The sequence below is a fragment of the Perna viridis genome, chromosome 4, assembly GCF_037379345.1.
Source record: "Perna viridis isolate PV_CMFRI_1.1 ecotype Kerala chromosome 4, ASM3737934v1, whole genome shotgun sequence".
Taxonomy (NCBI): Eukaryota; Metazoa; Mollusca; class Bivalvia; order Mytilida; family Mytilidae; genus Perna; species Perna viridis.
The window spans coordinates 45,967,382-46,111,560 of record NC_142448.1 but is presented as its reverse complement, the minus strand read 5'-3'; the positions used below and the strand labels follow the sequence as shown (position 1 = coordinate 46,111,560).

The following is a 144,179-nucleotide window of genomic DNA, read 5'->3' as shown; positions in this document are numbered from 1 at the left end:
CCATCACTCCGCCTTGTTATAATACAAAATTATCACCACTTATTAAAAAATAACATACTATAATTTCCCTTGAGACAACAAACTAATTTACATAAAGATTTATATGTGCACTAAATGTATGTCATTATGTAACAGTATTAGCAATTCTACATGTAGCCAGGTCAAACATATTTCATTGTCAAAACATTCATGAGTACAGGTACATTTTCAGGTAGAATTGCATTTACATCATGCATATTGGAATATAATGTGTACTGGCTATTTGCCAAAAAAAAAAACAAGAAAAACAAGCAAAATGTGAGCTATGATGTCTCACTAGTGATACCCTTGGTTTCAATCTGGATATAAAGAAAATTAAATTTTTCTCAGCAAACAAGAAGTAGATGAGTTTTAAATTGCATCCAATAATATAACCCTCATATGTGAAGCTTAGTACATCAACAGCTAAGAAAATGTATCAAAAATTCAAGTCTCTTTGGAAAACAGGAAGTATGTGTCATATCAGCATGAAAAAGCGTCCAACAATACAGCTTTGTATAAAATACCAGGAACCTGTGATTTATAGTAGCTGAGATTGATTGATTGTTGGTGTTTAACCCCCAAGCGGCAATATTTCAGATTTATCTGGGCGATGAAAGTGAAATGGATGATAAAATGAACATGAATAGATGATGAAATGAAAGATGGGATGTGACACAAGTTTAGTAGGGTTGACAAATTTTGATTGCCACTGGAAATATAGAGAAGGGGTAGGGTTGGGCAATTTAGCCTCCTGTGGTGGAGCACAAAAGTTCTTACTCCTATCAAATACCACAGCAGGGTTCGTTAATGCGCGAGGAACATGGCATCTTTCCCAACATGTACCACTATGTTTTGTGGTTGCTGCGGGCATACTAATTTGACATCCAGACCTGCACGGCTAGTAGCTGAGAAAAATGTGATGAAAATTTTAGTATTTTGAAAATATTACCACTGTATAAGGAAAATTAAAGTTTTTTTTTGCAAATAGGAAGTACTGTAGATATGATACCAGTTTAAAGGCATGATAAATGATCATTATAAACACAAATTCTCATTCCAATTCTTTAAGTGTCCAACAAATTCAATGAGAAATACTTTTAATTTTTAATTTCCTCTATTTTTTTGTATAAATAGCCTTCCTCACAGCATGACATAGATAATAGCTCAAAATAAAGGTGGTAAAAAGTAACTATTAAGTTTTGTAAAAATCAAAGTGGAAATTCTAGTTTTAAAACAGGGTTGGTCAAAAACATGTATTATTTACTTTATCATTGAGCATTGTTTGGTGTAAACAAGTTGTGTAACAGAAAGGTTTAGTGAAAAGTCAATATGAAAAAAAACTACAAAGTACAGGAAGAATTCAGGGACAGAAAATCAAGTATACAGATGGATTTCATGATAAAGAAAAAAAAACTAACATTTTATTTTTTTTTTATTAGCCTTTTTCTTTCATTTAACAATTACACTGTGAGACTACATAGTCTTTAAAAAAAAATTAAACAAATTAAATTGACTTATGGTTTTTAAATCTAAAAAATGCATTAATAACTGGTAATTTGTCCTTGACAATGAAACTTTTTTTTCACTTTGATTCCGTTCAAAATTATCATGTGATTTAAAAATTGTTTAAACAGTCCTTTTTCATATTCCTGGCATTGGCTTTTTTTTAAATATTGGCATTTCTTAAGGACACAGTTCTTTTTTGTCCAAAGCATCACATTTACATTTTTCTGCTTTGGTTGATCAGCACTTGAAATATCATCTCTAAAACCACAGTAGGATAGACACACAGACATTAGCAGTCCTTATAAATAGAAAACTGTATAAGATTATGCATATAAAATCTGATTGAAAGATTTTGATGAGGAAGCTACACCTAATAAAAACAAAATTCATGACCAGACCAGAAATAAAAAAAGTTTGTGACATGGCATGGCCTACTTTGGCTTCTCATAACTCAAAAACTGTAACAGGTATCTGAAATTTGATTGAAAAAGGCATGTAGGGAATCTAATGAACTTAATTCAAAAATTGGACCTAAAGTCAAAAAATTTGGAGTGATGTGGCTCACTTAAGCCTCTTATACTCGAAAACTGCAAAAGATCTGAATCTGAAACAGAGACAAGAAAAAAATTACAAAATCATACCAGAAGTAAATACTTGATTTTTTGGGTTTATCTGTATAAGATATATCTAAAATCTTTTTAATTGAAAAAAAAAAACAGGCAGGGGTTTTTTAATAAAATAAAATTTTCAAAATTGGACATAATTTTTCGTAGGTTTAAACTGGTCTGGAACTGGCATGACAGTTCACTGCTTGTAGTCCTTAGTTTGTACATTAGTGTAATTTATAATCAGTTTCTTTATTTCCGTTGTAACAAGGGACACAGACTTTTTGAACTAATTTTTTAGGAGTGTTTAATTGTGTAATATTTTTTTTCACCAAGCCTGATTTTAAAGGGGGAGGGTTGTGATCTTGCCATTTTAACCCCACCACCTTTTTTGCACCTGCCCCAAGTCAGGAATTTCTGGCCTCTGTATGTCTGGTTTCATTTTTACTTTTAGTTTATTTTTATGTTACTTGAGTATATAGGGGCAAAGCTATCATTGTACCCGTGTATAATGATGTTTTGGGGCCAGCCGCAGCCTCCCCTGAGATGTGAGGATTTCTTTGTCACTCATGGAAAACCAAAGGGTGGCCTTGGGCTGACATTTTCATCCCATTGGGGTTTTTGTCTTTTTGACATACTCACCATACCTATTCTCATTATAATGAATTCTTAAAAAATCACTAAAAAATGAATTTCAGGAGGAACATTAATTGACAACAGAATAATTAAACTGTGACTGCCAATAAACTATTTCTGTCAATTCTAGTGACAGTACCTATTTTCCCCCTTTTAGCCCCTTATTTTCAAAAAGGGGATGGGGCAAAAATCACCAAAAACTACTTGGCCCTCTGCAATGTCCATAAGAAAAATTACCTAAATTTCAAAAATATCTGATGATTTACTCAACATATTTTTGTAAATAAATGAATATATGTGTTTTATAAAAATTGCAAATTTGGTGTGCTGTAAATGTGTTTAAATGAGTAACCTCTCTCATCAACAGCATTTGAACCAATAATGTCATATATAAACGATGAATAATTATTTTTGTCCTTTGCCTCGTCAGTCAATTTCAACATAAAAACAGACTTTCATGAAAATCAGAATTTCAATGAAAAACATTCAAAATAATGTTAAAGCAATGAAATTTGAACTTGATTCTGATAAAATTACAAAGCACCATCCACATAAAGTAAATAAAAATAATATTAAACTTAATAAACTGTAAGCTGACTAAAGAATACCCCTGCTTCTCCCTTCACATGATCATCAAACAGGCAGTTAATAATGCATCAGTCTGAAATTGTTAAGAAATTAACACTGCTGAAGTCTGAAATCAAATTTTGGGATATGCCATATCTATATTAAAGTTTTGCCAAAAGCAATTAAAAGCATGGGAATGCTAACAATTATAGAGGATGAATGTCTGGCAGTTTTATATGTCATGTCACTTACATCATTTTATTTTCTACAGATTTATCTGCTGCCAGGTCTTCATTAATTTTGGTTGTTTCCTGTCTTTTCTTTTCTCTGAAAGGAAAAGTGTAATTGTTTTATTGATTGTTGTAAACTGGTTACTACCTATCACAGATATTTCACGTATTTTAGGACAAGAACAAATTTACAATCAGATAAACAATGCTTTGAACTAGTTCACCAGGCTGAGCCAGCAGATAGGTTAAGTGGACACATTACTCTGATTAAAAGTCAACCACTGTTGTCACCATATCCACCACATACTTGGTTAAAAAGAAGTGACTACCTATTTTAAAGTCATTGGTTTGACTTGGCAAAGGACTGAACCCAAAACCTTCATCTTTTTTTCTCACAAAGACTTGGAAAACTTTTCTGCCTAGCTTGATAATCACTTGAAACACTTGAAAAATCCATGTTTATTTTATTTTTTGTGATCTTGTATACAGATAATACTACATATAATTCTAGCCAAAATTAAAGATGCAATGCAATATTCCCAAGATATACTTCAAACACACTTTGAATTTTGGAAGCTTCAGATAAATGACAATATTACAAGAGTCACATTTTGTTTGTAGACGAAAACACAGACAAAATGTCAAATTCTATTTTAGAGGTGAGAAAATTGTGATTTTTCATTGCTTTTTCCTGTTTTTCAGAAAACTCACTCATAGACTGGTATAAAGTGGATGTAAAACATGTTTCAAAATTTCCAAGATGTCCCTCAAATCAAAATGGCTGCCATTCAAAGTTGTAACACCCCTATTTAAAACAGTATTAATTTGTTAAATTAAATTATTTTACTGCACTAAATAACACTTAAGTGTCAAATATGCAATGACAATACTAAATTGTCTTCATATCATCTACCAATATACCAAATCAAATGCCACTATAAAAACATGAAAAAATTATGGACAAGACAAGAAATTGGCTTAAAAACCCATTTTGACTTTTAGGTCAAAGGTCATGGTCCAAACCACAAAAGCCAATGTCAAAAGATAAAAAGGTTATGACCCTGACAAGATATTGGCTACAAAGATAAATTATTTGAACTTCAGGTCAATGGTTAAGGTCAAATGTCACTTTGGTAGGCAATGCATTGTCTTCATAGCCTATGACAAAAGACTAAAAAGTTAGAATAGCCTTAAAAATCAATTATTTGGCCTTGAAATATAAGGTCAAGGTTGAAGGTAACCAACACATTGCTTCATACATGTATGTTCTACCCACATACCAAATATGAAAAGCCTACGTCAAAACTGAAGATAAAAGGGTACAATTTGATACAATCACATAGGTAAAACCCTGAACATTTGAAGCAAGTATGGAGACACCATTCAAACTTGACACATCTTCAAATATGGTTATGACCATACATTAGACACAGGTTAAAAATTTGACCAGAACTGAAGTGGTCACTTTTTGACCCTTATTCCTAAAGGTTCCAGTCACAACCTGCAAAATCAATCTCAAATTTTGCACATTGTGGTACAATTCCAAAGCCATCAGTATTCATCCAGATATCTGAAAAAAATCTGGTTTATGGACTCTTTATGGCCCTTTTTTCTTACTTTCCAAGTCTTTTTTTTTGGTATGGCACCTTAAGTTCAGGCCCCTTTGTGACCCCTAATTCCTACAAGGTTCAAGTCTTAACACCTAAAATCAATCCCAGTCTTCCTTTGAAGACATGGAACCTTGTAATACAATTTCAAAGAGATTCATTCACTTTTAATCAAGTTATTGTCTGGACATCAGGAAAAAGCATGTTTTGCCCCTCTCCCTTGAACCCCTAATTTCTGAAAAGTTTCAAGTCTTTACACCCAAATCAATCCAAGTCTGACCATTGCAGTATAGAATATTGTGGAACTATATCATAGACATTCCTATGCTATTACTGAGTTATATAATAGTTAAATTCTATGAAATGCATGTTTTAGGCCCCTTTTTGACACCAAATTCTAAAACTGTTAAGATTATAAACCCCAAAATCAATACCAATCTTCGATTTTGTGGTTTGGACCTTGTTTTTTTTTTTATAAAGATCAACCAACTAATACTCAAATTATGGTATGAAAACTGAAAGTAAACAGACTACAAGGACAACAGCGCCATACCAATTTACAACAGAAAATTTTGTCCAATTGTATAGAAATGTAATGACCTAGACAAACTTTGTAGAAGAAGAAGGAGAAAAGAATTCACAATTTAGGATGTTTGCTGATCTACTTAAGAATAGCAAGGATTTCAAAGGGTTGTGAAATCTTTTAAGATCTTTCATGCTAAAATAATATCAGAAGAAAAAATAAATGGATCAGTGAGAGTGTTTTTGATATGTAAAAATTTAAAATTTTGGCAAGAAAAGGAATTTTCTAGATTTTCAATAGGTTTTGTAAGTTTTATCTAAACAAATTACATTTAAAGGAGTGTTTAATTATTAAATTGGAAAGTGTGGGAAACTAGAAAAAAATACTAATGCATGTAAAATGAATTAAACTGGAGGAGTCTGAAAATCTGACAAAAATGGCTGAACATACTTAAACAATATGTCCCCTTCTTGGGGAAATAGAGACATAAATCTATATGTATCTGATTTCTCTTTTTGGTCTTAAAGTACAAATGGTTGGAGCCATAACTACTTCCCCCTCCCCCCAAAAAAATAATAAAACACTTCCTTTTGCGATTCAGAACCTTCTTGCATATTTTATCAAGATTCAACTGCTGATATCAAAATTATCACATGAAAACGAAGTGTCCACAGGACATGAAGACAATGTCTGATAAGATGACACAGATGATGATAGCACCAATAAACAATAAATTTTTTCCAGCTGTAAGAGTAATCAATGGAACCAAGATTCTTGCAGAAATAAAAAAAAATGTAATCCAGGGACAAAGACCAGACATGGAATACAGACAAACACAACAAAGAATATAAAGCAACTAAAGCAATACATACAAAGCAACAAAATGAAATAAGCAACTCCGACTTCACTAAAAAATGGAAGCATGGACCAGGTGCACCTCTGCTTTCCTGGAAACACCTACAGTTGCTCATTGATGTAAAGTAAGAATTGCAACATATAGCCCTACATTTGTTTGAAGTTGAAGATCTCAATTAATTATAAAATGGCAATATAGTTTTATTATCAACAATTTTACAAAAGACGGGAAAAATAATTGTGATATCACAAAACTGTGAATGTGGGTAAAACTTTAAATATTCAAAGCTAAAAACAAGACACAATTTTCCAAGAGGATGTGGTAGTTTTGTAAAATAGTGAACATTATCACTACATTCTTGCATTAAGTTGAAATTGTTTCAAAATATGGATGAACCTAATACCATGCTGAAAGAACAAGTTTAGTTTATTTCAATTTTGTCTGTTTGACTATGAGTAGGTGGTAGAATTACATTATAAGGGATTCTTCTTCAGCCAAAACTTACTTCCAATAGATGCTTAAGTTTGCTTTCTACCACCTACTAACAAAAAAACACAGGCCACCTATCACACACAAGAAGACAGACTTTGCAATAAACATATAGCTAACCATTTCAATTCCATTCAATTCATAGGCACAAAAAGCTCTTAGAAAGACTATGTTACTTATGAAAGAACAGAATAAATTTATTTTTCATTCAGATGTATAATGTGAGCAAGCTGAAACAAAAGAGTGAAAATTTAAATTTTAATAAAATATAAACAAAGTTCAAGATCCCATTGCCAAAAATATTCAATTCAAAGGTAACATGGTATTGATGTTACATTGTTACAAATCCACACTTAAATTACTAATGAGTATAAACTGGCACTTTTTGAACTGAAAAGGATTGCACATACTTAATTAGGTTATTTTTTTCATGCAGCCATATATATATGTAGAAAACAGAATGTACTTACAACTGGAAGTCAAACCGTTGTTTCCTGTTTTTCTGAGCTTCCATATTAAGATTAATAGCTAAATCTGTAAGCTCTTGTTGCAACTTGTGTTCTTCTTCCTAAAATTTACATTAAACAAATAAACATGGATAACTAGAGAAAATTATATGCCTGTATTTAAAGTAAACAAAAAGGGCATTTAATATGACATTAAATGATACCCTACAAACAACACTGTGTTGTATTTCATATCCATGTACACATGCTAAATTACAAATCATCACATAAGAACAACATATCAAACCTTATCTAGACAGACCTTTCACTCTTTTAAGCATTCCATGAAAGTCCAATTAATTGAGAACTAGAAGAACTGTGAGCAATGCTCATTAACTTTATAACATGAACCGTTGGACCTCCATATTGATTCAGAGCAAAATCTAAAATAAGAGGTGCAAAATGGGAATGTGTAATAAAGATTCAGTGAAAGTTTCATTCAATTCCATTATGTGGTATAGGAAGAGTAATGGATAAGAGATGGATCTCCCACTGTTCCCACATTTACAAATGTCACAGTCAAATTGCATCAAACCAAAATCTAAAATAAGAGGTGCACAATACGAACATGTAATAAGATTCAGTGAAAGTTCATTCAATTCTATTCAGTGGTATAGGAGGAGTAATGGACAAGAGATGGGTTCCCCCTGTGTCAAAGAAGGAAGGAAGGACAGACACCACTATTCACTATATACATGTACCCCCTCCCCACTTTGCAAGTGAAGGGTATTAAAAATGTAATAATATTCCAAGAAAGATAATTCAACATAAAACAAATTTGGGGGAAAAATAATTAAAAAGGAAATTCAAACTTGATCTAGACTCCATAATCACCCTCATCACACTGTCAAGTGAGATAAATGAACAGAATGATAATAAAAGGCAAGCAGGTGAATGGAGGATATTAAGAATTGTGAATAACTAGTTGATAGGTCATACAGAAGATTTGTCATATTTTACTTCTATTATATTTTAAGTTATGTTATTGAAAAAAAGATGCATGTCTGTCACAATGTTTGAAATTGCATAATTTTCTCATATTCTATAATGGCATGTGGCATCCATGTGTGTTCCAACACCCAAACAATGTTAACAAATTTACGAATTTTTTTTAAATGCAAACAAAAGTATTATTTTTTTTTTATCAGCACATTACATATTCATTCATGACACTGTCATTCAGATGACAAGTTGTAAATGACCTTTTATTAAAAAAAAATTTCCTTCATTGGACAAAATAACACTTTTATGATCGTGAAGGAGGAGGTGAATAATATTGTAAATCCTGAATATGGTTGCAAACAAATTTTTAAAACATTTTCTCATAAAAAAAAAAACCACACCTTTTACATACCCACAACAACTGATAACATTTTTTAATGAATATAAAATGATTGTAGAATTCTTACAATTTTTTTTTGCTGCAACTAAGTGTCATCCTGACATACTGGTTTATTTTTATTCAAGTTTTTGAATGTAAAATTTTGTACTTTTTTTTACAATTTTTTGTTTTCACTACCGGTACATATAAAAAAAAACATATGTTCCCCACTTAGTTTGGGAAAATAATCATGTGAGATGTTAAGTATACATATGTATAATATTATGTTGCACTGTAATAAATGTTATTTAGTAAAGAAAGACTTTTAAGTCCTATCACTTGTACTCGATCAAATCTCCACTGTTGCATTGATAATAAAATATGTTTAAACTAAATTAAACAGAAGCCAATTTATCTTTTGTAGTTGTACACTAAATCCAGTAAATGGTTCACAATAAAAAAATTTCAAAACTGCTGTAGTTTTGCTTGAAGATTGCTGAAAAAGTAACAAAAATGAACTGAAAAGCACCTGATTAGTGGTTCACAATCCTAAACAGTCTCCATTCACCATGGTACTTGACTTATATTATTGATATGTTCAAATTCATTTGCTTGACAGTGAGACAGGGGTGATAATACTCTATAAAAATAAGGTCTCACTAACCACTTCCGGGTCAAATGGCCACCCCTCTATGTAGTACCAAAAACACACTGAACCTAGACATATGCATTGTAAGTGCATTATTTGTGTGTATTATGATTAAAAGTAGTCAAAATGAAGCTGAGAATGTGTACTTTAAAATCATATATGTAATTAACTACAAAAGTGTATGAATATTGTTTACATGTGTGAGTAATTTGCCTCCATGCTGTCAGTTTTAGCAGAACAGGTAAAAATGTGGACTTTCAGTATTATTTATTCAAGTAAATTTTGTGAAGAATTTCTACTATCATCGTACCATTAGCATAATGATTTTGGAAGCCATATTTTCCAAGCCTCGCAACGGTATGCAACTTTAAGATGTCATTTGTCCTGGGAATTCACAGTGAGACTTTGAAAATTACTTTTTTAACATGTAAAGTAATGGAAACGTTAGAAGTGGTTAGTGAGACCTGAAATTTCACAATTCTTTCATATTTCAAGAAGGATAACTCCAATTCATCAAAACATTTGGAGGAGGGTAAAACAACTGATCGGTCATAACTTTTGAGTAAATAATCTGATCAAACAGAAATTTGAACTTGATCTACATTTTAAGATTCTCTACAAGAGGCTCCTAGGTGCCTGAATCCATCATCTGATTCATTTTTCGCCTTTCAAGGGCAATAACTCTAAAAAGGTGTCAACCCAAGAAAACTTTTGTAGGCCAAATCATCATGAAAAAAGTCTTTTTCTAACAACAATTGTTACCAAGATATTGTCTAAAAAATGTCATTTTTTTGCTTCTCAAAGGCAATAGCTCTAACAAGGAGATGTCCTACAACTTTGACTTGTGGGCTATCCATGATGATCATTTCATCAACTGAAAGTTTTCTTTATATCTTATATCTATTATAGTTTTCAAGATATTGGCTTAAAACTTCAAAAAGTTTGTCATTTCTGGCCTTTCAGGCCAATTACTTAAACAAGGAGTCGTTAATGAAAGTTGATCCTGAAACCAATTCTGTAGGTCTTTTGAATCTGTACCTGAGGTATGCTTTCAAATTCACTCTATCTAATCAAATTTTCAAGATATGGTCACTATTAAGTGATTCACCCCTTCATTTATTAGAGTTATGATGGCTGTTTTGTCTTGAATATGAACATAACAGTAACAACTTCAACATGTTTAAAACTACATACTCTAAGGATGATGTTTTTGTTTTGTTTTGTTTCTATGTAGACAGGTTGTTGGTATCCCATTGGGGATGAATTGTGCTTCTCTCATAGCTGATTGGTTTGTGTACTGTTACTTTAAAGATCCTTCAAAACATGATCTGGTGCATGAATTAAATAATACTTTTAGATATCTGGATATTTTTTATGTTAATAATCCTAACTTCGAAAACTATGCTCAAGATATCTACCTAAAAAGAACTTAAGTTGACCAAGTCTAACATAAACAGTGCTTGTACACCTTTTCTTGATTTAGATAATACACTAGAAAATGGCAGCCTTCATACAAAAATTTATGACAAAAGAGATGCTTTTGATTTCCCTATTGTCAATTCTCCATTTGTAGATGGTGATATTCCCAAAGCAACATCCAAACATATTTACATTTCACTTGCTCATATATGTATTTGTAATAAAGTGTCAGATTTTAATGTATGCAACAGATTCCCCACAGAAAAGCTTGTGTACTAGGGGTACCGTCACAAACTTCTAAAAACATTTACTAATTTTTTTCAGTGATTCAAAGGTTTAATACAAAAATATTATAGCACTTGCAGGTTTTTAATTAATAACCTAGACCAATTGATGTCTGGACCTGTGGTGCACTGCAGCTGAGATTTATAGTTAAATGCAACAAAAAAAGTGTTGTAGATAACATAATTTCAATAAATATTAGAGAATCAAAATTTCCAGATAACATACACAACTACAAATGGTGTTCTTACCAAGTTATATGAAATTTTGTTGGGTAGTTCCAGAGAAGTTGTGATGACAAGTTGATACATGATGATTTATGATAAATTTCTAAGTTCAAAGAGGCGTAACTCCAAAATTAAAATAAGAGAATCAAAATTTCCAGATAATACGGTGTTCTTGCTGAGTACCAAGTTACAGGAATTTCTGCTGAGTAGTTTCATAGCAGTTGCAATGACAAGCTGATATCTTATTGTTTTACAGACAGACGAATGGAGTGACCCAACTCCTGGACCTGCCTTCGCCTTCGGCAAAGCAGGTAAAATGGTGTTGCTCATGCCGTATTTTTATATAAAATACATTCTTTTAACCTAAATCTGGTGGATTTATAAACTGTCATTAATAGATTATTTGTAGATGATATGATTTTCAAATCACTGTCTATTCTTTGAACCTTGTTTTCACAAATACAGATATTCAACCCCTAATTGCAACCCTATATAAAAACAGTCATTTTTTAGTATTGCACTACGTTGAATCTTACCTACTTAGTACTTGATGTTACTTTTAAAAATCCTGTCCACTGGAATTGTAGTGACCGATTATTTCTAATGCTGGTAATTTTCATGGTATTGTCATTCTTTAATGTGTTCTGAGTTAGCTTTCAGTAACTGTGAGCACTCTTTAATTGGATATCTCATTTTGTCTATATGTTGAGGTACTCCATGAAGTAAAATCAGATATATTACTGAGTGAATTTTATGGTGTGTTTATTTGACTTTTATTTATTTTGAAGTGTCATCTTTCAGTTACCGTCAATTTTATTACTTTTGTTGTCGAGCCTTTCAGAAGAGCTCACTGAACACCTTTCGGTGATTGCTTTAAGTATTTAAGTTAATAGGATGGTGCATTTGTTGTGATTCACCATATCTGTAACATTTTCTAACTAACCTCTTTAGACCTCATTTTGGACTCAAACTCTTGGTTAAGCCTAAGTAACTCAATCCTCTTCAATTCCAATTCTGACATTTTAGCTTTATACCTCCTCGCCATATCTGACCTATATTAGAAAAAAAATTTCACTTGTAATAAACCACAACAAAAATATAATTTCTATTTTTCTGTTTAGCAGTCTTTTATTTCTTATTCAGAATCAATGACAGACCACATAATCAGTCTTCAATTTTCATTTGGGTGTAGGGCTTTTGAGATAAAAATTATATAGATTGTAGATGAAATTAGGCCACAATAACCACTTCCAGGTTAAATGGCCATCCCCGTATGTTGTACCAAAAACACACTGAATTTAGATCTATGCATTGTAAGTGCATTATCTGTGTGTATTCTGATTAAAAGTCATCAAAAGAAAGCTGAGAATGTATCATCATAAAATCATATTTGTAATTTTCTACAAAAGTGTATGAATATTGTTTACATGTGTGAGTAATTTGCCTCCATGCTGTCAGTTAGCAAAAGAACAAAATGTGGATTTTCAGAATTATTTATTCAAGTAAATTTTGTGAAGAATTTCTACCATTGTCGTACCATTAGCATAATGATTTTGAAAGCCTTGTTTTCCAACTTTCGCAATGGTATGCAACTATAAGATGTCATTTGTCCTGGGAATCTACAGAGAAACTTTGAAAATTACTTTTTTAACATGCAAAGTACTGGAAACATTAGAAGGGGTTAGCGAGACCTTAACAATTTGCAAGCGTTACCATTCTTGATTTGCTTTGATTTGGTTGATTTTAGTGTGATTTGAATGTATGATTTTCTCAAAAGTGAATGTCTAATATAAAAAAAGACAAATATAACCTGAAAATATCACACCTGAAGACTGAAAAAACATTGTTTGTTAGGTGTATTTTTCTACACCATGAATCACTTGTTACACAGGCAGTGTCTGAACTTTATATGGACAGGTATTTAAATAAAATATATTGCATCTTGAAATATACACAAAATATTAAATCATCATTCTACTAGACTTAACAGCCACTATTCATCAAAAGAAACCTGTCCATAGGACATAATTTACTCTGTTATCAAAAACAATTCTTCTGACAGACATTCAATACAGAGTAAACAAAAAGATCATGTGACCAAACTGTGAGTTTCAGATACAGAAAACAGGAAGGACACGTGAAACAAGCTGTGAGTCTTAAATACAGTAAACAAGAAGGACAAGCTGTGAATCTCACATATAGTAAACAGGAAGGACATGTAACCAAGCTGTGAGTCTAATGCAGTAAACAAGAAGGACATGTGACCAAGCTGTGTCTCATATTCAGTAAACAGGAAGGACATGTAATCAAGCTGCGAGTCTAATACAGTAAACAGGAAGGACATGTAATCAAACTGTGAGTTAAATACAGTAAACAGTAAGGTCATGTGACCAAGCAAGGAGTCACAGACAAAGTAAACAGGAAGAACATGTGACTAAGCTGTGAGTCTCTGATACAGCAATGTGACCAAGCTATGTACAGTAAACCGGAAGGAAATGTGACCAAGCTATGAGTCTCTGATAACAGGAAGGACATGTGACCAAGGTATGAGTTCCTTATAAACAGGAAAAATATGTAACCAAGGTATGAGTCTCTTATAAACAGGAAGGACATTTGACCAAGCAGTGAGTCTCAGAAACAGTAAACAAGAAAGATGTGACCCAGTCGTAAGTCTAAGATAGTTAACCATTTAACAGGAAGGGCATGTGACCAAGCTATGAGTCTCAGATAAAGTAATAAAAAGGACATGTGACAAAGAAGTGAGTCTCAAATACAGTAAACAAGAAGGACATGTGACCAAGCTGTGAGTCTCAAATACAGTAAACAAGAAGGATGTGACCAAGCTGTTAGTCTCAGATACAGTAAACAGGAAGGATGAGTCCCTTATGCTGGACATGTGACCATGCAGTGAGTCTCAGATACAGTTAACAGGAAGGATATGTGACCAAGATACAGTTAACAATGATACAGAGTTTTACTGTTTCACTGTTTGAAACTCATAGCTTGGTGACATGTACCTCTTGTTTACTGTATCAGAGACTCACAGCTTGGTCACACAGACCAATTCAATAGCCTCAAACACTATTCATTATGCTGCAATTGTATACTACATGAATATCTTGAATGAATGATATTAATGATACACAGCATAAGTACATAAAAGTTACCATATTTTAAAGATGTCCCCTTAATAGAAAATTTACATGTGACAAAGCTTAAAGGAGCTTAAATTATTTTTTTTCAATTTTTGGTTTATTTGATTTATTACACCTAAGAAATATAATAAAAACACCCATTGAAGTAACTTACTTCGTTTAATTAAAGATAAATTGATTCAAAATCAATGATGACCCAAACCATATGCAATTTAATTAGCAATGTGGTCACATAACCATGCTACATCATTGGTTCTCAATTCATAGATTGAGTGGTTTAAATGAGTAGGGCTTCTGCATTTTTACATGATTTCCGCAACTGAAAGTGAAAATATTGAAAGTTTTGGTTTGCCAGCGAATGTATACTTACAGTTGTATCAATTTAAACCACTTCGAGAAGAAAATGATAAACAATGACAAAAATATTAAACTATTACATGTATACATGAAGACTAGACTATCCAGAATGAGATGACACCACTTTTGTTTGAAGATTACATACAGTGCCAGATCCAGAGTTTAAGGTATTGGGGTCACCAAAAAAATTTCTTCACAGGATCATCAGTGAGGATCATGAAGTGAGTGCTTTTCAACAATTTTTTTTTCTAGGGTGGGGGGACCTGCCATCCCCCCTGGATACGCCACTGACACAGAAATATTTCATTATGGTTTGTCATGTACAATTGAACTTTGAACTTTACATAAGGTAAATTAAATTCATATCCTAAGATTTAAACTGTTCCGATCTTGATCTTCAATAGAAATATTAATTTTAACCTCCTTTTACCTAACAACTGTACCAGTACCTGGGAAGGTAATATAAAGTCCCCGCAAGTACAGCTAAAAGTTTATTTTTGTATTTGTTTTTAATAATTTTATTCGAAAACCCATTAAGGTTTCGTGCTGAAGAAAAAAACATTGTCCGTACCAGAAAAGCTCCCTAAAACTCACCTAGGATCACCTATAATAAACTGTGTATTGTGTCAAATTCTCAATGTAAATTGTGTTATTTCAAAATTTGTATGACAAAAGAAATTCAATTATATTTCAATTACTTTTGTTGTCATATATTTACGTCGACACCTGTGTCATGGGTCAATGAACCATAAAAAGATAAAAGAAGCTGCACACGCCTTCTCTTGGCCATAATTAAGTCTACCAGGCTTGTTTATTGATATAACACAGTGGCAAAGAAAGAACAATAAATAGAGTGTCATTATTTTAGTTTTACCCTCCTGTTCAAGTCCTAAAAATAGTGTGCTAAGTAGTTGTGTATTTGCCATGCAGGGATGTTAAATGAAAAGCTGACAGAAAACAAGAAGAATTTAAGTCTTCTTACTCTCTAAACACGATTATCACACTCATATACAGATCAGTGGACCATTCTGCATCATATATACAAGCTATCTTCAAAGAATTATTAATTTTTTTGGGCACTTGTATACATTTCCAATGCACCCAAATGGAGATTGAGAACCAATGACGCAGCACTTCCATATATGGTAAGTGGGTGTTACTTCCAGTTTTCATTTATGCATATTAATTAGGACATTGTGAAAACACAAATAAATCATTCTAACTTTATTTAGCGCTAACCTGATGAGAAAATGTTTGTTACACTCGAATCTAAACAAACTATAGTGTTTATAAATATAAATGTTTGAAAAAATGATATTTTTGTGTCACGTCTCCTTTAAAGTCTCAAATATGATAAAACTCACCATACTGAAGTTGCATTTCAAATTTGAATTGTTCTATGAGCATTCATTAAGTCTTAGCTGATGAAAACATATGTATGGAATTTAATATGTATTGGCAACAGTCAAACTTCATGCCCATGGTGACCATATAGGCTAATGAACAAAAAATGAAATATTTAAAATCTTACTTAAGAACCTCGTTTTTCCTGCCCACTGATTTACTTCCTTGTTCAAAGTTGATGGACTGATGCATTCTCTCTTTTGTAGCCTACAATATGTTATAACATATGTTAATTTGTGGAAGTTTTCTACCATACAAATTCATGACTACTTATAAACCATTTAAGACTCATCAGATATATCCTTGTTTTCCTCAAAAAGCATTCCAAATCATAATTTTGATATACATGTACATCAGTACTATATATAGAGTGAAACCTGTTAAATATGACTTTCAAAGAAAGAGCAAAATCATGGTCACATAAGACAGGTGGTCATTCATAAATACAGATTACTTTTATTGGAAAATGCACTACAAAGGCATATTTTAATCATTGTTTTTTTAGACAGACCATTGCTGAATACAGGCTACACAAGTTTGACTGTAGTTGTAAATGGGTACAATTAAAGTCACCATTATATGAGTTTAGATTACTGAATCAACAAATACTTGATTATGACTTAGTAGTACAGAGATCAATATAACTAACCAGTGTCAATTGAAATAATCCGACAGAAATTAGTTGACAATTATAAACTACATACTGAACTTCTTGGGAAATAAAACTACGCTGTGAGACAAACATTACGTTACACATATTGTTGTGCTATGTATACCCCTATGAGTACAAGGAGTCTACAACAACAGCAGCCAAAACTACTTATATTATATACTCCATCTATATGAAGCAACAAACTAAATAAGATATCAATCTGTCCAGTGGGAGCAAAGATTTATGTAAAAAAAATTCTCTATCATTCCACATAGTGAAATATTGGAAAGCATCATAAAATGCATAGCAACTAAAATCACTTAAGAGTCTGGAGAACATTTCTGCCACTTATAACAGTATTTTTTTACATTGATAGAATACACATTTCTGGGGAAAATATATTTATTGCTGGTTCAATGAAGTTGACTAATTAATAAACATACCTCAATTAGTACATTTTTCAGAGATAATTGATATTTAGAAATACATGTGAGCAAAGACAGAAGCATGTTATGGTTTCTACTTTGCAAGGGGAACCCATTTTTGCCACTTTTTCATTTCAAACAAAATGCTCTGTTTTGACAGTAACTCAATGAAAAATACTTGTCAAATGAATCTTACAAAAGTAGTTCCTTCACACAACTCCAAACTTCAATGAAAAAAAATAATTCATGAGTATTGAACTAATCTTAAAATCACAAGACAAGCTCATTATTTTTCATAAATCTAACTATGAAATCTATTATAAAAACAAATACCTGATTCTATCATTTAATCAGGGAGATCTTTATCTAGGTTTGAGGTTGTATCGAATTGTGTTACCACCATATAAATTTAATACCATAATAGGGAATACATTAATTTGGAAAAATGTTAGTAAGGGAATAAAAAAGTAATTTAAAAAAAAAAAAATATTAATAAAACAGCTATCATGACTTCTGATTCAACATTATCATAGAAAGGAAATTTAAAATATCTTTCTGACAATGATTAAAGTACATGTATAATATTACTGATCTTACAAGGGTAAATTGCGTCATAATATATCATTGAATTGATGTCACTAAAACTGAGTTCCATGTTCTGACAAAATAGCAACATAGCAAGTATATCAAACATTACAAATATTGGTTTTATTTATACGGAAATGTGCACTGACCCTTTCCTTCCTGTGTAAATGTTCCCTTTGAATATCTGTGTACTTTTCCATTCCTAAGTTGAGTTTCTTTTCTTCTTCCAACCTTTTCTTATTAATTGCTGAAAATAAAATATATCATTGGTAAAAAGAATTAAAATAAAATGAACATGCAAATGCTAAAACTTTTTATTCAAGCAAAATTTATTAACAATGTTATGTTTTGACTGTAAGCTTATTTACAATTGACATACATTATGATTGAGTCTGGTTAAGGTAGGAGGAAGTGGCAGTAGTTGCATGGTTTTATTACAGATAGCCATACACAATCCCAAATAAGATTCAAGGTTCTCATGCTCAGCTCAGCTTTATTCTGTATGAACAAAGACTTTTATTCCAGTTTGTAACATAAGTTATACAATAAAGAGCTGCACTGTGATCGCTGGTCAACTGATATATCAAACATTAAGCTTTTGTAAGTTATATTTATAGTATGATCTTACGAGTTTTGCAAATAGACTTTGAGCGCACAGGGCAAAAAATCTATTTGGATAACGAGGAAGGCGGTGCTATAAATGCTTCAGGACATGAAGCGACCACACCCATTTATCAATAACATTGGCAGATGGCTGTCATTGGCTTGAGACAGACAATTTGGTGCTTTCAGAGATATGTATTGATATTTAGATGTGCTGTCCTAATATAATACCTGCAATTTTTTTCAGCGCCAACAATCAGATAACTTTTGCAAAGATTGTCTACATTTTCAGGTTCTTGAGGATGTTGAGGAAGATCTTCAACTAGCTGAAGTGTGGCAAAAATGAAAGTAGCTGAAGATCAGTTTGATACCGCAGCCAAAAAAAATAGCACTTGAAATGATATTAGATACACACAAATTGCCTGTTTCAATGATTTTTGTGATGATATGAGCATTTCGCTGCTCATCCATGACACTGGAACTTTTGACATTGAAGATTTCCTCCACTCGGTTGAAAGGGACAAAAATAAGGACATAAATGAGAGAATATGATGGAGCTGGTTCAAGATTTAGGGCACAGGTAGCAGATGACAACATTAAAGATATGATAACAGCCCAGACAAAAATGAACACCCTTAAGAATAGGAAATGGTCTATCAATGTGTTCAACGAGTGGAGACTGCCAAGATCTAAATATGTTGACAATATTCAAGAAATACATATGCTTGAAGCCACCAAAATGAATTATTGGCTGCAGTGCTTCATAAATGAAGAGAGAAACAGAATTGGCTAGGAATATCCCCCAAAATCATTATACGGAATAATCTGTGGATTATTGTGCTATTACAAAGGTCAGAATGTGAATGACAAGAATTTTCTTGATGAAAGAGACTTGATATGCGTTACTTTCCAACACATTGATTCCCGCATGAAAGAGCTGCTGACAAAGGGTCTAGGAACTAAAATAAAATGAGCAGATCCACTTGAAAATGAAGAAGTTTTGTGGACAAAGGGTGCGTTTGGAATGAATGATTTGGTTTCCATCCAACATACACTATTCTCCTATTCCAGTAACCTTTTTGGTTCATGAGGGAAAGACAACCATAGAAAGTTGGAAGTAATAGAATAGGCAAATTTGTGTGATTCATCGGGAACTATCACAAGACATTTAAATGAGGCTTGTCTCATTTAAGTTTTGACAACAAACACATCAAGCACTTTTCTCAGGAAGGTGATAAAATTTGTAAATACTAGTAATTGAAAATTTATTCACATTTATTTAATAAAAGTGTATCAGAACTAAGAAAATACATATTTCCTTGATCAATTTTAATTTTTTTGAAATTTGATTACAGATGATTACTTTCAGTCTTTGTGTATGCCATTTTTTTCTTTGCAGGATACCATGATTTTCCTGTATTATTGCATGTGCTTGAAATGTGCTTCTTTGCCCAAAATGATATCAATAAAGATTTGAGTTATTTTTTTTTTATTAACCCTATCCTTAGAAGTAATTGGATATACTGTATATAACAGTATGCCAAAATAAAAATAATAAAGCTATATAGCCATTCTTTCAAGGTGGAGTCCATGACTTTCATCAGAGTCAGAATTGTCCCTGTGCAATATTTATGCTAATGAAGTTGGATATTGCATGGCTGTTTTCCAATTTAGTTCTATGGGAACACATGACCTTTCATGCAATATCATGCAAGATTTCTATTTATAGCATACTTGGTCTTTCTCTCATATTAATTTGGGAGAAAGAACAAAGGAAAAATCTAAATTTATGTTGCAAGTCCCTTTGTTGTTAATTTTGAGAACCAAAATTCGTGGTTTGGTCTACGCACGAAATCCATGAAAATTGGTACCCCACAAACAATAACACTTTCACAGTAATATGTCCTGTCAAAATTGATGGGCATATAAAATTAAAAAAAAAACAAACAAATTTTTGTTAAAACTGATATACTTTCTTGAGAAGAAGGGAGACATATTTTATGATTTGAAAAAAAAATGATTGTTCAATGTTGATTTAGACAGATTTTTCTCCATTACCATTCTCAAAATCCCTCATTGTGTGTCGAACAGCTCTTTGATTCTTAATAATGTCTCCCTCAACACGCTTCAGTTCTCGTTCTTCCTGTTTGTGCTGCCACATATGATCCTAAAAACAGAATTTAGAAATGTTGAAGGTGTCACTCTCTGTATTTGATGTCAGTTTAATCTTATGATCATGAATGCAGTGTTTAGTACAGTTCAATTATCATGCTGTAGCTGTCTTAATTGTTATTATAATTCCTACTTGCAAAGTGAAGGGGTATATAGTGATAGAGGTGTCTGTACTTCCGTCCTCCCATTATGCAGAGGGGAATCCCATCTCATCCATTACTCATCCTACACCACTTAATGGAATTAAATGACTCTTTCAGAAAATCATTATTACATACTGGTATTCATATTTTGACCTCTTATTTTAGATTTTGAACCTAATCACATAGCAAAATATAGACTTACATTACTCTGCCTACACATCTGAATGGAAGTTACTGAAACTTTCACATAATCTTACTTACATATTCCCAATGTGCACTACTTTGGCCAGCACTCCACTGTTTTATTTAAAGTTTCACACTTTTGGCCATATTGGCTAATGATGATAAATGACATAAATGGAAAGTGGTGTTTTCCATAGTGATTAGAAATGGAGATTTAATCACTAATGTAGATTAAATATTTTCTGAAAAAGTGGACTTGTATGTTTCATGTGTTTTCAATGTTGAAGGGGCTTTTTTCAATGACATCAGGGTCTACATGTATTCAGAGATCATTTTCTTCTTGAAAGGGGGCCTGCGATTTTGTGTTGATTTAGAAAAAAAAATTAGCAGCATCCATTTTCAAAATATTTATTTGAAAATTTACATTGTAATTAGTAATGGGCAGGGATATTGAATCATATTTGTTTTCTTTACACAGCTGAGTAAAATAAATATTGGTTCAAATTTGGAATAACTTAATTTTTTTTTCAAAATAATCCCAGCCCCCTTTCAGTATAAAAATGCCTGTTGCCAAATCTGGAGGGAGAATGAGCAAAAACTTCTTGTTTGCACTCACATCTCTTTGACAGGGAGAAGTACATGAACAAAAATATCAATATTGTTGTTTCTCAAACAGAATTTACTAAAACTTAACCTTGTCATCTATGTCTAGATAAGGCCTAAATGACAATTTGACTTCCGTGTGAGAGTGAAAGTAAATTTATCAATCTTGAACTCATTCAATAAGAGGAATACAAAATAAAATAGCTAAAAATTTAACCAGTATTTCCCATATGAAGTAGAAGTTTATGAAGAAATTTTGGCAGTTTCAGCGCATGAATTTAGTCAGAATATGTTTAAACCTTATGGCGTTAAGAGGTATTTGCCAAAAAACTGCTGTTGTACCCCTACAGCCTATTTCTAGTAACAGTGGCCATGTCTATGACATATAAAAAATCTCATTTCTGAGCAGGATAACATACCCTGAGGAATATACATGTACATACCAAGTTAGGTTCCAATTAGTCTGGAAATTTCAAAGAAGATTTTTTTATAATTTAATAGTAATAAGAAAATAGCAAAAATCATCAAAACTGCCATTTCATAAGCCCTAGTTCAATAAAAAGCTACCGTACATATTGGTATCTGATTTAAAAAAAATTTTGATCAATGTCTTGCCCTCTTTATAATAATTTAATTGACCCTTTCAACTACTGCTACAGTTCATGTAGTTTAAATGTTAAAAACCAAAAACTGCACACAAAAAAAAAATTGAAAATTAGTTCTAGGCAAAATACTCTGAGAAATATTCATACCAAGTTTGGTTCTATTTTGTCCAGTAGTGTCAGAGAAGAAGATTTATGGAAAATGTTAGCAATTTCAACAACAGATCCCATATAATAGCCCCAATTAATAGCTCACATGACTCTAAGGGCCTGGTGAGCTACATAAAGAGCTTTGCAGAGTGCACCATGATGAGACCACATTGGTTGAACCCTGAACAGTTGGGGTACATGTGGACACAACAATTTTTGACACACTTAAGTACAGGAACTTAAAGTTCATTATGGACACAACAACTTGTTTAGACACAATATAGCACAAAATTTGAAATTCAATAACATTTTCAATATTGGACCATATATTAAAAGTTGATTTATTGGGCATTGCCTAACATTGAACCCCTTAAACTAGAAAAAATAACAGATAAACCTACCTTGTAAAAAAAATTTCAAAACATTGACACATTGACATCTGAACCATAAAATCAGACCAACAATAAGCTTTTGGTATCATTTCTAATGATAACGCCTATTTTCCTTCTTTAAGCCCTTTATTTCCAAAAGGGGAAGGGCAAAAACCACCAAAAACTATATCCTATTTCCTAAGGCCTACCATGTCCCTAGTAACAATGTGTTAAAATTTCAATAAGATTGGAAAAAATTTAATGAAGTTTTCGTAAAATAAACTCTCATATATGGAAACCACCAACAACAAAGTCGATGACACCAAGGTGATAACATTATACGACAAAAAATTTGTTTACGGTTGTATAAAAATCTGAGTATAATACTGCAACTTTGGTTCTAGTAGATACATGTAAATAATGATTCAAAAACTTTTAAAAATGGAAAATGAAATGGCACCTGTTGGCAGGTTCTAAACATCAGCTGCTAATAAAATTATTTTTTTTAATGTGAATCTATTTTCAGATTTACTGTGCATTGCTTCTGACAGGGATAAGTTCAACATTTAAAATTATTAGAAATAAAAACATCTGAAACCATTTAAAATTATAGACTACCTTCATGAATTATAATTTAAAAATATAGACTCCTCAATTATAAATAAAGTTACACTCTTTATTAAATTTAAACTCAGAACTGATTCTTTGTAATTCAAACTGTGAACAAAATATTTTTGTTTAAAATACATTGTATTTCAAACGACTGAAAAGATTGCAAACATTGAACCAAAATAATTTCAACCCAGACGAAACCCTGCTTTCAAGCTTCAATTCATTAGCATATAATCATTAGCATATGCAGTTTCTGTTAGAGGAGTTGAATTTTCAAATGCTGTCAATCAGCAGATAGTAAGGACTTGGACTGCCATCTTTTGGTTTGGCAGAATCAAAATAATTTTATTTGTAAAGATCTATTCACAAAACACCCTACCAAGTTTAGTTTTAAAGTCAGTTGGATGGTTTCCATGTAATTAAACAAAATAAGGAAAAATGGCATACGTTCCTTTTTAAATTTGGGTCCAGTTGAAAATTTAGAATAAAAAGCTACAAGGAGTGCAGCATGATATGACTGCAGTGGTCGAACCCTTAACAATTAGGGCAAATGTGAACACAATATTAGTTTTTGTCACACTGAAGCATAGGGTTTACAATTCATTATGGACACAACAAATAGTTTGGACACAAAAAATGCACAGTATTTGAAATTCAATTAAAAAATTACAAAATCAGACCAAAAATAAACAAGAGGTTCCCGGGAGTCTGAATCACTCACCTGGTTAAATTGTGCCTTTCAAGGGGAATAAATTAAACAAGGAGTTGTTCAATAATTTTGACTCAAGAATTTTGGTAGTACTGATCAAGATGTTGGCAGACAACAAAAAAACTTCTTTTTTCACCTTTCAAGGACAAAAAGTCTTACAAGGAATCATCTGACAACTTTGATCCCTTGGAGACTTTTCTTAGCCTTATACATGTAATGAGGATCATTTCAGCAATTGAAAAAAAAAATTGGCTAAACCTAATGGTTTTGGAGGTATATGCGAAAAACTACTGTTTGACCCCTATGTTCTATTTTTAACTGCCATGTTTTTCGACAGATAAAAAATCCTCACATCAGTTCTAAGCAGGATACCCCAAGGAACAGTCATACTAAGTTTGGTTTCAATTGGTCAAGTAGTGTCAGAGAAGATGATTTTTGAAAGAAATGACACAAAAATAGCAAAAAAAAAAACAATTAAAAAGGGCAATAACTCCAACATGGCTTAACAGATCAAAACAAAAATTGGGCCACAGATAGATCTCATCATGCTGAACACTTTAAACCATGTCAGAATTGGCTAAACCTAACAGTTTTTGAGATTATTAACAAAAACAAACTACTGTCTGACTACTATGTATTTATTGAATTCTATAAGATGGTTTTAGAGAAGAAGATTTTCAAAGTTGCACATGCCAAAAATGTCCAAAAAAAACTGTTTCAGGCCCTGCAACTCCTACATCAAATTATGTATTGTTTTGAAAATTTTGGCATGGGTCCATCTCATGACGCTAAACAAGATTACCTTGCCAGAATTTTGCTAAAGGCAAAAACTTGTGAGTTACATGTATTTGCAAGACTGCCTTTTGATCCCTATGTTCTATTTACATGTATAGTAACGGCAGCCATGTTTTTTATGATCATAAATCCAAACAATCACTTTATGCACAATACTCTGATAAACAATCATGCCAAATTTACATCCTGTCGATCTAGTTGTTTCAATAGAGAAGATTTTTGAAAATTTGTCCACAACGACAACGACGAATGCCAAGTGATGGCATAAGCTCACTTGGCCTTTGGCTAGGTGAGCTAAAAAAGGAGCAATAAAGATAAAGTACCTCAATAACTTTAATCCTCTTGTCATGTTCTTTCTGGTCATGTTCTATTCTGGTAGACAGAGACACAACTGAAGGTTTTGCTGATTGTGTCAATCCTACTTGCTTCTTGTTTTTCCTGACAACATATGGGTTGGTGTACCGAGAAGAATCTAGAAAACCAAGCTCTGGATCAACTTTTCTTTCTTGTTCTCTATAAAAATAAAATAAAACTAGAAATCGCTGAGATGGAATCCATCTCTGTGGGCCCTGCCGAGGCAATTAAGCCAGATATACAAAATGGATTCGGGAAAAGCTTACCAACTCAAAATTTTCAGTTTTTAATATGGGACTCATATTCAATAGAGATATTCACCAGTTGAGAAAGCAGAAAAATTGGAATCAAATGTATTCTGGACACAAGTTTGGTCACAAAAACTAGAGTCTCAAGAAAGCCTGAATCGCTCACCTGGTTAACCATTTGCTTATTTGAAAAACTTGAGGAATGAGACAGGCTAAGTTAAAATCAACTAAATTGTCAAATGCAGGAAATGCTTTTCATAGCATTTTTTATGACCTGTACCAGAATTTTGCTAAAGGCAACAATTTTTGAACTTTGTTCAAAACCTGACCCCTTAGTTCCATTTTAAGTATAGGCAGCCATATCTATTCACGGATTATAAATCAGAACAGTCATTTTGAGCACAATACACTAAAGAACTATTATGCTTATTTTCATTCAATGATCTAAGATTTTCAAAGTTGTACATGTGAAAAAAAAACAACAAAAAAACTGTTTCAGGGGTCGTAACTCCTACATTAGTCAATGAATGGTTTTGAAAATTTCGGCATAGGTCCTCATGATGCTTAACAATTTTACCCATGCCAGAAATTTTCTAAAGGCAACAGTTTTTGAGTTATTTGCAAAAAACTGCCATCTGACCCCTATGTTCTTATATTTAATAACAGTGGCAATGTTTTTTCATGAATCAACAATCCCAATAGTAATTTTGTGTGGGATACCCTAAGGAACATAAATGCCAACTTTCATTGAATTCTGTGCGATGGATTTTGAGAAGAAGATTTTCAAATTTGCACATGCCAAAAATGCAAAAAAAACTGTTTCAGGGGCCGTTACTCCTACATCAGTTGACCAATCGTTTTGAAAATTTTGGCATACGTCCATCTCATGATGCTGAACAATTTTACTTGTGCCAGAAATTTGCTAAAGGCAATGGTTTTTGAGTTACTTGCAAAAACTGCAATCTGACCCCTATGCTCTATTTTTTGTAACAGCGGCCATGTTTTTTCATGGATCAAAAATCCCAAAGGTCATTTTGTGCAGAACAGCCTAAGGAACAATCATGCCAAGTTTAAAACCTGTCAGTCCAGTAGTTTCAGAAAAGATTTTTTAAAATTTGTCCATGACAACGACGTCGACGATGAAGATGACGACGGACGCCAAGTGATGGCATAAGCTCAGTTGGCCTTTGGCCAGGTGAGCTAAAAAAAAAACAAAATTTCACCTTCCAAGGTCAAAGTTCAAGGTCATATGCCACTATCCATGGTTCGCAACACATAGCCATGTGGTGGGGCCCTAATCAAACTTTTTTACGAATACATGTACAAGCACCAGTAGTATCCATGAATAAGTAATAATGCCAAAGGTGTAATCTTGGATTCACGCAAAAGAGGAATAACTCACAAAAATGGTATTCCTGTTAATATATTAAGTTTTGTGGTGTACACTATACTAACTTTCACTATTTTGGCCAACCCACGTAAAATTGGTACCTCAAGAACAATAATACTTTCATAGTAAGCAATCACAAAAAATAAATATGTTTACATTATTTCACATGTACCAGTATACACTGTGAATGTACATTTGTATGTTTTCTGTCCATAAAATATGAACTCCACGTAATACAAATGATAAATCTTTCAACCCAGTACCAGAGATTTTGAAGTTTTGGCACAAGTTCAGATCTCAGAATGAAAAGTTTTTCAATCAACAATTTTTCAGTCAAGCCCTTATATTCTGATTGAAAATGTAGCTTTTCATGTGTGTCAGTCAGTTGTCAATGGGGCCTGTTTAGGGCAAATACACTGTGACATCAGTGTTAACAACCTTCATCCTTCTAATTATCTTTGCTGGTATGTTTAAACAACCTTATTACCACTGGCAGAACACTATAATGGGAAAAATATACATAAGCTACCAGTTGTTAATTGCTATCAAACAACTGGTTTTAAAAATTAGTGTGAAAGTACATGTAAGCCAGTTTACCTAGCCAACTCATTGTCAAATGTGAACACCAAATATCAACTGCTTGATTTCCACCTGAAATTATTATTTTTAAATGGGAGTTTCACATGTAATGATGTACATTTTATGCCATGACAAGTGTACAAATCAGTTGAATGTACATGAATTTTGTTCTTAAAAAAAACACATTAAAGTAAATCTTTTCCTAAATATTTGTCATCAACAAGAAATTAAGCATGGTTTGTAGTCCATTAAGAAACTTCTGGCAAGCTTAAGAACACAGAGCTTACTTTAAAAAAGAAGCATATTTCTTGCTCTGGTAATTTTTTTCATCTTCATCTCGTTTCAGAGAAGGTGCACTTCCTGGCCTACGCAATAAGTTGTATCGCTGATGAATTAAGGAACCTCGTTCGAAAGGGAGATCAGTGAGCACCATTTTCTGCAACAAAAAAATATTATTTTAATGTCAATGAGTCATTACACATTTTCAGGGTTGGAGTAATGAACATATTTAATTGTAATTGAAGCATTATTTTTTTTTTAAATCTGACTGACTGACTTCAGGGAGGCAATCAAGCAAAATAAAAACAAGCCTCAAGATAACATAATTATTTGGACTACATCAGCATATTTCTCTTGATGTTTACTATAGATTAGCCCACATAATCATGCCCTCTTCGGAGGTTATTTTTTTTTACTTGGTTGCCTCTTTGAAGTTGGTCAGTCAGATTTTGAAAAAGCCCAAACTACCAGCTAATGTCTTGATTCTGGACTTACTACATGCACTGGTCAGATAGCAGATCTTGCCATTTTCATGACAGAAGCACTTCTCCCCAATCTGCTCACCAAAATTTTAATTTCTCAATGACATTTTTGTATGATATAGCTCATTTTTGACAGTAAAATGCCAACAATCTGTTAGTTGTTTTGTCTTACATTTTGGGCTGTTTCACAGGAGAGGGTGAAAAATGGGTTGCCAAGAATTAAACTGAGTTACTCTGTTCCCATTATATTGCCAGAACAAGAACACTTAACAATGCAAATTTTCAGTTTTACACCCATAGTTCTGTTTGAACAAGGAACCAATTGTAAACTTTGCATCCACATATTTATCCAGTTTTCCTAAGGACAGAAGAGCTAGGGACAAACATGAAAGTTTTGTTTCAACCATTTTCAAATTTTGCTGTCAACTGTAATGAAGATAAAAAAAATTATGGTCCATTGAAAAGTTGTTGAAGTACACCCCTACAAATTGCTATTGCAGTATTTTTTAAAGAAATAATTTTAGAGAATTTGTTCTCAATAGAGTGACACAATGGGAACATTTACTTAAGCACATTTATTTACCTCACCTTTTGGCAAGCAATTACCGAGTGTTAAAGATGCTGCATCAGAAAATGAGCAGCTAAGAACAATGTATTGAAGAAATGGCAACATACATGTACATGTAGACTGGGAAACGGTGAATCAGACAGACATTACTACAAATTTCATAAGGATAAAATTAAGAAAGGACTCACCAAACAAAAAATCATTCATAATTATGAATCAAGATCTGAATACTCTAAATTAAATGCTTACCAAAACCACATTAACACACATTTTAAGAATTGTGGAGTAAGATAAGACACAGTGTTTCTTTCTTCATTGCAAGAAATACACTGAACAAAGGGAATAACTACTTCATAAATCTACTTCATCATTGGAAACCCATGTATGGATTTATAAATGCTTCTTCAAGTAGAATCAACACACCAAGAAGTCATCTTAACAGCTGTATTGAATTATATTGAGGAAACCCCTCGTTTTTAAGATACAAAGTTTTTAATTTTTTATGGACTTTATTTTTTGTAACTTTTGTTGTAATCTACCTTTCAATATTTTAGCGCCACCCACAAAATACATGTTAGGATTTACAAAAATGAGCTATCATACGACTAAACTTTGGCAAATAGATTGGCGTTAATCAGTAATCAACATACAATATTCACTGTTAACATGTGTAAAATTTTTCAGCGATCCAGACCCAGCCCATCTTTTGGTGAGTTTAAAACTTAGCTGAGACTGGCCTTCAAGTGGAATTTTTACAAGCCCATCAGCAGATTAGTTGGGAAAGCTGAACACACCAGCCAGTACAGGTACAGAACAGTACACTGACACTCCATAAGATTCTGAGTAATTCCTTTTAATGAAAATAGGATTGACTCAATTATGTGCTCTACAAAACGTATTATAGTATAATTTAAAGTTTTTACACTATTTCTTACAGCAGTTGTCGTGGAAATGTTTACATTGGAAATACTTCTGTTACACCTTGATCGTATCTTAAGTGGCAATGAACATACCTGAGAGGTGCCGATGTGGTATTGCTCCTAGTAACAGAAATATTCATACGCGGCAATGCATGGTGCTTAATATATTTATTAGCTGTAAAATATACAAAAAAGTATTTTATAAACAAAAATATTTGTCATTTTATTCAACTCGATTGTTTAATTGCATAAAATATACCTTATCAATGAATCTTATTTTTTCGAATTTTACGTGCGCAGTTAGGTAAACTTTGGAACACTACGGCATGTAAACAACATGGAGGAGGAAGGTGCTGGAGGGGCTGATAATATCGTCGCAGATTTTAACTCTTACGAAGAGTTCTTAGATTTTCAGATAAAACCAATTGATTTATATTATTTGGAGGTTAGTATTTTATATATTATTTTTGTTACAAGTGTTTAATAGTTCAGTTAAGATTTATTAGATAAAACGGATCTCCCGTACATTGCATTTGAACTTGGCGATTGTGATTTTTTTTCAAAATTTATACAATATTGGTTTACCAGGGGACTTCGTTTTGCCATACAACACTCTCAGAACGCTTGTTATTCTTTAGTTTGTTAATTGATTCTAGGAAGTCAACACAGCATAATTAACCATCTTGCCCATTAATTGGGTTTCAAACAAAGTTAATACAGAAACAAATTGTTTACTATACTCTCGGTCACCTTCAACATGATACATCAAATTTTGAGATAACAAAAAAAATGACTGACCTTATGTAATTGAAATCCATTTTTCCTAACTCACCAACTTGCGAACTCTCTGAGATATATAAAAGTGTATATTTCATTGCTAATTAAATAATTTGGCAAATTTATTAATTTAGCCATTTTTGCTCACCTTCTTTCATGCTTAAAAATATTGATTTTAAATTTGGTACATAATTTTACCATGAAAAGTAACAGACCAATGTAAAATTTTGTTCTGGCTCCTTGGGTCTCACTAACCACTTGTAACGTTTCCATTACTTTACATGTTAAACAAGTAATTTTCAAAGTTTCTCTGTAGATTCCCAGGACACATGACATCTTGCATACCGTTTCGAAGCTTGGAAAATAAGGCTTCCAAAGTCATTATGCTAACTTAATGGTACGATGATTGTAGAAATTCTTCAAAAAATTTTTGGACTAAATTATACTGAAAATCCACATTTTACCTTTTCTTCTAACTGAGGGGCCTGGTTGGTTATTTTCATTCTTCGTGATCAGCGCATTTTCACTAACGTGATCTGTTTTTCTACAGATTTATTTTTTGTGATTCATGATGAAAGCATTGTTCATGAATCATTTTCATTGGAGTTTTATGTTCATTCTTCGTGATTAAGACATACATGTACAAGTGTATATTTCGTTCTCATGATTTTTTTTTCCATTACGGAAATAAAGAGTTCTATTGAGTTGTCTTTCTTGGCTTAAAAAGCTGAAGTGGTGCGATAGTTTTAAAAGTGCTATTAGAACCTGGGAGAATTCACCACATAAACAAGAAATGAGCCAGTAATGTATTTGATTGTACATGTAGCTTAATTGAACCAATCTACAACCAGCTTCTGAATCCCTATTATTGAGATTGATTAGGAATACTATTTTTATATTTTCGTGATCCGTGAACATGGAAATTTATTTTCTGTGAATCTTGATTGACAAAAAAATCAGCTTGTGAATCGTGATGTGACCCCCCATCAAGCCCTTCCTACATGTAACTGACAGCATGGAGGCAAATTACTCATACATATAGACAGTGTCTATACACTTTTGTAGTAAATTACAAATATCATTTTAAAGTACACATTCTAAGCTTTATTTTGATCAGAATACACACAAATAATGCACTTACAATGCATAGATTTAGGTTCAGTGTGTTGTTGGTCCAACATAGGGGAGTGGCCATTTGACCCAGAAGTGGTTAGTGAAACCTTGACCTTTTAGCAGACTTATTGTCCTTGAACTAACTAAACTCATACAAATAATCAATTTTCCACACTGTCATGCTTGAAGATATAGCTGTGAAATGTGATATGCAGTTTTACCACAAGTAAAAGATCAAGTTCAAATTTTATCCTCTCCAATGAGCTTCCGGGTGGTAAGGACCTACATGTATGTATGTGTATTGCTATGCAATACTCTGACAATGCTTGTTACCCTCGATCTAAATGAATTTTAAAGATAAAACTGTCTTATACGCGACAAAACTTTTGGAATAATAATGGTAGGCAAAATATATGCAAAAATAATAAAAATTATGGAAGAAATTGTACAAAATTAAGTAAAAAGGAAAGTGAGCTCGATCAGAAATGTACATTTTGTAGATCCTGCATGTATGTACGTTCTACACCCTTTCATGCCTTGGTATTTGTGCTTACTGCCACAGTATATGTACATGTATTGATTGGTTTTAAGGCAGCACATGAAAAAAAATTATCAATTTAAAGTAACTATCATTTGAGGTGCATAACTTTGATATAAGTAGAGATGTTACCATATTTAGAAGAAATTTGACACAATTTAAAATTTATCCTTTTTACGAAATTAGTATCTACAGCTTTGTGAACAGACAAAAAATGTGTACTTTATCTGAAAGATCTACATTGTAACTTCAAATTTTGAAGTTAAAAAAAAATTATAAGACTAAATATTTAAAATTAATTTACCTACCCTCTGATTTTTACGAACATAAAAGTAATTTAAAACTAAATTCATTTTTTTTTGCATATCACAACTTTTATGATTTTAAAGATAATAAAATAAAATCTCTTAAGCAGTTTCCCATTTTTACATCTGTTTGTCTACTACAATTATTTCAGATCATTTCATCAAAAGGGGAAGAAGATTAATAAATAAGTGGACAGGTCAGGGAATCTCATTCTCCGCAACATGATAGTTTTATCAATAAACTGGCTTATTAACAAGTTTCTATTCTCTTTAATATATAGATCACTTGTTGTATGCATTTTAAAATTGGTCCCATTGGTTCAGACAATTGAACTTTCATCATACTCATAATTTCGTGGTTCCTGTGTCATCTTGTGTCTGTGACCTGACATTTTGAGGATGCTTCATTTGTTTTTCTTTTATAAAGGATGAAGAATTAGCAAGACAAGTGGTTGAACTTGGTTATAGAGGAAGTGGTGAGGTTCTAAAAAGAGAGGAATTTGAGGCACGAAAACAAGCTGCAGAGGCTAGCAGATTGTCCAAAAGAAGTCAACAAAAGTATTACAAGCTTTAGAAAGAAAACTGGTTCAAAGCTGATTGAACTAATTTTATATATGGTCATTTGTGTCAAAATTTTACTAAAAGCACATGTTTGTTTTGACATTGAATTTGATATTGTGTAACTATTTTGTCTGTACTACATGTACAGAAACATTAAATGACCAGTGATCAGATTTTAAGGAAAATACATGTACTTGCTAATTGTCAGTTAGAATTCAATTTTCCAAGTAGAAATTATTTCCACTTGCTTAAAATTTCTTGTTGGACTTTGCAAGTGTAGTACAGAAATACATGTAACTGAAGGAACTGAGATTTATATTTTGGTCCTTTCTAAAATTAATTAGTTGAATAATTTCTTAAATTCAGTCCCTGGTAGTCACTGATTTTTTCTAATGCTGATAGTTTTGATGTTTTGGGAACACTTTGGTTCTTTCCCGTAGACAGTTTAATAGCTTCCGTGCAATTACAAATATACAACGTATATTGATTTTCTATTGATATAAGCAAACAAATATTTAGTACTTAATATAGAAAAGTCATTCCTAAACATTTAATCTCAGGATAAGTCTTTTGGCAAGATATTTTTGTGCAAGTCTATTATACATGTATTAGATACAAATCACATCAGTCATAAATGTGCAATCATTTGCAGTCCTTGGCTGTACCTTCATATTCAAGTGAAATCCCAAGTTGTACTGAGGGTTTCAGTTTATGCATAGAAAGGTTCTATGCATGGTTATATGAGCTACCATTTATGACTGCCATAAAAAATAGAACAAAAACTTTTAATTATATACATGATGTTTTTTGTAAACCTGTTGATATCTCTGAAAATCTTTTGAACAATGAAATATTGCAAGAAACCAACTTTTTAATGAATTTTATTACAAACAAAATAGATTTCTCAACTGCTTTTAAATCAGTGAACACACAAGATAGATATATCATTGAAGTTCAGTTGTATCATTGACCTGTAATTAAAGAGGTTTGCAATTAACTGAAATCTCATTTTAACATGCAGCGGGGAACAAGATCTCTTACTTCATTGACAATAACTACTTGACTTTATATGATCATAACTAAAAGAAGTATTGAAATAAAACCTTCAGTTTCCCATTGTACTATATCTTAGCTTCATGTACACACCACACTTTCTTTTCTACCAAAACAAAAAAAAAGTATTGAAAACAAGTTACCTACCCTCTGATTTTATACGAATAAAATACATATAAATGTAATTCAAAATTAAATTCATTTTTTTTAATCACATACACCTATCACAACTTTTTTCTTTTTAAAGATAATTAAATGATATCTTCAGTTTCCCATTTTTATGTCGACTGTGCATCTGCTACAGTTATTTCAGATCATTCATCAAAAAGGGAAAAGAAGTTTAATAAATAAGTGTAAAGGTCTGGGAATCTCGTTCTCCACCACATGATAATTTTATTGATAAACTGGCTAATTTACAAGTTTGCAATCTCTTTAATTTATAGGTCTCTGGTTGTATGCATTTAAAAATTGGTCACGACGGTTCAGACAATTAAATAAACTTGACATCATTAAAGATGCTCAAAGTGTAATTAGAGTATTACTTTATTTACCAATACTGTAGCATCTTATGAAAAATATTCAGTTTCAGTATAGCTCGAAATTAAAGAGTCAATTAAAATGATTATTACAAAATAAATCGTAGAAGACAAGGACATGGAGGATTCTTTTTGTAATTATGGATTTTTGTTTAATGCTGAATGAAGATATGTAACATTGTTAACTTGTACATTGAATGAAAAAACAGATGTCAACATTTATTTAATGACAAGGTATTATTTGAATTTGGAATTATTTTTGATTTGAGAAAAGAAATTATAAAAACCTTACCTCTTCTAAGGGTCTTGACTGGGTGGGTGTGGGTGTGGTGGAGATTAGTAAATTTTCCTTGCCTTTTGTTATCCAACTAACCTTACCCCTTAGCAATGCCTTTTTTTCATTTTCTTAATTCCGAAATAATTCCATATTTAAATAGTACCTTGTTTAATAAGGAGTGTTTTCAATTTTTGAATAGGGTATATTAAATAAAACCTGGTTTGCATCAGGTTAAAGTTTAACTATGAAGTACATATTAATTATTTTTTTACAGAACTCTAGCACACTCTGGCAAAGAAATAAATGATCCATTTTTAAAGGCTCTTGCTATGAGGGAAGAAGGAAACAGAAGTGGGAAAATGACAGTAAGAATGATATTTATTGCTCAACAGATGCAGTGGGAATTTAGAATTTTACATTAAATCCATGTACTTATTTCCCTTATACAGGATGTAGCTATTTAGAGTTAGTTGGCAAATCTTGAATCCTTGGGTAATTAAATCAATTGATACATTTCTCGGGTATAGAAGTGCCTTGAAGGGATTGTTGTGATTTTCAGTCATCAAGCATCTAAGCAAGCTGACTAAGTACAATATGATGATACTGAGAAAAAAGTTGCTTAGATGCTTATTCACATTATATAAATTTATTATGTTTTCCCAACAAAGTTGGGGGACATATTGTTTTTACTTCTGTTTTTCAAACTTCTTTCTTCTAACCTTAGTCTTGTCCGTGCTTCTCCCCAGAAACGTTTAAATGGATTGAAATTAAACTTGGCACAAAAATAGACCACCATTTGTAGATGTGCACAAAGGTTTTAAAAATTTCAAAATGGCTTCCATTAAAAAATCACAAAAAAGTCGTAGAAGATAGATACTTGCTTTAAAAATAGGTCACCACTAGGGGTTCCTATTGACCATATTGAAATGTGAAGAATGGTCACCATTTCAAGATGGTTGCCACTCAAAAATTTAAACATTCCAAAAAAATCACAGGGCCATAGAAACTGATTTTAAATGTCCCTGTTACAATAGGGGAGCTGGAGGAACATCCTGCTATGGTGTGTGTAACAATTGTATCTAGTTAAAGTATGATTTTTTTTTGTACTAAAATAGCACTTTTCCACTTCAACATCTATTGTATTGTACTTTATATGTAGGTTAGTCTTTCTTGTATGTATTTTCATTGCAGATTTTTTATTTTTCAGAGCATTATTTTCATAAGAGACAAGAATGTTCGAGATCAAGAAATTTCTGGATATATTGATTATGCACACCGACTGAAAACTGAAGATTTTGAATCATATTTTGCTGGGAAAAAAAAGTTATTGCCTCGACCATCAGATTTAAGGTAAGTACAAATTAGTTACAAGCCCTGAACCAATTCACACAACTATCTAATAGAAGGGTGACAAGTTAATGATTGACTACTGACAGGTTAATAACCCTTGACCAATCTGAGATAAAGTAAGGGATGATTGATTAATAATACATGTATTATTAATTTACTTTAAATTTAAAATATTTAAATTCATGTTTCTTATTTCATAACCAGAATACAAATGTAAAAAAAAATAAGTTAATGTTTAAATCTATACTATTTAAATAGTAAATTAGTCTTAAATGGAAAAAGAAGCAAACATTCTGTAAGATATATGGCCCTATGACTGTTCATATGATGTAAAATGGAATTGATCACTGATTTTATGGATTGGTTTGACAGACAGATAACTGATTTGAAATTGTTAGATGATCATTGACACATCACAATTATAGTTGTATGGATCAATTCAGATACGGCATAACCTACAGGTAGAAGAAATTTGAATTTTTGTTAATGTAAATTTCAGTTCATAGTAAAATAATTTAAAATAAATACTTGTCTATCTGGATTAATCTGTGTAAAAAGTACAGTTGTATTTTTTAATGGAGAAGATCTGGCATTATTATTAATCATAATGTTCATCTCAACAAGTTTCCTTCCATTAGTATTATCACACTTGTGTATTTAAACTTGATTGCTTAAGTAAGTATATGCACTTCTAATCTAATCTAGTAAACCAGATGTGGGTAATTTGGTCACTACCCCAGGGTCAATATATTATGTAGTACTCCTGCAGAGGGTAGAGGTTGTCTGGCAAGCTATTTTCTGACTTGGTGGATGGAGGAATGAAATTTCAACCGATTAAGTTGTAGGAGTATATTTCATAGTTGCGTGTCAGCATTTATTTACGATCTTGAAAATATTATTTATGCAACCAATAAACTCCTCAGGGACCAATACTAAATAAAACTAAAATAATGACATAAATTTGTCATTAACTTGGTCAGGATCCTAAAAGCACAGTTGAAATTGTGCTCAAAATAGAATCTTATGAGGCAACACAGGGGAAATACCTATTTGAAAATATTTTATATCTATCCAGTGCATATAGTATTTACTGGTGCATGTTAAGGCAATTCATATCTACATTTGTTGTATATCTACACTTTGCTACATGTAATTTTTTTGTTTCTACAAAGAGTAGCCATGCAGAAAACCACATTTTTTTTATACTAAAGACATTTAAAATTATGCCAGGGATATATGTCCCTGATTAAAGTATAAGAGTGTAATAGGATATCTATTATTGATGATTCTTAAAGGCTTGGGATTTTTTTGTTAATTAAATCTCAGATATGCTATTTTGGATTGTCTGGAAATCATGCTTGCATGATAGTGGAAAAAAAGAATGTGCTTTATTCATATAAATGTACATGACATATGCAATGTACAATGTACATTTAAGTTTTATTTCATTGTCTTTACACAATGATGTAAATAGTAGATGGTACTGAGTGAAGGTGACTAAAGCTTTCAAAATCCTGGAAAAAAACCATGTATACTGTCATATTTGCTTAACATCCAAAGTCTGTTTTTTTTCTGGAAAATGTTGAAAAACTTAATATTAACCAGAATTTTTCAAAGAATTCACTCAAGCAGTTGAGATGTTGAATTGATGGCACTAAAGCAGTTGAGATCTAGAATTGATGCCACTAAAGCAATTGAGATTAGAATTTATGCCATTGATGTGTATAACAGAATATGTTATTTTTTCATCATCATATCCAAGTTAAATAATTGATCGTTGATGTTACTTCATCTACCTCTGAATACCACATCCTCTCAACTGTTTTGTAGAATCACATACATATGTACATATTATTTTTAATGAAGGAATCATCATAAATTTGCTCTTGATTTCAGTTTTTACAACTGGGAAACACAGACATCAACATCAAACCCTACCCCTAATTACCTAGTAATGGCTGATAATGCTAAAGGGTTGATATTTAAAAATAAGAGGGACAGAAAGAAAGTTGATGTTGACCCTAAAGTGAGTACCTGTTGAACCAAGCTGAATTAATAGGAAATGTTTCTATTCTTTACAGTAGAAAGTATGGTATATTACACTGATCCAAATTTAAATGTTTATTTTACAAAAAAAAAAGAAGAAATACATATATTGCTTGCAGTGAAAACAAGTTTTTTACTCTTGTATATGAAATAGGAATTAAAGTAGATCATACCAATTAAACTACATATTTCTAGGTTTTATTTTGATGTTTATTTTTGACAAGCAAATCATATTTTGAAAAATTTAAAAGAAAGTTTCTTAAGTTTATTTTTGATAAAAAATTCACAAAAATCTCCCAAAAATTATGCAGTTAAAAATCAGTTGTCCTGTCCTCAATATGCTGAATAGTGTGGTTGACAAAAATAAATCCACATCTATCCAAAATAAAATTTACAATTTGAAGAAGTTACTTAAATGAATTAGCCACCAAAAAATTTTGTAAGTAGATAATAGAAAACCCAGATATTATGAATAATGTTTAGTTTATTTTTGCTTTTTACAAATTGCAAAAATAAGTATGATGACCTATGCATTTTTTCTCAACTTTTCAACATTTAATTAAAAAAATCCAAAACTTGCTTTTCTTTATCGTACAAGTAACTTATTTTAATAACTTAGATAATTTATCATATTTATTGATACATAATTTAATTTCAGAAGTAACATGCTCTCTAATTGGATCACAAATTTTGTCGATCATTTCATAGATCAAACATCATCAACTTTTTTTAATGATTTACTCATTGAATTTTGATATTAAAATTAAATCATAAGGAGTAAATATTACATTTTTTAGTCTATTTAAAATAACCTCAATGCCCATGCAGGTTATTTAGTGTGCACCATGTGATTGATGTTATTTCTTCATTGACAGAACAATATATCAGTCATTCCTTAAATGTATAAGATTTACCAATACAAAGATCAGAATACCGCAAAAATTAACTGTAACTTAATGTTTAATTTAACTTGTACACTAAGTCCTTTTAACAAACATGAATAAAGTAGGATAATTAAGTTTTTTAGTATACAATTGTGGTATGGAGTTGTTGAAGGTACAGAAAATCAATAAGAATTAATTGGTTGTTGTGTAAAATAACATAAAACAACAAATGAATTCTCACTTTATTCTATGCTTCTAATTTCAGGCCCCATCTCCAGGTGATAATACAGAAAGGACTGTCATAGAATCACAAAAATACATTCAAATTGTTATATACGACCACAAAACCAGGAGGAAAACATGAGTTTCACAGAAGCACAATTTTTTTTATGTATTGTATTTATATGATAACAATTATGAAATGTATTGTTGATTTGAATTTTGTCCAAATCATGGTGTAAATTTTTGTTAAGTATTGCACCATGTAAGAAAAAAGTAACACTTGCAGGCAGTTCTTAAAGTTTTATCAAAAGGCATTTGAAGTGTTCATTTGTTGTTGTGAAAACTTCCCTGTTATTTTAAATTTTGAAAAAAAATATGTATTTTTTTTTTGTTGTCTCCATAATTTTTAGTGTATATTAACCAAAATGTTTAAGTGTTATCAAGCCATTGAAAAAGGCATGTACAGTAACATTTCTATAGAATAGTTTTATTTTCACAAAGAATGTCACTGTTCAGTATTTGTTACTGACCTGTTTTGTTGTAAGTGTTTAATAAATTGGATGTCACTTAGATTTCAGTTAAATTATGGTCTTTGTGGTGATATATTTAACCTGTGATGGAACAGATAAAATGCAAGAGCAGCAAGAATTTGATGCACCCAGAGAACACATATTATGAAATGCATTATCTTTCTCATAATTTAGATTTTGAGGCCATTCTTTCTTTTGATTATCACATTACAAAATGCAGCCAACAATGAAACCAATTGAAATTTTTCTAAACAACAAATGCTTTGCTCTCTAAATGTCAGAAATACTGCTATATTAATGCTTCCTACATATTAGAATATATTGGAAAAAAAGATATTAACAATAAGATAATTAATATACCTGAAAATCGAATTACATGGCTTGATTGTGAAAGCAGGAAACAAAGATGATTTACATACACAATGTAGCAACCCCAGCAAAATATATTTTAGATAAAAACTTAGACAGGTACCTAAGCAAAACCTAGCACAAAAATACTTGAGCACAGAAAAATGAACCCCAACAAGAAACTGGGAATTAAGTGACATCAGATGCTTTTTAAAAGTTAGCATGCCCTGCTTCGCCGGTGGCACCTTTCGTATTTCAGGTGAGGAAAATCCTGTAATAGTCAGCATCGATAATGCAGCCTCCTGACATGCCACAAAGGTTCCCGTGAAAATAATTCATAGAAGGCGATATTCTAGTAAGTAAAAAATGCAGATTTAGTTGAAAATTATCCGATTAATGATTAAAAAATCACCATAAAACTACGGACAATAACAACTCTGCTTGTATAAATGAAAGATAATGTTATCTTGAACTGTATAACAGCAATAAATCGTGCGAAAGACTGACATCGTGTCAAGAATTAAGTCGAAGATTTTACAGCTGATCTGATCCAAACGAAGGAATCGTTTAGCCAGATAATTTGATCTCAATTTCCGCGCTATAGATGCCGTATTGTCGTTAAAAAAAATCCTAGGCAGTTTTGAAGAAAAAAATTGGAAATTGGCCCCACTTGTGGTCGAAATCTTTGGGAAATATCCCTTGGTGCGCCAAGCCCTTTCTTTTTTCGATTTACTAATCATCATTTGGTACATTTGTACTAAGTTTCAAAAAAATCTTTACTCTGTTATCAATTTTAAGGCATGATTTTTGAAATCACAAAAAGGATTGACAAATGATTTTAAAAACAACCGAAAAATACATATGGAACTGTGTTAAAAACAAAATTGATCTATTTGGAGTTCGAAAAAAGGACCCTTTAAGCCGTTCGAAGTTGTAATCTGGAAACCACCAAGACGGGCGGTCACACACATAGCTGTCAATTAAAGTTGTGACCCTCTAGAGTAACGTTTTCATTTTTTTCCGTTCACTCCTGCTCACCCCCCGTTCAGACCTCCTACCGTTACTCAGAGGTATACCCATCTATTATCCGTTACTTCCCCCTTCACTCTGAATGGAACTTAATTAAACTTGAACATAATCTTCATTACATTTTCTCAATGTGCACCTCCTATTTAAGATGCTGATCCAAATCAATTTAAAGGCTTAAACATATCAAAACTCGGACTTAGTCATTTATGAATACGGAGACACGTGGTACCCATCCAAAAAAAATGCGGTCGTACAATGTTACGGCGTCGTCGTCTGGAGACACTTCATCTCCGTGCGACAACTTGTTGTGGTTGACCAAATGTTCTGAAATTTTTATATGATTTTACTTACCACTAAAGGAAGGTTCACATTTAATTTTAATATTGTTTCATTAAAACCCATGTAGAGTGTTTGCTTTTTTCCCGATTTTAATTATTTAAAGAATGACTGTTATATTTTTTTGGTCTATGAATTTTAATATTGAAATATAATCATTATGGATGACTGTTATATTTTTTCGGTCTTCGAAGAAATAACCTCAATCACGTTGTGCACACTAAATAACCTGCAACGCAAGTTATTTCAAATTCACGGGCATTGAGGTTATTCCAAATAGACCAGAAAAATATAACAGACATAATATTATAATTTATAATTTCAATATCAAAACTCAAGGAGTAAATCATTCACAAAGGTTGATGAAGTCACAGCCATATTGCAAAATTTGGTCTATGAGATAATGGACAATTTTTTTCCAATTTTTAATTGAATCCATTTGTTTTGTCCACAATAAATTGTAATTCCTTATGATTAAGTGTGTCAAAAACTTATATTGTGCCCACACCTGCCCCGACTGTTCAGGATCGTATCTTGCTGTGCTCGACGAAGCTTTTCGATTCTTCTACATTGAATGGAATTATATGAAAATTTCATATATCCTCATTATGAATCCCCTTCTGTAGTTTGGTTATTATTCAAATCATTTAAAAGGTTTCAGGCAGCAAAATATGAATTTGTCATTTATGAATATTTGGACAGGGTTACCGCTATTTCTTCTACACTACTGAATGGAAAAAGATGAACCATTCACATAATTATAACATTTTACTAATGTGCACCTTCTATCTAAGATTTTGATTTGAGTAAATTTGAAGATTTTTTAACTTTGTCATTTATGCATTTGGGGACACGGGGGTACCCATCTCTTATCTGTTATATCTTCTACACAACAGAACGGAATTTTAAGAAACTATCACAGAATATGCATTACATATTTTAAACTTGGATATACATGTAAGTCAAATCAGAGTTCAAAAGATGCATGTTATGAAATAGGGTAGTGGGGTATAAAGTTACAGCATTACACACAGTTTTTTTCAAATATTCGTTGGTTGTTTTCTTTTTATATTGAAACGTTTTTGTTCGTATGTAATTCGTAAGAATGTTTCAGTAAAAAGTGGAGATGCCTTTTTTGGTTAGTCCAGCAACAAAAACTGATTTTACCTCTTCAGGGATGATCCCCAAACCCTTTGCACTTAAAAGGATTAATTTCAGTTGAGCTATGCATGTTTTTTTTTCCATTTTGAGTATTCCCTTAAGTTTATTAATAGTTTCATTCGTCCTGGAATCAAGCATTCATACTGTAAATGCAAAATCTTAAGATTCCGGTTTAACAATGTCATATAGTACACGACACAATCAAAGGTATTGTCTTCAGGTATGCAGTGCAAAATGTCTGTTGCGTCATGATAAGATTAGGATAAAACCTGACACATCTGGTTGTCGAGACACAGCAATGATTAGGTTTATTGTTATTCTATTGTTACCGTTAGCTCTCTGTAATGACCCATGCTGCACAAGTACCAAATTTACAGCATATTTGATAGAGCTTGGAGGATACCTGGATCCAAAAACCAACACACCAACACCAGTAGATGTAGGTCATATTTGAACATTTATTCAAGTTTAAATTTTTTACCTCAATTGTATTTTGTTTCACATAAACCTGACACAGAATACCGTACAATAAATAAGGATTCATGATTACACGTATTTGTATAATGCATTTGAACATTTTTTATTTTGGTTCTGACATTTGCACTGACTGGTAAGACACACTGTGAGGCAAATGCACAGTTCGACTTGATACATACGGCAACAGACTGGTAAAGGTATTTCTAGGCAAAGTCCATAATTTTCTTAGATTTCAACGAAATCGGGGACTCCGTTTGGATAAACTTTAATTTAACAAATTTAAAACAATTTTTTTGCTCTTTCATTGCTCTTTCATTGCTCAAAAAATAATATCACTCGTCGTGAGACCTATGTGTATGGTGATGCTAGGTACATATATATCATTGTTCGTTCTTACAATGAAACCGTATGGGCTTAATTACTGTGTTATACAGACTTACATTTCCAACACTGTATGTTTCAGTAGGTTTCTAGGACTGTGTTTTACAGTATTGTTTCAGTGCTACATTTTTCAGTAGAAGTACAGTAATGCGTTTCGATAAGTTGTAAGTCTAGGTATGCACAGACGTATTTACGCTTATGAAGTTCAGAGTATAGGTCAATCACAAACTCACAGTAGAAAGTGGAAGAAGAAGACATATCGCAGGAAACAGATCTTGCACCTTATGTACGGCTTATGATTTGAGTGATGAATATTATTTTCTCATCGATCTAAAGCAATTATTCGAAGTTCCAAGTCAATACCAGAAAAAAGCAAATTACTATTATTTAAAATTCGTCAATATTATTGATACGTTACAATCTTGTTTTTGTTTACTTTTTCGAGTTATACCATTTTAAGATAATTAAAACATTTTGTTTTCTTGTTGAAATTACTATTTTCTTTCGGAGCAGAGGTTGTCTTTTTTCCCTTCATTTCAACTGCATCAAGGCATTAAAAATGTTATTAGTTCAATAATGGTTTAAAATAAGAAACTTTTAAAAAATCCCTAAACCCATGTCAGTGTTATACTTTGATTTTAAATTATCATACTTTGCACTAATTGCAGTTTGGCAAACAGGAGCCAACTAGGATGTATGTGGCCCACGGAATGATATAGGAAAATACTTCTATTTATTTCGACATGTCCTAGTCCTACGATAGCTTTGTTAAACAGTTCCCAGACTGAAATTGAAGAATCATCAATTGCTCACCTTGATGTTAATTTTCAGCTTTATATATGAAATGTGGGCCTCTTTATGAGTTTGGTCTCTAGATTTCATAAATAAACTTACTAAGCTTACTCAACTACCATTTTCATTAGTTTGTGTACATTGAAATCTAAGGTAAGTCAACGAACGAACGGTTAAACGATATTTTTTTTACTTTTTGTTACTAATATTATCAGAAATCAGCAGCCGATTTGAAAAGATGTTAATATTTGAAACAACAAACCGTATATTCCACGAAAAGGATTATTAAGACTGACACAATTTTGTCCCAGAAGAAGAAATATTAAAAAGAAGAATGAAGTTTGAAGTTTTAAGTGGAGAACTTTTACAGAATGTTTGATTTTTTGTTTGTTACTTTGATCTTAGTTTTTAACGTTTTTTTGTTCATTTTAGGGGCTACTATCGGATTTGCAACATTCTTTTCAAATGTAAAAAACTATACAAGTCATTAACAATGTGAAAGCCAGCAAAATTTAATGGTATCTTGCATTTTCTGGTATTTTCTGAAGCTGTGTTTTTATGATTTTAATTAAGATACTGATCTAGCTTATAGCAGAAATGTGTACTCAATATAATTCATTAATACTGAATACTTATAGGTCTACAAATCCTTTTCTATGTTGGAAAGGGGAGTATGCTGGACCTTTATTTACGAAGTGGTCCATGCTTTTGAATGAAATTAACAATACAAGAACATGAGTATTCTACAATAGAAACTGGAATCAAGGGTTCTCATTCTTATTAGGATTCTGATCTGTTGTAGTAGAAGTTGGAAATAGTAGGATTAATCCTGCTGTAATTGGAAAGTAAATAATTTCCCTTTAGTAACCGCGATATCCTAATTTATAATATCTTATAAACATTTTCTTCTAGCAAACAGCTACAATTTATTATGACTTTGACAACAAAATGCTACGAACCAATCGAGATGTACCCGAGCTGGATGGAACAATCAAGAGGATTACAGTAATCAATAACTATAATACAGTGAGTTTAATTACAGTTTTCTAAAAGTGTCTGTTTTTTTTAATGAAATCATAAAAAATGTTTCACAGACATTTACGACAGACAAATAGTTAAATTTAGACTCTCTCAAACACCAATATACAGTAAAATAATATGAATACATTTATACTGCAATCGTTCTATTTGAGCGACCAAAATGTCCTGACTGTATATTTATTGGTTTTATTCTATGGAACGCCTAAACTGTCTGATGAGATACACATTTGTTTATGTGTTGTCAACTTTATATTACTTGCTGTGGTTTTATAATTACATGTGCTCATTTTCTATTTACGTTATGTAAGAACATCTTTACATTATGTCGTTTTGTTTTTACGTTCTGACATTTCGTCTTTATGTTCTGTCATTTCGTCTTTACGTTCTGTAATTTTGTCTTTACGTTCTGTCGTTTTATGATTATGTTATGTCAACATATATTTACGTTATGTGGATTTATCTTTACGTGCAGTGGTTTTTTTATAACGTGAGGTCGTTTCATCTTAAATTTACGTTATATCGATCTCTAAATACTTTATGTGCATTTTCTTTTCTTTACGTGCAGTGATTTCTTCTTTACGTGATGTGGACAAAAATTTCATGATGACGTGTGACCCCGGAACTTTTCGATCTGGTGTAAACTTCAAATCAGTCCGTAAAAGGCAAAATAGACGTCACAACGCCTATTAGAAAAATGCTGAACGAAATACACTTGGGTAGTCTATCCAGTCACCCTAGAGTATTTATTCTATAGTAAAAATTAGCTTATTTGTTATTTACGTTCAATATCATCACAATTAATACACCTGGGACTCTGTTGATGACTTGTGGCGATTTTCGTAGTCAGAATATATTTTTTTAATTCCAAAAACATGGGAATTTCGACTCCCGCGAAAATTTGCATAAATTCGACTCTACAAGTTATTGCGTGACTAAATTTATTAATAAGCCACCAAAACTAATTTTCAAGAAAGAATTAAAAAAAAAAAATAAAATATTACCCCTACCCCTAGAAAACTGGTCTCAGTATCAAACACAATTTTCATTCACAGCATACCGACACCGTGAAACTCATATTTCAGGCATTCATAATCAAGATAATGATTTATTCAACATATCTGATCAATTCAGGCGTTTGAATTTCTTTATGAATATTCCCTTTTTATGAAAAAAAACATTATTGTTGCCTACGCTCTTGAAATGAGCTAATATGTTGGATGCATCGATAATGAAAGCAATCGCCCGCCACATGCCCAATGTACGTCGTTTATATGTTAAAAATTAACATTTTGGTTCATGTTGAGTTTTTTTTCATGGGTAGGGGTGGTAATTTTTGCACCAACTTTACTTGGAAAAGTTCAAATATTAATTACCTGGCCGATTTGTATACAAATCTACTGTATCACACAAAAGCTTGTTTAAACTACGGTATTCTGAAAAAAGATAATAACGGGTGATGTAGAAGAAATTCTGAAATTCTGTAAATTCTACATTTACGATTTTATAGTAATTGTAACCCTATAAAAAATCACACGCCTGAATTGTTCTGATATTTTGGGCAAATAATTATCTTTTAAATTGTGAATGCCTAAAATATGAGTTTCACAGTGTCGGTATCCTGTGAATGAGAATTATGCTTGATACTGTGACCAGTTTTTTTTTCAGGGAAGGGGTTAAATTTTAAAACTTTAAAAAAAAAATCCTTCTTGAAAATCAGTTAATGGTAGTTTATTAATTCAGGAACTTTAATTTCTATCGAATGATTCAAAATTTGAGACTTTTTAGTCGAGTAATGTCTTGTAGAGTCGATCGCAAAGTTATGCGACTTTTTACGGGAATATTGAAATTCCCATTTTTGCATTTTTTTATTATTATTATTATTTTTTCTTTTGGTTTTGTAAATTCTGACTACGAAAATCGCCACAAGTCACAACAGAGTCCGAGGTGTATCAACTGTGATAATATTGAACGTAAATAACAAAAAAGCTATTTTTTACTATAGAATAAATACTCTAGGGTAACTGGATAGACTATCCAAGTGTATTTCTCTAATCGGCGTTGTGACGTCTATTTTGCCTTTTACGGACTGATTTGAAGTTTACACCGGATCGCAAATTTCCGGGGTCACACGTCATCATGAAATTTTTGTCCACATCAACATAAAGAAGAAACCACATCACGTAAAGAAAAGAAAATGCACATAAAGTATTTAGAGGTCGACATAACGTAAAGATGAAACGACCTCACGTTATAAGAAAACCACTGCACGTAAAGATAAATCCACATAACGTAATCATAAAACGACAGAACGTAAAGACGAAATGACCGAACGTAAACACGAAATGGCAGAACGTAAAGACAAAACAACATAATGTAAAGATGTTCTTACATAACGTAAATAGAAAATGAGCACATGTAATTATAAAACCACAGCAAGTAATATAAAGTTGACAACACATAAACAAATGTGTATTTCATCAGACAGTTTAGGCGTTCCATAATATACGGTCACTGACAGTATTTAACACTTACATGTAGGCCCCGTCTACTTCCCTATCTGTTTATCGTAGCGTCACTTTCGGGACCACAAGTAGGGAGGAAATGTAAAAAACACATCGTATAAAATATATCTTGATTAAAAAAAATTATAAGGATTGCAGTAGATCTATAAAGAAAATAACTGTATATTGACTAGAAATAAAAACAATTTACAAATTTGGCACGAATCGGGGAAAAAAAAAACGCTCGGCGAGCCTCGCGTTTTACACCGATTCTAAGCCTCATCTGTATATTGTTTTTATTTCAGGTCAATATAGTTATTTTCTTTATAATCGAGAGCCACTCTTTAAAGAGTTATGAGAGACTAGTATATACATCATAATTACCTACACTATTTATATAACTCATTCATTCTATGAATTAAAATATCATGGCAGATATTTAAAAAAAAAATCGTCATATTATAAATTCATGAAATCAGCATTAAAACAACAAGCTCGATCAAATAGCTAATTACGTAATATGGCATGTAAAGGGCGTACAACTCTGTTGTACTTGTGCCCAATCCCATTTTTTAATTCATCGTCATTTTATGTTCATTTTATCATCCATTTCATGTTCATTGTCGGGATATAGCTGAAATATTGCTGCTCGGGCGTTAAACCCCAACTGTCAATCAATCATTCATCATAAAAACACACTCTATTCTCCACTGCTAAACCCTCGTATTTACCAGTTTCCATTTTTATGGGTGCAACGCAACATCTAAATTTAGCATTTGCATGTCTACAACTACCTGGCATATTTATGTCTACATATTTCTCTTAACCATACTCATTTTTAAACATACTGTATGTTCTAAGTTAACTCTGGTCATTCGACATTAGTTCTTTGTATCACGTTTGTTCTAGTTCTTTATCTTGTTATTACAACATTATTTATTAGACAGTAAAATGTTGTATACCTGGACCAAGTCCGAAAAATAAAAGACATTTTCTTATGATACAAGGCATCCAATCCTTATCACAGCAAAGTGTTATCAATCCAAAGCGTAAGCTTACATTTTTACCCTGCAATGAGGTTATTTGTTAAACGAATAAAGGTATACGGTTTTTTTTTGCTGTATCCGTACATTAGCAGATTATCGACTTTCTGGCTCCTCCTACTCACGTGATCAGTGGAACTACTTTTTTCTGGTATGCGTAAATTAATCATGGCCGCCACCATAGATACGATATAAACAAATTGCGATTGCTTGTCCAATTAATCTTTTTTTTTTGCTGTTTTGTTTCGTTTTCACCTGAATGAAATAAAAGATTTTATGTAAACCAAATAATGATTTTTTTTTGTATTTTTTTTCACCGTCATATATATGGCAAATCCCAAATCTCGTTCAGATTTGATTCATTATCAGTTTGCAGACGACTTCCCCTGTCATTTCAGTCATGTCGGACTCGGAGACAGAGTGTCCGTCACAATTTAACATAAACTGGTTCCCACTTAAAGAAATTAAAAATTACAATATGATAAAACTCTTGAAGAGACAAATGACCAGGAAACTGTTATTGTCTTGGATTTATTACTGCCTAAACCCCAAGATAATGAATCAGAGGAACACTACATTATAGATCTGCCCATACAACTGCCTCCTCTTCTTCAAAAATCTCAAACAAATATTTCAAATCCAAAAGAAACTAGTGCACAAATTTCACCCCTGAACTCTACTGCCATATACCAAACAGAAACAAGTCAGCTTCCACCTTCCTCGCTAAATTCAAAACTTTAATGTTCTTATAATCGACTTTACAACATTCAAAATATTTGTATTTATTGTTCATTTTACTTATTTGTCTCTTGGAATTAAATAATTTTTTTACATTGCTTATTTTTTTCAAACAGCTTTGACGGATTATATGGTGCGGATTGAATTTCAATGTTTACTGAGTCCTGCGCCATGCGTATTAATTTTTTTCTTCGGGTTTAACGATCGGGGCTCCTCAGGGGATATGCATTTTAAAATTTTATTTTAAAAATGTACACACGCACAAAACTATTGATATAACAGGATAAAAACGATATAGGTACATTGTCGAAAATAATTGAAGATATGTGTATTCGGCTTGGAACGGGGGAAATAGCTCGGCGGAGCCTCGCATTTCCTACCCGTTCCGTCGCCTCATCATATACAATAATTTTCGACAATGTACCTATATTGTTTTTCATGTATGTCAAAAATATGTATGTGATTTCCTCGTCGTTCATTGAAGACCGATCAGGGTGGCCTTGGGCTGCCATTTTCATTCCGTTGGGGTTTTTGTCTGTTTGACATAAACACTATACCTATTCTCGTTATATGACTTTTTTTTCTCAATTTGCAACAAATTGTAATTAAAAAAGTGCAAATCTATTAAAAATTTCGTTTTCACCTTTATTTTTTATGTTACTTGTGTATATAGGGGCAACTCTTTCGCTGTACCCGTGCATAATGATGTTTTGGGGTAGCTGCAGTCTGCCCTGTGTTATGAGGGTTCCTCGTCGTTCATTGAAGACCAATATGGGTGGCCTTGGGCTGAAATTTTCATCCCGGTGAGGTTATTGTCACCTTGACACATACCCCATACATATTCTCGTCATATTTTATAACTAAGACCTTTCGGGCGATTGCTGTGTTTTTATACGCAATTTCGAGTTTTGCTTCACATGTTTATGTGACCTATTCACTTTCGGGAGGATACATATAATTGGTAAGTAGATTTTCAGCTTGTGAATGAAATGTTCGACAAAGGGTGATCCAGATTTTATAAAAAGGAAGGAGTCTAATTAGGAAATTTCTAAATGAGTCATTGCTCATTTTTTCCACAACTGGCACACAATTTTCCGACGAATAGACGAATCCAACTCCTGGACCCCATTTTCTGAATCAAGCTGGTACGGATCAAAATAAATTACAAAAAATGCATTAAACGTGGAACTTTTTTTGAGGGGTATTTGGCCCCGAGTTTGTATATATACAAGGTCATAGTTCATTGATATCCTTCTTCTATAAATATATTCACTCAACTGAATTATAGACTTTTGGACGTTTTGACTGGTCGACTTTAGAATGCAATACTGGTAAAAAGACCAGCGGAGGGTGTCCAGAATGAAATAGAAATTATTCTTTTCTACACAAAGGAGATACGTTATTCAAATATACATGAACTATTTTAGTGTTTAGTTTGGGCACATACAGTATAAACGTATGCATTCAAGCACTCAATGAACTTTTAATTTTCTGACTGTGCCATAGACCTGTAAATTTTCCCTTCATTAAGTTGCACTTGTAACACCATAAGCATTTTTTAAATGTATGTCTTTGTTTGGAACTTAAATTTCCCATTTTGATCATTTAAAGGATCTAAGTATCCTTGACGTGTTCAGACATGTAATGTTTAACTATGATTTAGAAATCATTAGTCTTTTCATCACAGTAGAAACATATAAAATTCATTTCTTTAACTCAGTAGTAAACTTTAAAGCTGCAGCTAAAATACTGGTAAAATTTAGCCACATTTAAGAAACTTGCTTTGATTACCTCCTTTGTTTATTTGTACCTGTAATTAAAAGTGGGCTGACCAGAATAAGTTATTAAGTGTCAGTCCCTGTAAGAATCAGGCAGTAGGTGATACATGGCATAAAAAACCCACCATTTTGATAGTGTAATTTGACTCTTTGCACCATCAGAATCAAGGGAAACACATTTTTATAAAGAGTTTATATTGAATGACACCAGCAGGGAATAACAAAGATGACATAACTATTACGCAAAACTTTAAGACATAACTTTTTTTTAGACAATTACACAAATTTAAATTAGTACTGGAATGATAAGCCTATATGGCAATACCAGATACAGCTTGATTTATTTAAGAATTATCAAAAGTCTTTCAATATTGAAACAAAAAAAATAACAAAAATAATAATTTTAATGTTTAGAATGATATTTCGTCCGCGAAAATGAAGATAAAAATTACCAAATGTATTCCTAGCTAGTTTATGTGTGTTTCATTGTGACTTCAATTTATGCACTGTATGTGTGCATAAGTTCAGACGCATTCTGTGTTAGAATTAGGCAATGTGTGGTGCAGCATTATTCGAAATTTGTTTTTCATTTTGCCTCAAATATGTTCAATGCATCTAGAAAACAACTCAAAAGCTAGTTAAATTAATCCTGAAGCTAGGGTCACAGCAATACATCACTTGGGGTTTATTACAATTTGTTTTGTTAATTTTATCAGAAACACTTCAATTTCGGGATTTGGGTAGGAGTGACATTATTGGCGGTCATTGTTTGTAAAATTAGTTCTACCTCAGTGTCTTTTATGAAAACCATAGCAAATAGGTTCGTGCTAATATATTTTTGCTATTTTTTGGCAATAAGTCGATCATTTTATTCATTTGATATACGATAAAAGTATTATATTTAAAAATGCAAAAAAAATAATAATAATAATAATTATAATAATAATAATCCATGAAGCCTATGCAAGGCAAAAATATATACATAATATCAGGGACGGATCCAGACCTTCGAAAAGGAGGGGTTGCAGCCGGGATTCCTCGGAAAAAGGGGTGCTAGGATATTATTTGCCATTTTTTGCCAATTTTTCATATATGAAAATAAACAAAAATCCAGTAAAAAGGGAGTACCAACCCCTTGCACCCTCCTCTGGATCCCCACTGGTAATTCAATTTGTAATCTTCAGATGTACATTTTCACTTACATGTTATCAATTTGATAAATTGGATGCCTAACATTACGGTGTCTGAATTTTCTTATATTGATTGCTTTTTCATTCGGGCGATGAGGTAGTAAAACTTATAACGGCATGCAAACTGTAGACCCATACATCCAACACAAGAAAAATATTAAGTTTTCGTGTATATTTCTTTTACAACTAAACGGAAACTGATTGAAGAGACTGCATTATTTTCAGTCAAATGACATTTTCTTTGATTACTTTGTCGGCTAAACGTCCATCATTTCAGAACAAGTTTACAAACGATCTAAATATCCAAATGTCTACACCACGGAAAAAGGAATATCTAATTAACTACTAGGGGTGTTTTCGAGAATCCCCGAAATCCATGAAAGTTTACAAGTTTTTCCATCCCTTTAAGTTTAGTTTCTATATTATGCTTAGACTTCCATCTTCTGTTACAAAAGTAGTGCATGCATGTACATATTTGCATTACTTAAAGCCATAAGTGCTGCAATTTTATTTCTTTCAAGATGAAGTCGTACAATTTAATTGGAGGAAATTGCATAGTTGTAAATATTACAGCACCAATGACAGCAAACTGTATACCACGTACGTATGCCAATAAAGTTCATATCATTATCAATAATTGTTAATTGTTATAATCAAATTACTTATGTACTGAATCAATTTATACCGATCGTTTGTATTATTAAACCTAAACAAAATCGTCAATTGCAAAAAATATGGAATAAAAGGAAAGTACGGGGATCGAACTCAAACGTATCTCAACACAAGCTTATTATTATAAATGGTTAATATTGAACTCTTTGTTTTATTTTTAAATTCCCCATTCGGACTACGAACACACACACACACACACACACACACACACACACACACACACACACCCCCCAAATTCACGATGCATTGTAACAGTGCACCAGTTTGCGTTTATATTCAGTTTCGATATCGGTTTACAAGAAGCACCTAGATGAATGTACACGAAATTCTCATACTCGGTGCATAATTGAACTACAAACTACTATTTGGCCATTCTCAGTTTTGAATTTTCAGGTCGGAATTCAATTTATCGACCTCAAGGTCGAATCTTATATCCTTAGATATATGATACTCTCAAATAGCTACATTTCTCAGTTGGTAAGCTTAATAGCTCAAGTACTACAAGTTATTCCATAGACACCTATGTGTCACGAAAAAGCACTCAGTTTCTGGATACATACATGTAGTTCCAAAGACACGTACATTAACATACCCATAAACGATGAAGCCTTAGAAAATAATTTCAACAATGTTGTCCACTGCAGGAACAGTAGCCATGCACCTACAGCTATATTATAATAACATACAAATGACCAAAATAGTCAAATAGATTAAGAATGATTAATAAAAAAGCAATAACACCTGACCAAAAAACGACACAATTCCCGAGAAATGCATTATCGAAATTCCTATGCCATTGTCTATGCAGAGTTTCATTTTATTTGTCATCTCCGGGCTTTCGATGTCACGAGGCGGTAGCCGTTATAAAAATACATGATACAGTGAGTGATACATCGGGATGGTTTCCGGGGTTATACTACCCCTTCGTAAAAAATTGCCAAAATATGAATCCTGAACCCCTTTTCTTTATACAAATTTCTTGATCGGAACCACCTCCCCTTTTATCCGTCAGGGCCTTCGTGAAATATCTGAGGACAGTTACTCTAAATTGTACTCAGCATTCCTCAATTCTATGATTTATCACTATTTATAATATCGTAGGATTTCATTTCTAGCTTAACATCAAATGGTTTATTGTGCACCTAAAAATAAATAGGCAACTTAATATATCGAGACTGAACGATAATATATAATAACACAAATACAGATTTAAAGGCTCTGGCGACTGCTATATCAATTCTGATCTTCGATCTAAATTGATAAAAATGAACATTGGGATTCTGTAACAATGAAATGTATATTCTTAATAGAGAATTGAGAGTCCTCATTTGTAGTTCAGACTAACTGCAAAGGTTGATGCTGCTTCAATTTTTCACATTTTTGCACTAAGAGAAGTTATTAAAACGAAAGCCCAATTGAGCTCATTTTCGTAGATTAAAACGAATTTTTTTTTCGCGTTAGAGCTGCTAGCATCAAAGTTTTTTTTTAGACAAAACACTTTGGAAAATTGAAATTAGTTTTGAATAAGTTTTTTTAGATCCAGAGTTTCTTTCATTATAGAGAACGCCACATATCTGGGGGAATCAAGAGTTGGTAAAAAAGGCAAGAGTTTTAGTATAAACTCGTGGAAAATAGCTCCTACTTCAGAATTAATCGTAAAAATCTCAATGACAAAAGACCAGTGTGTGCCATTCTCACAATCAACGTTTGGAACCGTTAACAACGGTAAGTAGTTATATAAAAGTTGCTTATTTAGAGGCAACGGGACAATAATATGGCCTGAAACATTGAAAATGCCCCGAGCTGCAAACGATGGCATCATCAATGTTAAAGCCAGTATCATTTCCCAATGGCATGCAGTCAATTTATCGTTAATGTCCTCAACATATGCTACTGTGTTAATTTCGTTGACGAATCTAAAGAGGGCATTATCGTGTGAAATAGCCCGGGCATTATCATGTATTTATGCCCTCCTGACATTTGCACGCATATCAATGAATATCACATGACAATGTTTTAGCCATTTGGAATAGCTTATTCCTCACTGATATGAAATGAGCTAACAAAAAATATTGGTTGAACAGTACGGGGTGTTAATATTTCGCTCAAGCTGTGATATACCGGTAAGGAAAAGAATGAATATCATTCGACGAATTAGGAAGAATCAACATCATGATTGTGAATAAATCAGTTACGGATTATTACAATAAGGGGGTGATGGGTTGGTGTTTTTTTTTTTAAATATCTTGTTCAGCGAATTATCACAGGGATAACCAGTATTTGAAAACTTAAAGAATATGGGCCCATATTCTTTGTTCTTTGTTGTGTTTGTCTGTTTTCCATGTCCGGTCTTTGTCCCTGGATTACATTCTTTTGATTTTCGCTAGAATCTTGGTTACCTTGATTACTCTTATATAGAATATCATATGCTTATTAGCCCCTTGCTATAACCCTTCGAGCTGGAGGGATGTCAGGGCTGATGCATTTTAACATGACCTCCTGCTGATAAAGCAGTCTATGTTATAATCTCTACATTTATTGCTTCATGTATGTCAGCTATTTCAGAGTTATCTCCGAATTTTCAATGTTACATTCACGTAAGCATATTGAGGTTTGCGCAAGTAAAATTGTACTAAACGCATGTGTTTAGCAATCTCCTGATGCTTTCCATTTAAGTGTAGATTGAGTGGGATAAAAGATTTCTATTAACAGACAACGATGGCACACCGAAAATACTTGTAATTGTTTACTAATTGCAACCAAACAAACCATAATATACATATTATCTTTGTTTATGTCGTCTATACCTTACAAAATCGCGCTTTAGTACACCTTGCATTCGTCAGTTGACGACCTACTTGTAGACCGGCTTGTATTCTCTTCCTTACGGAAAGAGTGGATGATAAACTATTCAACCTATACAAATTACACACTTACCACTATATATATCTTATTAACATCGACTGTTACCAAAACTGCTGCAGCAACATTCTACCTTAATGCATCACATATGAGCTGGCTATTCAGTACCTCAAATACTTGGATTTGTAGCTGCAAAAACTGAAACAAAAAAAAAACCAAACCAAAACAACAACGAAATCTATGGTTTGTGATAAGACAATGAGAACCGATAGGATTCTAGGTTCAATACATTAGTAGAACTTGATATATTACTACTATTAACTCGACTATTCACCCACAGAGTTAGAAGAATAGCAAGACATGGGCGAATAAAACAATTTCTCAAAGTACCAAATATCTACATATCATTTATTGGATAGCACAACGAATTGGATACACCAGTTCGACACATGCACCTAAACAATTCCCAACTGACAGAAATACAATGTTATACAGAAAATACAAACAAGGTGTATGTTACAGTTGGTGCAACAATTACACCAAGGCAGAAAAATAGTTACATTGATAACAAGCTTAGTTTCCGTCAAGACATTACAGCAGATAACAAAAAAACACGTACCAATGACCAATTAGTATTCATTTAATGATTTGTTGATGTTCTTAACTAAGCAAATGAGAGCATAACTTTTATTTCGAAATGTCTTAAATCTTTAACACTTACACTAGACGAAAACATTATGCATGTAGCTTCTAAACACAAAAGCTTCTGGCGTCTTTTCATAAACTCGAACATTATGGACAGCAGTTTTCTTTTTGAGAATATTAACTCAACAATACTTGTGCATGTATATGTATCAGTCGTAAACCTTGCAACGTTAATCAAACTTAATCACTATGCACCAATTGCATTTTTTTACATTTTACGCAATTTTCATAACCTTTTTTGCATATTTTCTTTGTCCTCTCAAACTAACACTTGTCTTTCTAAATCGTCTGCATAGAATACCGCGGCATTCTTCCACAGATATATTCTATCATATTAAACAAATTTGTTGACGATTTATTTTCGCGGTTGTGTAGCTTGCCTTTTGAAAGAAATTGCTTTCGAAAATAATTAAGTTTAGAATGTCAAATTTCACTTGGATCTAAAGGTGATTCTATGGTTCCACCAGGTTATATGCACAAAGGTTTTTGTAAGCAAGCGACCATTTGATTTCTATGGGGTCTAGAATAAGATAGTGTGTCCTGCATGTGTTTCCAATATAATTTGCGACCTTACTTTGTATTTTTGACTCTAGCCTGCCCTGGATTTTTTAACCAGGGGTAGGTTTCTCGAAACTATCTTAGGGATAAGACGTATCCTCGAAGCCATCATAAGTTAAGACGAGTCGCAATTTTCAGATAACTTTAGGACGACTGAATATGTGTCTTAGGATCATCTTATCGAAAAAATTACCATAGAATGACCGGCACGCGTCGGTTCAAACATTTTAAAGGAATGTGCATGATTTTAAACTTTGACCTGAATGTTTAACGATTCAGAGACACTTTATTCAAAAAATTTGCTATTGTTCCTATTTCCAATACATGTAATAATCGAAAATCAATTACTTCATTCGGTTTTTAAATTGAATCACATGCATATAATTGATTTTTTTTGTTCACGAAAAATGTGAAACAAAACTTTTTTGGAAAAAAAACCCATAGCCCCTCCTCTCCCCCCGATAATCAAAAGGTTTTTGCCTTATCATATATGCATTTTTGTTTATTTGATACAACAATATCAACCATTTACCTGTATTAAATATCTTTAAATAAAAAGCATAATATAAATAATAATTTACCTCCCGTGTATGACCATATGATTTATACAATGAAACCAAGTGGGATCGGTGCGCGTTCCCAGGAAACTTATTACAAGTTTGAAAGTTCAGTACTAAGCTGATCAGCAGTCCAATTTTATGGTAAATTACACGATAAATACGATGCGCATTGCGACCCCTGTTGCTTGCCTTCGGAGGCATAGTTCGTGTGTTATAATAAAAATACTACGTGATTTACTAACACATGCTATGAATAGACGCACAAAATAATAGTAAAATGGCTATAGAAGTTCAATAAGTTTGAAGTTTGGAAAGCTACACTCCATCAAGTGAAATTCATTTAAATTTGTTTGGGGTCCAACTGCCTCAGCCTAAAAAATTCCGTGACATCATGCATAGTTCATGTGACTTGTGCATGCCTAACTAAATATAACTGTGAAGTTAGGGGAGCCAGGAAAGGGAGAACAAACGTATATACACCTACATTAAAAATGTACACTGAAAAAGCGATTCCGATGTGAAGTTATATACAGTTCATACATTATTTTATCCGATATGCCCAGTAATATAACACATATTTTATGCAAATTGCTCACTGACCTTTTTGTTATTCCACAGTTTTTTGTTATAAAACGGAAGAAATACGTTCTTACATTCGTCATCTATTGAAGTTCTGCTGTTTCTTCCACTTGTGTGAGAAATTCGTCGTCTTTTCACTCGTTCCGCTGCGCTCAATTCGTCATAAGACGAAGTTTCTCTCACGCGTGAAAGAAATTCCAGATCTTCAATAAAGACTTGTGTAAGAACCTAGTATTCTTAGTTTATACCTCGCTTACGCTAGATGCATGTATGTGAAACTAATCGAATATAAAATATTGGTTTTCGATCCCCTAACAGCAGTTATTGTATTATTTCATAAATTTGAATATAGCTTTTTTATCTTTTTGAGGTCAGTTGATTAAGAATTTTACAGTTTTCTGCATACATGGTAGGTTGATGAATATTACCCAAACAAGAAAAGATCATGTAATAACTCAAAACTTATGATTTTCTGTTTGAGTTTCATGTGAAAAATTTCGCAAGCAAATAAGATAATAACTTGAAATAAACCGTATAGAAATTAGAAGATCACAAGAAACTTGTACAAGGAACTTCTTCAAAATCCCACAAATAACCACTACAGAACTGTAAAATAAATCCTGAAAAACTCATACCAATAGCTTTAACGTAACTTAAACAAAAAAACATACTAAAAAATGTAAAAATTAATGCTAAAACAAATTCAGGTTAATCATAAAATTTAAAGTTGAATTCGTTGTTTATTATTAAGGTTTCATATCTGCTTTATTTTTGATCTGACTATTATAATAAGTAAGCTAATTATAGGCAGTTAAAGGAGCGTATCATAGAGATCTCAATCTTATATAACCATCAAGTTCATGGAATTGGAAAAATATATGATATAGTCTTAAAAAGCTATGTATTGCCCCCTTTTTCATGTTTCTTCTCTCTTTTCAAATACAACTTTTAATCCTAAATTAGAATCTCAATCTGATCAAAACTACAAAACTAGAATAAAACAGTTTCAATTATAGTCCAGATAAAAAAAATACGTACAACATTAAAACGTACATGTAGGTGTTAAAAATGTACTTATCTAATAAAGACAACTAGCAATAAATGAATTGTCCCATATATTGAGTTTGATCTTCCATCATTAATGACCTTTAATACTGTACCCCGGTTTTTTTTTCTAAAACGACATATTAAATTTCTTAACTGACCCCACCGGTACCATTTAAACAAAGAATTGATTTATGGTCAATCGGGGTTTGTATTAATGTATTTTCTTAATTATTTATACAAAATTAGTTAAAAATTTTTCTTGCCTCAGTTATTTCAGAGATGAACTATATGTTCACGGATTTTAGAACCACTGTGCCAAATGACGTTTTTAAGATACCAATAGAATGCCATGGCAACCATGAGGTAAGTAAAACTGATAACATGTATCATAAATGCATGATGGTAGTCTGGATGACATAGGGGTCTCGGGTTGATATTGCATGTGTAACACATTTCGATATATAATGTCCAGTATATGTTGATAAAGAGTTTGCATGATACGACAGCAGCATGTCGAACTATGTTCACTTTGGGCAAGTGAGGACATAAAAGTAGTTTTTGACACACTTGATATAAGCATGTGAACTTATATTTCAATACGGACACAACATGTCCCTAGGAAAAACGTGTTGACATTTCAAAAAGATCGGACAAGTTATCATAAGTAAAGCAATAAAAGATAACGGACGTAAAGACGACGACAACATTATACCTTTATACGGTCGTTTAAAAATTGTTTAATGCCATATATATCTTAGGACATTGATTAGGATAGCCATATGACCATCTTACGACGAAGCTTAAGTTGCAAAACAAAGCTATCTTAAGACCATCTTTATAGTCTTGTGCTGGTCATAAGGTGTTATTTACATCATTATATAAACTATAACTTTGAAGAAAGGGATGAATTGTATATGTAATGTAGATGAACAGTAATGTATCCAGTCTAGTTAAAATAAATGAAACTATCAATATGAAAATATAATTTGAATCGGATCGGAATCGTTAAATCGTTTCTGTCTCGACCTCCATGTTCAGCGATTGACCAATAAAATGCCATGTTAAAAATCACTATTTTTGAGTCGAAGTTTCTGATTGCAAGTATGTAATTGATTCATTTAAAATGTCGTGTATATCACAACAAATCTGGAAGCGAAGCAATAAATTCAATACAAAAGGTTAACAACTGACCAATTTAAAAGACGTTGGCTTCTCACGTGGAGAAAAAAAACGCGCGACCTTGTTTCGTCCTTAAATACCGGGATACAACATGTATACATACATAATGATTCATATTTTTTTTCAACACATTTTAAGATTAGTATAATAAGTACTCCAGCAATGCTAGAGGTTGTATGGCAAGCTATTTTCTGACTTGGTGCCATCCTAACTTCTAGCATCTGACATGTTGGAAGCCACCGCCAATGTGAATTACCTGAACACGTGTTTTAAAATATTGTAAGTCTTTTATTTACATAAAAGAAATTTAACTTAACGGAAATCGAGCGATAAAAATCCTATATATTTGTTAAATTGTTAAATACCTAGAAAACATTTGTAATGAAGACAGTTGTCAAAATGACCAGCCATTTTGAATTAGGTCACTTATTTTACGGAATGCAATATTTTTTTGACAAAACGAACTTAATGTTGGTAAAGGCAATTCTTTGGTTAATTTGATATGTTCGTTTCGCAAATTTTAAAATCCGTAATTTTATCAACCGGAATTACACACTCAAAAAGCTAACAACCCAATATGAAATTCATTTTAACTGCTTTTACAAAGGATTTCCAGGATTGCTGAATTTTCTTATCAGGTAGGTCATTCTTCCGTTTAGTCACCTTCTGCCGTGTTATGGTAAAAAAAAAAAAACTATATAAAACGTCTTAAATGGCAAATAATTAACTCTAATTCTGCCCGGTATAGACTTAAGAAATTCGCACATAAGAAACGTTTTCTTCATTTTGTATTTACTTTTTTTTTAATTTTAAACGACGGTCTCAGATTGTTATATATTTACAACCGTTATAATTAAATAAAATAATGAAAAATAATGATAATTAAGAAATGTAATCTGGCTATATTACAGTTGTGAATATACAAATATACATATACAACTAAACCTGTCTAAACCGGATCCCTTTCGGATGTTCGGTTTAGACAGGAGTTCAGTTTACTCAGGTTAAAATACATTAAAGTTGACACAAAGGGACTTCAAAAAGTATCTGGTTAAGACAGGTTTTTGGATAATTCAGGGTTCGGTTCAGACAGGTTTCACTGAACATAACAATAGCCAATTAAAAGGCCTTTCCAACGACCTTATTTAAATTTACACAAAAGCCACGGTTTACTGTGGCTGTTGTCGGACGATGAAAATTATTCAGAAAAATAGCCTAAAAAATCGTAAAATATAGGAAAAAGATCGTAAAGACTTGATTTTATTTCTTAAAGAAAACCTACAAGTAGGGAATAGAACAAGCGCTGGGCAGACCTCCTGGGCCCTAGATATGCATAGCAAAATCGTCCCAAGAGACCAGCACCCTTATTTATTGACATACTGATCCATCGAACTTGACGGGTATTCATACTATGTATAGAATGGTATTCCGAGGTACGCAAGTCGAGGTTTTATTTATCTATTTATCTATTTATCACCACAAACAAAGTGCAAATGTTGTCGGTAGTTTTTATGTTATTATTATGTTCACAAAACGAAATGGGAAAACATCTTCGTTTTTGTCGGTTTCATCTTCTTCTTATTATTATTACAAGTATTCAGTCTCTCGAACATTTCTCCAAGCCAAGAAATACCCCCAAAAATTGTTTGGTCTGCCCCCTACGGGCACTGATTATCTTTGGTAACGTGATAGTACAGATGTGGTCATTAATGTATCTATTATCTCGGCAGGGTTTTAAGTTGGATTTTGAAGCGGTTTGTCTTGGCATGGGTCTCAAAGAACGCCGGAACGAGCGTTATGCAATATTGCGCTCGGAAGAAAGAGGTTGAGGTATGGAGGAACGGAATTCCAACCTCTTATGTTAACGTTGTAGGAGGAGTATAACAAGTAGTCTAAATTTCAACGAGATTTCAGATTCTTTAAGATGCGGTCGAGAGAGAAAAACGTCTTCTTCATTTAGTTATAAAACACTACCACAATTGCCACAAAAACTAATATTTTGGAAGGAATTAAACTGTTGTTCTGTTCTTCTAATGATCTGCCTACGAGGTTTAATTAGGAATAAGACATTAACCATATTTGTTTTCGTTATGTATATATGTTTTGTTATGTCATCATGTAGTGTCTGGGCGTTGAAATAAAGTTAAAAAGTTCTTATTAAGGAAATCTTAAATCTACATTTTATCTAAAGATGATCATTTTAGATATCCAAAAGTTGGGGCAGAAATCAATAATGAATTAATCATTTTCAATAAAAGACTTACTAATGAAGAACAACTATATATCCTATTACCAACCTAAGACATATCTTAGTCCCAAGACACCTTTGTTAAACAAGCCCCAGAACTATACAAGAAACAAACAAGTATATATACATGTATTCAGGAAAAAAAAACTTTTAAGTAATTTTAACAAAATGTGGCACAATTATACATCTCTGTATTAGACGTATTTAAAACGTACCGGTACATTTTTCAGAATTATAAGGTAATGCCCACCATTCAAAGTATACGGGAACAGTGGTAAAATGCATATGGGATGGAATGTTTGTGCTACACTTGATACATATAGCACATAAATAAAATAAAGTTACGGTGTGAATTATGCGGTTTGCATGAAACACCCACTTACTTGTTAATCTGGTATCATGTGTTCATTTTACCTCCACGAAGTACTAGTATTAACCCCGGGATAATTTTTACATATCCGCACTTATGATACTTCAATCACTCAGAGGTTACATCGCAGCAAAAGGGGTTACAACATCACAATATGGGGTTAATATGTCGCAGCTTGGGTGAGCATACATATGTGAAGAAGGGGGTAAAACATCGATGCAAACGGAGTTGATTTATCATAGCGGAAAGTTACATTTTGTAACATATCGCAGCAGGGAGCACAAGAGGTGCTTAAAAAATTGCAACAGTGGGGTTTTTATCATACAGGGAGATTAACACATCGCAACTGGGCGTAACAATATCCCAGCAAGAGAGTATATACTTATTGCAGCCGAAGCGTCAAAATATCAAAGCAGAGGGTTTTGTTTATCATAGGGAGGTGATAAAATACAAAATGTAGACGAAAAGGGGCTAAATTATGTACAACAGGATTAAATTTCTAATAGGGGAGGCAGAAATATTACATCAGGGGGTTTATATACCATAGGAGGGAGGTTTAAATATAGCAGTGGGGTAAATTTATAGCACCGGGAAGGTTAAAATAACACACCAGGGGAGTTAATATTTGTATCAGAAGCGGGTTTGTCATCATGAGGGGTTTCAAATATCGCAAAGGGGTAATTTATCACCAGGAGAGTCAAAATATAACATCAGGTGGGTTAATGTATCATAGGGAGGGTTAAATCATCACAGCAAGGGGAATACAATTTCAGGGGATAAGCAGGGACTTAATGTATCATGAAAAGGATGTAACTAAAATTTAGCAGCAGATGTGGTTAATTTATCGTGTGCGGAAGTCAAAATATCGCAGCAGGGGCGTAACAATATCACAGCAGGTGTTTATTCCATTATAGGAGGAGGTTACAAAGCAGTGGCGGATCAAGATGGGGTGCAGGGGGTTGACAACCCCTTTTTATCGGAAATATGCCTTTTTCACGTGTAAAAAAGATGTTAAAATATCTCAGCAGGGGATTTATCTATTATAGAGAGATAAAACATTCTATCCGGGGAGGGGGTGGGGGGTTATTGTTCATAAGGGGAAGTCAAAATATCGCAGCCGGGTTGTTAATGTACTGCAGCACTTGGGTTACAACTTCACAGCAGGTGGTTAATTCATCACAGCAGGGAGGTTAAACCATCATAACAAGGGGCTAATCTATAGCAGTAGAGTGTTTTGCGTGGGGTATAATTATTTAAGCTCAGAGTTCTTCTCCTTTGAAATTAAGAGAACACATATTCCATAACAGATGTAAAAGATTAGTACTGCTACTGGAGTTACGCACAATCAGGTGATAAAGGGCAAGTAATTCTTTACATTTACTACATACAGTGAGGTGAAAATTTGCATGAAATCAGTCATTAACTTAAGCCAAAACTGTGTATGTCATTTGACCATAGGGTCAAAGTTCATGTTCAAAAGTCACACACCTTGGTACATGACACTCGACCTTTGCGCGAAATACTCACATATCAAATGTCAGGCAAAACTTTGGGTGGTATTTTGCCAAAATGTGTATCTTATTTGACCATGAGGTTGACAGGTCAAGGTTTGTTTGTTTGTTTGTTTGTTGGAGTTTAACGTCCGAGCAGCAATATTTCAGCTATATTCAGACGATGAACATGAAATGGATGATAAAATGAACATGAAATGATGATGAAATGAAAAAAGGATGGAACACAAGGATAATATGGTCGACAAATTTTGATTGCCACCAGAAAAAGGGGGGATGGGTAAGGTCGGGCAATTTAGCCTCCTGTGACGGAGCGCAAAGGTTCCTACTCCTATCGAATACCACAGTAGGGTTCTTTAACGTGCGAGGAACGTGACCTCTTTCCCAACACGGTGCACCACTATGGTTTGCGGTCAGGTTTTCCGTATTATAGCCTGACAACCCAAGCATGTAACATGCCAGGGGTACCCCATTCCACCACCTAGGGCACACATCCCAGTTGCTCTGTGGGCAGAACGTCTAGCCCCCGGCTAGGTTTCTGAGCACTATTTAGTCGCCTTTTACGACAAGCTTAGCGCTGCTGCAGGCCTATTCTTTTAACACCCGGACCTACACGGGGCGACAGGTTAAGGTAAAATTTCATCTTTTCTGGTACGCAACACTCCACCTTGAGAGTATATACCAACATACTAAATATTAGAAGTGTAGGTCAAAAGACAAAAAGCGTTATGGTATGGACAAATTTTGTATGAATAGCATTAAACTTTGGTATGTTACTTGAGCATGAGGTCAAAAGTCAAGTTCAAATTTCAATCATCCTAGTATCTGATGCCTGGCCTTCAGGTTTTATAATCTCATACCAAATATCAGATGTCTAAGTGAAAAGACAAACCAATTTTAGCCCAGACAAAATTTTGTATGGTATTTAGCCAAAATTTTGTATGTCATTTGACCTTGGAGTCAAAGGTCAAGGTCAAAAGTTATCCTATCTTGAACATTACACTATACCTTAATGTGATTTACTTACATACCAAAAAATCAGATATCTTGGTAAAAAGACAAAAAAAAAAAAACAATATGGCCAAGACAAAGTACATTTCAAATTGTCAAAAATTAAGAATTTTGGTTGCTATGGTAACCAGATCTAAAGAAATCAGATTGCTTTGTTCTTTATTGTAAATTGTTTCTCTTAAGAAATACTTCATTAATATAATTATGTAGTTTGACAAATTTCCACCATTAAATATAAAAAAATACATTCAAATTGTGATGTTTTTGTGTTTTTAGGCCCAAAATTGGGGGTTGCTAAGGAATGGTCGTTGCTATGGTTACAGTGAAAACATTTTTCATTTTTTCACATTAGTTCTTGTTTTTCCATTAAATCCTACATATTGCAAGTCAATTTGGTTCAAATGTCTGACATCGATAAATCACCCACTGCATGATTCTTAGGTGGACTGCTACTTAAACACTCTACTGCTATAAAGGAGAAGGAAGGGTACTTATCAGAGCCAGGTTGATTATTTTATCATAGGGAAATATTAAAATATATTGCAGCAGGGGGATTAATTTATCATAGGAAAAAAGGGGTGAAAAAAACTTAGCGGAAGGTAAATTAACCATAGGAAGGGGTTGAAATATTGCAGAAACAGTGTTTATCTATCATATGGGTTACGCTAGCACAGTATCATTGGAGCGGTTTAACATTAAAGCATAGTGGGTTGATTTATCGCAGCAGGGGGTTAAATTACCAGTAAAAGGGGGGGGAGTCAAAGTATCGCAGCAAGTGGGGTTAATTTATCACATGGGAGGCTAAACTATCATAGCATGGGAGTAGGGGGTTTAAATATCGCATTAATAATATTACTTGAGGGGTTTAGTTTATAGAGTAGGGGATTTAATTACTACAGCTGGGGAATATACATCACAACAGGGTTAATATCCTATCGCATATCACAGGGTGAAGTTAAAATGTAGCAGGAGGGGGATTACTTTATCATTGGGGGAGGCTGAAATATTGCAGCAGAGGGTTACTATATCACAGCTTAGTGGTTTAAATATCACTACAGTGCGTAAATTTATCATAAAGGGGGAGGGGGAAAAATATAGTAGCAGAGGTCAAAATATCTTAACTGGAATGTTAAGACATGGCACCAGGGAGAGGAACAACATGTCAGAAAGATGGTTTTAAAATACTTTAGCAGGATGTTGATTTATGATAAAGGAAAATGTCCCTGTAGGTGTTTTATTCATCCACGAGTTCATGAAGACTAAAACTCTTTTTGTAGTGATGACTTCAATATTGTGGCAACATACATGTACAACACTGTTCTAGATAACTACAAATGTAGAAATGGAATTTACGAGAAAGCACTTTGATGACAGCATAATATATATAAATGCTTATTTTACATGATTTACTGTCATAGTGAATGTTTCCTAATTGTTGTGTTCATTTTCAACAAAATATCATTTCTGAGTAAATTTTGTTTATGTCTTTTGTATAGACACAAAACAACGGTTCTGTACTTTGCTTATTCTTTATATTAATGAGCAAATCAGCATGATGGCAATTTACCATTTAGCGATTAAATTGTGTATCTCCATCATGTAGATTTATTCAATCAGTGAATTATGATTGCTACAAAAATGATAATAGATATTACTTTGACTGTAATTTTCATCATTGTGTTTTCAGCATGGACCTCCTGTTGGAAGATCTATGGCACAAGATTTATTTTTTGTGTGACAAAAATTCCAAATAAATTAAGTTGTTGAACTTTCTATCTAGTAAGCATTTTTATGGGTACACCGGCATATCCTTTTAAATAGTAAAAGTAATATAGGAACAATTGCCTTTGGTTTGATATATTTGCGTCAATGAATATGTTTTCTGAAAACTTTTAAAACAAGAAGTTTGTTCACAAGTATACAATTGATGGCTGTCTTTTAGTTTTTCCTTGCACTTAATTTCTTGTACGAACAGACATAGAACTCATGATCTTGTCATCAAAACTCTTTGTGACGAACGATTTTCAGGAAACCCTCAATGCTAGATTACTATTGGATTATAATAAAGACCTATGATTTGTATATTACTATTCCAACTCAGTTGAAATCCCGACTCAAAAAATATTATACTGAAAAAAAAAAAGAAACAAAACAAACCAAAAAAAAAAAACAAACTATATATCTGGATACAAATATGATAGAGAATACACATACCAAAACAAAAAAAAAAAAGGAAAGAAAAGAAAAGAAAAAACGATTCCACATCATCTTCCAAATATATATATATGAAATTTCTTATTGACAACTTTAATACTTGTCCAATATGGTGTTTTTCAACAGACAGTCGTCATGCATTCCAATGGGAACAATATGTAACCCACTACTCTCTGACCTATTACTCCTCTCTTATGAGGTTGACTTCATAGCTGCTCTGATTGATTCGCATCTACCCCAAAGAATACCACAGACACTATTAAGTCAGCGCATCGTATCTTGACCGATGGAAAAGGAAAACCCATGACTAAACCATACGAAAAACGCGATGACCTCATTCCGTATTGTCAATGTTCCTCCCTTTGGCGCCTGCGTACTGAGTTTTCATATCACAAGTCATACGTTATACCAGAACTTGCCGAAACTTCTTTCTTCTAATTTCCGTCTCTCCTTGAGGAGAATCGGTCCGTTAACAAGTCATCTCCATCTGTCTCTTTCGTTTGCCACCCTGGTTGCTTCGGTCATTGTCTTTCTTTTTCGATGGTTCTTCTCCAGGTTTCCTTTGGTCTGCTTCTCTTTCTTTTACCATCTGCTGTCCATGAGATGGCTATCTTTGCGTGCCTGGTGTTATCCATCCGTAGTACATGTCCCAGCCATTTCCCATCTTCTTCGCTTGATGGTAACACTTATCTTTTCCCTTTCAGCTTTTCTTCTCACCTCATCGTTTGTTACCTTCTGTGGCCAGTAGATATTTAAGATTCTCCTTAGGCTTTTATGGAGAAAAGCGTCCACCAAGTTTTCACCGTTTTTGGTCATTTTCCACGTTTCGCTTCCGTAGAGAAGGACAGATGAGATGTTTGAATTGAAAAGACAGAATTTAGTTCTTTTTGAGATTTGACTGTTGTTCCAAATGGGAGATAATCTGTTGTAGGTTGACCTTGCTAGGACAATTCTTCGTCTACTATCTTCGTTGGCGCCCCCAGAGTTGCTTAAAATGGCTACTAGGTATGTGAAATTATTCGGTTTAAGTATTGAATTAGAATGATATTAATTTCTCCTGGGTATTTGCATCATTTGTGTGGGGTGGTTGTTACGGTTTTACCCGTTCTTATATTTTCCCGCTCAAAATATTTGGGGTTTTTGGCGGGCTTTTCGTTTATATTATTCATTCAGCACGACGACATCCTACTGATCGGTTAAATTTTATATGCTTCTTTTACTGTATGTGGTAAGTGTTTCATTTGGAATATATTTTGTATTATATGTTATAATAAATTACACGTCGCAGCGGCGTTGTCGTGCGGCTATCCACTTTATCATGACTTTATATTTATTCCCTGTACAAATTCTAGATTATTCGGTGGTTATTCTTACAACATTTTTGTGTCCGTTGTCTGTGTAATTCACAATGATGAGGGGTTGTTACCAAGAGAAGTATTGACATCTTCTATCACCCTTTCATTGGTGCTAGTGATAGGCTGGTTTGTACTGGCATTAAACCTCGTCACTTTTGTTTTTCCTGCATTGATCTTTAGGCCGGTGGAGTGGGCAAATTTGCTTACATTATCAAATTTTCTCTGTAGTTGTTCTTTTGTACTTGATAGTAGAGCGATGTCATCTGCTTGACTCCAGATTTGATTTTAAACCATTCAGAGGTGACGCTGGATGTTACTACAGCACATTCATTGTTATTGTACATGCATTTCACTAATAGTATCAGTTTGTCTGGAATGCCATAGTGTCTCATAATTTTCCAGAGTGTGTCTTGATGTACACTGTCGAACGCTTTCTCAAAATCAATAAACAAAATGTATAGGTTGGAATTCCATTCAATAGTTTGTTCGACTATATTCCTCGGGATAAAGATTTGTTCTGTTGTCCCCTATCCTTCTCTAAATCCAGCTTGTTCTTCCCTTACATGTTTGTTTGCCTCTTCAGCAATTCTTTTGATTATAATTTTTCCGAGAATTTTAGATGTTGTTGGTATTAGTGTCATACCTCTCTAGTTCCCACAGCAAGTGAGGTCCCCTTTCGTTGGCAGTTTGACTGTTAAACCTTTCTTCCAGTCATTTGGTATTACTTCATCGTCCCATATTTTTGTCAGAAGCTTGTGGATTTGTTTTACAGATGTTTCGGTATCTGCTCTTATCAATTCATTTGTGATGTCATATCCAGGTGCCTTATCACTTTTTAGCTCTTTAATGACAGATTTAGTTTCATTCAAAGTTGGGTGTTCTGTATTGATAGGAAGTGTTTCAATTTCATGTGCTACTATATCAGCTGTATTTGGTGGTTCTGGTCTATTGAGAACTTCACTGAAATGCTCCCTCCATCTTGACTTTACTTCACTTTCTTAGTTAAAAGTATCCCATTTTTGTCTTTTATGTGTTCAATTTGTGTTGTCTTACTTTTGGCAAGTTTTTTGGTGATATGAACTGCCTTCATGTTTCCTTTACTGGTTGCTGTTTCAGCTTCAATTGCAAGGTATTCGAACCATTGTCGCTCGTCTTTCTTCATATTCTTTTCCACTTGCCGTAACTATGCCGACTTCTTGTAGCGTGTTAGACTTCTAACAATTATAATTCAGGAACAAGATTATGTTGATACAAAATTGAAGTCGTCATCATGAACTCGTGGATCGGTACGATGTATCAATCTACACAAGAATTTATTTTGTTTACCTTGTAATAGTGTTCTTTTCCTCTTTCGTCTACCCCGGATGTGACAATATATGAGCAACTCGGCGGGTGTTTCTAGAAAATGAGAGGACGCTTGCTCCCACTTTTTGTGAAGTCCGGCTTGCTCTTTGCTTTTATATCTCTGTGGGTGTAATGTTTGTTATTTCATGTTTTTGTTGTGTGTGTCTGTATTCCCTCCTGACCTTTTTGTCATTGGGGTGTTTTCTTTTGCATTCTTCTCGAATCTTGGTTCCCTTGATTACTTTTTTAATCAAATTAACATTAAAACACATATTTCTATTTCTATTTATTCACTGATAGACACACATCAAACTTGAAAAATAACTATCCAATTGATAAATATGTAGTTCAACAATAAAAATATAATATTATAAATATAGGGGATCTTTTATACAATGCAGGGCTTTGTGTTCAAAATTATTTACAATTCATTTCAAAGCCTTGAAAAGTATGTTAAACAATAACCAAAATACAAGTAAAAATATTGAATTGTATTCACCTGTATAAATTATAGACCTAGTAACACCTCAAAACTCCAAAGCAAACTTATGTCCTATTTTATAAATATAAATACAATCAACTATACTGTTTTAGTTTTTCTTGTTTATTAAAAAAAACAACTATATTTTGATAGCAATGAATTACACCGATTTGTGGAATAAAGCCATAATCAAATTACTTGTAAATCATGATACCAAACCTAACAATTTTGGAGATATATGCGAAAACAGCTGTCTAACCTCTATGTTCTGTTTTAGTAACGGCGGCCAAAAAATATCCTCAAGTTCTAGACTAAAAACACACAGTCATACCAAGTTAAGTTATTGGTCCAATTGTGTCAGAAGAGAAGATTTGGGGAAAAAAAACCGTTGACGCCGTCGCAATAATGGACGTCAAGTAATGAATGACGATAGCTCACGTGGACCTTCGGTCTTGGTTAGCTAAAACCATGCACTGAACTGATGTAGCCGATGGGTTCTTTCCTATGTACAGTTTGGGAATATTACTTGTGTTGCCCTAATTCAATACATAACCGCCACGAAGAAATTGATAGGGCAAATGTTACATTAATTTCACAGTATTCATAGGCGTTCAGCTAATATATCTTATCTAGCGTTGATAAGAACAGATGAGTAAAAACGATTATTTTGTATAATCATCAACATGTATGTAATGACAATAAATTTTAGCTTAACTTCATTTTAACCTGACAAAGTAATACAACAAATGAACAAACATAATACTCCTGAAATAGCGAAGCCCCAAAAATAATAAGTTAATGTAAATATATGTTGTATAATAATTAACGTCAAAACAACATCTACGAAAAAAGAGGAATGATATAGCACATTATATTGTAAATCAATACAATTGGCACACGTCTTCGATGACTGGAGGGCCTTCTATTCCAATTATTCTGAAACAGAAAGAAGATAACTTGAAACGTATTTTCATAATAAACAAATATAAAAGTAATAAAACATCTGTATAGTTCTTAACTTTTGATGGACAAGACTCCTTTACTGGCACGAGGTTGTAGTCTATAATTGATAACTACGTGACAATAGAATAGTTTTAAAGAGATCTTACAAAGGGAGCTGTTGTACAAATATAACATGTATTTAATCATGAACTGATTCAGAAATGTTACAAAATGTGCTATTCAGAGATTTATCATTTATACACGTTTCTTTGTGGCACAACAGTATAAATAATGATGTCTTTTTCTAGAAAAGCAAAGGACGCTTACCCTACTGGTGCACCTGGTCAATGCTCATTTGTTTTTGTTACTTTGTATGTATTATTTTAGTTAATTAATGTTCTTCGTTGTGTATGTCTGTTTTCCATGTTTGGTCTTTGTCCCTGGATTGCTTTCTTTTGATTTCCGCTAGAACCTTGGTTCCCTTGATTACACTTTTTAAGATTGAAAACATTTAAATTAACAATTATATTGTACTACACATAATTGTGCAAAATTTATAATAATTTATCGATACCAATGCAGAAGTCATTGATACATTTAAAAATAAAACGATTGATGCAGTTTAAAGAGATGTTAATTATAATATCTTAATCAACACGATAATAAAATGCAGATCAATGGGAGGATTTATAACATGCAAATAAAAGCCTATAAATAAAACGAAACACGTTGCATATTCAAAAGAACCAAGCTACAGACACACGGAGAAATAATGAATACTTAGAGGAGAACAGAACAGTACTTATGAAACTCATTTACAACGAAACATCTAGTAATAAAACGTTCCCAAGGATGCCGCTTGATACGACCACAGAGAACGAATTTATAAAAAAACTACTGCCAAATTATGCAACACATCATTTAAGCTTGACAAATCTCTAAATTATGATTGTGATTGACAAAGCATTGGTTTATGACACATAAATGGGTGTTGTTAAGATTAAAATCAGCATTATGGAAGAATCACAGGATTTACTTTTTGCAAAAAAGGAAGAAAAACAGATTATTAATTAATTATTGATATTCAAGCCTTAAAATTACACCCTAAATGAAATAGTTTAAGAAATAAACAAAATATATACTTGTATACTTATTTCATAGACAATAAAATCTGGTTTACCCCACCATTTTCATCGGAACTATCTGTTAAAGTCAATTCGCCTTGGTATTGTCACCTGCTATACGGAATTTACCTTTTGACTATTGATTAGAGATTATCAGTTCGGTAATTTTGTTATAACCCTCCAATTAGTCTTGTTTTTGGCAAATTCTTGGCCCTCATTTTAAAACGGTTTAAACGAAAATATTGTACGTTTTATTTTGAACGATTTGAAAGCTGCAAACTGTACAACATACTGCTTTCTTTGTTGCACCAAATACAATAAAAGGTCCTGCATGACGCAGGTTGCTACGACCCCATAAGTCAAACTAATACATCAATAACATCAATAACAAGGAGGCTGAGAATAGTTTTAGTGTGTGTGAATTGAGCCCCTTGGAAAGTAACCAACAAATAACAAGCATTTATCCGATGTCTTGATAACACGAGTAGAAGTATATAGATTTCTTTGAATTCCATACTAACATAGAAAGACTTAGTTTGAATTTTGGGATTATGACTTGAACTGTTAAGACAAAAGGGCCAAAACGGTCCACTTCGATTCTGTGTTGAAAATTTAACCGCAATAGATTTGTATAAAGCTGCATTAGCTGCCGAATTTGTTCAGTTCTGATTCTACTGAATTTTGCTGATTCAATGGAATAAGTTTGTAGTAATGCAATGGAAGCAATAAATGTCAAAAATACCTACAGAATATTGTGAAAACAACGTTTTTTTAATTAAAGTAGATCGATAGCTCTGATAATAACTTTCGAAGATCGCCGACAGGATATTCACCTGGTTTAAAAATACTATAAATAACCTTGGAAAAAAACAATAACAATACACAGGTAAGCACATTTACATTTCATTTCATCTATTCTTGATTAGTTTTCAAATAAATAATGACAATTATTGACCATATTTGTGACACATTGTATCACAATACGTAAATTTCAAAAGGATCCTTGTGTTTAAATCGAACTTTTTTCTTTTACGGCTAGAGTCCGTTGGTATTCCTTTACCGTTGAATAACCACTTTCGCTTTGCAATCAGATTTGTTTAAAAAAAAAAGCGACCCTTACAGCACATGCGCGGATTTAGGTCACCAGAAGTCACATGCATACAATTTATCTAGGTCAATATTTTGTCTTGCAAGACAATAAATATATAGGCACCTATTTCATGTATTTAATGCATTTTATGTGTGGATATCAAATGAAATTATACAGGAAAAGTACAATTTAGTAGAAAAAGGCATATTTCAACAGAAACAAAAATTTATGAAAATGACAGCTAATGCAGCTTTAAGTTGTATTGTTGTATTATGATGGGTTGCGTCGCAGCTTTTCAAATACATTTACTCAAGTGTTTGTGCGGACAGTAAAGGTCCACAATGACGCACCCACGACAACAATGCCCTTATACGCCTGCAATTTGTTTTACGACGTTTATTTAAAAAATAGTTTTGTTTCGAGCATTAGGAAGCAAGTAAATAATTTATAAAATATAACAAGTGAGGTAAACCTAATAACGGTGTTTCAATTATATCATTAGTAACAGTGTCATACTTCCTTGTAATACTGTTGAAATTACCTTACCACTGATTTGATATTTACAATCAACGCATGTGCATTATATCTTAAGAATACTGTCGATGCACTAAACCACTTAACTAGAGAAAAATATCAAATACGTGATAACCCACATCTGTAGCTGTGTCTCTTTATATTTTTACTTAAGTTTAAATTAGAAGAAATTGCAGTCCTCAACTACAATTTTAGACATCTCCAAACCACTCCTCTTACATATGACAGAATTTATTTAAAAATTTCATACCTCCACATGTATATGTGTAAAGGACAGAAAAACATTGCATTGCAATTGTACACGTCGTAATTACAGTTCCAGTATTCGGATATATAGAAGGTTCGTTTTGTAGAAAATCGATGTTACTTCAAATGCCTTGGTCTCAATTGGCTCTGCATAAAATAACGTCATTCTTTCTCTTTATATTTCTTCAGAATAAGATGCTTATTAAAAGTAAATTACTTGAAAAATGCATCCTCTTCCCCTTTTCTGAATTTAATAGGAAAATCATGTAACAATAAAAATAAAATTACACCTATTTCTAGAATTACAAAGTGAACAAGTTTGAACTTACTTAACGGCATTGTGAACAAGTTTGTTACTTGACGGCAATCTGAACAAGTTTGAACTTACTTTAATAAGGCAATGTGAAAAAGTTGAAACCCACTTTACGGAAAAGTGGAAATATGAACACTTTATGGAAATGCAAACAAGGTTGAAATCCACTTTACGGAAATGTCAACAGACTGAAACCCATTTAACGGAAAAGTGGAAATATGAACAGGTTGAAACCCACTTTACAGAAATGTGAAAAGTTTGGAACCTACTTCATGGAAATGCAAATAAGGTTAAAACCCACTTTACAGAAATGTGAAAAGGTCGGAACCCACTTTATGGAAATGTGAACAGATTGGAACCTACTTCAAGGAAATGTAAAAAAAGGTTGGAACCTACTTCAGGGAATTGTGAAAAGGTTGGAACATACTTTACGGCTTATGTTGTACTTGTTTGTACTGTAAAGATTCGTACGTATATACATATTATTTTTGAACATGAATGTTCATAAAATTTCAACTTTACACAACACTCACACTCAAATCATTGTCCGGAAACCTGAAAAAAACTTCTTTCCCTTTCTCCTTTGGTTACTGACCACTTGAGGCCTAAACCATATTTAAGTAATCACAAGCTTTCATTTCAAGGTAGAAAAAAATGATACAATTTTATAAAGAGATTCTTTCTTTTCACGAAATAAAATGTCCAAAAACCACGGAAGATATCAACGACGACATCGTCATATCATTTTACAACCACAAAAGTTTGGCGGTTGTATAAAAACAACACTAAAACGTTGAGACACGAGGCAATTCCAAGTACCTTCTTGGGAATTTATGTCGTTTCACGTTTCAATAAAAAATAATACAATTAAGACAAGTAGGAATGCAAAGTCCAAGATATGCAAAAATTGTTGTCAAACTTTTCAATTCAACAGTCCAGAACGAAACATGAACTCTGACATATCCATCAGTTTCATTTGTCCTCCTCCATCCTCCTCATCTGAAAAGAGGAAATACTATCATTTCAACTGATTTCCTAGCTCTAACTAAAATAATATGAGATGTCAAAAGTAAGTATAAAAGTGTTTTACGCCAATTTATCCTAGATATAGAAATAAACTTTCTTGTTATTATTAGCCGATAATAGGAATCAATCGCTGGACAGGGGCACTACAGAGATGTGATGATACATTTGATAGAACGAAAAAGGCTCACCATTTCGAAGAATGCATTTCATTGGTCAAACTTTCGGGCGCTCATAAATTGTGTAGGCAGTCCCGTGGCGGAGACAGGGCTGCGGACACTTAGTAGACGTTTTCGACCCCGTGCTTGATCCTGATCGACAACAAAATATCAGTACATCGCAAAGATTTATTGATTATTGCTAGAGTCAGAGTGGCACATGCGATGTACATTTGTTGCTGTACATATTTTTGTATGGCTACAAATTTGCATACTTGAATTCATTGATTACCATAATGGCAACAAAACTTCTTTTTCTATTGATACGCGTTACCTTGTAATGATAAAATGCGCACTATACCAGAATGTAACGAGGTCAAATTAAATATACTTACAAATATATGAATTTGAAGTTTACATTCTAACCCTCACCCACCTTAGAGTGCAAATTTGAGAATGCGTATATTTTCTTTTTCCACTCGAAAGCACCATGGATAAAAGAGTTGCCAAAAGAAATTTATTATTATTATTATTATTATTTAACACTGATCGCCCATAAAACATGACATAAATGTCCAAAATATTTCAGATCAATCAATAAATAAAGATGTAACAAGAGGCTCCTAGGAACATGAATCGCTCACCAGGTACAATTTTGTCTTTCAAGGGCAATAAATTTAACAAGGAGTTGTCCACAAATTTTCAAAAAGACTGTATGACTTATCATAAGGATCATTTCAGCAACTGAAAGTTTCTTTCTATTATATTTTCAAGATATTGGATAAAAACTAAAACAAAAAACTCGCCATTTTTCATCTTTCAGGGGCAATAACTCTTACAGGCAGCCGTCTGACAACTTCGATCCTTGGGAACATTTGTAGGCCTTATTATAAGGATTATTTCAGCCATTGAAAGAATTTGGCTAAGCCTAACGATTATGGAGATATAATAAGCGAAAAACTACTGTCTGACCCCTATGTTGTATTTTTAGTAAGGTCAGCCATATTTTTGACGGATCAAAAATCCACACAACAGTTTTATGCAGGATACCCCAAAAAATATTCAAATTTGGTTCTAATTGGTCAAGTAGTGTCAGAGGAGACGATTTTTGAAAGAAAGAACATTAAAACTAGAAAAAAACGTCGAAAAAAGGTCAATAAATCCAACAGAAGAAATTAAAATGAAAATTTGACATCAGACTAATCTCATCATGCTGACGACTTTTCCACTGTCAGAGTTTGGCTAAACCTAACGGTTTTGGAGATATATGCTAAAAGCTACTGTCTGACTCCTATGTTCTGTTTTTAGTAACAGCGGCCATATTTTTTCGACAGATCAAAAATTCCTATATCAGTTCTATACAGGATACTCTAAGGAACATTCAAATCAAAGTTTTGTTCTAATTGGTCAAGTAGTGTCAGAGGAGAAAAGGTCTGAAAAATTTTTTAATGGATTAAACCAAGTTTTATGGCGCTATACCTTCCGTTTCCATTACGGTTCATTATTTTCGGTATGTTTCAGCACAAATGGGCAGCATCAAATTGCCACCGGTCAGAATCAGTAAAACCATTATTCGAAACAGTACAGAAAATATAAACAATAAATAAGTGAATATAAAAAGAACTTATTAAAATACAATATATAAACATGATGTGAATCCTAGTCACGAGTTTCAAAGTCATGAACTTTTGGTGGACAGTGCGTCAAGTTAAATGAAATGATGATACTATACAAGTAAAAACGTCAGTTTGTTTATTTGTTTATTGGGGTTTAACGTCCGAGCAGCAATATTTCAGCTATATTCAGGCGATGAACATAAAATTGATGATAAAATGAACATGAAATGATGATGATATGTAAAAGGGATGGGACACAAGGACAATGGGGTCGACAAATTTTGATTGCCACTGGAAATAGGGAGAGGTGGGTAGGGTCGGGCAATTTAGCCTCCTGTGACGGAGCCTTATGGTTCCTACTCCGGGAGAATACCACAGTAGGGTTCCTTAACGTGCGAGGAACGTGACCTCTTTCCCAACACGGTGCACCACCATGGTTTGCGGTCAGGTTTTCCGTATTATAGCCTGACAACCCCAGCATGTAACACGCCAGGGGTACCCCATTCCACCACCTGGGGCACACATCCCAGTTGCTCTGTGGGCAGGGTTCTGAGCACTATTTAGTCGCCTTTTACGACAAGCTTAGCGCTGCTGCAGGCCTATTCTTTTAACACCCGGACCTGCACGGGGCGAAAAAAAAAACGTCAGAAAATTTAATTTGTAAACATTCATAATCTACAATCTGTTTATCAGAAACAGAATATTTTTCAATAAGTGACATGCGTTACCAACTAAGAAACATTAACACCATATGCAAGGCTAGCTGGTATATTACTGCACAAGAATGGAAAATTTATTATTTTAAAATAAAAACTCGTTTGTCACATATTTTTTGTACTGAGATGACTACTGTCGTCAAATTCGAAGTGAACGTCTAAAAGGACACTGTGTCATTAGTCTCTTTAATTTCTAGTTTTGGTGAATAAATGGTTTTAAATGGGGAGAACATCGTCAATATGTCGATAAGTGAAAGAATCTAATAAATTCAGACAAAGTGGGATATTTTACATCTTAAAAATATCATCAAGATAGCTACATGCAAATCGGCCCTTTTCGAATTGATTTTAATGAACGAAGAAAGTCTTTAAACATACAACTTTGGGCAAGGAATCAGCAATGTACACAATTTTATCTCGGTACAAATAAATTGTAAACTTCTGAAACCCGTTCCAAAGAAAACGATGTGAAGAAGTTTTATTAACTTTGATTTGCCCTATTTCACAAATGATCCTATGGACTAACATTTTGAGTTTGATAATTCTACAAATGTAAATATTGCATACGAGGATTTCAGTAGAAATTTATTGACATAGCTAACAAGCATGCACTTCTGAAAGAAAAGAAAATTCTTTCCAACCAGTTCCTTATACGAATGGTGATCTAAAAAGGGTAATTTTCAAAAATAAAATGTTATACAATAGATTTCAAAGAATTAACAGTAGTGACAATTTGAAAAGTTATAGAAAACAAGGTAATCTTGTCATTAAACTAAAGAAAACAAATGATCAATAATTATTTCCTTGAGCGATGTGCTGGCGGCCCTAAATCGAAAGAATTCTGGCTTTAGTGCAGCGGACGGCTAAGGGTTTTTCGAACTTTAAAGGGCCTAGATGGTATTCCCGACTTGCGGACCAACATTTTGTTAACATTTATTTCCCAAAGACACATTTGTGGCTAAACTAATAGAGAAGTGTCACTGCATGAACTGCAATATTGACGATGTTCGATATACGTTGTAACCGACAAGATTTTCCACACTCGAACGCGACCCTAAAAAAACGTTTGAGCCTAACGGCGAAACAATCGAGGTAAAACTTTGAAATGATTGCTATGCGCTATATCTTGCGTGTATTTGTGAATATACGGATGATTTAAGATACACGATAAATGTAAGAACTCTAACCGCGCGTAAAACTTCAGCTGTTGACGACTCGCAAGCTTGCAGTTTAACTCCTACAAACTTGATCTAGAAAAGTATAAAAGTGGCATTGAAGTGCTGAAACTCAAGGTGTCTGAATTTGAAAACAATAATGTACAACGAACGTGTACAGTTAACAAGATACAACGTGACTATAATACCATTACTCACGAAATGAACAACCTACGTAAGAGCTCTGAATCTGAGTTAGTCAGAGTGAATAACCTCAGCGACACTCGATCACTTGAGGTTTGTAGTCTCAAGTCAAAACCCAACATACTTAGTGACAAAGTGATAGTAATTGATGATATAGTCAGCAGGAAAAACAGGCTTACCGCTTCAGCTCAGTTAAACATCGATGCTCAATGTGAGGAGATAATTCCTTGACCGGCATTTTGGCCAGACGCGAATGTACATGAAGGACTGGTTACCGTGGTCCGAGTTCTTATCGGAGAAAAACGTAAACTAACAATGGTAATCCGAATCTGTAGCTGGAATTGCCGTGGTGTCATGTCCGCTGCACCATATTCACTACACTTACTTAAAGCCTATCTCGTTGATTTCTTATGCTTGTCAGAACATTGGTTAAGAACCTGTCAATTTCAGTTCTTAAATAGTCCTCGTAGTGATTATTTTGCAGTCGGAAAAGGTGTCGACGAACTTTGTCCCGAAAAAAAAAAAAACATCTGCAACTACCGAGGAGCAGTCGCTATTCTGGTATCAAAAACACTTTCTCGTATATCTCAGAAATTGAAATAGACAGTGATAGAATTTGTGGCATCGAATTGAAATTGCCGAATTTACCCAGTATGTTTTTCCTATCGGTACACCTACCTGCCGCTACGAAGCGTATCACTGCATTCTCAAACGAACTTGAATATTTAATGGACATCTATAGTGCATACTCTTATTTTAGCCCCGTGTTCATACTTGGTGATTTCAACTGCAAAATAGCAGGACCGCGTTATGTTCCAGATCGGCGTAGTGAACTTGTTAAACGTTTGGTGGATACTAGTCATAGTATATCGTTACCTACTCAAAACTTCGCAAAAGGGTTTGTTTGCACTTTCCAGTCGTATGTAAATGGATCTAAAACTGCTATTGATCATATTGTGACGTGTTGTGAAAACCTCAAGGTTGTCGATTCAGTAATAGTTCCGCATGATGATCTTTGTTATGTCTCTGGCCACAAACCTATATTCTGTTCGTTAGAAATTGTCAACATCGTAACCGTTAGAGACGAGGTGTTAGAAAACTCGAAATTCCACAAAGGTTCATGGAAAAAGGCGCTTGAAACTAACTCCGTCTCGGATAACGCATTTGCGCTGTCGCAATTTTCATGGTCCATTAAAGTTCCAACATCTCCGGTTTCAGGAGAGGATATTGGAAACTACTACAAAACTATAAATGATGCGATTATCAGATCTGACAAAGAAATACTCCCTTAAAAAAAATTATTAAACACATCAAGCCCTACTGGACTGAAATAGATAAAAATTCACATAAAGACATGACAGCTAAGCGAGCTATCTGGATTAAGAGCGGAAACGTTAATAATAGAAATAACTTGTATTGCCATTACTATAAACAATCGAAACGTGTTTTCCGTAACGAGTTAGAGAAGACATAAACCGAGTACGTAAGGGACATTGCCAAGCGCATAGAATATTCCATTGGCTCTGACTAGATATATATACAAACGACAAACTGTTTTTCGTGAACTACACATAAAGGAGAAATCGTGCGAGTCTGATGATGAAATTTGTAGCGGATGGGCTGAACACTTTGAAAGCATATATAAATTTGATTGCAAGTCAATGGATCCATCGACCAGGAAATCTATCGAAAAAGATGTAAAACAGATTAGACAAATTCAGTCGAATATAGGCGCTCCTATCTGTCGATTCGAAGACTTAGAAATAAACAACATTTGTCAACGTATACAGAACAACAAATCATCTAGTCTCGATAACATATCTTACAAACACATAAAATATGATGGAAAATCTCTACAGAAACATCTGTGTAGTTTATTTAATTTGATAGTACAGGAATGTTATTCTCCTTTAGATTGGAAAACAAGTGTTATGGTTCTATTATGTAAAGGAAGGAATAATGACAAGTCAAATCCGAACTCATACCGTGGTATATCGCTCACTAGCTGTATTACAAAATATTCGAGAAAGCCTGATAGACCGTTTAGAAACTTTGAAGAGAACCTTCTCAAATCCGACTCAAATGGCATATCAGAAATCTTTATCAAGTATCCACGCTTCATTTAACCTTCAAGAAATAATCCGTCATTACACTGAGAGGAACAGTGCCGTCATTGTGGTTTTATTAGATAATACGAAAGCTTATATATATGGCTTCTTATAGACAAAATGTATAAAAACATGCACAGTTGTGTGTTATTCAACAACAAACTCTCCTGATGGTTTAGTGTACAACATGGTGTTTGACAAGGTGGTGTCCTATCTGCCTTGTTTTACTTAGTCTACATTAACGATGTGTGCGCGATTGACAGTTATTACTTGGATGTGTTCTCATGAACATTCGTGTTGGAAGCTCCGTACAAGCACATGACATTGCTTTGATGCCAACGTCCGAAAAACCAATGCAAACATTTGTCAAACATACAGTAAAACGTGGGCTTTTCGCTTTTCACCACCCAAAAGCAATGCCCTCGTTCACCACATCAAGACACGGACTTCATCATTGTCTCTGACTTTACACAACGATCCTATACCTAATGTGAAATCTGCAATGCATGTCGGAGTTCTACTCGACTCTGGATTCAGGTCAATGGACCAAACAACAAAAGCATGTAGACTACTACGTTCAACCGCTATATCTGTTATGAATTCTGGATGCCATGCATCTATTTTAATCCGTTGACATGTTCTTCTATCATACTTTATATGTGTTACAGTAAAGCCCTTTACGGATGTGAACTTTGGAATACACTGTCTCAAACCGAACTATTAATGTTAAAAAGAGCTCACTGTCTTATCTGTAAAATTCTACAAGGTCTCCCACCGCGTACTCGTTCAGACAAATGTACTAGTCTTTTAGGATGGAATGCCTCGGAAAGTATCATGGACAAATGCAAACTTTAATTCTTTGGTAGACTTTGTAGGCTTCAACCTATTGCTTTACCGAAGCGAATTATGAGAGGTTACTCCTTGAAACACGTGGGTTGGTGAATACCCTCGGGGACCTCAAGTCCACCAGCAGTGATATCGACCCAGTGGTTCTTAAATACAAAAAAATACCAGATTTATATATTGTAAATTTCGATATGCTGTACACGTGTTTCAAGGAGTAACCTCTCATCAGCAGCATTAAAATCGAATATGTAGGAAGATCATAATCAAAATATTAGTTGTATATAAGAACTCATAACCAAATCTATCGAAAGAGGAAGCCAAATCCATCACCGAGAGGTTCTACCATATGCAATGCAAGGAATGAAGCCTTGGTGTTTTACGTATTTTTTGAAATTTGGAATACTGTCAGATTTTATAAATAGGGCAGATAAAATGTGATATTATTCGGGGTCAGACAAGTCTGACTACTGGGTTGGTGAATATCCTCGGGGATCTCAGGTTCACCAGCAGTGGTATCGACCCAGTGGTTCTTAAATACAAAAAATACCAGTTTTGTATATTGTAAATTTCGATATGTGTACACGTGTTTCAAGGAGTAACCTCTCATCAGCAGCATGGTTTATTTATGACTAAAATATTCAACTGATCCAAAACTTTCTTCTCAGTAATGACAAATTCATCTATATTGGATGGAGGATCTGGGACATTTTTTGGCAAGTCAGGTTCTATGTAAATTTTTGATATTTTACAAAAAAAGAGACTTTAGAACTTCAGTTGATTGATTGATTGTTGGGATTTAACGCCCGAGCAGCAATATTTCAGCTATATTCAGGCAATAAACATGAAGTGAATGATAAAATGAATATGAAATGATAATAACATGAGAAAATGGGATGGGGCACAAGGATAATGGGGTCAACAAATTTTGGTTGCCACTGGAAATAGGGAGAGGTGGGTAGAGTCGGGCAATTTAGCCTCCTGTGGCGGAGCCCTGTGGTTCCTACTCCGGGAGAGTACCACAGTAGGGTTCTTTAACGTACTAGGAACGTGGCATATTTCCCAACACGGTGCACCACTATGGTTTGCGGTTAGGTTTTCCGTATTATAGCCTGACAACCCCAGCATGTAACACGCCAGGGGTACCCCATTCCACCACCTAGGGCACACATCCCAGTTGCTCTGTGGGCAGAGCGCCCTAGCCCCCCGGCTAGGGTTCTGAGCACTATTTAGTCGCCTTTTACAACAAGCTTAGGGCTGCTAAATGACTATTCCTTTGACACCCGGACCTGAACTTCAGCCATATCAACTGGGTGGAAAAGGATTTATCCATCACTCTTTAGGTGAAGTGTCGGAACATGGCTCTTCGTTAGCTTTGAAACAGATTTTAGAATACGCAACCATTTTCATGGAGGGACTGTTTCGTCTATGATCTTGGGAGATTTGTTTTTATTAATAATAATATTTTTTACATTTCGAATATCACCCACTACTTCATTACGGAAATCCATATATTTCTGCCAGTGTGCAGGATTATTTCTGGCTTTCGCTTTATGCCATTTATTTCTCTGGCTCATTTTCGCCGAATATAATTATTCATAAAAGGTTTATGCTTTGGACTAATAGAGAAAACTTTGGATGGAATATATTCATGATGTATAGATATCTACAAAATTACAATACATATCATTTATGTTATTACAATTAAATGTATCATTCTTCATTTAATTTTAGTGAAGCATTTATGGTTACCATCAGTAGACTTTCTTTTAGTTCGTTTCAATGACAATCGTTTATATACCTTAAAGTTTATCTTAGGCGATACAACAGCAAGATACTACAAAAAAGTGCACTGACAACATCAATACATTATTGAAAATGAATAAGTCTACAAAGTACATAGCTGTGTTGTAAACTTTGTTGCTTCGACCACATCATCAATATTAAAGTCACCGGTAAGAAATATTGACAGATTATATATCCATAGTCAAAGAATCAAAAATAGTCCCACAGTTTCACCCTTGAGTTAGAGGGTACATAAAAAAAACAAATATAAAGTGAGAGTTTTGGGTTACAATTTAAACCATAAAGTTTCGATGTTTTGATTGCCGAGATTAGGGAGTGGCTCATAAAGTAGTGTGTTTTTTACATAAATTGCGACTCCACCGCCTGCTCTATTTATGTCAAGACGAATATGTTTCTGAAAGTTTATTATAATATAAGCTCACATTTAATCAGGTCAATTTTAGGAGGTAAGCTACATACATTATTTTGGTATAATATGGAAGACAATAGGACCAGGATTGGTTTCTATTCCATTTTTATCTGGAAAACTCCTTCATGAAAATTATTTATTCATGTTTCACTATGCAGAAAACTGAATTTATGCGACGTTTTAGGGTATAAACGAGAATCCCATGTTTTGCAATTTATGACTATGAAAATAGCAACAAGTCATCAACAGAACTCCAGAAGTATTCATTGTAATACTGAACAGAAAATATCATATTTGCTACTTTTACTATGCATAAATACTCTAGGGGTTTCGACGTTGAAAACTATGTAAATTTAAGCGATTTTTTGGGTAGGGGGATATATTTTTTTCATGTTACTCATAAACCGTAAGTGTTACGGTTACAGCTTTCGTAGTAACATAAGAAAGTTGGGACATCGGGCTATATCATGAAACCTATATATACTTAGTTTCTTTACACGTAATGTCCCAGGAGGGACTTAGGTACTCGAAGAATTGAGTCGCACAAATCTTGGCTTTTTGACAGTGGGGCACAAATATTGGCAAATGCCTTTTACTGAAAAAGAATCCAAGAAATTTTTCGGTGACAAACTGACTCGGTAATGGGAGATGTAAAGGTAGCTGAAAATCATCATGAAGTTGATTAGTGTGGGGATGCATAGTGGTTACTCCCAACCCATGGACTATATACATTTCTAGAGCTATAGAGTTGAATTTCTACTTGATAATGTAGAAACTGGAAAAGGCTTACTATCCAGTAAGTTCAATTATTATGACGGACAGTTACTTTATTTATCTCGGTGTTCCATGTATATAACTCAAACTGGCATACTACTGTGATGTCACGTACATGCTGGTGTGATTTTTAATATAGTTGTAATATTATTCGCATATTGAATGTTAGATATCGTTTACAGTTTACACCAATACGTTTCAATACGCTTGAAGTTGCTTCCTTTTATTGTTGTAATTAACTGGCGCTGGTTCAAGACAACCGACTGATATTAATTCAGTGCATACGAACTTTGATTAGATTTAAAGTGACATCCGACAGTGCAGTGACAATCTCCAAGCAATGTCAATACATTCATATGTGTATGAATGAAACCATGTCCGTGGTATTGAAGATTAAAGTGACATGTATGCGTATGATTTCCTTTAATGAGCAGATACCAACAACGCTCGTAAAAAGTACGCTTTTTGCGTTTAAATACTAAATGAACAAATAAAAACAACTCATTTGTTACATATTAAAAGGAATTTGACATCGAAAAAAAATATGAAAATTTCAGAGAAAAACAAAGTATGATCGCACGTTTTGGATACTATTACATGTAGACATTGAACTGCATGATTAAGTTCAAATTCGTCATTTACACACGGCATGACACAGGATAAAATCTTCACAATAACAAAACAATGAGGTTTTGTTGATACAAAATATTTGTTTATACAATATCATTATTGCCTGAAATCTACAAGTCGTTAGAATCATGAGCAGTAAGGAAAAGAACCCCAATTTTTCGGAAATTAATTTCAATCATATTGACTGAAGTTTAGAGAAAATGCAACAATATTTAAAAGCGTATCAAATGCTATAATATTAATATGATGCATAAAGAAGGTGTAGGAGGATATTTGCCTCAAAGTGAATTCCGTAAACTGTGGACGTAAAGAAAATAGTCTAATGGGTTATCTTTGTCTTTAAAAACTCTATTTCGTCAATGTTTTTTCCTCGTTATGAAATGAACATATACAGCGGACATGTTTGTTCCTATTCTTTCAATTTGGGACATCTTAAGTCCATCTTTAGTTTAAGGAGTATTTTATGATCATCTTACGACACCTATCGAGGTATCTTAAGTTAGGATACTTTTGTTGACATGAGTTAGGAAAAAGATATGTCATAAGATCATGCTAAGACACGTTCTATTCCTAAGAAAACTTCGTTGGCACAGCCCCTGATTTACATCTTCAGCATACGGAAAAAAATATTGCTGTGCCGAACAATACTACAGATGGTACTCTGTGCAACCTGATAACTTTAAATCAATGTGTGGTAGCTATCTCCTGTAGCAAAGTATCGTACAAAATGTACTAAAATGATTACTTACAGTACTCTAATCATGGGCCATATCAACGAATGTATCCTAAGATATGTCTTAAGTCATGGTTTAAGAATAAAATTTGGATGGTCTTAAGACATGTCTAAGAGTAATCAAGGGAACCAAGGTTACATCGGTAATCAAAAGAATGTAATCCAGGGACAAAGACCAGACATGGAAAACAGACATACACAACAAAGAACATATAGTAACTAAAATCATACATACAAAGGAACAAAAGCAAATGAGCAACTCGGACTCCACTAAAAACTGGGAGCACGGACCAGGTGCACCGGTAGGGTAAGCGTCATTTACTTTTCTAGAAACACCCGCCGAGTTGCTCACAAACGAGGAAAGGAAAACTATGACCCGTTGAATAAATCAGTTTTCATGGTGCAGATGGATACACCATAAGGATCCACGAGTTCATGATGACGACCATAAAACTTCTGTAGCGATGACTTCAATCTTGTAGAAACATAACCCTGTTACAGAAGCCTATATGTTAGAGTTCTATAGCGATACAAAAAGTCTGCGTAGCTTAGATGCGATGTATCAAATCCCCGAAATTAGGATTGTTTAAAGATAATACGTCATATATATATAGCGGAAACAGAGATTAAAGGTGACTAACCAAACGATATATTCTTTCTGTCGGGTCAGATCAGCTATAAAGTCAGCCTCATATATCAAACAATGTCATAAACATCTCAGAATAACTCTATCACAAAATGCAAAGTTAACTTCCCCTATAAATGACATGATAACTAAACATTTAAACATACATAACCGTTGAGTAAGTAGCTCAACGCGTCTTGTTGCAACTTGAGGCCACGAGAATCATTAAAGGATTAATTTCATTATTTTACTCTGACCAAGAAGAAATCTGCAACTTGTTTATCATATTCAAAGAAGAAATGCTCCAAACTATCTCCATAATTTATTTCCACCAACAATTCAAAGTGCTACTATTTACCCATTACAAAATGGCTCTGGTCGGGTCCTTTCTGTTGCTTGTCGACAATTGCGGATTTAATTGTTCCGTCAACCGTTAGCGAATAGAATCTTCCTCTTTTATGAATAAACTTTTGCGTCAGATCACAAATTTATAGCCTACTTACTATTCTCACGGTACACGTAAACTAAATATTAACTCAAATTCGATGTTCAGCTACCACAATGCAGATGTGGGGCAGAGTGAAGATGTTTATCACTTTTTCAGGGAATATTCAAATAAGTCGAGAAATTTAGCAGGATTAATTCTGCCGAAAGAAATTAATAATATGTATTTGCTCACTAGTCTATCAACTGAATCCAATATAACTATCATTGATGAGGCATTATGACATTTAAACAAGCGTATCCCTTGCAGACTTTTGCAGGCCTTATATTATGTATCATTTCGGCAATTAAAAGAATTTGGCTAAACTTAAAGGTTTTGGAGATATATTAGAAAAACCTCCGACTGACCCCTTTGTTTAGCGGTCATGTTTTTCGACGAATCGAAAATTCCCAAATCAGATCTATGCAGAATACCCTAGGAGATATATATCATACTAACTACACACATTTATCCATGTCCGATATCAACACATACACATGTAAGTTCTATGAAGACTACCCTTAGGAACATTCATCCAATATTTGGTTCAAGTTGGTTAAGTAATGTCAGCGAAGATTTTTGAAAGGAAAAACATTGAAAAGAGCCAAAAAAAGTAGAAAAAGACCAATAATTCCAACATGGCTAAACAAATTAAAACGACAATTTAACCACAGATAGATCGACTCATACTGAACACTTTTCTCCAGTCAAAATTTGTCTAAACATAACGTTTTCGGAGACATATGCGAAAAACTTCTGTCTGACACTTATGTTCTATTTTAAGTAACGGCAGCCATGTTTTTCGGCCGATCAAAACCCCCAAATCGGTTCTATGCAGAACCTTACGAAGACCGTAAGGCCGAAAATTTAGGCTCACATTTATCAATTTGTTTTTACGTTTTGTTCATATTTTATTTGTATTTAGTTCCTTTTTTACCTTTTAAACGTGGCTATCGTTCATAAATTCGTTATTCTCTATGCAAAATACCTCCAAGGGACATTCATACTATATTTGGTTCAAATTGGTCATGTAGTGTCAGAGGAGAAGAGTTTTGAAATACTGTTAACGACGACAACAGACGACGAGGACGACGGACGCCAACTGATGGCAATAAAAGTCAATATTTTGGTTTTTGGCCTCTCTGACCGCTTATAACTCAAATACGTACATGTAAGAGGTATTTGAAATCTGATTGGAAAAAGGCAGTTACGGATTTTCATAAGGTATTCAATACAAAAAAGTCGAAATCGGACCAAAAAAAAAGAGAAAATAATAGTCAAGTTATTGTCTGGACAACAGGAAAATTTCTTTACAGTTTTAAGTCTTTAAGCCCAAAGTCAATCCAAGTTTGATCTTCGTGGTATAGAATATTGTGGAACAATATCATAGACATAACTAGGTTTTTACTGGAGATATATAAAGTTGAATTCTTTGAAATGCTCGTTTCTGTCCCTTTTTGGTCCCCTATTCTAAATGCTCGGGCTTTAACCCCTAAAATCAATACAAACAGTCCTTTCGTGGATTGTAACCTTGCTATAAAGTTTTAAAGATCTACTACTATAACAATCAAGTTATCGCACGAAAACCAACGGACGACGACGACGACGACAGCGCCATACTAATATACGACTGCAATTTTTGTATGCTGTCGTATAAAAATCTTTTCTGAAACTTTTGAGCGGAGTTATATGAAACTTTGCACAGAGGTTCCTTGGGGTATCTTGCACTGAAGTTGTGTTTAATAAAGGCGCCAAAAACACGGCCGTCGTAGCTAAAAATAGTACATAGGGGTCAAACAGCAATTCTTCACAAATATCTCCATAATCGTAAGGTTTAACCAAATTCTAACTTGGGGGAAAAAGTGTTTGGCATGTGGATATCTGTCCATGGTCAAATTTATATCTGAAAATTTGTGGACCAAACCGATGTTGGAGTTATTGCCCTTTTTGGACGATTTTTTTTTCAATTTTTCAAGTTATGATATTCGAAAGTCTACGTCTCTGAAACTACATTGTACTAAACCGATTGAAATTAAACATCATAGGATGGTTTCTTAGGGTATCCTCTACAAAATGATCGTTGTTTTGTTCTATTCTAGTAAAATATGACCGCGGTTACTAAAAATAGAACAAAGGGCCCAAACGGTAGTTTTTCACAAATTTCTGAATTGGCATAAAAGTGTTCAGCATGTTGAGATTTATCTTGGTTTAAATTTTCGTGAATATCCTATAACAAGTTAGCAGTAATTGCATTTTATCGTATCATTTTTTTTTTTTTTTTTTTGCAATTTTTGATGTTACAATTTTCACAAATCTTCTTCTCTGAAACTACAATGAAAGTTGGTACAATTGTTTCCTAGTGTATTCTGCAAAAAATAACCGTTGTTATTTTTACCCATAAGGCCAATTTTTGTGAAAAATTGTTAACCGATGTTAAAGTTATTGCCCTTTTGGGCGATATTTGGTATTTTTGGTGTTATAATATTAAAAAAATCTTCTTCTCTGAAACTACTGAACTGATTGGAATTAAACTTGGTATCATGGTTCCTTAGGTTATATTGCATACAATGATTTTAGGTTTTTGATCCATGAAAATACATGGCGGCCGTCACTAAAAATTGAACATTGGGGTGAAACAGTAGTTTTCTTGCAAATATCCCCTAAATCGCAAAGTTTAGCCATATTCTGACATTAAAGTGAAAATATTCAGCATGATGACATCTATCTTTTTTGCAATTTTTGATGTTATTATTTTCAAAAATCTCTGAAACTACTGGAGCGTTTGGGACTAAACTTGGCATGATTGTTTCTTTAGGTACTAGTATCCTACACAAAATGACTACTGTCTTCTTTATTCAAGTAAAACATGACCGCGATTAATCAAAATAGAACTCAAGGGTCAAACAGTAGTGTTTCGTTGATATCTCCAAAAAAGGTTAAAGTCAGATTCTGACAGGGCAAAAAATGTTCAGAATGGTGGGATCTACAGTGTACCTGTACACCAATTTCCGTGAAAAATTTGTGAAATTGCCCTTTTTTGTTTTTTGTTGTTGATTATTTTCAATGCTATTACAGAATTGAATTCAATGAAAGTTTATATGATTGTATATGTACCTTAGATATGAGTGTTAGGAATATTGATCTAGGAAAAACACATGGCCGCTTTTACAAACTAGAGGCTCTAAAGAGCCCGAATCGCTTACCTGGGTTGATAAGCAAAATCCTATTTTTGTGAATACGGCCATATGTTTTCTTAGATAAAAAGTCCTTACACGAATATCTAAGGTACAATCATATCAACTTTCATTGATTTCAATCCAGTTATACTGGTAGAATATTCTGTGTTTATATTCAAGCTGTAGTGTCAAATCATATTGAAGACCACGTAAGTTCATTTTTAGCAATCAAAAATCGTTACACACTAAACAAAAGCGTACTTTTAGGTTATGGCACCTTTTAGTATAATTTCAAAGAGAGCAATTTATTTTTACTCAAGTTATTTGCACATGAGGAAGATACATATTCTGACCTCCTATTTACATCTAATACATGTACCTGCAGATTTAATTCACACTTCTGAAATTAAACCTCAGCCCAGAACATTACAGCACTTTTTCCAAAAGATCTTTTCACTTATATTCATGTTTTTATTCAGACAACAAATGTACAATGACAACAGCAGCATGTTATAATTACACAACGAAGTTGTGGGAGGATGGCCGAGTATTTAAGGCACTGAACTTGTAATCACGGGATCGACACCGATTTACCAGTCTGATTTCGTGCTTTCCTCCGCCACAAGCCCGTCGACATGCGCGAAGCTCACATAAGCCAAAAAACCAAATGATCGTAAACCTTGCCGTCAATTAAAAAAACACTACAGAGCCAATGTTAATTGTTGACTTGTACACGCATGTGCATTCACCGATAAGGCGGATGTTACATAAAATTTACCTTTACCTTTACTGCAATTTAATTGGTTCGTATACAAATTAATCCGCCCTTTATTTTTAGTGGTAACCTAAGCTTTGTTTATTTTCACAATTTCATATGGATCCATATATTTACACACAGGGTGTTGTTAGGAAACAAAATGTTAACAGACAGACGACGGCAAATTGTACGTTTGTACATGGTGGAATAAAAAGTGAACAACTTGAATAGCCCAAACTGTGAACAATTTAACCAGAGCTTAAGGGTGATACACACTTCAAAAGTGTCACAACAATTCAACTTCTGATCAGGTAATTAAATGTTTCACAGGGTGCAGCTTAGTACAACCAAAGATGTGAAACCGTGAAAAGCTGGGCCAAATATGGACACACCATTCAAACTTGATTTTCAAATACACTATCATTCACTTTGAAATTTGATTGCGATTTGACATTTGACACAGGATACATGTAAGAATGTAATCAAGAGTGGATACATTTTTGGATCCTTTTCCTAAAAGGTTTCAGTCAAAACCTCCAAAATCAATCCCAATCAAATTTCAAAGTGGATGATAGTGTATTTTTAAGGGACGGCCCATGTGATACAACGCAATCCATTCCGTTTTATCCAAGTTATCATCTAGAGATCAGATTAAAAATATTCTCCATGATACAACAGCAGCCAGTTGAACTCTGACTAATTTTGGGGCAAGTGTGGACACACTTATTAATAAATATAATTCAAAAATCATGCTGTGCTTTTTACTGTCCGTAATTTCTAAAATGTTCAAGTCTTAACCCACAAAAGCAATCCCAATCTGACAATTGTGTTACATAATATTTTGGAACAATACCATAAATATCCATATACTTTAACTGGAGTTATAAAAATGTTTGTTTTTGTGCAATTTTAGTCCTTAATTCTGAAACAATTGAGGACACAACTCCAAAAATCAATACTAACATTCTTTTTGTGGTTTTGAACTTTGTTATAAAGTTTTAAAAAACAAACAAACTAATATTCAAGTTATTTCACAAAAACAAAGTGTTTACAGACGACAATAACGCGGACGACGACTGCGCAATACCATTATACGACCGCAATTTTTTGCCAGTTGTATAAAAATAGGGTAAAATCTGTAAACTATTTTCCCAATTACAACATCAATCACTTGAAACTTTAAACGTTTTATGTACAGAATAGTTTATTTGTTTGGTTACAGCTTGAAGTGCCCTAAAAGATATGTTTGAATTTCGATTGTCTCTAAGGAGCATGGTTCATTTTACATGATTCAGCTCAAATACATTAAGTCATGCAATACATCAACAGTTTATAGATAAGAACCTTTACCTTGTGGCGCTTCTGAATAATTCAATGACTCTTGTAAGATTTTAAATGATCTAGACTGAACATTTGGATTAGTGTATCCTTTGTATTCAGATGGTTCTTCGTCAACTTCCGCCCGAGATTTCTGTTGTGGTTTCGGTTGATGCTGACCAACGTCGATGACGTTTCTAGAATTAAAGCGGTTGTAAGTGATTGAGATGTAGTTATGCTTTATCAAATCAGATAATCATCAAATTTTACAAAATTATATGTATTTTTATGTTTTATTATCCTCGTTATCTTATTTGTTCTTGCTTCATGCAATAGTCATGTATTTCAAATATCTCCAAAATCCATTTTTAAAACAATATTTTGTCTTTATGTTACAATACATGTAATTATATAAGTTTTTATATGTTATTTCGTCACATTGTCTTTCTTAGAGTGTGCCTTTCTCGTTTTCCATTGTCCTTTTATATTTAAACGGTTAGGGTCATACCCAAATAACCTTAATAAAAATAGTAAATACTTATAATTACGAAGATCTTCACCAAAATGTCATCAATAAGTGTAAACACACCTTTAAGTAAGATCTGAAAGGCCCAAACAGCAAAAGTAATAAAATCAACGGTAACAGAACGAAAACACATTAACATGATCTCCTAACTGTGGACAGGCGCATGTCTGCGGTGGGGTTAAACTAGTTTTATACGGTCTTAACCACCACCCCTTTACTGTAAAGTAAAAAATGAACTGAAACAACAATAAACACACACCATAAAATTATCTCAGTAAGATATCCAATTCTCTTTCATGGATCTAAATACTTCAACATACAACATATAGACAAAATTAGACATCCAAATAAAAACTCTCGTATATACTGAAAGCTAGCTCAGACCATATTAAAGAATGACAATACCATCAAAATTACCAGCATTATAAATAATCGGTCACTACATTTCTGTGGAATGGATTTGGAATAATAAAGTCAGATCGAGGAGATTATTTTCGAAAGAAATAACATTTAAAATAGTAAAGAAAAAAACGTCGAAAAAGGGCAAAACTCCAACATGACTTAACCTGCACGACAGTTCTATGCAGGATACCCTAAAAAACATTTATACCAAGTTTGCTTCCAATTGGTCGAGTAGTGTCAGAAGAGATAATTTTCGAAAGAAATAACATTAAAAATAGCACAGAAAAAAACGTCAAAAAGGGGCAAAAACTCAAACATGGCTTAATAAGATTAAAAACGAAAACTGAACTCTTGAACTAAAACATAATTTGGCTAAACCTGACGGTTTTGGAGATACACATTTTTATATGCGAAAAACTACTGTCTGACTACTTTGTTCTGTTTTTAGTAAGGGCAGTCATGTTTTCCGACGGATCAAAAATCTTCACATCAGTTCAATGCAGGATATCCCAAGGAATATTCATAATACGCTTGGTTCCAATTGATCAAGTAGTGTCAGAGGAGAAGATTTTTGAAAAAAATAACATTAAAAATAAAATAAAAAAACGTGGCTTAAAAGATTACAACGAAAATATGACCACCGATCATCATCATGCTGAACTCTTTTACCCATGTCAGAATTTGGCTAAACCTAACGGTTTTGAGATATATGCGAAAAACTACTGTGTGACCTCTATGATCTATTCTTAGTAACTATGATCAGTAAATTTGACTTCACGGTAGAATTAATTTTGAGCAAATGACGAAAGGGCACGCACCTTTTGAAAAAAAAAACAGACAATGTCTTTCTTCTTTCTCTCTTACATGTTAACACTATGTGTATTTTTTTATGAAATAAAGAGCAGTTAATAAATCCATCGGATTTTGTTTAAAAGAATGTGCTTTATATACTATATTTCCATTAAAAAAACTGGATGAACAACATCATTCCATTTTTAATTAAGAACCTGCAAGTGCTATAATTATATTTGTGTATCAAACTTTTGTAACGGTGTAAAAACGTTTTTTGAAGTTTATGAAATTGGTACCCTGGTGCAAACTTTTTAAGGCTTCTCTGTGAGGTATTCATTATAATCTGACACTTTATTGCAAATACGAGCAAAACGGACGAGTAGTGAAATGTAAATGCCGTAGGAGGTTCCTGCCAGAATATCACTATCTAGGAAAGGAAATTAACAATAGGAAAACCAAAATCATCACTTTAGTCAAAGTAGATCATTAGAAAAACAAACGAAAACAATACTTTTTGCAACAATATGAAAATGATCGATTCCTTATTCGAGCATTATCGAAGCATGGTCAAACCCAGTGCTGTGATGTTTCCCCCTGCAAGCCCTTAGTTTGGATTAATACAGACAGACAGACATACTGACACGATAATTCCTATATCATCCCACATTTTCTACTCGTATAAATCAATTTATTAAATGAATGTTCGGGAAAAGACGTAACAACTTAATGTGCAATACATATGCTGCTAACAATTCAAATTAAAATACTTTAAAAGAGTCGGGTAGTCACTTTTGAAAGACATAAATCCAGATTAGTTCTTTAGCTATTATATACCTTTGAACCCAAAAATCTATTTCATTTCCACTTCTTATAATTTCCATCTTAGCTTGCTCGTGGTCTAAGTAGGTGGCTGGAACATTATTAATTTTTAAAATGGCATCACCAGGTCTCATTCCACTTCTATCAGCAATGCCATTCCGTGCCAACTGAAAGAAAATTCATGATGTAAACGTAGTTAGTAATTTGGAAGTAGTGGAAACATATCCGAAATTGACAAAATTAAATTAAGGTAACAAAAAATCTCAATAAACAATATTGTTTTTAAACCGCCGGAATTTGATCTTGAACTTGATATCACAAAGTAATAAAAATCCTGCGATAAAAAGTATCAAAGAGCCGAAAATTTACTTGAAGATTTCAAAGAAAATAAAATGTATAATATCTCTCTGAACGCACTAACATGATAGCACGACGTTTCCAAATAACTGATACATTCTAAATTATTGATATTTACTTTAGTCGGTATGGATATTCGTGTACCTCGAATAAAGGACATATTTTAAGAATATGTTATTTAATTAAGTATATACTAAATCTCAATGTACATGCAAAGCCATGGCATTGATACAAGCACATTTATTATTATATTGAAGTATATATGTAATGGATCCATTATTTAGAAAGTCGTCAGAAAATGTCTACGGAAGGTGAGGACAACGGTAAAGCGATAAAATTATACGACCACAATTTTTGCGGTCAAATAAAATATTATTCTAACTAAAGTGAGAAATTAAAAGGTCAATTGTTCAAGAACAATTGAAATGTATTTCACAGCCAACCTTGATCTAATCTGTATGAACGTATATGCCCTCAATATCATGACAAGGTTGAGCTGTGCTCGCTATGACTAATATTTCTTATACTTATCAGAAACATTATTTAAATGCAACATTAGTAATGAAATATTTTTGTTGTCAATTTCTTAAAATCAGTCAATTCATAATAATACCAGAAATTGATTTTCATAAATGAAGAAAAATTAAAGGGAGGTAATCTTTTACCATAGAGTTCCCCCTTAGCACTACCAGGTCAATGTAGTCACAAAAACGCGCTGAACCTAGATATATGTCGATCGAAAATTGTTAGAATAAAGCTGTGAATATGTGCATTAAAATCTGATTTGTAATGTACTACAAAAGTGCACGTTTTTATTAGTTTGCTCCCATGCTTTCAGTTAGTAGTAAAGGTGAATATTGCGTGTTTTCAGTATTTGTTTATACCAGTTTTCTGTTACTAGTATCAGTAAAATGAAATGTTTCGTAGGGCACAACTACATACGACTGCAAAGGTCGCACTTGAACAGGTGAGGCAAGAATGAACCCATTCATGCATGATCATTTGATTGCGTTAAAAAACGTTAAGGGAAGAAAAAATGACAAGAATCAAAGTGGTCGCTTTTTGCTCACTACTTCCTACGTAGTTCCACTCACAAACCACAAAATCAATCTCTGCATCCCTAATGTTCGACCAATCTGAGACTCAAGTTATTACTGTTATTATGCTGAGGTCTCACTGTATCACGGTAGTTAATTGTATTCAAGACTGAGGATTAACCGGCCCCTGGAAAGTGGAAATCTATTTTGTCTTAAGTTAGTACAAAATATAATCTTTCATTGCAGCATCTTTGAATCTTGGTTACTGCTTGCAAAAAAAAGTAAGGTAAATTTATCTGCTTAAAAATAAGTTCCCATTGACTCACTGTGTTAAAAAAGAAAATTCTATAAAATCACTCCTATAAAAAATCTTGCAATGACAATTTGTAAAGGACACACTTCAATAACCTTTCAATGGATCATAGTAACCTTTTAATCCCAATGTCATCTACATTCAAATTGACAGCGATTTTCCGGACGTTACCATAGAGAATTTGAAAATGGCCGAAAATTATGTCAAAATTTCAAAGCTGCATTAGCTGTCATTTACGTAATTTTTGTTTCTTTTACAACATACATGTACCTTAACTTTGAATTATTTCTACTTAATTGTACTTTTCTTGTACAATTTCATTTGATATCCACAAATAAAATACATTAAATACATGAAATAGGTGTCTATATATTTATTGTCTTGTAAAACAAAAATAATAAACAATAACAAAATCTGATTGCAAAGTGGAAGTGGTTATTCAACGGCAAGAAAGGCCAACGGACTCAAGCCGTAAAAGAAAAAAACTTCGAATATAACGCAAGGATCCTTTTGAACTTTACGTATTGTGATATAATGCGGCTCAAATATGGTCATTATTCATTTGAAAACCAATCAAGACATAAATAAAATGAAATGAAAGCAAGACACGTGATTACCTGTGTATCCGTTATTGTTATTTTTTACCAAGGTTAAAGTATTTTTAACCCTGGTGAATGTCCTGTCGGCAATCTTCGGAAATAATGGCGAAAAATAATTAGATCAGACCTATCGATCTTCCCTGGTTAAAACAAAGTTGTTTAAATAACATTCTGTAGGTATTATCGACATTTATTGCTTCAATTACTAAAAACTTCTTTCATTGAATCAGCAAAATTCGGTAGAATCAGAAATGAACAAATTTGGCAGATAATACAGCTTTAAGTTTGCCTTTAATTCTTTTGTCAAACACAACAAATACTAATAGTACCCGGGCATCAGGAAAATGTCTTTTTTTGCCTCTGTTAGTCCCACATTCTTAATTGCTTCAAACCACAACATCACAATTCAACCCAAGCCTGTGGAACACAATACAACTTCGCAATGGTCAAATTACTTATATATTATGTATGCGTATTCCTGGCACCTTTTTGGCGCCTAATTCCCGCACAGTTCAAATCACATCCCCTATTTAGCCTTCTTTTGTAGAATATCACTTTTTAGTATAAATTCCTAAAGACCCAATTATTCAAAGTTGTTATTGTGCTGATAACATGAATCTTTTTAACCCGTTTTTCCTACAGATTTAAAGAGACAACCCCAAAATGAAATCCGAGCTTCCTTTTGTGGTATGGCATACACTTATACTCAAGGTATTGTCTGGAAGCCAAAATGCCTACGTACGGCGTATGACGACAGCGTGGTACAATTATACGACCGTGAAAAAAAAATTAAAATTTGCGGCCGTAGAAAATGTCCTTGGTTATACAATTGTTGACATTTAAAAACCTAAATTCCTCGTCATATAACTGTTATGGTTATCAAGATATTAGATATAAATTTTGTCATTTTTCACCTTTATAAGGAAAGTACTCTAACACAGAATAATCTTTCAGCTTCGAACTAAAACATTCAGTTGTTTTCTGTCTATGTGGTACGTTTTTTGAAGATATTAGTTACTAAAATTCTGCACAGGGTGTAGCCTGATAGGACAGAAGAGGTTGAACCCTGAATATGTGTGGTATATGAACCCAATTATCAAGCTTGATACAATTTTTAATTTGGATTATTATTAAATGCTTTACACAGAAAATAATTTCCACAAGAATCGAAAGAGTAATCAAGGGAACCAAGGTTATAGCGGTAATCAAAAGAATGTATTCCAGGGACAAAGACCAGGCATGGAAAACAGACATACACAACAAAGAACATAAAGTAACTAAAATCATACATACAAAGTAACAAAAGTAAATGAGCAACTCGGACTCCACTAAAAACTAGGAGCATGGACCAGGTGCACCGGTAAGGTAAGCGTCCCTTGCTTTTCTAGAAACACCCGCCGAGTTGCTCATAAAATGTCAAGTCCGGGATAAGGAAAACTATGACCCGTTGAATAAATAAGTTTTCATGGTGCAGATGGATACACCATAATGATCCTCGAGTTCATGATGACGACCATAAAACTTCTGTAGTGATGACTTCAATCTTGTAGAAACATAACCCTGTTCCAGAAGCCTATTTGTTAGAGTTCTAGCGCGATACAAAAAGTCTGCGTAGTTTCGGCAAGCTCTGGCATAACGTATGAGTTGTGATATGAACACTCCATACGCAGGAGCCGAAGGGATGTTGCCACAGATGAAAGGAAAGTTGACAATTCTGAATGAAAAGTCATCACGTTTGTCGTAAAGTTTGGTCAATAGTTTTCCTTTGTCATCGATTACTAAGTGTAGGTCAAGATATGAGGCTGACTTCACAGTGTCTGTAGTATCCTTTATCTCAAGTTCTTTTGGGTAGATGCGATGTATCAAATCCCCGAAGTAATGCCCTTTGTGACTCCTAATTCATAAACGTTCAGTTTACAACACCCTCAATCAACACCATGCTTTCTTGAAGGGTCCGCTTCTTGTGGATATATATATATATATATATATATATATATATGTATAGTCTAAAGGAATCTGCCAACCAGCAAACTTAATGGGTATCGGATCGTCCAGTCATGACGATGCAGCACAAACAAAAATAATTATATAAGTCTAAAGGATTGTACAACGATACCGATAAAGATGTTATCACACTATAATAAAGTATATAATGGGCAAAATTTTCAGTCAACAAATGACCTTCTTCAGTGCCTTAAATAAACTGAGTGTGTATATATATACAATTTAGTATCCTGACACTAATGAAATACTTCGTTCTTGCCCCTTTTATACCCCTTATTACTGATCTGTTCAAACCACAACCCCCGAAATCAATCCCAGTCTCTCCTATGTGTTCTTATGTCTTTGGGTTGGTACACTATCAAAGAGATTCACATATACTTTCACTCAAATCAGTCAATGCAGAATCCATGTAAATATATTTTATTAGTTCCTTTATCACATCATTTACTTATACGGTTCGAATCACAACTCCAAATTGAATCCCATCTATCCTTTTGTGAAACGGCAACTTGTTTTAATCACTTATTCGCATTATTCACATTAATTCAAGTTATTCTCCGAACAACAGGACAGTGCTTGCTTCTGTTTTATTTTGGCCACTAATTCCGACACGGTTCCAGTCACAACCAGCCTTCCTTGTTTTGGCATGGTACCTTATGGTAGAATTAAAACAGATTCAACCATGCATTTATAGTAGTAACTGGGCTGAAATAACCTCCGTGCACCCCATTCATCAACCAAAATATGATTTCAAGCTACCCTTATACTCCCCTTTACGAACCATTTTGTCGTCAAAAAAAATTAACTGATACCTTTTTTTTGTATTTTTGGCTACTTTGTATACCTTTTGGTATAATGTTATAAAGATCTATTTATTTATATTCAAGGAACTGTCCGGACATCAAAAATCTACGGACAACGTCCACGAAGACGACGAATTTATACCATTAAAATAAAATTAATGTTTACCGACAGTATATTTGCAGATGTTTTTAAATTTATATATACTAAGGTTTATGGAAAAGCTAGATCGACAGCAATCTGCAGAATAGAAGCTTTTAGAAATATCTATTCAAGAATGGCAAGAATTATGAATGATACTCATTCAAGTCTTGACATAAATATTCTTATATGCAAATTTCATGATAATATATTATTTCTGTTTAGCATATTTTTAATCGATTATCAGTTTTCAAATTCAATTAGTAGGATTGGAAGCTATCGATCCCCGCAACTAACCTCACCTTTTATTAAATAGAAAAAAAATACAATGATATATTTGTAATGTTAATACATTGAGTTACAATAAAGTCCGATTCATATTCAAGCAAAATCATTATTTAAGCATTTTATAAAAGTGAATACAATGTTTAATATGTTCCTTATGTAAATTACTTTCTTCGGTTTAGACACAAAAATCAAAATTTGATACGTACTGTAGCAAGGACTATAATAACGTAAGGCAACAAACCTGTAAAAACTAATTAGCCGTCTTCATAGTACTAATTATAATAATTATTACTTCCATCTGTACACACGTTATTCCACTGCTACCTGACATAAGTACTATCGCCGCTGAGGCAGCAAAACTGGATTAATCAAGTCATTATATGTTAAAAGTGTGGGCGGTTAATGGTATCATCAGCCTTGAACATTTTGAAACGACTCCAAAAATTCAAAAACAAATGTTCAATTAATAAATCTCAAAAAAATTTGGAGGCATTATTTAAAAATAAAATGTACTTATATCTTCATTGAAACTATCTAAAAAAAAAGCATTCAAACATCGACATGCATGTACCTTTTGAATATATAGCACTGTGCCTTGGTCCCGACCACCATTCATTCGAAATCCCCACGGTGAAGATGGATCTTTTCTCCTTAGTTGCACTAAAACAGGTTGATCCTCTGACATAATGAAGTGATATATTCACGGACACACTTTTCAATCAAAAAAGAAGTAAAATCTCCTATGCAACTGCAGGATACAAATGTACGTGTGTGATTATTCCTCAAGACCCCGTATGTACATTAAGAACAACTACTGCTGTGTACTCTGTGCACGAGAGATGATTATCATCTGTTTCGTATCTCTGCAATACGATTATGCTGGTGGTAATTAACAACAAGTCTGAGTAAGTAGCGTGTATGCCTGCAACCTCTGATTTTGACATTAACTAGTGTTATCTCATGAAAGTTGAAACATGCCGATTTTAATGACTATTTAAACAATCTACATGCAATGGTGAGGGGATATGATAATTGATATGAAAACAAAAACCAGGCGCGTAGCTGAGGCCAAATTGAAGTGTAGGCAAAATTACGGCAGGGGGTCTGGGGCCCCCAGCAGGTCCAGGGGGCGAAGCCCCCCCCCCCAGAAGCTCCGCGGAGATAGCGTTTTAGAGCATCATTTATGCCTCTCCTGCATGTATTTTATCTAAAAAAAATAAAAACTATATAAAAAAAAAAACCAAATTGGCAAACTAAGTGCAGGCAAAAGCTTTTTTGCCTAACGGCAGCTACGCGCCTGAAAACACCCCCCCCCCCCCGAAAATAATAATAAAATGGCTTTTAATGCGATTTTACATTTGTCGTGCGTGTGTTGAGACCTCATGCTACGTGTATAGTTAAGAAAATAAAGTAGCTTTTAATTTCTTTGCTATTGTAAATACTATTAAATAGTCTCACTAGTCCTTATATGCACCGTCTATGTTTATCATTACATGTATCATATTCCTAACTCATCCCTGTCTCTGTATGTTGTCATGTATGGCGCGGTCATAACTACTTATCTTAGCATATCCTAAAATGTTTTTTGCATTTGCTAAAAAACTCTTAATTTAAATTTGCAATTCTATTTTTTGCAAATTCCCGAATCGCCATTTTTAGAGTTAATATATTATACTTTACACCAAACTGTGCGCAATGAGATTGGAAAAAAAAATAATTAACAATAATTTAATTGTGATGAAAGTTAAAATATTCTTGAAATTTTGAATAAAAACCCACAAAAAATGGAAAGTTAATTCTAACCTAACAATTTAACATCAACTTTCCAATTTGAAATAAAGATTTCCAATTGGAAAGTCATATTTTTCCATTGAAGAAAAAGCGCTCCCATTGGAATAAAATCCCAATCCAATAGATTTTTTCTATTGTGTAACTGTGAACTTTTTCCACATGTATGTGATACTTACAGTTCTGAGTCCTTCGGGTTATGGTTCCATACTTGTCTGCTAGTATTGACCCATTAGGTAGTAACGAAGTCATTGAGTGGTTGAGCATTGACTGTTGGGTTAAATCATCAAGGTCCTCTAGAACATTTAAGTATAATTATACGCCCTCTACTGATGCCTGTGGAACGAGTGGAAGTGCCACTATCCGAACCAGTTAATATATAGTTGGTTCTTTGTACTTGTTACAAGTCCTGTGTTGTCCTGTACCTTACCCACGTAGATTGAGTGAGGAGATATTAATATCAATCATCGGAAATAGCAGTATTTTGTAAGATAGTTTTGTAGTCGATAAAGAAGTAGTTGGTGAATACTGAGAATCTGATCATGACTTAGAGTGCAGACAGTCTGAAGTAGTCGATTTTTTTTTATTGCTCACTTAATTGCTATCATGTTTTGCTATGGTTGTTTGACAAAGACGACAGAAATTTGGTATGGCCAAAATGTTCCCAAAATGTGATGTATTGAATATAAATAGGTTTTAAAGAGCAATTTTCATTTTTGAAGAGCCTAAAAGTCACGTGCATTTTGTAAAATTTGTGTAAATGTATTGTGTTGCAAATGTAGTAATATAAAGAAAAGACAAGAACATCCAGATTTACAAGTGTACATGTGTTGACAAGAAACAAATCCTCTACCAATCAACAATAAATAATGTTTGTTTGTTGGGGTTTAACGTCCGAGCAGCAATATTTCAGCTATATTCAAAAGTGGAGCAATCAGAAATAACCTTTTTGAACTTCTTATACCACATTAATTTTATTGCACATTTAATGAAAAATATTTGTAAGTATACTTTACCGCTAATAATATCTTATATATTCATTGATCGAAATGTGTTGGACATTGGCATTTAAGTAAAGTTTTATGGGCGATCATAGTTAAATGATTTGTCAAATCACCCTTTTACCGAGATTCAGAAATAAGTGTATACATGATGCTCGGCTCATAACTTGGCTAAATCTTTATCATTGTACCACAAAGTGCTCAATAAATTCACGTAAAACATAAAGAAATACGGGGACCTGAAACAAGCATTTTCATGGTGTCAGAACAGTAGCTCACTATAAATGAAAGGATCCTTGAGCAAGAATGAAGGCTGTGATTGATTTTGGGGTTTTGCACCAGCTGAGTCAGTTTCGGGTGTATGGTTTGGTACATCTCATCATAACAATTCGTCCGCAGAAATGGTCATTTCACATCGCTTATACCGGTGTCTGCCGCCTCCTGTTTTGTAAGTCACAGTCTTTGTTGCACCTTCGGACCCATGCAGGTCGTTATACTGGTATCTCGGTATTGCGCCGAAGTAATAGAAAGGAAAAATTATGGTGAAACGCAAGACATTAAAGTTGCATTAGCTGTCATTTTCGTAAATTTTTGTTTCTTTTGAATTATTTCTACAAAATAGTACTTTTCTTGTACAGTTTCATTTGATATCCACAAATAAAATGCATTAAATACATGAAATAGGTGTTTATATATTTATTGCCTTGCAAGACAGAAAATCGACCAAGACAAGTTCGTATGCATGTGCCTTCTGGTGACCTTAATCCGCGCATGTGGTATAAGGATCGCTTCTTTCATAACAAATCTGATTGCAAAGCGAAAGTGGTTATTCAACGGGAAGGGAGACCGACAGACTCAAGCCGTAAAAGAAACAAGTTCGAATATAACGCAAAGGTCTTTTTGAAATTTACTTATTGTGATGTAATGCGGTTCAAATATGGTCTTTATTTATTTGAAAACTAATCAAGAAATAGATGAAATGAAATGAAAAACAAGACACGTGCTTACCTGTGTATCTGTTTTTGTTATTTTTTGCCAAGGTTAAAGAATTTTTAACTCTGGTGAATGTTCTGTCGGCAATCTTCGGAAGAAATGGCAACAAATAATTAGATCAGACCTATCGATATTACCTGACTGAAACAAAACGTTGTTTTCACAATGCTCTATAGGTATTATCGCCATTAATTGCATGAGTACAAACTTATTTCATTGTATTAGCAAAATTCAGTAGAATAAAAACAAATTTGGCAGCTAATGCAACTTTAATGCGCCATCGTGCATTTTGTCTGCAAAACGTTTTACATCCAATCTTTATTATCAGAGGTAGATGTAGAAAATAATAGCAGTGATAAGACCTATACTGCTACCACACTCTCCAAAGAAGAGATTGTGGTAAACCATAAATCTATGTTATCCTCTTTCGGCCTCTCTACCAAGGACGATGTGCTGGATTCCTAAACTCCACAAGAATCCATACAAACAACGTTTCATAGCTGGATCTGCAAAATGTACCACCAAAACTCTTTCAAAACTTTTAACTTCTATACTCACAACTGTCAAAGAGGGTCTGCAGTTATACCACAACACTTGTTACTCCCGTAGTGGTATTAATTAAATGTGGATCCTGAAAAATTCGAAAGATCTTTTGGAGACAATCAGTTCAAGACTATTATCTGAATATAATAGCATTAAAACCTATGATTTTTTTACACTGTATACTTCTATTCTCCATACTCAGTTAAAATCATTATACATCGTTATTTTCCAGATAAGATGGTACACCTAGATACAAATATAAAGCTCTTGGTAGAGATTTCTCATACTTTGTAAGAAATAATTCCAAATCATCTTCCAAATATACAGAGGAAGATGTTTACAAAATGCTGCAATTTTTAATCAATAACATATTTGTCCAGTGTGGTGGAGGTGTTTTTCGACAAACGGTCGGCATTCCAATGGGAACAAATTGTGACTGTATATTAACTGTATGAGTAATATGTACGTGTATACATGTTGATAATAGTAACTGCACGGGCGTTGATTCATAGCCCCCAAACTAAAATTTGTAACAAAGTTTTTTGTTGTTTTTTTTTATATCCTTAAATCCTGGATCCACTCCTGCTGCGTATTTGATACCTTAGTTTACACTTAATTTATTTTTTATACTTCATATCATCATTACAAACTTATAAGTACGCCGTAATAATATATAGACTTGTACGCAAAACATTAAGAATAGCGAAATTGAATTCGCGTATTTCAAATTTTTACAATTTTGTTTGAACGCACCGCAATCTTATGAATATTCATGAAATTGACGGCTAGCTTTCATGCGGGTTCGTATCGACGGCTAGCTTCACACTTGTCATTTTTACCGCGTTAAACGGGAAGTTCTGACAAAAAGCTAACTTTTTTTATATTAAAGATTTGATTTTGATATAATGCATTGCAAAAAAAGAGAGACAAATTTTAACTGTAAAAAGCAAACAACTCGGTTCATTCATATTTATGGCATTAGAAAGTTTATATGGCTGATATTTCTTAATCGAATGTTCAGTCTATAATAATGTGAGGGATGGACTCTTTCAGTATATTTCTAGCACATCAGAACTTTGATAACTTTGATGAATCTTCATTTGTTCTGACTGGAGGAAATTCGTAAATTTATAAGCAGCTCCTTTGACTTAGAAGAACAGGCCTTGATATATACTGTTATTATTTGATATCAATGTGTTTTTGTTATGGCTCTAATTCTAACTGAGTATATTAAATACTAGTATTTTCTCAGGATATTTTAAGACGATGAAACAAATACCTGAAGTCACTTATTTTGTATAATCAAAATTAATTCTTAAATTTTGCATCTGGAAGCAACTACATCAGGTACATATTATCCCAATCGTGATCAACGGTAAAATTCCGCGTGTGCCCGTAAAAAACGTACTAAGATTAGCTATGGAACACCAAAACCACATTAATTAGAGAATATGTTATTATCATCGATAATATTATCGGGATTAATGTGGTTTCGGCGTGCCATACATAGCGTCTAGTTTGATTAACACCAGTCCTGTATTTGTTAATTAAAACATGATTCACTTGTTTATTTGCCTGATGGCCATAATCTACGTACTATTTTTAATTAGGTTATCGGGTTCATAGAAAATCCTAGATGTTAGTATTTTAACATTTTTGATTTAAAAAACGTTTGAACGCTTACAAATCAAATCAAATCAAATCAAATAAGCTTTATTTAAAGTCGGCAAGTTATGTAACAAAACAACATAAGCTCTTAAAGAGCTTTTATAACCGACATAAAGTGAATAATAAAACAGTGAGTGCATGCACACATGTAAGACAATACATTGTTTGTTTTTTTGGGGGGTTTAACGTCCGAGCAGCAATATTTCAGCTATATTCTGACGATGAACATGAAATTGATGATAAAATGAACATGAAATGCTGATGAAATGAAAAAGGGATGGGACACAAGGACGATGGGTTCGACAAATTTTGATTGCCACTGGAAATAGGGAGAGGTGGGTAGGGTCGGGCAATTTAGCCTCCTGTGGCGGTCCTATGGTTCCTACTCCGGGAGAATACCACAGTAGGGTTCTTTAACGTACGAGGAACGTGACATCTTTCCCAACACGGTGCACCACTATGGTTTGCGGTCAGGTTTTCCGTATTATAGCCTGACAACCCCAGCATGTAACACGCCAGGGGTACCCCATTCCACCACCTGGGGCACACATCCCAGTTGCTCTGTGGGCAGAGCACCCTAGCCCTCGCTAGTGTTCTGAGCACTATTTAGTCGCCTTTTACGACAAGCTTAGCGCTGCTGCAGGCCTATTCTTTTTTACAACCGGACCTGCACGGGGCGTAAGACAATACATAAAACGAGACATAAATAAAATATAACGAAGACAAGTTAAGACATTTACAAGCACTTATAAGCAAATTAATTGCGAACTAAGCAATAAGCTGTTTAATAAAACTAGTAGCGTAAATTTAAGCAAGATAAGCAAGCAAAACATCAATAAAAATAAACAGATCCATACAGAGAACAATAGGGTTTAGGTGCGCTGCTTCAGTCATGGTAACAAAAATCATGTTATACAGGCAACACAGGAGCAGTTTTTTCCCTCCCAGCTCGAAATCATAGATTTAAATTGATTAAAATTTGAGCACTGTCTGAACTCATCAGGAAGAGAGTTCCAGAGGACTGGAGCAGCGTACCTAAATGATTGTTTCCTATACCTTGTTGTTTTTACATGAGGGATCCGTAATAAGTTACTGTATCTGAAATTGAAGTATGATTTTATTTACAGATTAAATCGGATATACAGGTGGTGCTTGATCATGTAAAATTTTAAAAGTTTCTAGTGGCATGGCTCTCAAACACGTCTTATATGTAGTGAAGGCATTTTTGTCTTTATTAAAAGATCCTCATAAGAAGACTTATAATCATAATACACATACCGTAATGCTCTTTCTTATATTTTTTTCTATTTTCTTTGTATTGGCCATTGAACAAAAGTGCCAAGAAAGAGGACAAAAATTAAAATTTGACAATATAAATGTATGAAAAATAGTAAGTCTACTTAGTTTACAAAGATTTCTACCAACTCTTTTTAAAATATTCAGCTGTTGTACAGCTTTTGTACAAATAGTTTTAATATGACTATCAAAATTTAACATAAAATCTATATCAACACCTAGGAGTTTGACTTTCTCTTCACATGTCACATTAATATCACCAATTCTAAAAGGAGACCTTTCAGCAGACTTTTTACCTACAGCAATCGCCTGAAATTTTCCAGGGTTAGCATGCATGCAGTTAACATGAAACCAATCAATTAAAATTTTACTTTCTGTTTCTAAAACATTTGCTAGATCGTCATAACTAGTAGAACAGTATGACAAAGTATTGTCATCTGCATAATTATAAAGATTACCATTTTTAATGAAATAAAAAATGTCATTGATAAATACATTAAATAGTTAAGGCCCAGTATTACACTGTCATATATTACAACTATAATGATGTTTAACAGCTTGTGGAACCCCCATTTGTTTGTTGCGAATTTTGTACATTTGGGCACAAATGAGCAAATTATAGCTTTAAAGTAACTTTTTCAAAACGACAGGATTTACCCCTGATAGATCGTTTAAAGAATATGGAGAGGGTTATTTTGTGGAAGATATTCAACTAATCAAATTCGAGGCTGTGCGTTCTGTTTGAGGTAAAACAAATTTTTTACGTGTTTCCCGGGCATTAAGAGTTGTATTTGGCATAGTAAGATGCATGTATCCTTATTAATTTTAATCATACATTAACTATTTTATATAACTATATTGCACTGTTACACATACAAAAAAAAAATACTCAAAACTTTATTTTTTTCATTTCAAATCTAATTTGCTTTTTGTGTACCGTGTACCGTAAACAGTGTTCCATGCACCGTGTTTCGTGTTCCGTGTGATTGGGAATGTTGATAAGTATAAGGGAGTGTAATAAATACTTTGGGTATATTTTAAAACAAATTGCAGGTAACGAGCTCTTTAAACTTCGCAAATTACCGATAAAAGGACAAGACAAGACAAATACTTAATAAAGTTTCACCTAATGTACATACATATACAAAGTCTAAAATACTTTTATAAAAATACATTAGCCACTCTTTAAAGAGTTATGAGAGACTACAATAACACCATTAAAATACTAATTATATAAAACAGTTTTTCGTTTTAATAAAACATTATGGCAGATTGTTGCAGTATAAAATTGCATGGCATCATTACTGAAGATACAAATATTTTTTTGGTCATCAGACATGTTCATAAAATCATCATAAATACAACAGCATGAATGGGTAAAAAAATCATTACGTATATCTGCATATAAAGGACATTCCAATAACACATGTCTTTCATCTTCAACACTATAACAACAATCAAAACATGCTCTTTCTTCTATACATAAAGGAGTAGAGCCACGAACCCATTACACGGCCCTGTAATTTCGTGATATAAAACATGAATTTAATCTTTATAATTGCTTCAATCTGTAACAAATTAGAACTAGTTTTGTTCGTTAATAAATTCTCAGGACCGTTAATGCTAATTGAAACAAAGCATCGCGTGTCTAAAGTAGCATGCACGTCGGGTTTGCAATGAAAATCGCCGAAATTACCACTTTTAATACAGTTTTATTAATAGGCGCCAAGCATCGCCCACCGTATTCATTGTCTTAAAATTTAAATCTGTTCATGTTCAATTATTTTCAGTTAAAAAAATTCTTGGGCGAGGCCTGGCGCCACATTAAACAACACGAAAAACGGTTGATTTTCACTTGTTTAGTTCTTCCGATAACGTAATTTCGGAACCGAAAATGGATCAACGCAGACAACCGATGCGGAATGCAGGCTTGACAGACGATCACTATAAACTTATAATTAATTTTTTTTTTGCATCTGATATTCTCTACAGCTAAATTTGTGAGGTAGGTATTGAACAATTGTGATTAGCCCCCGTATCAAGTTGTAATTTTAACCTGGTTATTGACAAAATGATTTTGGTGTACTGGTATATATATCTGGAAGTCACTGGAAATGGAGGTTCAATCGTTGAGAAGATAAAAAATAAATATGCATTCGTTTGAAAGCAGAATTCAGATTTTCCCCTCAATATTTTCAAAATATTGCGTATTGATACGTATTTTTTTATAACGATAGTGTGGAGTCGATCATAATCTACAGTAATTCCACTCATGAATTTACATCTGTTCATATGTGTAGAATCGTGAGGTTAGTCATTACTGATTTTCCGTGCAGAGTATTTCAACGGGATTTGTTCCGGAAGGAAAAGGATCGTGATTTATGGAACGCCATAACTGTCTTATCTGGTCAATTATATTTATACGTGGTGCTGTTTTCTTTATATTCGGTACTTTCTTATTCATACGCGGTTGTATTATCTTTATATGTAGTGGTTTTATCTTTATATGTGGTGGCTTTATCTTTATATGCGGTGGATTTATCTTTATATGCGGTGGGTTCATCTTTATATGTGGTGGTTTCATCTTAATAATCTTTATAATCAATTGTAAGAACGGCTGTGTTTGAATCGGAAACTGGGTAATTTACATAAATTCAATGCTAACTTATCATTACCTTTTAAACTTCCCAATACTTCCTAATACAAGCTAAAAAACATAGACATGTGTATGATATTTTTTTTAAAAAGGTACGTTGTAGCGATCTTTGACTCGCCTATGATATTGACCAGTGAATCAGATTATGAACCCAATTAAGCAGCTGGCAATGAATATTCATAAATATCGGGGGCGTGCTAATGTTTATGACCTATTTAGTCTTGTTACAAGCCTCAGTGGCTGAATCGGAAACTGGGTAATGTTCAAAGCTTACCGATAATTTCATGTAAAGTTCCCGTCCTCGTACAAGCACGAAACACACGTAGAACACACGTGTATAAAACTTAAGAGGTACCGTTTTATCTCGTATGCAGCTAGAACTATGACGCTATGATGGTGAACACGGCGGGGAAAAATACGGAATTACTGGAACGCTGCTACATTGGTTTTTAAAATTATTTGTCGGGGAGGGTTCAAAGGGTTGTCTTATACGGAAATAACTCAGTTTGGAGACCGATTAAAGAGGGTGTTCCGCAAGACTCCATTCTGAGACCTTCATTGTTTAAATTATTAATCAACGGTATAGTATCTTACACTGGTATGGCGATCAAGCTCTTCGCAGATGACACTAGTATATACGTAATTTTAGATACTCCTGAAAATTCTGCACGGATCTTGAACTGTTACCTAGAAAAGATACACCGTTGGTCACGTCAGTGGCTATTAAAATTTAATCCACAAAAAAACTGGATCAATTATTGTTTCACGTCAGTCAGTAAAGTCATTACACCCACCTTTAATGATGAATGGACAGGATCTTCAGGAAGTTGAATCCCATAAACATCTTGGTATTATTTTTTTCAAATAATGGTTCTTGGCATGACCATATTGATTACATAGTAAAATAGGCTTATAGTAGGATTAATATTTTACGAAAGATGCGTTTCATTCTTGGTAGAATCACCTTAGAGAAAATGTATTTTTCTTTTATACGGCCAATTTTAGAATATGGTGACGTTCTTTGGGACAACTCGACAATGTCCTTAATTAACAAGCTAGGAAGTGTTCAGATAGAAGCTATGCGAATTGTGACGGGAGGGACCAAATTAACTTCTATCAATAAACTTTATGAGGAAACGGGATGGAAAAACTTTCGGACAGAAGGAAAAACACAGACTCATATCATTATATAAGATTATCAACAAGGAGTATTTGCAACCGTTAATTCCAAACTCGACCGATTCATTTTTTCACGGACATTATACTAGACAATCACAAAATATTTCAAAAATTCGCACAAGAACTAACTTCCATAAACATTTTTACAACTTTATAAGTAGAAATAATCTTATAACTAGGTACAGTCTGGCTTTAAACCTGGTGACTCTACAACAAACCAACTGTTACACTTAACAGAGTTGTTTGGTAAAGCGTTAGATGCAGGGAAAGAAATTCGAGTAGTTTTTTGTGACATAAGCAAAGCGTTTGATCGAGTCTGGCACGAAGGTCTCATTTTCAAACTGAGAGCAATTGGTGTACGTGGTAGTCTTTTAAAATGGTTCATGAGTTATCTATCGAATAGGACGCAAAAAGTTGTTATATCTGGACAGTCATCTGATAGTTTTAATATAGAAGCAGGAGTTCCCCAAGGATCAATACTTGGCCTCCTTCTATTCTTAGTATATATAAATGACATTGTCCGTGATATATTATGCAATATAAGATTGTTTGCAGACGACACTTCATTATTTATAGTTGTTGAAAACCCATATGCAGCATCTGAATTACTTAATACTGATGTTGAGAAAATTCATCAATGGTCTAAACGATGGCTTGTAAACTTCAATCCAAAAAAGACGGAAATTATGACCATCTCCCGTAAAACTAGTAAGCCACACCATCCCCCTATATATATGAACGATGAATTGATAAAGGAAGTCGAAATCCATAACCATCTTGGTTTAACTTTTAGTGGAGACGGTACTTGGTGTTCACATGTAAACTCCTTAATAGATAAGGTTACCCCTCGTATTAATGTACTAAGAAGTCTGAAGTTTAAATTAAAACGTAAACATCTCCAAACCATTTACTTTAGCTTTATACGACCCATCTTGGAATATACGGACATAATTTGGGACAACATTCCTCAATATCTGGCTGATAAGCTAGAAAGTTTACAAATTGAGGTAGCCAGAATCGTTACTGGTGGAACAAAACTAGTGTCTAAGGCTAACCTTTATGAAGATACTGGTTGGGAACCACTCTCAGTAAGGCGTCAAAAGCACAAAATTCTAAAATATCATGAAATGTTTCATAACAAAACACTCGAATATTTAAGTAGCTTAGTGCCCCAACAATTATTACAAATTCACAATTATAATACTAGACGGACTCACGACATTCAAACTGTTAACAACAGAACGGCGTTTTATCAAAATTCATTCTTACCATCGGTTGTTCAATTGTGGAACGGACTCCCGGCTGAAGTTCGAGAAAACTCTTCCAAGCAATCTATTAGGAATCATCTTAACCAAAACATAAAATGTCCTCCTCGATACTACAACTTTGGAAAACGCAAATCTCAAGTTCTTCATGCCAGACTAAGATTAAACTGCAGCGCTCTAAACGAACACTTGTTTAATCGGAATATTACTGATAATAAATTTTGTTCTTGTGGATCTGTAGAAAATAATAGACATTTCTTACTACAGTGTCCTAATTATACAGCATTACGACAAAGAACTATAGGCACCATTAGTAATTATAATACCAAAATTCTTCTTTTCGGTGATCCTTCGAAAAACGATCGCGAAAATGAAAATATTTTCGAACAAGTTCAGAATTTCATTACTGAGAGTAGACGGTTCGCTCTGTAGATGCTTAGCAACAATGCTTCTCCACCCTAATATTTACGATTATGACTGCCTAGCGTTGTTACATGTAGTTAACTGCATCTATTATGTCTCCAATTGACCGGACTATAAACATAGCCATAGATATACTTCTCACACAATCGCAGCAGTTATAATTACTTTTTAACCTTAATTTAGCTGGTTTTTGCATTGAAGTTGATATGTTCTTAATATATGATCGCGATTTATTGATGTTATAATCACGTTCTATCTGATTTTTTTCTGGGGGAGACGGATTAATGTAAGGAAACTTGTTTCCGAATCCCGATTTCTTATTTATGTTTTGTATTCTGTTATGCATTTTCTAATAAAATATGGTTTACACTAACTAACTTCTACTCGGAATACTTTTTGCCTGCAACAGTTAAACTATGGAACAAACTTCCTCAGAATACCTGGAGTTCTAGCTCCACTAACATTTTTTGATATTTGGTATATCGGTACATCACATCAAATGAGGGTACAATTAAATTTCGCCAAATAAAAAAAATTAAAAGAATTATAAAAAGAAAAGAAGCCCCCTCCCCCTTTCCAAATTATATGGTCTGTAGTGAATAGGAGATTGGAGTTAAACGTCTGGCAAAAGAAAGTTAATTAATATCGCGCATGAAATTCTAAAACGTTAGCATCAATATAATTGTGTAACGGTTTGCGCGAAATTGACGGAATAAAAGCCTTTGTGTTTTTTTTTCTGCCGTAAAAGCTGACCTACCATCACTTCTCCACTATGAGGTAATTCCTCCATGCAGGATTTGTTTGACTACCTGGTCTAGTGCATCATCTTCAACGTCATCAAAGTCATACTTGCTTAACTCGTACATCCTCATTTTTTTCTATACACTTTCAGAAACAGAAAGAGTTTTACTGATGTCCATAATTGTGAAGTTGGTTTCTAATAAGTTTTTAAGTAATTCTTTCGTAATCTCGGAATTTCAACCATTTTTACTTGGTTTACGACTTCCTTAAGGCAAAAAATTCAGACGTAATTTCATCATTTCCCATCTATATCCACTACGCCGAACTGTTCCATTTGGGAAAGCGATAGAAATCCGATTATGTCGGGTGCTATTTTCCCCCTTAAAAAAATGATTCTACAAGATTCTCGAAGCCTAATTCTTGCCATATTTCCTCCATTCTTTTTACATTGTGCTGTGCAAAATTGATCATGTTTCAAAGTTCCGAACATTTAAGCCTTGCAATGAGATAATCAAAGCTTTATACAGCATATTATGAAGTTTAAACAGCATGTAAAGACGTATAAACATCATATAAAGAAGAGTGCTGATGTAGGAAAATACACCACATATATGAATAAAACCACCGCATATAAAGGTAAATCCACTGCATATAAAGGTAAAGCCACCGCATATAAAGGTAAAACCACCGCATATAAAGACAAAACCACTACATATACAGATAATTCAACCGCTTATAAATAAGAAAGTACCGAATACAAAGAAACAGCACCACGTATAATTCCAGTAGACCAGATAAGACCGTTACGGCGTTCCATAGTGACTTTTATTTGAACTAAAGTTATTAATCCCTCCTTTCAAAATTTTTGTGCATGAACAGACGACACTTTGCTTTACGAAATCGCTTTTGTTTTAAAGAATTATATAAGTGCTGTGGTTATGACGTACCAGCTTAATAGCAAAAATGTACATAATTTAACTTTTATCATAACCAAAATTTGTTTTTCATAATACATTTATTTATTTTTTTTGTGTTCTAGAAGAATCAAAAAGTGAAAAATAAAGATGCTGCTAAAAAATATGACTTTAAAACAAAATACAGGGGAGATAATCCATTCCATAGGTAGCACCTAACAATTTGGTATTCAGTTAATTTCTGGTATATTATTTTTTACTCCTACAACGTAAGAGGTTGGATTTCCGTTCCTCCATATCTCAACCTCTTACTTCCGAGCGCCATATTGCATGACGCTCGTTCCGCCGTTCTTTAAAATCGGCAGAATTAAAGTAAACTATTTACCATTTAAAACGTTTTATACAGTTTTTTTTACCATAATACGATAGAAGGTGGCTAAACTGAAGAAAAACAAATGACCTACCTGATGAGAAAATCCAGCAATCCTGGAAATCCTTTGTAAATGCAGTTAAAATGAACTTCACATTGATTTCTAACTTTTTGAGTGCGTAATTGCGGTTGATAAAATTACGAATTTTAAAATTTGCGAAACGAACATATTAAATGTACCAACGAATTGCCTTTACCAACTTGAAGTTCGTTTTGTCAAAAAATATATTATATTCCGTAAAATTAGTGACTTAATTCAAATTTGTTAGTCATTTTGACAACTGTCTTCTTTACAAATGTTTTCTAGGTATTTAACAAATATTTAGGATTTTTATTGCACGATTTCCGGTAGGTCAAACTTCTTTTATGTAAATAAAAGACTTAAAATGTTTTAAAACACATGTTAAGCTAATTCACATTTGCGGTGGCTTTCAACGTGTCAGAGGTTAGGATGGCATCAAGTCAGAAAATAGCTTGCCAGACAACCTCTAGCATTGCTGGAGTAATTATTTTCAAGTAAGGACATTCAGAAATAAAATTAACTTGTGGATTTCATCCCCTCCCGCCCGTAAAAAATTGTCAAAAAAAAATGGGAGGGAATTTCATAGTCAGGACTTTTTTGTCTATTCTAGTACTGAGGCAATGAATGCCAAATAAATCCTTCATTTCTTGGTTACTAAATTGATGTTTCTTCTCTGAAACTGATGTGGCTATGGATTAAGTACATATCAATACTTCATATAACTAATACTGCAACTATGTTTAAGGCTGAATGGTTGAAGAATGGCGTAAAGTGATTTTCAGTTGTGTTCCAGACGAAGTGTTGGTATGTATTATTGTACATGTACGCAACGAAACAGTCATATTTTGTTATATACATATAAAACTGATAGTTCACTGAACTTTTTTATTTTAAATTCTTTCTAAATTTAGTTTCTTATCTATGACTATAGATAAACTGAATTGATGTGAATGATAAAAAACCATATTAATTAAAGAAGAAGTGGATTGTTTTGAATTATACATTACAATGCACTCTTATTGTTGGACAGTTTGTTTGTTTGTTTGTTGGGGTTTAACGTCCGAGCAGCAATATTTCAGTTATATTTAGACAATGAACATGAAATGAATGATAAAATGAACATGAAATAATAAAAAAAAGGATGGGTCACAAGGATAATAGGGTCGACAAATTTTGATTGCCACTAGAAAAAGGGGGGATGGGTTAGGTCGGGCAATTTAGCCTCCTGTGGCGGAGCGCAAAGGTTCCTACTCCTATCGAATACCACAGCAGGGTTCTTTAACGTGCGAGGAACGTGGCATCTTTCCCAACACGGTGCACCACTATGGTTTTCGGTCAGGTTTAACGTATTATAGCCTGACAACCCCAGCATGTAACATGCCAGGGCTACCCCATTCCACCACCTGGGGCACACATCCAAATTGCTCTGTGGGCAGAGCGCCTAGCCCCCCCCCCCCCGGCTAGATTTCTGAGCACTATTTAGTCGCCTTTTACGACAAGCTTAGCGCTGCTGTAGGCCTATTATTTTGACACCCGGACCTGCACGGGGTTTGTTGGACAGAGAATGACTTCCAATACCTCATGGTATAGAGGCTTGAAGTTTTAATAACACAAGAAAGATTGTAATGAAATCATAATAAATCAATTTTTATTACCGCCGTATTGTTGCAATCCCTTGTTTACAAGATGTATTTATAATTATCAAGATGTTCGTCTGTGCGTTCATCCACAACTTTTTCGTTATAGTTTTTTTTCCAACTACTGATCACAGTTCTTGATATTTTGACAGATGTATACTACATGTACATGTATAGGTATGCTTATGGTGGGGTTCAATTTCAGACTAAAGCAATATCAAATTCCTGTTGACAATATTGTTTAAAGTTTATATTTTGACCTTTTGGCAACTCAGGTGGGGATTTGGTGATCCTTTATAGTGAGTTTTGCTCTGTATTTTGACCTTTTGGCAACTCAGGTGGGGAGTTGGTGATCCTTTATAGTGAGTTTTGCTCTATATTTTTTTTCTAGTTGAACTTTGATATCTTTAAAAATTAACCTTTTTCCAGGGATGCCAGGGAGCAAGTTAAACTACTATAATTGTATTCTATGCTCAAAACGGACAAAAGCACATGAAAGAAGTGAAATTTCTAAAACTGTAAAGAAAGTTTTAGGAAAGAATTTTTTATTGGATTCGTTTAAAGAAAGCGATGTTATATGCAACAAATGTAGACATTTGTGCCGTAAAAATTCTGTTCAGCCTCAAGTTACTGCTCAAATACAAAAGCCCCAGCACCCTTCCTATACTATCAACCTCAAAGTCACACGTTTATTGTTGTATTTGCAAAAAATCAAGTTCAAAATCAGTAGTAATTTCACAGCTATGCAGAACCGTTGCCTTTGTTGATCAAAATGTTATGCTTCATCCTGGAAACAGATGCTGTTCACAACATGTGCAAGATGGGTTTTTGACAGAGGATGCAGCAAAATAGTTGCAGCTAACAGGCTTTGTCCTCGTCAACCGTTCCTACATCACAGAAATGCTACAACGCATACAAGAGCTGTGCTAGAAGAATGAAAAATGCAGACTTGATTTTGACAATTCGGGCAGTTTAAGTGAGAGTGATTACCACTCTTTAGTAGGCATTGACAAGCAGCACTTCAATGAACTGAGTAAAGAAGTAGAACCTTATCTCAAAAACACGCCAGTGAGAAGCATTAGAAAGTCTTTAGCAGTATACATTTGGTAAAATGAAATCTGGCATGTCAAATCAATTTCTTTCAACATTATTTAATATTTCAAAGTCCAGTGTTCGGCGCGCAATATCATCAGTGAGAAATGCTCTTTTGAAAAATTTTGTTCCTTCCAACATAGGTTTCTCACACATAACCAGAGAAGAGGTCATCAACAACCATACCAGACCTCTTGCACAGTCTCTCTTTGGAACTTTGGACAACTCCCAAACTATCATAGTCCTTGTGTAATCAATGTACTTGTGTAGTAGGTGTTATTAATTGTTTTATTACATGTACTGGGATTTTTCTTCAAAAACCACTTTATCCGAAAAGTCACTAACTTGTGTTACATGTAGTATAATCAAACAAGCAGTTGATATTTAAACTACAATTGAAGTGAATGCTATTTGCTATTGATGGCAATCGTTATCAAGCTGTTTTCACTTTTTATTAAGTATTTCCAGATATCTATAAGATGCATATACCCAAAAGGTCTTGTGTGGATATAACCGAAAACACTATTCATGTATGTTCACTATAATGAAAATTGATGTTATCAGCTACTTCTTATGATAGGTAGTTGTTCTCACTTTTTATTGGGCATTTCCAGAATTTGATGATTTTTCTTTAAAAAATGTATTTTTCACCTAAAAATCACTTTCAACATATTAGTATTGCTAAAAAAAATACAATTTTAACCAAAAAAAGTCATGCATATAGTGTAAGTATTTTCGCAGACACTATTGATATGAAAATATATTTGACATAAACGTTTTTTGCTATTTATTATAATCATATGAAGCTGTTCTCATTTGTTATTGTTTAATTCCAGAAATCTGTGATTTCTCTTTAAAAAAAATGCATTTTTGACCCAATAAAGTATCAAACAAGATGTTACTGTTACTAAAAAAGATATTCATATAAAAACCTTTGTTATAGTTTATACTATTAGCTATTTATGGTAATAAGAGGTGGTTGTTCTAATTTTTAATTGGTTATTTCCAGAACTTTGTGATTTTTCTTTAAAAATGCATTTTTTACCCAAAAGTCACATTCAACTTATTAGTATTACTAAAAATATATTATTTGAAAACTGTTTCTGAAATAAATGTTAATTGTCATTTATTACAATCACATATAGTTGTTTTCAATTTTTATTCATTATTTCCCGAAATCTTGTTTTTTCAATCAATTCTAACATTTTTGGCCCCAAAATAAAGAAAAATTGAGAAAAACGCATTTTAACACCATTTTACACCTTATTTTAGCTTACTGTAGCTAAAAATTACCAAAAAATGATGTTTTACAGATGGGGCCAAATTTGGCCGTTAGTCAACAACGTCCTTTTCGTACTTACCGGTTTCGATTTTTATCGGCGCTACACCACACTGAAATTTAGAGAAAGACCTTCTATATTTAACAGACATATTTCTTATCAAATAATTCTTTTTGCCATAAGTATTTTTAAATTTTCTGTGTGTACGAAGTTTGCTTGTATCATTTGACATAAGTTTACAATATCGTTCTTGTTTGAAAAAGTAATCAAGGGAACCAAGGTTATAGCGGTAATCAAAAGAATGTAATCCAGGGACAAAGACCAGACATGGAAAACAGACATACACAACAAAGAACATAAAGTAACTAAAATCATACATACAAAGTAACAAAAGTAAATGAGCAACTCGGACTCCACTAAAACTGGGAGCATGGACCAGGTGCACCGGTAGGGTAAGCGTCCTCTGCTTTTCTAGAAACACCCGCCGTTTGAATAACTGATAGCGGGCACATCTGATAGGAACGGTGACAGAGTCACTATCAAAAACATATTTATGCCATTTAGTCATTTATCACATTGCAACATGTATATTTATTTCACACGATTATTTTGCCCAAACGAAGTTGGGAACATATTGTTTTTGTTCGTTTTTTCTTTTTTTTCTTCTTTGCATTATTATCATTGTAACTATTTCCTTCTCCACGGGGATCTCAGAAACGTTTGAATAGAATGAAACCAAATTTGGCACAAAAATCGGGCACCATTTGCCATTTTACGATGTCATTTTAAGAAATCCAACATGACTGCCCTTTAAAAAAAATAATAATACAAATAGTGGAAAATAGTAGAGATTTTTTTAGTTTTAAAATAGGTCCTCACAAATGCGTCTGATCGGCCATATTATTTATAATATGAACAGTCCTCGGGACAAGTTAGCAATCCAGTGAGTGCAAAATAGTCTTCGTTATTTTAAGTCGCAGCAGAACAAATTTTGTCAGAGATGATGCACTAACATCCTAGTAAAACATTGACATAAGTTATATTCTTACCATGCTTACCATCTAAGCACAGTAAGCATTTCAAACCAGATTTCCTCAGAGGAATTCTGATTTCCTTCGAGGAAATCTCTTTTTCTTTTAGGAAATTATTATTTCCTTTGAGGAAATTTCATTTCCATAAGAACAAAATACTATCATGTCAAATTTTCTGAAAGGAAATTTCAAAACAAGCATTTCCTCTAGGAAAAACTTTTTCTTTCAGGAAATTTATTGAATTGAAATTTCCTCAAAGGAAAAAGTTTTTCGTCAAGGGAACGTTAAACATGTGAAAATTTTCGAAATCACAAGCTCGTAATAGTATGGGAACAAATGAGTAAATTTTGAAATTTAATGGACCAAACTTCTATTTACGATACAGTTTTTTTTTTTCGAACGCCACTAAGTTTTAAGTACTTGGCCAATCAGGAAACAGATTTGCAATCAAGTGACTTGCGTTTTCGTGGAGGAGCGTCTTTAAGGTCAAAGAGTAAATCAGTATTGCAAGAAGCTCTTAGTGAAAAGCATGGCACATAAAGAAGCATCATAAATAAACTACGTCCACTATTGCGCAGAATCAGAATCAACTAACGAAAAAGGTATACATTACTCACCACTTAAAATAGAACTATGCAGGATGATCTAATCATACACCTAGGCTTGTACAGATAGGTTTACAACAAAGCCATGCATAGTATATAGGCAGTGGGGTGCGACCGCAATCTATGGCGGTAACAGGGGATAGGTGTAGAAGAACGTAAATCCAAGAGAAAAGACTTTGATGGTAACTTTACAATTATATTTATCAATAGACTTGCATTAGCTTAAGATCTGAATTTGACTGAATTGAGTCTCTGTTTGTTCTGAAGTTAAAGTTAACGGATTTTTATTAACCTATAGTTTTAGGATAAAACCAAATGAAATGAATACATATCTAAATAATTGCTTGATTGAAACCATGTGCGTACGAACATTCAGTGGTGAGTTTTTAATCTTAATATGTTAAATTGTAATTCAAGACTGTAAATGTCACTTGCGGGCAACATAGTTGAATTTACAGACCAGTTGACTATTAAGAGGTAGCTGGCATTCATACCGGTATCTAAACTGCTTTTAGTCTTTTAGATATAGAAAGTTTTAACAATCGAAAAACTATACCACCACAGTAATTATCAATAATGATGCTTACATTTGTACACGTACGTTTAAACTTTTGAATACAATAATTCACCAAGCAATCAAACACAATAGCTACATAATTATACAAAATAGAACACCAAAAGAGATGATGGCGGTGGCCTCATGCGGTGATACCATTAGCACATATCTCATAGTTACAAGAACAATTACAAAAGTTCCACGAAAAGTTGCTACATGTACGATTGTGTAAGAAGCAGTGGTACGACCATGTTTGAATAGCTATTATATAACATTGAAAAGAGGGAATGTTATGATTGACGAAAACGATAGTCAATGCAGGGACACATATCAGTGATTGACAAAAAATAAAGAATTGTAAAGATCAATGAATTTGGTCCAGCTGTAGCCTGCCCTGTGGTGTAAGGGTTTCTTCTTCGTTCAGTGAAGATCCATGCGTGGCCTTGAGCTGACATTTTTCATCCCGGTGGGTTTTTTTTTTCTTACACATATTCATCATGTCTATTCTCCTTATATTGACTCACATTACCGATATCTTCACGTTCATTTCTCTCGTTTGCCATTGTGAAAGGGGTGTCATACAGGATAATTGTATAGAAAAAAGAACAGATATGGTGAAACGTAATAAATACGTACTTGTGTATAGCCTAAGTACAAAATTGTAAATACTTTCAGAGATTGACAAAAGGTCAACAAGTGTAAATACCTCTTGAAATAAGCTCTGAAAGGCCCCAGCAACATAAAAGTAATAAAATCTTCGGTTTAAGAAGGATGCCAATTCTTCAAACTCAAACTAAAAAGTAATTCAATGACACAAGACAAATTAATAACTATGGTGTATTCATCTGGTATTAAACTAGCTTAATCAGGCCTTAACTATGTCATCAAATGTAACCTCACAAATGAACTTTAACAACAAATACACTATAAAAGTCACTCAATATATGTAACACATCCAATTCTCTCCATGGAATATCTCAACATACAACATATAAATCAATGATATATCCAATTCAAGAACTAAAAACTGGCTCAAAACATATTAAAGAATAACAATACCATTAAAACTACCAGTGTTGGAAATAATCAGTAACTACAGATTGCGAGTAGTAATATAAAGTACAAAATATGCAAGATTCGATGTAGAGCAATACCCAAAAATGACTTAATATTAAGGTAAGTTTAAATCATTGCTCGAATATCTTTTTTTGTGAAAGAATAATCAAGGGAACCAAGATTCTAGCGGAAATCCAAGAACAACGACCAGACATGGAAAACAGACAGACACAACAAAGAACGTAGAATAACAAAAATACAAAATGTAATACATAAAAAGTAACAAAAGAAAATGAGCAACTCGGACTCCACTTAAAACTGAGAGCATGGATAGGTATGGTAAGCGTCCACCGCTTTTCTAGAACACTTGCCGAGTTGCTAATATAAAGTCAAGTCCTGGGTAGACGAAAGAGGAAAGGACATTTTTGACACGTTGAACAAATCAGTCTTCATGGTGCAAATGGATACACCGTAACGATCCACGAGTTCATGATGACGACCATATCTCAAGTTCTTTGGGGTAAATGCAATGTATCAAATCTTCGAAACTAGAATTTAAAAAAAAGAAAAAAAACGTCATCTATATAGCGAAAACTGAGATTAAAGGATCTAGCTAAACGATGTTTCTTTTTTTTGGATCAGATCAGCTATAAAGGCCTCATAAGACTGAAAGAATAGGTCAGCAAGTAGAGAAGCACAATTTGTTCCCACTGGTATGCCGACCGTTTTTTTTTAAATACGCGTCCGCCGCACTGATCAGATACGTTATCGATAAAAAAAATCGAGAATTTTGAAAACATCGTCTCCGGTATATTTAAAAGATGACTTGGAATTATTTTTTACAAAGTATGATGAATCTCTACCAAGAACTACATATTTGTATCTAGGTGTACCTTCTTTTTTGGAGTAACAACGATGTATAATGTTTTGAGTCGGGAATTTAACTGAGTATTGGGAATAAAAACAAGAAGAGTTGAAAAATCATAGGTTTTAATACTGTTATTTTTTATATAACAATCTTGAATTGAGGATTTCCAAAAGATCTTCCGAATTATAAGGATTCACATTAAATTAATTCCACAACGGGAGTAACAAGTGTCGGGTAGGACTGTCGACCATCTGTGACAGCTGTGAGTATAGAAGTTAGAAGTTTTGAAAGAAGTTTGGTGGTATATTTTGCAGATACAGCTATGTAGCGTTGTTTGAGACCAAGGTTCAAAGAATAGATAATAATTTGGAAATCATATCCTTAACAAATAAGCTATTAAGAGCCGCCGATAAACCTATCAAATATTCTCGATAAGAATTTACTTTACCGACTCTATTTCCGTAAAAAATTAAGCTTTTTTTTAAGAACCTGCAAAATGCTACTATATTTATTAATCAATTTTTTGTCGATGGAAAAAAATTAATAAATGCTTTTAGAAGTTTACGATATCGATACCCCTGGTGCAAAAGCTTTTCTGTGAGTAATTTATTGCCTTCATAAAAATCGGAGACTTTACTACAAGTAAGATCAAAACAGACCATTTGTGAAATGTAAATACCATAGGAGGATGTTTCAAGAATATCACCATCTAGAAACTGAAAATTAACAGCAGGAAAAGCAAAACCATCTCTTTTGTCATAAACCTTTGTATAAAGTTTGTCATTTTCTAACGTAATATTTAAGTAAGGAACAGGTGTACGAGTGCTATTATTGTTAGATTTAGTCGGCTTAAGTTTTTTTGGGTAGAAAACGGTTGGCCAACGTTGGGCCCAATGTAGCAGTGCATGGTAGTGAAAAAAGACTTTTTGTTGAACTATGACTATGACTTTTAAATTGACCAACAAAGACTTATTTTTGTCTAATATTACTGTAGTCCAATATTGGCCCAACATTGGTCCACTTGTATCTAAACGTACAAGAGTATTTCGTGTTTCTCTTTAAGAACGTATTTGTAAAACTGTAAACTTAAAAGTATTCATACAATTCGATTTTTTAAATCAGAACCATATTTGTGACTTGTTCACTTGCTACATTTGTTCAAAACATTGAACTGACGTCGAGCGACATTTGTACATTTTAAAAGCCAAAAAATCATTCTGAATGTAAAGACTTTGTATGACAAGGAAGTAAGAACCGGACATTGCTTGCAAATATTTCTGTTGTATCTACACCCAAATCCAACCTTGGGCATTCTTGTTTTCTTTCAGCACTTTTAGATCCAATTAATTCTTGTATACTCTGTGTGCCACTAAGATATTTCTATTCTTTTCTTTATCAAAGAAACAGATTGTAAAGAAACATTGGAGATTTGTTCGATTGTTCGATGTTAATTTGGCCCGACGTTGTCTCATCGTTTGCACAATCTTCACAGATTTTTTACTGTGTATAATTTTAAGCTAACAACTACATGCATTTGCTTTTTATCTTCATACCGTAGAAAGTTAAACATTAGTGATATTATAAAAAATAAAATAATTGTTTTTAAGCGAATACTTCCTACCTACCTTTCCCTCACAACCATCCTTTATACTCTTTTGATACTGACATTACAATACGCGTTTTCTAAAACATATTTATTTTAATTATTAACAAACGTATAATACTTTCATTTTGAATGTAACCATAGTATTAAACATTGACATACAACAATAATTTTCTATTGAATGTAAAACAATTGCTACTTTTCGGTACCTGATATACTATTGCTTGTATTCAATGTGATAAATATTATGGTATTGATTTCTGTCTTTATCATTTTGCGAAATACTGTAATAAAGAAATAAATAAATAAGTTACCAGTATGTAACTTAGGCTCATAAGGTTGTGTAAATGTTGTGCTGATGTCATATCCCTGAAATGAAAATACCTGGTAGTACTCTTTTAAATGTCAATTTAAGACTAATGATCAATACAGCTGATTAATAATAAATGTATGTTGACCACTCCACAAATGCATTCGCGCATTAGATCACCTATGCAGATATTGTTCCTTATAGTTATTTAGCAGTGTTAACCTTAGTTTTTTTCAACTACGGGGTTGTACAATCGTTTGGATGACGATTGTTTGTACGAACTAAATCTTTTAGAGAAACTACTCTGCCCATTAATCGAAGTAAGCAAGGTGTCTTGTCGACGCAGTCGCTGTAATTCAAACATTGCTGGGGTTTTTATTACTCCACATGTAAAGCAGCTTAACACTCTAACAAAGCCATTCCTAAATTTAGCATTCATCCAGCTATATATAAAAGGATTGTACATACAATTGCTCATTGCCAACCAATGACTTGCCATCCATATATAGTTCATACCACGTATATTAAATATCGTATGATCTAATGCACCTATCAAGTTGATAATATTTAATGGAAGCCAACAAATAGCATAGATTACCACAACTGTGATTAGCATCTTGATTATCTGTAAAAAAAAATACAAAAGCTTCAAGCACTACATACAAAGCAACTTTGTTATAGTATATATAACGTACTTAATGATATCCCCCGTGTTAATGTATTGACTCCATAGTAACAGTTGTCATAGTTGTCGACGGAAAAGTCAATTTATACCTTAAATGCAACCCTTTGGACTGTCGACTATTTACTTGAAAAACTTAATTGAAAATCGAAAAGAGTAACAAACATTTGTTCTTAGATAATTGTACTGATGTTTTTTTAAATAACCCTTTAATACACGACACATATTAATTTACGAACATAAAATGAACTAAATGATTATTCTATCTATAGTGTTAACAGTGTTCAGCATTTCTAATGTATTAGGTAGAAGATTGTATGGTGTGTATGTAGAAAACGCCGCACGAATGGTACCAAAAAAAGTCATGGAAGATCCACAAGATCTGTGACAGGTGCCTTCACGAGAAAAAAAAGAGCTGTAAGATCACAGGACGAATGCATCATTACAACGAAACAAAGACATTCGGCATTGTAACCTTTAATTGGCAATCAAGAAGTCTGGAGTTTTGGGCGAAAGAAGGCTATCTTCAGTAATGCAATTCTTAAGCAGTAAAATTTCATATAACTGAGCAAGAGTAAGATTTAAATAAGAATAATATTAATTGCATTTAACACCAACACAGATGTTCCCCAAATGTCCCTATTGTCATATAAGCTCCCAAAATTATTTTGTTTGGCCCTCTGAATTTTGTTGTTGATTTTATATAATTTAAAATTTTTTCGAACGGCGGCTATCTTGTAAATCATTTCATAATTTCAACCTGGCCACCCAGAAGCCCTTGGAATGAACATTTTTTACCAAAGATTTTTGTCCAAATTGCTTTTGAACGGCGGCCATTTTTGAAATTTCAAAATGTTTGGGTAAATTTAAATACGGTTCCCTATTTTGGGGCCAAGTTTGGTTAAACCTATTCAGCCGTTTGAAAGAAGTTTTGCGGACAAATGTATACCAGAAAGAAGAAGTTAGAACAAAAACAATATGTTCCCCGCTGAAGTAAATTGATTAATTCTTAACATATTTGCTAATTTAGCCGAAAGAAAGACGTAGTTGTAATATTAAATAAAACCTATTATGTGGCAAGAGACTAAATATGTTGAAATCTTACGTATTTGTTAAATTGTTATGCTAATAATTTATGTAAGCATCTGACACCTTGAAGAGATGGAAATAGCTTCCATTGTTTTGGAATTTGACATATTAGGCATTACCGCAAAAGCCCATTGAACTCATATTCGTATACTAAAAAATATTTTTTTAGTCTCAATGGGCTTCCGTACGTTACGATTATTCAACTTTGGTAATAAAAATAAAATTGTGAGATTTCATTGGTAAATGCATTTTGGTATATCGCTGTGTACGTTTTCGACCAATAACGCATACATTTTTATTAACTAAATCTTTTATAATCACCAGGTACGTAAACAATTTAATATTAATATGCTTTTTCTTACTTTCATAATTAGAATTTTAGAAGTCAATTTTATATTTTTTTTCCTTTTGAGTAGACAAGTTAATCGTAATTTTAATCGACTAGAATAAATAACAAAGGTATTAATCAAATATTAATGCATACATAGTATTATTATCCTTAAATAATCAGAAAATGATATTTTGATCAATGTGTAGGTTTTGGACCAATAAATCATAAAACTTCAAAATTATCTTTATTTACAAGGCCAGCATCGAAAGCACACACTGTCCGACAGGCTACGGACACAAAACCACGATGCTAATATTCAAATAAGAATGAACCGTCAATCTCCACTCCACAAGACTCTTCCGTGAGCGAGTTTCCAAAACAACAAAACCAAAACCAGAACCTTTTGCAACCAAGCAACAATATGAATTTGCATAAACGAGTCGGACGGAGAGGCAGCCGACATCTCGAGGAGGCATGCCATGCCCTCGATTTATCCGCTACGGCAGACTCATTTTTCAACATAACACATGATTTACGTTAAACAGAATTGATAAATTAATTTTCTATTTTCTTTCTCTAAAACTTGCAAAAAAATAAATCTGACTTGAAACAATTATTTTGATACCAAAAAAAGGTGTTATTTTTGCAAATGTACAGAATATCAGTAAAACAAACATTTCTTAATTATCTTTTTAGAAAACAGACATAGAGACGGAATAGAAAACATTTTCTTTGGTAGACAGTCCGTTTGCACTCTGTAAAATTTTCCAAACATTGAAAAAGAGTTCTGTTTTTCACTTAACTTATTAAGGGATTTAAGCATTAGCATATGTCAAATCTTGACCTGCATTGAATCATTTGCATGTCCCCTACAATAAATTGACGAATAAGATTGAACTGTAAAATGTTATGATTCTATAAATCAACCCAAACTATATACAAATAACGTGGTAGAATTATTGATTTTTAGTGTTAATATTGCAAGAGAATTCAAACTCGAATATTTGGATTAGCAAAATATGCATTTTGCGTTCACTTCAATTTCAACGCAAATGCATGATAATCATCTTGTTATTTCCAGGGAGTTGGATGAGAAGCTATTTTTCTCGTGATTTTATTGAGCGTTTTTGTAAATTTACACATCACTTTGCTTCCGTAGGGTAAACACACGATAGATGTATTCGTTTAACCGCGGCATGAAAAAGGGGTTCGATTAAAGCCTGTCGCAGACGTTTTTTTGTGGTGTAATTTTTGAAAATTCAAGGTCAAATGTTAATATCAAATGCTCATTAGAATAACAAAATTTGTGCATTTTTGTCTTTTTCTTTTAAACCGTTTGAATAAAGGTTAGCTAATGCATTATTTCGAAATATAAGGATAGTCAATATTTATATTTTCTCTTTTGGATAGTTAAAATATGCCTCCGTCTGATAGACCTAACAAATTTTAAAAATTGTAAAAAAAAACAAATGCAAAAACTATCGACATTTTGTATTTAATTGTTAAGTTTTGCAATTGAAATAAAATAAATATGAAAATGGCGGCCGATACGTAGCTCAAATTGCCAATTGAGCCACAGATTATTGATTGGAACGACTCAAAGAACCTTGATATCAATTTACATCTAAGTCGTGACAAATTTGAATTTTCGACCCCGGTGGCGATTTTTATAATTGCGACCGAGACGCAAGCGACTTTTTTTTTTTTTAATTTTGTTTGAACCATTCTGTACAAAAATTTACAATTTAAGGGTCAACTGATCGTGTAAAATAAGTAAATTCATATTGCTGACCTAAATGATAAATATGCTTTACATCAAAAGTTGTCACGAAGTGTGGACATCGACAAAGAAATCAAGGGACCCAAGGTTATAGCGGTAATCAAAAGAATGCAATCCAGGGACAAAGACAATACATGGAAAACAGACATACACAACAAAGAACATAAAGTAACTAAAATCATACATACAAAGTAACCAAAGTAAATGAGCAACTCGGACTCCACTAAAAACTGGGAACATGGACCAGGTGCACTGGTAGGGTAAGCATCCTCTGCTTTTCTAGAAACACCCGCCGAGTTGCTCATAAAAAGTCAAGTCCGGGGTAGACAAACGAGGAAAAGAAAACCATGACCCGTTGAATAAATCAGTTTTCATGGTGTTGATGGATACACCATAACGATCCACGAGTTCACGATGACGACCATAAAACTTCTGTAGTGATGACTTCAATCTTGTAACAACATAACCCTGTTCCAGCAGCCTATTTGTTCTAGCGCGATACAAAAAGTCTGCGTAGTTTCGGCAAGCTCTGGCATAACGTATGAGTTGTGATATGAACACTCCATACGCAGGAGCCGAAGGGATGTTGCCACAGGTGAAAGGAAAGTTGACAATTCTAAATGAAAAGTCATCACGTTTTTCGTAAAGTTTGGTCAATAGTTTTCCTTTACCATCGATTTCTAAGTGTAGGTCAAGATATGAGGCTGACTTTACAGTGTCTGTAGTATCTCAAGTTCTTTTGGGTAGATGCGAAACTTTGGTTTAATATGTTATTATATGGTAATTCTTTGACACACAACTTATTGCATTGTTATTGGAAGGATTGAATTCAAACTTTTCACAAAACATCTTTACATACAATTGTTTACATAACGAATGTAAAACCAACAAATTTAAAAGCAAAATGTCGATAGTTTTTGCATTTGCGTTTAGTTTTCCTAATTTCTTTGCCCCGTGCAGGTGGGTGTCAAAAGAATAGGCATGCAGCAGCGCTAAGCTTGTCGTAAAAGGCGAATAAATAGTGCTCAGAAACCGAGCCGGGGCTAGGCGGTCTGCCCAAAGAGCAACTGGGATGTGTGCCTCAGGTGGAGGAATGGGGCTGCATAAGCCCTGCATAAGAGCAATCAAGGGACCCAAGGGTATAGCGGTAATCAAAAGAATGCAATCCAGGGACAAAGACAACACATGGAAAACAGACATACACAGCAACGAACATGAAGTAATTAAAATCATACATACAAAGTAACAGAAGCAAATGAGCAACTCGGACTCCACTAAAAACTGGGAGCATGGACCAGGTGCACTGGTAGGGTAAGCATCCTCTGCTTTTCTAGAAACACCCTCCGAGTTGCTAATGAAATGTCAAGTCCGGGGTAGACGAAAGAGGAAAGGAAAACTATGACACGTTGAACAAATCAGTCTTCATGTTGCAGATGGATACACCGTAGCGATCCACGAGGATGATGACGACCATAAAACTTCTGTAGAACCCTGTTCCAGAATCCTTTTTGTTGAACACTATGAGGGTTCATGTATCGTGCATACGAAACGCACGATAAAATTGCATGTTTTTCGTGCGTTAGGCGCGCGGTTTAGCCAAGCAAAACACAAAAGTCGCCAAAACGGCAAAATGTTTCATTGCTCCATTGATGCTCTCTAGAAACACTGAATTAAAATCATTTGTAGAAAGAAAAAAGAATAATAATAAGAAAACAGAACAATAGCATAACAATAATAATAATAATGATAATAATAATAATAATAATCATAATAATTAAAAGACAATCGTTCACAAACGATTACAAAGGTCTTTCCCTACAACTGTTGTCCATTTTCTTTTACCTGTTATTAAGTTTTAGAAATTTTTATCTGTGTTCAAATAGGAAGTTAAAGATGATTGCAGAAGTATATATTACCGCCCGTTGGTAATGCCCCTAATATTTATGACGGTCAATAGGAAGTAAAAGCATAGTCGAATCATAAGTCAATACCAATCCGTAGTAATAGCTCTGAATGGGAGGGTTTGTCTTTCATAATTCAACAAAAATATGGTGTTTCACATTCTTTGCAGAAACAGTTCATATCATTTTGGAAACATCATGTGTCACCTAGGATAAAGGTGAAAGTCTTATGTTTCTACGCCTTACGGTTTTCAAAATTAAAAAAATGACGGAAACTGATTTCAGTTAAAGTAAGATAACTCATACAAGGACTAGCGTGATTGCTTTGACCAACGGGACATTTTTGTTGGCCAAGTAAAAGACAAACATTATGCACTTTTGCACTTTTCCGATTGTTTCTATATGTAACGCTTTTAGCTATTAAAGCCAGAATAAAAAATCAGTATTGAGGGAGATAACTCAAAGCGCGTTTATGTGCCGATAATCCGCTAGTCCGTTTGCATAGTCCTTGTAATTTAGATCTATGGTGTCGTTTCAATATGTCACAGACTTTCCTTGCCAAATCCATTTTAAGAACTTACAGGAGAAAAATAATAATATTGTAACGACCAAGGGGTATTATACTTATAGAAGTATGACTGACTGTTACTTGCTAAGAAGCAGGTAAATTTCAGATAAATTAATAATTTGTTTATGTTGGAAATCGGCATTTGTTTACAATGTGACATCGTATGGAATGTCTATAAAATCTGTTAGAATTCCCAGTTGGTTGACCACATTGAATGAAAGATAATGCTATTTATTAAAAATGTTTACCTCTTATTTATTCTATTTGTGTGTGGATCTTTAGAAATAGCTTATAACCATCCAAATTGGGAGTTGGAAGCTCCGTTTGTTTACATCAGCAGCCATTGTTTATTTGATGTGTACTTTGTGGGAGTGTGTACGCCATCGATTATTCTCCGAAATACGCGTGCTGATTGGTTAATGAGTTGTATAAAAGAACGCAGCATTTCTAGTTCCAGCGGACTGTTTGTCTCAGTTCTGCAAGAGCAGAACAGATCTTGAGTTCTATTTGTTTCCAGACCAGAAAATATCAACCTCCCACCATGTCAGAGCCAAGATTATGAACAGAGTTGAGCCTGGTACGGTCAATGTATATGTAAATTAGCCATCTGGCTGGTTGAATCAACCTTCACCCGGAAGTCCCGATATATTAGTTTACGTGTCACTAAGACGCTATTACCCTAAACAGGATATGAATTAATGGCCTTTGAGGAATTATGAGGCTTCTTTAATAAAGTTTAAAGGTTGAAATAACCACCTTAATTTACCGAATAATGACAATAAGAATAAGCCAACCGGTGATGTCAACCTTCACCGTCAACCTTTTTTAATGTCAACCTTCGACCTGACCCAATCTTAGAAAGGCCGAAAGAGTTCTGTTTTTGGATGGTTATAAGACCCAGGTTGAGAATTTGTTTTGTCATTGTTATGAAACATTGAATATGATATATATGAATTTATGAAATCATTTTGAATCCTGACTTTAGTATAATTATTTCGACCTAATATCTATACAAAGACCCACACAAATTCTAAACGCTTCGGTCGAATCCTTTGTACTTCTGGTATGGAAAAGTACCTAGTAGCCATATATTTTCTTGTTCAGTATCTTAATTGCTTTTTAAAATTACCAAGGTCAAAGGTCAACGGCCAAGGTCATTTGATAATTCAGTCGCAAACCATTTGTCGAAACAGTTTTTAACAATTTCCGCCAATGTGGTAAAAAAAAGATAAATCTAACTGCTTCCAATCAATTTTTCAGTCATTTCTTCGTCATTTAATAAGTCATTATGATACTTATCTGAAAAATGGCGATTTAAGGGAATTGATGGAAAAGTACCGATTCACTACATTTCGCTAAAATTTGAAAAAAGGACAAAGTTTTCATCCCCTTGAGTGGACGACACCAAAATAACATTCTATCAGTCATTTCCAGCTTTCGCGACAAAATTTATTAAGGCAATTCCCAAACAGAAAATGGTCGTTGCTATGACAAAAAACACAAAAACAGTTTTTGGCCAATAACTCCTACAGCATTGAAAATACTAAAAGGAACCCAATATTTTTCTTATAGAGCTCCTTGTCCTGAAGAACTTTGTCATTAACATTAACATTAACATCTCTTACGATTTTAGCTCTGTACATGTTAATAGTTTAGTTAAAAATCAATTTATAGGCGATAACTCACTTATAGTTAGTCGGAGGGTTTGGTGTTTCATAGACTTATTGTAGATCTTGATAAAATGATTATTTATTCCTTTTCATGTTTGCTTCTATATATATATCACGGTTTAGATGAATTTGGATAACATGGCTCAAGGTCACCGGTCAAGGTAACCGTAGATTATCGAATGATACATTTTTGGAAACACCATTTGTCACCAAAGATGAAGGGTGACTGTCGTAAGTTTCTACGCCTTACGGTTTTCAAACTTTAAAAAAAATGACTGAAACTAATTTCGGTTAAAACAAGATAACTTACACGAAGACTATTTTGATCGCTTTGGCCGACGGACATTTTTGTTGGCAAAGTACAAGACAAACATTATGCCCTTTTTAGATATCAATATAAGTTTTTCGTATAGATGCAAGAACGAGAAATCAGTGTTAGGGGAGATTACCCAAGGCACGTTAACGTGTCATTTTCCAGCAACACATTGTCATAGTGATTTAGATTTATAGCCTGACGTGTCGTAACAGTTTGTCGAATACTCTCCTTGCCAAATCTGGGTTAAGAAGCTCAGGAAGAAAAAAAATAATAATAATTATACATGTATTAATAATAATAATAATAATAATCAAAAGAATAACCGTACGATCCTCCCTCCTGTGGGGAAAGACCTAAATAACAAGTCCTACCTTATATGCTAGCAAAACACAAAAAAGTCGCCAAAACCAGCAAATGGTCAGATTCACTCAAATTCTGAAGACACCGTTGAATTTGGAATGAAATGCTTATCATAGAAATCAGTTTTCATTAAAATTCAACAATGTTGAAATTTTTACGATTTCGGCGGCCATTTTGAAAGACAACAGCAGCTTGTAGACAAAATTTGAATCTACCATCGAATTGGAAATGCCATGTTTATCGTAAAAACACATGTTTAAGCTTATAATGCCAGCAACTCAAGAAGATTTATTAAGGTATCTTTCATACATGCACATTTAAATAAGTTTTATAATTTTATAGATTTTGTTTTCATTTTTCGAGGTTTTGTTTTGGCGGCCATTTTGAATTTGGCACCAGCTAGAAACTTGATTCCCTTGATGACTCCTTAACTACATTTGAGGTTTTTAGTTTCTTTTTCTTTGAGTTATCGCACAACAGTAACTGAAGTAGCAAAATAGGTCAAAATGTATTCATTTTATGGTCGTTTCATCTAATTTCGTGGTTTTTAGGGGAAATTAAGTTATGTCACTTATATATCTGTTCTATGTAATTTAAAATTTTAATGCATAGCTCTTATTACTTCATATTGCTTTCCATGTTCACAAACAGACACCTAAAAATATATCAAGGAACTATTTGCATGTCCAAGGTAGACGAAAGAGGAAAGGAAAATTTGTACATATTTCAGTTTATGCACTAACAAAATATGTATACAATGTACCAAAAATTCATACGTTTTATAGTTTTTCATTTACATGTATTTTTGAGGCTTCACATGGAAAAGAATTCATCTAGGATGTCATAAAATATCATAATCCCTAGCACCTAACATACCAAAAGATTAAAGCTTATTAGGTAAACTTTCTTCTCCTATATTTGATTTTTTTCAAACAATTTTACAGATATTACACTGAAAAGTCAAAAAATGTATCTAAATGCATCCATTTTAAACCTATTTATCTTTTTCGTAGGTTGAAGAAGGAACATAAAATATTCACAGTAATCAAATAATCGCCACATTTCTCCGTAACTAACTTAAGCATATTTTAAGAATCTTCACCTTCTTTAACCTTCCGAAAATATTCTATAATGAAAAACACTTAGATATTTTATAGTTTATACCACTTATAAATGTTTTCCAATTCAAACTATGCCAACAAAATTGATACACAAACAATAAAACAACAAATATTTATGTTAAGATCCATACAGTAGTTGTGGGTTTCAGAGTAATAAAATAGATCGACGTCTAAGTGTATACGTTTTTAAGCTTTTCATTAAATTTCGAGGCTTTCAAAATATTGTCATTTACACAAGTAATGCTGATCACTTTTATTTTTACTATTTAAAGATTTGTAGGCTAATTTTACATTCTTGCATCATTCTGCAGTAAAATAAAATTAAATATACTGAACATGTACATTTTGTATGTTGAAGTTTGTAAAACGTTTTAAATTTTATTTTTTTTATGATTTTTAAATACGTAACTTTTTTTTTTACAATTTTCCTATCTTTTATGTACGATCAGTATCAAAAGAATCATTCAAATTGTTAGTAAGTTTTCGAGGGTTTTTTTTTCAATCAAAGAGAAAACAATGTTTCAATACGCCCAACAATAATGATGAGCTACATGACTGATTGTATACGATATTGTGCCCCATTTTTGCCGTGTTAATGTAAGACGTAAAGATCAAAACAAAAAAACCCCGACAAATTCGCCATTTTTTAAAAACAGTAATCCCTCAATTAAAGCGTTTCCAATTTCCACATTTACGAGAACTGAATTAATACGTGGCTCCAGGATTTCTTATCAACAGTTTTAGCCATCTTATTTAGAAATATTTAGACATCTTTAGACATCTTTCAATTGGTACTGTTTTGCAAATCTTTAAGACTAATATTTGTATATTTATTTTATTTGTACATGTTAAAGTCTTGTATTTGAGAATAAAACAGTCCTTAAATTCATGATTTATGTGTTAGCTGTACTATACAGTTTTAGAAAATCTATGATAAAACTTACTTTTTGTTTTGATTCCGCCATCCGTTGATCACGTTCTGTCATTGCTTCACCTGGTGTTCGGGTTGTCCGTATGACCAGCATTATTCTTGTGTAAGTTACAATTAAGATGCTTAATGGTACTATGTATTGTAGGAAGAAGATAAGCCCATTATATGCTAATCTGGCTATTTCTGTTTCCCATAGGATTTCCTCACAAAAGGTCGGAGCTGTTGAAGTAGTAACATATTTGTGACTTCGGGATGTCATTGCTGTTGGAATAGGAATCAGAAATGAAACAGTCCAAATACTGACTATAACTATAAATGCTTGTTTTTTTGTCATTTTCCTTCTTAATGGATACAAAATGGCCACATATCGATCTATACTAATTGCAACAAGGGTAAATGAACTTAAAAAGACCGTCACAACTTGCAAATACGTCACTACTGGACACATTATATTTCCAAATGGCCAATAGTTGAAAACGAGATTGGCTAAGAATGTGAATGGAATACAAAATATTGCCATACAAATGTCACTGAAAGCCAAACTAACAATGAAAAAGTTTATAATTGTCCTCATTCGCCGTTGCTTGAACACAATGTAACATATGATCCCGTTACCACTGACGGCAAGAATAATGATTATCGTATACATAATGACTGCAATCGCTTGAAGATATATTGGTGATTCAAGAGGGGCATGTCCAGGAGGGAGTGAAGTCTGTAAGTATGTTTTAACAGTAGAAACATCGTATGAAAGATTAGCATGCTCCGTACTAGATAGTTCAGATGCCATTGCAAGATGTGATTTACAATTACCTACTTGTCACTAATCCTTTATTCCAATGCCTGTAAAATCAAAATAGATGTATCGTCATATTAAGCCTGACACAATAAGAGATTAATGCATGTACAAATATATCAAATGACGAATGGAAAATGGTAGCAGATAGTGTCATTTTTTAACTAAAATATTTTTGAAAATTGTTTGTACGGAATAGTATTAGGGCCATCCTCTTTGTTTTTTTTTCAAATTGCCGACTTTAATCTCGGAATTATCGACATTAATCTTGCAATTAACAACATTAAACTTGAAATTTACAACTCTAACCTTGGAATTGAACTTTAATCTTGGAATAATCAACTTTAATTTTGGAATTATCATGATTAACAATAATTTGGATTTATCAACATTAATCTTGGAATTATTAATATAAACTTGGAATTATCAATATCAATCTTGGAATAATCAACTTTAATCTCGGAATTATCAACATGAACATTAAACTTGGAATTATCAACATTAATCTTGGAATTATCAACTTTAATCTTGGAATTTCCAATGAGTTTCGGACCAATGAGCGTCGGACTCGTATAGACTTATGAGTGTCGGACTATCGATGTTATCCATCACATCATCAAACCGGAATAAAATTCAAACTCGTCATGATAAAACTATATATCACATATCTTCACGACGAAAACTAGCGTGAAAAAAACGTTTCGCCGGCAATCATACCTCATTTTCTTTTTAAAACAGACGTACCCAATGGCATGCAGATTTTAATATGTTTTAAGTTATCAATATTTTTACGGGCGATTTATTTTTTTTGCCTATTCTTCCGATTTTTAGGTCAAGAACAACCCCCCTTTTTTTGCCCGGTCAATTGTACATCCCCTTAAAATCCTGGATCCAGCCTTGAATACAAAGGTATGGTTGGATCGTCATAATATTCAATCATTTAGTGACGGAAAACCGAGATAATGTCATAAATCCGACGTTCATTGGTCCGACACTCATAAGTCCGACGCTCATTGGAAATTCCAATATTAATGTTGATAATTCCAAGATTAAAGTTGATAATTCCAGGATTAATATAATGTTGATAATTCCGAGTTTAATGTATTAATGTTGATAATTCCAAGATTTTAGAATTTCCAAGTTCAATGTTGATAATTCCAAGATTAATGTTGATAATACCAAGAATTCATAGCTGATTACATGTATGTCAGTAATAACAACCCTGTAGCAACTGACTTTTACTTTAACGTCTAGATTATTTAACTTTTTTCTAAATATAAATACATACAATGTCAAAACTGTAATTTTATTATGTATTTTTTATTGAAATTATTGTAAAAACAGAAAAGAAATAGACGCATAAACGGAACAAAACGAACCGACAAGAGATACAGAAACCGAACGAAACAATTGAAAAGAAACATTTTTCTTCGATTACTTCTTTCGCCTTTTTGCCATTACTTGTTAGAAACACCTGTATTTCTATATTTAAATTAAATTAGATTTTAACAGTATAATGAATTGCGAAATGAATCCCGGAAACTCCATTTTATTATTGTTTTACCACGGGCTGACCATTTATGTTGCATTGTTTTACTCCAATCGATAGTGAGTCGTTAATTAAGGACATTAATAGCCAGACCGTAGTAAATAATGAAAACATGGAGTGTCCATGATTTATTTCGATTCTAATAGGACTAGATTTTTTTGTTTTTTTTGTTTTTGTGCAGCCTTTGAGTTGCACGAAATGTTGGTCATGTATTATCATTTTTTTTACCATGGATGTGGTCTTGATATCTTTGAAGCAAGTCATATTAGAATTTATGTTTTAGTTTCAATGTAGATGTATATTGTATTCTTTATGTTGATTCGATATATTGAATACATAATGTCTTTTTTATGTTTGCTTTAAATTCCAAAGTCCCAAAATTGTTAAATCAAATGATACACATTAACAAAATTACTGAACTCATAATCATAAATCGGATTTGTGAAACATAAGAAAGTACAAAAACTGACAAAGTAATGGATATACAATAAAAATAAAATTTTCCACTATGTACCTGACATTGTACAAGTGATGTATCTGTTCCTTATTTTTGTTAACGATTTATCTGAATACAGATGATATGATATGTTTATTGTAGATTGTTCGCTGACGGTACATCAGTGGGTGATGTTGCTTATTATGATACCATAATGGTTTATCTGTACCAACTTGACCTTGACAATGTATTTAAATTCTCTAAACGATGGTTAGTTAAACTCAAACACGACAAGCCTTACGTTCTTATATTTAATACACACTGCAGTTACAGAATACAGCTTTCAGTTTGAAAATTCGACAATATAACCGATTGGTTACCATAGTTTTCAGTTCTGATTGTAAATGGATAAAACGTATGCAGTTGGCTTTAGTATTAACATATTTTATTGCTAAAAGCAAAAGGGATGAGACACAAGTGAATCACACTTCAGATGTCCCCTCCAGTATACAATATTACAAATAATTAATACTGAGCATACATCATAATATATCGATTATCCCAAACTTAATTGACATATTAATAAAAAGGGTCCGATAAACGCTAATATTTTTTTCTAGATTTTGTCTGGATAGACGATGCTTATTTATTCCATTTGCCATCACGACTAAAGGCAAAACCTAAGTGCTTGTACGATCAAGAAAAGTTTTTATTGTTCAATGAGAAGGTAAGATCAGTCATATTCGTGTTTGAAAATATCGTTATGTTACTTTTTCAGGATTAAAAGATATAAGCCATCTATTTGACCAATTGTCGAGCTCTCTAACGTCGCGACGTATTACATTTTTTATCTGGTCACTATCCTGTCCAGAATAATTGAAAGACGTACCATCAGCAAAAAGTCTGTACAATAATATAAGAGTACTAGCGATGTCATTAATGTATATGACCAAGGACCGATACTTGAGGGATGCCCGCTGACACTTTGCACGGCAATGATGAAGCTTTATTGCGATCACTGCTAAGCTATCTTTCAGTCAAAATTCTAAATGCTGAAATATTTCAGCAAAATGTTTAAGTGCGAGCACTTTATTCAATTTCCTTAAGGGAAAATTAAAATTATTGACTAAATGCTATTTTTTTTCAATATAACTATCCTGAGGATTACCGTGGCACAAAATTCTTTAAAAATGTCATATTCCTGCAAAATGTATGAGTGCTAGCACTTTTAATTTCCATAAGGGTCTAAAATTGTTTACTATTACGCTACATTGCTAATATTTCAATATAACTATCATGTGGGTGACTACGACGCATATATATTTCTGTCAAAATTCTTAAAACATGTCATATTCTTGCAAAATGTATTAGTTCGAGCATTCTTTAATTCCGAAAGGGTCTAATATTCTTGTATAAAATTAACAAAAAATGTAAATATAAGTACCATACTAGTAATTGCTACACATAATATTATATTTCAATCAAAATACTAATAATTGATGCATTTGTGCAAAATGCATGAATGTGAGCACTTTTCATTTCCATAAGAGTCTAAAATTATTGAATAAAATGTTAAAATGTTTCAATATACATGTAGCTATCATGTGACACATATATTTCAGTCAAAATTCTTTTAAAAAAAATCGTATTCTTGCAAAATGTATGAATGTGAACACTTTTAAGTTTCATAAATGTCTAAATTTTTGTATACTATTCCAAATTTTCCAATCGCAAAGTAAATGGATCTGAGCTCAAAAGACTAAATGGACTTGCTTTGATTATCATTGCGCTTATCCTAGTCTGTGAATGGGGATTGGATCTGATATAACAACAATACACGGAAGATGAGTCTAGAAGAATATGAAAACTTCCATGATTTGTGCTTTTGAAAATGATGTTATCAGTACTAGCATGTGTTGAGAAAGGGAATCAGAGCCTTAGTCACGATGGAAATCAAAATGCCAGTCTTTTCGGTACTTCTTCTTTGCGAATGACCATGCTAATAAAGTGTGGTATGGCGCAATGCCCTTAAATCACATACATTGACCTATCTAATTAAAATAAATTTGGTATATGTATTTTTAAATTCTTCAAATAAATTTGTACGGTCAGATCCCATTTATGGGTTATACATGTATGAGCTTCATGCATGCTTTACGTACATGTATTTGGAAGATATAGAAAAACATGAATCAAACCCATCTCATTATGATGATCACATCTTATTGGTGAGATGTGATTTCTTAACTTGTTCGATTCCTTGCAAGATCCAGTTTATGAAACGTGGGCCATATATTTAAGAAATATTTAAAGCACAATAAATAAGCTAAAATAGCGAAAATCATAACCATTTCTTTTCATTTTATATATCATAAAAGGGATGTGATCCAATTGCTTTGATATTTGCGGTATCGACCATATCCCATTATTTGGATGCAATTTTCAATTTATCTCAGTAATTATAGCAAAAATACAGAAGAAAAAAAAACTAAAGGACTAGCAGTGTTTTTAGAGTTTAACGTAATGAACACCAGGGAACTTAAAAAAAAATAATCTATAGAATTTATAGTAAACATTCCTTGTGCAGAACTTCGTGAATTTGAGGACATCAGCACGCACCTTGGTCGGAGAGGCTATTGACGACAAATCTATGCATATGACGGATACAAGAGATATTAATAGAGTGCGATCTCTGGGGTCTTTCCACCAACTTGTTTATTATATTCAAGCTGATTCTCGTACTGAGCATGTACTTAAAGAAAAGCTATGAACATTACCTTTTCTTATGGAGGAATTGAAATTTATGCGGTTAATAGTATGTTACACACAAACATATGCAAAACAGCAGCTCATACCAAATAGATAGAGGCAATACTCGATAATGATTAATCATAATTACAGGATATATTTACCCATTAACTACAAAATGAAAATTTGTTCTGCCCACTTGTGACGTGAAAAAAAATTAAGGCCGGGCCATTGGGATCACGGTTCAAGGATCAAAGTATTCCACTGTGCCAATCATTGGGCGCACAGGGACAATGCCATAACAACATTTATGATTTATACAAAGATACATACATTGTATATAAAGACACACAGTTTTTAGCACTTATAGCAAGTGATATTACAGTTGACTTTGTCAGACAGTGAGACCAGGGCAGCAGAGAAATTAATGTGAACACGTTGAACAGTATCAAGCAAAGGGGTGCCTATAAAACAATCAACTATTATATTGAGATTCGTCCTATTAACACTATCAAGGAAGGATCCGGGATTTCAAGTGATGGGTGCTTAATTAGAATTAAAAGCCGAGCGAAAAAAGGACAAAAACAAATGGCTG

At 33.3% G+C, this 144,179-nt stretch overlaps 5 protein-coding genes, 1 long non-coding RNA gene and 1 pseudogene across 9 annotated transcripts in view; 4 read left to right on the top strand and 3 right to left on the bottom strand.

The window, feature by feature from the left end:
* The window catches only part of LOC148620280 (uncharacterized), a 44,893-nt gene extending 15,011 nt beyond the window's left edge, over window positions 1–29,882 (bottom strand). Inside the window, exons 1-10 of one of the 3 annotated variants that reach the window (XM_088581046.1) lie at window positions 29,801–29,882; window positions 27,824–27,972; window positions 25,289–25,478; window positions 20,684–20,792; window positions 18,172–18,269; window positions 16,488–16,567; window positions 12,388–12,496; window positions 7,511–7,608; window positions 3,588–3,662; window positions 1–12 (exon numbers count right to left, since the gene is read on the bottom strand). The exon at window positions 1–12 is cut by the window's left edge and continues 89 nt beyond it. In XM_088581046.1, the coding sequence (XP_088437172.1) occupies window positions 1–12; window positions 3,588–3,662; window positions 7,511–7,608; window positions 12,388–12,496; window positions 16,488–16,567; window positions 18,172–18,269; window positions 20,684–20,792; window positions 25,289–25,478; window positions 27,824–27,969 (917 nt within the window). In that variant the 5' untranslated portion in view covers window positions 27,970–27,972; window positions 29,801–29,882. Of the gene's footprint in view, window positions 13–3,587; window positions 3,663–7,510; window positions 7,609–12,387; window positions 12,497–16,487; window positions 16,568–18,171; window positions 18,270–20,683; window positions 20,793–25,288; window positions 25,479–27,823; window positions 27,973–29,515; window positions 29,535–29,788 lie in introns of those variants that run through there. The other 2 variants (XM_088581047.1, XM_088581044.1) reach the window with 2 other exon arrangements.
* On the top strand, window positions 19,164–19,879 carry LOC148620281 (zinc finger MYM-type protein 2-like; annotated as a pseudogene).
* Window positions 29,883–30,072: 190 nt separating the features above from the next.
* Window positions 30,073–40,017, top strand: LOC148620279 (cilia- and flagella-associated protein 299-like). Its single transcript, XM_088581043.1, has 6 exons — window positions 30,073–30,230; window positions 32,946–33,076; window positions 35,220–35,310; window positions 36,153–36,295; window positions 38,192–38,321; window positions 39,491–40,017. Exons 1-6 carry the CDS (start codon window positions 30,123–30,125, stop codon window positions 39,587–39,589), a joined length of 702 nt encoding a protein of 233 aa, XP_088437169.1. The 5' UTR covers window positions 30,073–30,122; the 3' UTR covers window positions 39,590–40,017.
* Window positions 40,018–43,029: 3,012 nt separating this feature from the next.
* LOC148620278 (uncharacterized) lies at window positions 43,030–67,867 on the top strand. Its single transcript, XM_088577088.1, has 7 exons — window positions 43,030–43,290; window positions 45,414–45,527; window positions 53,314–53,392; window positions 55,025–55,189; window positions 59,099–59,137; window positions 60,044–60,138; window positions 67,782–67,867. The coding sequence occupies exons 1-7, from the start codon at window positions 43,030–43,032 to the stop codon at window positions 67,830–67,832; spliced, it is 804 nt and encodes a 267-aa protein (XP_088433214.1). The 3' UTR covers window positions 67,833–67,867.
* Window positions 67,868–71,280: 3,413 nt separating this feature from the next.
* LOC148620277 (PDZ and LIM domain protein 2-like) lies at window positions 71,281–103,122 on the bottom strand. 2 transcript variants are annotated; one of them, XM_088581041.1, is made up of 5 exons: window positions 102,921–103,122; window positions 96,825–96,976; window positions 94,304–94,467; window positions 76,557–76,736; window positions 71,281–72,424 (listed from the first exon to the last, which is right to left on the bottom strand). In XM_088581041.1, exons 1-4 carry the CDS (start codon window positions 103,032–103,034, stop codon window positions 76,660–76,662), a joined length of 507 nt encoding a protein of 168 aa, XP_088437167.1. In that variant the 5' UTR covers window positions 103,035–103,122; the 3' UTR covers window positions 71,281–72,424; window positions 76,557–76,659. The 2 variants fall into 2 exon arrangements, with proteins under 2 accessions (XP_088437167.1, XP_088437168.1); XM_088581042.1 differs by lacking the exon at window positions 76,557–76,736.
* A 55-nt stretch (window positions 103,123–103,177) lies between these two features.
* On the top strand, window positions 103,178–121,137 carry LOC148620276 (uncharacterized). Its single transcript, XR_015921763.1, has 3 exons — window positions 103,178–103,254; window positions 118,014–118,072; window positions 119,335–121,137. It is a non-coding gene; the product is annotated as an uncharacterized LOC148620276 (long non-coding RNA).
* A 6,233-nt stretch (window positions 121,138–127,370) lies between these two features.
* LOC148620275 (RYamide receptor-like) lies at window positions 127,371–138,892 on the bottom strand. The gene is made up of 2 exons (XM_088576998.1): window positions 138,069–138,892; window positions 127,371–127,931 (listed from the first exon to the last, which is right to left on the bottom strand). Exons 1-2 carry the CDS (start codon window positions 138,843–138,845, stop codon window positions 127,530–127,532), a joined length of 1,179 nt encoding a protein of 392 aa, XP_088433124.1. The 5' UTR covers window positions 138,846–138,892; the 3' UTR covers window positions 127,371–127,529.
* Between the last annotated feature and the right edge of the window lie 5,287 nt (window positions 138,893–144,179).

Excerpts from the sequence above, each read along its gene's own strand:
- LOC148620279 (XM_088581043.1), top strand. The coding sequence starts at position 30,123 with ATGGAGGAGGAAGGTGCTGGAGGGGCTGATAATATCGTCGCAGATTTT. Across the intron at positions 35,311-36,152 it reads ACAGAAGTGGGAAAATGACA|AGCATTATTTTCATAAGAGA; the intron begins GTAAGAATGATA and ends TTTATTTTTCAG. Across the intron at positions 36,296-38,191 it reads CCTCGACCATCAGATTTAAG|TTTTTACAACTGGGAAACAC; the intron begins GTAAGTACAAAT and ends TCTTGATTTCAG.
- LOC148620278 (XM_088577088.1), top strand. The coding sequence starts at position 43,030 with ATGTCATATAGTACACGACACAATCAAAGGTATTGTCTTCAGGTATGC. Across the intron at positions 45,528-53,313 it reads TAATCAATAACTATAATACA|ATGAAGTCGTACAATTTAAT; the intron begins GTGAGTTTAATT and ends ATTTCTTTCAAG. Across the intron at positions 55,190-59,098 it reads GTTTGGAACCGTTAACAACG|GTCAGTTGATTAAGAATTTT; the intron begins GTAAGTAGTTAT and ends TATCTTTTTGAG.
- LOC148620277 (XM_088581041.1), bottom strand. The coding sequence starts at position 103,034 with ATGTCAGAGGATCAACCTGTTTTAGTGCAACTAAGGAGAAAAGATCCA. Across the intron at positions 96,977-102,920 it reads CAGTGCTATATATTCAAAAG|TTGGCACGGAATGGCATTGC; the intron begins GTACATGCATGT and ends ATTTTCTTTCAG. Across the intron at positions 94,468-96,824 it reads ATAGATTTTTGGGTTCAAAG|AAACGTCATCGACGTTGGTC; the intron begins GTATATAATAGC and ends CTTTAATTCTAG.
- LOC148620275 (XM_088576998.1), bottom strand. The coding sequence starts at position 138,845 with ATGGCATCTGAACTATCTAGTACGGAGCATGCTAATCTTTCATACGAT. Across the intron at positions 127,932-138,068 it reads TGGCGGAATCAAAACAAAAA|ATAATCAAGATGCTAATCAC; the intron begins GTAAGTTTTATC and ends TTTTTTTTACAG.